General features: G+C 39.2%; 3 protein-coding genes across 3 annotated transcripts; 2 read left to right on the top strand and 1 right to left on the bottom strand.

Moving 5' to 3' along the window:
- The first annotated feature begins 15,014 nt into the window (after positions 1–15,014).
- On the top strand, positions 15,015–19,022 carry LOC124878194 (cytochrome c oxidase subunit 7C, mitochondrial). The gene is made up of 3 exons (XM_047382028.1): positions 15,015–15,174; positions 18,374–18,521; positions 18,924–19,022. The coding sequence occupies exons 1-2, from the start codon at positions 15,100–15,102 to the stop codon at positions 18,488–18,490; spliced, it is 192 nt and encodes a 63-aa protein (XP_047237984.1). The 5' UTR covers positions 15,015–15,099; the 3' UTR covers positions 18,491–18,521; positions 18,924–19,022.
- A 37,130-nt stretch (positions 19,023–56,152) lies between these two features.
- rasa1a (RAS p21 protein activator (GTPase activating protein) 1a) lies at positions 56,153–104,380 on the top strand. Its single transcript, XM_047381300.1, has 26 exons — positions 56,153–56,662; positions 85,386–85,538; positions 88,549–88,684; positions 89,781–89,851; positions 91,694–91,811; positions 93,554–93,585; positions 93,956–94,008; positions 94,131–94,281; positions 94,474–94,552; positions 94,873–94,996; positions 95,098–95,254; positions 95,343–95,430; positions 96,341–96,421; positions 96,730–96,887; positions 96,968–97,044; positions 97,124–97,296; positions 97,394–97,553; positions 97,836–97,978; positions 98,738–98,853; positions 98,945–99,031; positions 99,157–99,224; positions 99,310–99,398; positions 99,487–99,564; positions 100,676–100,810; positions 100,897–100,976; positions 102,995–104,380. The coding sequence occupies exons 1-26, from the start codon at positions 56,169–56,171 to the stop codon at positions 103,041–103,043; spliced, it is 3,150 nt and encodes a 1,049-aa protein (XP_047237256.1). The 5' UTR covers positions 56,153–56,168; the 3' UTR covers positions 103,044–104,380.
- On the bottom strand, positions 101,784–107,581 carry ccnh (cyclin H). The gene is made up of 10 exons (XM_047381301.1): positions 107,392–107,581; positions 107,187–107,311; positions 106,978–107,100; positions 106,825–106,898; positions 105,422–105,635; positions 105,179–105,342; positions 104,969–105,039; positions 104,760–104,865; positions 102,205–102,268; positions 101,784–102,118 (listed from the first exon to the last, which is right to left on the bottom strand). The coding sequence occupies exons 2-10, from the start codon at positions 107,301–107,303 to the stop codon at positions 102,092–102,094; spliced, it is 960 nt and encodes a 319-aa protein (XP_047237257.1). The 5' UTR covers positions 107,304–107,311; positions 107,392–107,581; the 3' UTR covers positions 101,784–102,091.
- Positions 107,582–144,179: the final 36,598 nt, after the last annotated feature.

A 144,179-nucleotide genomic window follows, 5' to 3' on the forward strand; every position in this document is an offset into this window, starting at 1 on the left:
TAATGCTATCTTACACTCAATTAGCTTTGCTCAAAACATTAGCACACCTACCAACCTTTGTCTTCATTCTCTGGACCTTGTGCTGACATATGGCATTTAGTGTAAAGAAATAACAGTATTTTCTCATAATCCTGTCCTGTCTGACCATTTTTTTAATAACCGTTGAGTTTAATTTAACTGAGTACTCCACACCTGAAAGAAATTGCATTATAGTAGATCTAAGTAGATCTTAGACAAAACAACTAAAGGAGCTACTAGCATTTATGTTTTACTTTTCTTTCCCATGGAAAGTACTACTGGATCAGTGCTTCTGTGTCCTTGTCCTGTCTCTATTCTGTTCTCTCAAATCCCCAGTCGCTGATGGCGGATGGCCGCTCACACTGAGCCTGTTTGTTTTGTTGGAGTGCATGTTCGTGTCTTGGAATCTGTATGATTTGACTGAACTGACTTTAGATAACGTGTTGTGAACTGGTGGTATATAAATAAAACTGAACTGAACTGACCTGAACTAAACTGAATGAAAACCTGCCTCAGAGCATTCTTAACTTCATACTGGGGCGACAGTTAATTTTTCAGCAGGACAACCACCCAAAGCACACAGCCAAGATCTCAACGAAATGACTTCAGAACCACAGGCACAGAAGTTATGTCTGGCTGAACAAAATGTAAATGATTTTTTGAACATACCTTTTGAAATTTTTGCAATGCCCAGAGGATGAAACAGAATGGGGTTTACAAGTAATACACTCAGTGATAATACTGTGCAGGCAAAGGGTTGAAAGGCAGATGTACCAATGGTGTGAAAGTATTTAAAGAATAAAAAGGAGTGACCATGTACAGGAGCCTTTATTTTCTTTATTCGCTTTCTATCTCCATATGATATGTAGCAGAGATGACTTTTCTCTGAGTTTCCAAGCACGATGTTTTTCAAAAAGCTCAGTCTTCTAAAAAGAGAGCACAAGCATGCAGCAAAAAGAAAAATTATGTATTCTATATATCATCTTATATGTTTCAAGTCAAACCCAGTATTTCAATTCACTTCATCTTTACAGTGTCAGTTTAAATCAAGTAATCTTAAAGCACTTTACAAGACAAACAGATGCATTTTATTCCAAGAATTGGTTAAAATCCTTATTTAAAATCATTAACCAAATTGAACCTTTGTTTTAGAAAAACTTTGAGAAACATTTTGTTGAAATAGAATATTAGATTAATAAAGCATTGGCTGAAGCCAAATGGAAACCATTGTATTTTCTAAACTGATGTTTTAAAGCCTTGATATTTACTTTTGGTTTGTTACCATTTTGTTTTTTTATGGTAAAGAAATAGCTAGAGGATGAACTGGACTGAAATCCTAAAGCATGATTTAATGAAAATGCTGATCTTAGAGGCCTGATTTTGATTTAAGTATTAGGGAAGGTTTTAATTAGGTGTGAATGCATGCATTCAGCTCACAAGAGAAGACTATATCACAGAACTGGGCTTATAACTAAAGATTTTAACACTATTCTTAACAAATTGAAGAATTACCCTTTATTTTGTATGTTTGCTTTTTGACAAGTAGAATTGAATATATTTTCACACTTGTCTCTACCTTAGTGTCATGATTGATGATGATGGAGGACTCAAACTTAAGTAGGATGAAGGTGAACTCATGTTGAAAGGAAACTTGAATTTACAAAATGGGCAATGTTTACAGATAGAGAGGCCATATAGGCTCCAAAATATGACAAGCAGGGAAAATGGAGAGATCTGGCTTGGTCCTGACAAAACCCAGAGGTATTCAAGCTGTGGCAGTGATTACTTGATGTGAATCATGTGACAAATGAACAGGCTCTGGAAGAAAGGAAGGAACTGGAGAGAAAAAAGAAAAACTGAATTGAATGGCAAATAAACTCAAAAGGGAAATAAGCAGAAATGGGCATGACTAAAAAGAAGCTCATTACAACCCCTAGTTTAAACTAACGGAGTGAGAATTTTATCACTTTCCTTCAACTAATAAAAGTGTGATCTTGGTAAAGCACAAAAATGTTGAGATAAAAATGATTGACGGTTTCTAAAAAAAACAAAAACAAAATGTTGCTCTGTATAATTCAAAGAAACTTTCACAAAAGAACCCCATATAATAACACACTGAATTGAAGTGTCCTGGGGCTCCTAAAAAAAAGAATAAAAAGAATTTAAAAAATGAAATGACAGAAATTAATCATGTTTACCTCAGGCCTGCACAGTAATTGTCTATCTAATTCTCTTTCCAGCCTAGCAGGTTTAGTGTAGAATCCAATCATCAGTGTCCATTTTACTTCTGAAGAACATCAATTGCGAAGGGAGCAGTGAGGGGCTGAAGGCTTGTTGGTAATATAGTACTAAAATATCTCAATGCCTAAGAAGAGCAGTGATGTTTTATAAACACAAATTCAAATTAGGTTGCTTGTTATTCAAGAGTCCTTTGCCTGAACTTACAAGGGGCTCCAGGTCAGTTCCAAGTTTAAGCGATTTCCCCCAAATCCACTTGAACGATTAATGTCAAATCATGCCACTCTGTGCACACTATGAGCTACCAGCATGACCTTGCTACAGGCTATGTGTGTGTGTCTGCTTTACACGCTGCATGCGTGTGTATTTGGATTTAACTATAAACATGCAGGGATACCCATTTACACCACAAAGACACATGCTGACTCTTAATATGGACATGAAGAGGCACATATTTATACATATAAATGTCTGTAAGGGTAAAAGTCAGAAAACGAAATCACACAGTGTTGCACATTTCCCTTTTAGATTTTTACAGAACAAATTGATGCAAAATGACAGAGACATAAACAGAGATCACAAACTGTTTATTGTAAATAGGTGAATGGTAAATGGACTGAACTTATATAGCGCTTTTCCAGTGATACAGTCCGCTCAAAGCGCTTTACACTAGCGCCACATTCACCCAAACGCACTCACTAACTCTCACATATTCATACACCGATACGCAGATCGGTAGGCAACTTGAGGTTAAGTGCCTTGCCCAGGGGCACATCGACATATGGCAGGAGGAAGCTGGAATCAAACCCACAACCTTCTGATTGCAAGACAACTACTCTTCCTACTGAGCCACAGTGCTCTTCCATGTGTGCATCTACAAGTAAATATCACAATCTGAACAACAATTTACTGTTGTCCTTCGCTTTCCACAAAATAAACTACAGATTTGCTTTCATCGTTTTTAATCTCACAAGGCAGTTTAAAGAGTGCTGCTGCCAAAATGAACTGTCATTGTTGATCAATGTTATCCATTATTACCACTCCATTTCTTTGTGGAACATTATTGCAAATCTAGACATGAGGAGGGGTGTTGTGTACCTTGACACACTATCCTACTATTCATCATTAGCTGTAGAAGGCTTGTAAATACACCACATTGCAAAATACTTCATGCCACAACCAGGAATTTCATTGTAATCTATTGGGATTTTATGTACTAGAGTACTGAAGTGGGAAAGAAATGCTACATGTTTTTTTAAAAAAATCACAAAAATATCTGAAAATTGTAACATTTATATCAGCCCCATTCATGCAATCAATTGCCTTCAATGTCACCTAATGAGAGTCCACCTTTGTTGTTTGCTCTGTGTTTTGCTCTGTGTGTCTTTATGTTGCCCTGTGATAGACTGGCAACCTCTCTGGGGCATAACCTATCTCTTTCTGGGGCGTACCCCATCTTTCACCCAATGACAACTGGAGATAGGTACCAGCCGCCCATGTGATCCCGGATGCTTAAAGTGGTATAGACAATGGATGGGTGGATGGATGTAAGTTCTGTGAGAGCCTAAGAGGTTTGTATGAGAACATTAGGGAAGAAACTGAATCATAAAGACCAAGAAACAGCACACAGGTCATGTATAAAGTTTAAAAAGGATCAGGATCTAAAACAATATCCCAAGCTTTGAACATTTCACAGACCACAGCCTATCATCTGAAAATGGAAAGAGTATGGCAGAACTTTAAAGAGTTTGTATAACAGTATAAATTCATAAATAATTTAACACAGCCATTAATGCGCACCTACTTCAGTGCTCCGAGGATGACAGGTTGTGGAGGAGTAGCCACTGTTGGTAGGGAGAGCTGTTTCTGTAAATGCGTTACACCAATATCATCTTACTCTAACTTCAAGATGAACTTGTTTGAGCTCATATCTGCCCTCCCATTGCTGTGCACTGTTTTATACAGACCACCAAAGTACAACAAAGACTTTCTTGATGACTTTGCAGATTTTGTCGTGCCTAAATATGACAAGTTTTAATAGTTAGAGATTTTAGTATTCATGTGTGCTGTCCTGATAAACCATTGGCCAAAAATGTTTTACGTCTCATTGATACTTTAAATTTCGTTCATTTTGTGTCTAGTCTGACTGAATGTGGCCATACTTTTAATGTTCTTTTTGCTCATAGTTTTAATGTTTTTAATGTGGACATTTGTAGTGCTGCCTTTTCAGACCACGTCTGTTGTGTTTGATATGTCACTCCTCTGCCGTACAGTCAAACCTTCCGCTCCTGCACAACCCTGTCGGGTTATTGACTCCTCCACTGCTGCTCAGTTCTCTGCCGCTTTTTGCTCTACAATGTGCCCCAGTGATTCTGTGGTCTTCAGACAGATGTTGAGGCTCTCTTATCTCATTTTAACTCAACCTGTCAGACTGTTTTGGAGGCTGTGACTCCTTTGACAATAAGGCCTTTTAAAATCCACATCTAAACCCTGGACAAATGATGTCACAGATGCTTGTCAGGTGTGAGCAGGAGAGCTGATGGAAAATGGAAGGAGGACAAGTTACAGGTGTCTTTTCAGACATTACAAGATAGCTGGCGTTTCTATCACACAACTGTTAAAACTACAAAAAACTAAACTTTTTCTGATTGTCTGTATTTGTAACAATGCTCGTGTTCTTTTTAAAGCCATCAACTCTGTTATTAAAGTCCCACAATCAGGTGGTTTGGAGAACTCAACTGAAATGTGTGAGAACTTTCTGAGATTTTTTTATTTACAAGGTTGCAAGCATTAGAACCCTCATTAGTTATCCTTCTTATGGACCCTCCATCTCCATTACACACTGCTGTTTTTACCCATTTGAGCTTGTCACTCTGCCTTTTTCAAAAGAGGTCACGTGTCATAGCAAGCCTGCAGGGTCTCCAACTGAGCCAATTTAACCTCGTCTTTTTAAAGAGGTTTTCCCATTGTGACCGCTTATGTAGCCAATATTATAAATGGTAGCTGGCAAATGGTTAGGCACCAGCGAGTTTTAAAAATGCAGTGGTGACACCATTGATTAGAAAGCCTGGCCTGGACTCCACAGGAACTACAAATTTTAGGCCCATCTCAAATCTCCCTTTTCTATCTAAGATCCTGTAAAAAATTGTCTACAGCCACTAGATTTTATACTTAAATAAGCACAACCTTCTTGAGTATCGACTCAGCGCCATTGAGGGTTTTTAATTACATTTATTTAAACCACACCTTTGGTCACTGTGTTATTTTAATGCTGTTGGACCTAACAGCTGCCTTCGACACAGTGGACCATCAGATCCTCTTGTCTCGCTTGGAGAACTTGGTGGGCATTCACGGTGTTGCTCTAGAGTGGTTCAGATCTTATTTAATAGAGAGAAGTTTTTGTGTTTGAGCAGTTGAGTCCTCTGTAGTGCCTCTTACATGTGGAGTGCCTTAGGGCTCTATTGTATTGTAGTCAAGACACACTTGTCTTTGTACTCCTCACCCCCTTGCCGCCACATACCTGACTCCATCTAAACCAAACAACTTTATCTTGTTATCTACCACAGCACATGGTTATAGTAAACCATGTCTTTAATCTGCATGTCATCAGCACAGGGTTTGCGGGTTTTCTTGAGCATCATCATTATCGTGTCAATTTTCATAAAACATCTGGATATCCCGTTGAGCACAGGCACTCAGCTTCTTTGGTCGACGATGGCGAGGCCTGTTCTGAGTGGAACCTGTCCTTTTAAACCGTTATATGGTCGTGGCCACTATGCTGCAGCTAAGTTTCTGTGTGTTGGCATTTTGTTTTAGCCTAGGTTATCTTTATGTAAAGCAATAATTCTTTTTATCAGATCCTCAGAGAGTTCTTTGCCATGCGGTGCCATATTGAACTTCCAGATATCAGTATAAGAGAGTATAAGGTTCACAACAACCAAATTATACACACCTTGTCCCTGTTCACACCTGAGACCTTGTAACACTAACGTGTCACAAGACAGAGGGGAGGGAAGATGGCTAATTGGGCACAATTTAGACATTTTCATTTAAAGCTGTACTCATTTTTGTTGCCAGCAGTTTAGACCACATGCAGCGCTTCTTTCTGAACTCTGTGGCTGGACTGATCTGTGAAGGTTCTCATTTTAATTGCAGTTTGTAGGATATTTTATTTTGAAATTATTTTTCTTTAATAACGTCCGCCTGCATTTCACTTCTTTATCCAACAAGGATGCTTTGCACACAGAGAAAAAAAAGAAAAGAAAAACATTTGCAGCCTCAGCTACCCATCTACTGAGATGTAACCATCCACTTTAAAACAAATTTTGTCACAATTAAGGTCACATTAAGGCTGTAGTGTCACTTATACATCTTGCCAGCCCATGAGAGCCAGGATACATTTGAATGTGAATTCCTTATTATTGTGTCATCATGGAATTAGAGAAGCACAAAGCTAAAAGTAAATATTAAGAGGAGCATATGCATCTTTATATGGATTGGGAGGAGTTGTACTTTTTTCTGAGAGAAATGGGAACCCCATCTGCTTGCTATGCCAGACATCACTGCCACATTTTAAAGCTTCAGACCTAGAGCAGAAAATGTTCTTCAATTCATGCTAACATTACTAAGGAGTTCTAAACGGCACCGAACTTTGTAAGCACAAGGTTAATATGTTAAAACGTCAATCAGAGAAGCAGACTCAGTTTCTAAGAAATACCACCAAGCACTCAGAGACTGTCTCGTGAGCATCATATCAAGTGGCATGGAATATTGTTTGAAATGCAAGTATTCACCAGTCTTAAAATAATTTCTTTTTCAGCTTGTTTTGGATGAATCTTGTGATGTTCAAGATAAGCCACATTTGGCAGTTTTTGAACGTTTTTGTCAGCAGATTGTATAATTAAGGAAGAATTGCTTGACATTGATAACATTATAAGACAGGGCCCATGGCACTGAGCTGAAAGAGTCATTAAATTTCCAGCTATCACAGCTAACAGCAATAGCCACAGATGGTACACCAGCTATTATGGGTACTGCAAACAGGCTCATCGGTCTCTGTGAATCTGAATCTGATGATGATTTTTAGACATTTCATCACATCATCCACCATAAGCACCTGGGGTTTAAGATACCACTACATTAAGCCTTTTAGAAATTATGCATTTTATTTGAACTGATGCACTAAATCACAGACATTTTATTGCTGAACCTGATGAAGACCTTCCTACTGTTCTATTCCTTCACTGCACTGTGCAATGGCTTTCAAGAGGTAATGTGCTTTCCCATTTTTTTGAACCCAGTCAAGTTTTTTTCTGGAAGAGAAACATAAGAACTACCCTCACCTACAGTACCCCCAGTGGGTTTTAGATTTGGGGTTTCTAGTCGACATCCTGCACCATTTGAACGAACTGAATCTGGATCTGCAGGGAAAATTAAAATGCTTCCTGACCTGATTCAAAGTGTTTGTGCATTTTTCAACAAACTTAAGCTATTCAATATCCTCCTTCCTGAAGGAGAGTTCATTCATTTTCCCTCTTTGTTAGCAGCATGTAAAGAGACAGGTGGGGTGTCAAATGGGAGAATGACCTTTTATGTACCACTAATTGAAAGCCTACAGCAAAGTTTTGATGACAGGTTCTGGAATCTGAAGAAGAAAAGACCACAGATCACACTCCTCATGAACCATTTCACTGCTGACTCGGACTGTTTACAAGCCCTTTTTGTGGCAGATGAGGTATCATCCCAGCTGGAGCTGAAAGAACTCTCTGAGGGTGAAAGGTTACAATCTGTTTGGAAAGAGGGAGCCACAGACCTCTGGAAAACTGTGCCAAAAAACAGGTATGCCAATATTAAACAGGCTGCGCTCAGCTGATGTCAATGTTTGGATTAACCTATGTCTGTGAATCCATCTTCTTTACAATAAAGCAAATTTAGTCAAAACATTGCTCTGTTTTGACAGACACACATGTAAATGATGCTCAGAGTAACTAAATACAAGCCAGACCTAAAAAAGATGGTGGGGAACAAAGACTGCCACTAGATAGAGTCCGACCAACCCCTATGTCAGTGGTTCCCAACCTGAGGGCACCAGAAACACAAGGAGGAGCACTGTGTGCCCAGTGGTTGTGAAGTAAACATTTTATTTGTGTGTTTTACTTTTTTTAATTAAACACACATTCAACCAGAGAATCAAAATAACCGTTTTCTTTTTTTTTATAAAGATTTGTAATTAATCGCATTATTTATTTAATAGCTGCGTGGAAGCAAGAATTGGCTGGAAGTCAAGAAAAGGGGCCCTGCCTTATGTGATCCTGAGGACATATTGTGGCTTCAGCTGTTTTTACTTTAAATTAATCAGTTAAGGAATGAGAAAATCTCATATGAAAATGTTAAGAACAGTTTAGGTTTATGTTATAGGGCATTTAAGTTATTAAAAATGTGTGGTGAACATTTTGCTGTGCGACTCTTTGCAGTATTGCTGGATTATATTCTGGCTCTTGATGCTGAGCTGGTTGGGACTTCATTTTATTTTACTCTGGTAACATGTACACATACTACTTTACATTGTAAGTGTCACATCTTCATTGTCGTTGCATGAAAAGATATGATAAAATGTTTACAAAAAATCTGACTTTTGTGAGATACTGTACATCAATTCAATTCAGTTTAATTATATAGCGCCAATTCACAACACGTGTCATCTCAAGGCACTTCACAAAAGTCAGGTACATACATTCCAATTAATCGTAACCATTGAACAGTGCAGTCAGATTCAATTATTTATTCAAATTGGATGAAAAGTTTTTCTATCTAAGGAAACCCAGCAGATTGCATCCAGTCAGTGAATTGCAGCATTCACTCCTCCCGGATGAGCATGTAGAGACAGTGGACAGTCACTGGCGTTGACTTTGCAGCAATCCCTCATACTGAGCATGCATGTAGCGACAGTGGAGAGGAAAAACTCCCTTTTAACAGGAAGAAACCTCCAGCAGAACCAGGCTCAATGTGAGCGGCCATCTGCCACGACCAACTGGGGGTTTGAGAGAACAGAGCAGAGACACAAAAAGAACACAGAAGCACTGATCCAGGAGTACTTTCTATGGGAACGAAAAGTAAATGTTAATGGATGTTGCTCCTTTTGCGGCTTCATCTAGAAAAGGAAGAACAGAAAAACTCTGAGCCAGTTTTCAAGGTTAGAGTCAGAAAGAGAGCACATATAATTAGGTACAGTAAAAGCTCAGTCAGTAGCTATGTCTAGGAGAGAGACAGGGTTAAACACTGAAAGACAGGGACATGTGGATCATCGGTAGAGGGTGAGCATTAAGTTGTTGCCAGCAGAGGCTTGGACGATGCCCCTCTCCAGAAAGGTGTCACAGGTAGACACAGAGTCAGGCCAGTTGTAGCTTCTAGGTAGAGAAAAGAGAGAACAAAGTTAAAAGCTGAAAAAAACAGCAAATAATGCAAAATTGGAGAGTAGTGTGAGAATGTAGCGAAGAGGGTGAAAGTGGTCATTATGTCCTCCAGCAGCCTAAACCTATAGCAGCATAACCACAGAGATAGCTCAGGATAACCTAAACCACTCTAACTATAAGTTTATCAAAAAGGAAAGTTTTAAGCCTAGCCTTAAAAGTAGATAGGGTGTCTGCCTCACGGACTAAAACTGGGAGCTGGTTCCACAGGAGAGGAGCCTGGTAAGTAAAGGATACCTGTTTATTAAGGGATTTAAATGACATGTCCTGGTCAAAAATAACACCAAGTTTTTTTACTTTATTATCGGAGGTCAGTTTAATGCCGTCCAGGTTAAGTGATTGACTAAGCAGTTTCTTTTTTAAAGACTCCGGTCCAAAGACAACAACTTCTGTCTTGTCTGAATTTAAAAGCATACATTTTAAAGTCATCCAAGTTTTTATGTCTTCATGACATGCTTGTAGTCTATCTAACTGGTTGGGCTCATCAGGATTCATGCATAAGTAAAGCTGAGTATCATCAGCGTAACAGTGAAAATTTATCCTATGCTGCCTGATAATTTTACCTATTGGAAGCATATATATAGTAAAGAGAATTGACCCAAGTACTGAACCCTGCTGTACTCCACAATTAACCCTTGAGTTTAAAATGATTTATCATTTACATGAACAAACTGGAATCTGTCAGACAAATAAGATTCAAACCAACCTATCACCACAGTAAAACATGGTGGTGGCAACATCATGCTATTGGGAAGCCTTTCATCAACAGGGACAGCGAAGCTGAACAGAGTTAATTGCAAGATTTGAGCATTTATGTTCCCAGATGCATTCCATCCAATCAGACTGAGCTTGAGCAGCAATGGAGAAAAAAATCAGTCTCTAGATGTGCAAGGCTGGTAGAGACAAACCCCAACAGACTTGCAGCTGTAACTAAAAGAAATAAATAGTTTAGTAAAGTACTGACTCAGGGGAGCTGAACATAAGCACACTACACTTTTCGGATTTATTTGGAAAAAAAGGGAAACCTCGTGTTGTTTACTTTCTACTTCTGGGTAATGTGGTACTTTTTATTGACCTTGAATTAGTATGAAAAAGTTTGCAAGGTACTACAGGAGCAAACATGATCTGACTTAAAAAGACTGTATTAAAATATTTTCATACTTAGCAAGTTTCATTCTTATTCATCTTTACATTTTTGTTGAGATAGTCTGGGCTTTCTGCATATATTATCACACAGTGTACATGGATGGTTGATTTGATGAAACTCACACAGAATTCAGTTTCGCTGACTGACTTAAGTGAAAGTGGGAGTCGTTTTAAATATTTGTGTGCAAAATGTATTAATGCTTATATTGATCTTATCAAGAACCCCAGACTTCCTGATTAAACATTTTTCATCAGTCAAGAAAGGTCAGTAACAAAACATTAAAGTAGTCGACAATAATAAAAAATGAGCCCCCAGAATAGATGAATCAGACAATTTACCAAAGGGTGTGTTTCAGGACTGGTCCTCCAGCTTTTTTCGACGAGCTTGTGATGATAACATCAGTATTTATATTTGGGGTCTGATGACATTGTTTGTCATCCGGCTACAGTGTGATTCCCAATCCCTCAATGCTTTTTTAAACAGATTGCAGTGGCAATGTGAGGGCAAACAAGTGGCAGCAGGCCAAGTGATGACCATGCACTAAGGGATGAGAAGATGCGTAACCAGCCTAACGCAGCTGCCAGCATCACAGGAGATAATATGTTGGAGCTCCAGCACAACTAGCTAGGAGAATGGTAATAGCTGACAGCAATGACATAACTTTTACTTTAAACAGAGACATTCCATGGATGAAACTCACACGATAACTATACAGCTTTCCAGTTCATAGCTGCATTTTGCAGGGAATTTTACCTTAACGTATTTTATTTAAAGCTATACATTTTTAATAAGCAATTAAATAAAAAGCTCTTCTTTGTTCATCAAAAATCTAAGTAGTATAAAAACTGAGATCTATTCTGTTGTAATTTGCTTAAAGCTGTCCTTTTTAAGGTGGGCGTTAATTAAAGAAATAGATTAATACTTACACATATATTTCAAACAAAAAAAAAATAGAAGAATAACTAAGCTGAATAGAAACACGTGATTTTATTTCTTCAACCAAATTTTATCTGAAATGTTTTGCAAAGCTAAAAATAGTAAGGGATTAGTGCCAGTAGTAAATGCAGCCGAAGCAAATGCTACAGTGAATAATAGTAATCAAACTGTGAAGAAGTTTTTTCAAAACAATTTGTAATTTGTAATGGTTAATTACCTTATATTCCTATGACAAAACTATTGCTTATATGTATATCTTTGTCACTGACAAAAACAACTTGTTTGAAATAAAATAGGTTTAAAAAAGTTATCCTAACCACTAAGTGAAACAGAAATGGCAACTCTTAACTTTGACAGATAAAAAAGGCTCAGTCTTTCAAAGTACACAAAATGTACGACAATGTGAGATTTGCTCAATTTTTTTAATAAGAAACTAAACTGTAATAAACTACTTTATTTATTTCCATTGACCAACATTAGATTTATAGCTTTCCTTAAATTTATGCTGTATCAAATCGTTTTCTTTTAATTTCCTATAAGATATCTGACTTCAGACAGAATCAACCACTCCTATCAGGTGTGTCTGAACAGCAGATGAGAACCAGGCACAGCAATAACTGGAAAGATTCCAAATATATTAAACAAGACTCAGTGGACATTTCAAAAGAGTTCAAGGACATTTAGATCCTCAGATCATTGATGATTAGAGAGGTTGACCATCTGTTACCATGTGCCTCATTCTCAATGCCAGTCAAAACATAACATGTGGCCCACACCCATACAAAAGAAGTTTGATGCATATAGCATTGAATATGAAGAAAATGCTACTTAAACTTTAAAATAGTATTTACTATAATATAAACAAGGGAGATATTGTACAGGTCCTTCTCAAAATATTAGCATATTGTGATAAAGTTCATTATTTTCCATAATGTAATGATGAAAATTTAACATTCATATATTTTAGATTCATTGCACACTAACTGAAATATTTCAGGTCTTTTATTGTTTTAATACGGATGATTTTGGCATACAGCTCATGAAAACCCAAAATTCCCATCTCACAAAATTAGCATATCATTAAAAGGGTCTCTAAACGAGCTATGAACCTAATCATCTGAATCAACGAGTTAACTCTAAACACCTGCAAAAGACTCCTGAGGCCTTTAAAACTCCCAGCCTGGTTCATCACTCAAAACCCCAATCATGGGTAAGACTGCCGACCTGACTGCTGTCCAGAAGGCCACTATTGACACCCTCAAGCAAGAGGGTAAGACACAGAAAGAAATTTCTGAACGAATAGGCTGTTCCCAGAGTACTGTATCAAGGCACCTCAGTGGGAAGTCTGTGGGAAGGAAAAAGTGTGGCAGAAAATGCTGCACAACGAGAAGAGGTGACCGGACCCTGAGGAAGATTGTGGAGAAGGGCCGATTCCAGATCTTGGGGGACCTGTGGAAGCAGTGGACTGAGTCTGGAGTAGAAACATCCAGAGCCACCGTGCACAGGCGTGTGCAGGAAATGGGCTACTGGTGCCGCATTCCCCAGGTCAAGCCACTTTTGAACCAGAAACAGCGGCAGAAGCGCTTGACCTGGGCTACAGAGAAGCAGCACTGGACTGTTGCTCAGTGGTCCAAAGTACTTTTTTCGGATGAAAGCAAATTCTGCATGTCATTCGGAAATCAAGGTGCCAGAGTCTGGAGGAAGACTGGGGAGAAGGAAATGCCAAAATGCCAGAAGTCCAGTGTCAAGTACCCACAGTCAGTGATGGTCTGGGGTGCCGTGTCAGCTGCTGGTGTTGGTCCACTGTGTTTTATCAAGGGCAGGGTCAATGCAGCTAGCTATCAGGAGATTTTGGAGCACTTCATGCTTCCATCTGCTGAAAAGCTTTATGGAGATGAAGATTTCATTTTTCAGCACGACCTGGCACCTGCTCACAGTGCCAAAACCACTGGTAAATGGTTTACTGACCATGGTATCACTGTGCTCAATTGGCCTGCCAACTCTCCTGACCTGAACCCCATAGAGAATCTGTGGGATATTGTGAAGAGAACGTTGAGAGACTCAAGACCCAACACTCATGGATGAGCTAAAGGCCGCTATCGAAGCATCCTTGGCCTCCATTAAGACCTCAGCAGTGCCACAGGCTGATTGCCTCCATGCCACGCCGCATTGAAGTAGTCATTTCATGCAAAAGGATTCCCGACCAAGTATTGAGTGCATAACTGTACATGATTATTTGAAGGTTGACGTTTTTTGTATTAAAAACACTTTTCTTTTATTGGTCGGATGAAATATGCTAATTTTGTGAGATAGGAATTTTGGGTTTTCATTAGCTGTATGCCAAAATCATTCGTATTAAGACAATAAAAGACCTGAAATATTTCAGTTAGTGTGCAATGAATCTAAAATATATGAATGTTAAATTTCCATCATGACATTATGGAAAATAATGAACTTGATCACAATATGCTAATATTTTGAGAAGGACCTGTACATACAAGAATAAAGGTTGACCCACCAGACTATTCAGAATTAAAGGGTCTATGTAATCAAATTTTGGTATTATATAATAGGGGATATTTGTGCAAAGATTGAAACCACTGTGAGATGGGGTACACCTATTGGGATAACACAGAGAAAATATGTTATGTGACGTTATAGAATAAAAAAAAGGCATAGAGGAAATATTAGAAAAACCAACAAATAATAGAGAAAGGTAGGAAAAACACCTTGAAATGAAAATGCCAGATTTGTTTTTATTTAACTGTTATTGTGCACAATTCATACAATACAAAAGTGATAAATACATACCAACTCCACTCAACTCAATGGTTCATGTATTCTAACTTTCACTAAAAATACAATTAGACACAGGGAAGATTGTAAGATTGTTGACATCCATGGTAAAATCCATATTGAAATAATGTTATGTCAATTCAAATACAATGTAATTTAAGAAAACAATATTCTTAAACAAAAACATAGTCAGAACAGTTTTGATGCATAATTAAAGTGACTGGTGTATTTGAATAATAGTAAAAATAAAAATATATTTTTTGTAGAATAACGAACTCTATCATTTTGGATCATATAACCGTTAGATGTCTTCATGGTATTTACAAATGATTACAAAACCAAATCACCATTTAGTCGTCGTTGATGCATTAGAACTGCATTTCCCATAGCACCCCTTGCTTTTATTTCCCAAAGTCCTTTCCGTTGGACAGAAGCAGAAAGATCGCGTTTAGCAGCCGCAGTGTACTGAGACACAGAATAAGCCAGGTGACAATAATGCTGGGACAAGCTGTGAGGCGGTTCGCCACATCTGCTGTTCGTTCTTCTCACTATGCCGAAGGACCAGGGAAGGTGAGTTTATCTCCTGAAAGAAGAAGCGCTTCTTTCAAATGTGACAGTGTGAGACTCGGCCCTGTCGGTGTCCGTAGCCTGGCATAAGCTAAGCTAGCGCTAACACAGAGGTCATGTTCAATGGACAAGATTGTAGCATAGATATTTTTTGATTCAAACGTTTCGTGATTAAAATAGATTTAAATTCACACATAGACTTAATGTAGTCTTTCCGCTTTTAAAACTGATATTCTTTACATATAATAGCGGGGTAACATTGTCAAGCTAACAGTTAGCATGTAGTTTTTATACCAACCTTCTCAACTCTTGACATATACATGCTTTGTTATAGTATTTTATCCTAAAAGCCTGTGTGATTTAGGGTCTTTACCGTAATGACGTAATTCCAAAAAAAGGTACAAAGGTTCTTCATCTAACTATTTTTTAGTTTTTTGTTGTGTGTTTTTTTTTTTTTTTTGCTTCCGGCGAACCGCTGCTACAGCTAAGGTCAAAGCTGTAGATAAATTGACATGAACCGTTTTCTGTCAAGTGTGTGTAAGATATTAAAACAAAATTAGGACTTGTTCTCCGAACGGAAAATACTTTAAAGTTCTCTGCATATATATATTGCCAAAAGTATTTGTCAGTCTTCTTTTACATGTACACGAACGTTGATGACATCCTGTTTTTAATTTATAAAGTCCAACTTTCAGATGGACCCATTGTTGCCAGCAATAGCGATTTTATTTATCCTGTAAACATCTTTCACAAGGGTAGGAGTGTGTTCATAGATATATGAGAAGTCTCTAATTCATCCCAAAGATGTTTAAGAATGTTAAGGTCAGTCAAGTTTCTTCACACCAAACTTCATTCACCAGCAGCCATGGAAGTGATTCTAACACTGGAGTGCATTGATTTGGTGGGGTGACCCAATACTATTGGCATTGTAGTCAACGTATGTACTTTCTGCATTTTTATTAAGGAAACAGTTGTTTCAGTTTGCCTATCATCATGTGTCTGAGTGTACCTTGTTTGGAAAGCTCCTGTAAAGCCCAGTTATGACCGTTTCACTTTCGCATTTTGTTTTTATTTTTATTTTTTATTATTATTGAGCTCTGACATTGACAGAAAAAAATCCACAGATAATAGGAAATGGTGCACATTGGTTTTAAAAGACAAAAAATAATCCTGGCAAGAGTGTAAAGATTGTAGAGGGCGCTTGTCAATTCACATCTGCTCAAAGAGCATTTTTTTATGAAATCAATACTTCACACCCACTCAGTCTAATTTGGCTTCTCAGATTCTTAACTGCATTGCAGGCATCCTGGAAAGAGGCCATTGTTGCATAGCATTACAGCAAGATCATAGTGGCCAGATTCGTTTTTTTTATGTTTACCTTCACAAGATTAATTTTTGTGAAAATATTTTATCGTATGTTTACTTTACTTTAGCATTTATATTGCAAATACAGGTCCTTCTCAAAATATTAGCATATTGTGATAAAGTTCATTATTTTCCATAATGTCATGATGACAATTTAACATTCATATATTTTAGATTCATTGCACACTAACTGAAATATTTCAGGTCTTTTATTGTCTTAATACGGATGATTTTGGCATACAGCTCATGAAAACCCAAAATTCCTATCTCACAAAATTAGCATATCATTAAAAGGGTCTCTAAACAAGCTATGAACCTAATCATCTGAATCAACGAGTTAACTCTAAACACCTGCAAAAGATTCCTGAGGCCTTTAAAACTCCCAGCCTGGTTCATCACTCAAAACCCCAATCATGGGTAAGACTGCCGACCTGACTGCTGTCCAGAAGGCCACTATTGACACCCTCAAGCAAGAGGGTAAGACACAGAAAGAAATTTCTGAACAAATAGGCTGTTCCCAGAGTGCTGTATCAAGGCACCTCAGTGGGAAGTCTGTGAGAAGGAAAAAGTGTGGCAGAAAACGCTGCACAACGAGAAGAGGTGACCGGACCCTGAGGAAGATTGTGGAGAAGGGCCGATTCCAGACCTTGGGGGACCTGCGGAAGCATTGGACTGAGTCTGGAGTAGAAACATCCAGAGCCACCGTGCACAGGTGTGTGCAGGAAATGGGCTACAGGTGCCCCATTCCCCAGGTCAAGCCACTTTTGAACCAGAAACAGCGGCAGAAGTGCCTGACCTGGGTTACAGAGAAGCAGCACTGGACTGTTGCTCAGTGGTCCAAAGTACTTTTTTCGGATGAAAGCAAATTCTGCATGTCATTCGGAAATCAAGGTGCCAGAGTCTGGAGGAAGACTGGGGAGAAGGAAATGCCAAAATGCCAGAAGTCCAGTGTCAAGTACACACAGTCAGTGATGGTCTGGGGAGCCGTGTCAGCTGCTGGTGTTGGTCCACTGTGTTTTATCAAGGGCAGGGTCAATGCAGCTAGCTATCAGGAGATTTTGGAGCACTTCATGCTTCCATCTGCTGAAAAGCTTTATGGAGATGAAGATTTCATTTTTCAGCACGACCTGGCACCTGCTCACAGTGCCAAAACCACTGGTAAATGGTTTACTGACCATGGTATCACTGTGCTCAATTGGCCTGCCAACTCTCCTGACCTGAACCCCATAGAGAATCTGTGGGATATTGTGAAGAGAACGTTGAGAGACTCAAGACCCAACACTCTGGATGAGCTAAAGGCCGCTATCGAAGCATCCTGGGCCTCCATAAGACCTCAGCAGTGCCACAGGCTGATTGCCTCCATGCCACGCCGCATTGAAGCAGTCATTTCTGAAAAAGGATTCCCGACCAAGTATTGAGTGCATAACTGTACATGATTATTTGAAGGTTGACGTTTTTTGTATTAAAAACACTTTTCTTTTATTGGTCGGATGAAATATGCTAATTTTGTGAGATAGAAATTTTGGGTTTTCATGAGCTGTATGCCAAAATCATCTGTATTAAGACAATAAAAGACCTGAAATATTTCAGTTAGTGTGCAATGAATCTAAAATATATGAATGTTAAATTTTCATCATTACATTATGGAAAATAATGAACTTTATCACAATATGCTAATATTTTGAGAAGGACCTGTATATATAGAAAACCTTATATCTTGCTTGTAGCACAGAAAATGTAAGCGTGCTTGTTGATTGTAGTTTCCAGATCTCATAATAGCTTTTTACGAATGAGTACTTTGATCAAAGATTGCAACGTGGCTTTTTTTGTTTTACAGAACCTGCCCTTCTCTGTGGAGAACAAGTGGCGTCTGCTGGGAATGATGGCGTTGTTCTTCGGCAGTGGCTTTGCATTCCCCTTCATCGTCGTCAGACATCAGATCCTGAAGAAGTGAAATGGCACGGTGTTGTTGCTCAGCCTCCGCGGTAATTACACCTGCCATTTTGATCCAGCATATCTGCTTTTATTATAACGTCAAGATGATGTGGCATATGCTGCAATATTGTTTGGTAAAGTGAGCCCAGGCAGTCAGGCTTTCCCTGTACCTCTTTAGCCTTCCCTGTATGGCATTTCTTAAATATACTACCGTATGCCTGAGTGCAACAGTAACAGGTGTCAAGTGGGGGCCGTATTGTGTAGATCAGCTCCCACTCGGGCAAATTAATGTGACAGTTCATTATAAACGTCGGGGTGTATCAGGTGGAATCCGTTTTGAGTTGTTGTCACATTTGTCTGCTCTAGCGTTTACTAAGACATTGCTTTTCTAAAATCAGTTGTATGCAAGTCATCTTATCATTTGGTGTCCTATTTTCTTGTTTTTCCCACAGGTTGTCAGCTGGAACATATTTATCCATCTGCGTTCAGTCTGTGCAGAAGAATGGGAATCACTTCATTTTGTTTGTAAATAAAGTTACCCTAAATATGAATGTCTGTTTTTTACTTCTCTCTATAAGACAACATAGGAATATTATTAGTTGTAAATGAATAATACATCTGATAAGATATAATCCGGTATTGAATGGGCAGAAGCCTCTTGTCTCTAGTTGTTTTGCTATTAGCTATAATACTTATCTGAATAGTGAACTCTGTTAGGTCCTGGTAAATAGAAAATCACATTTTTATATAAATAAGATTACTTTTTGTGTGAAAATAGCCTACAGTGTTGAGTGTAATTTGGGCTTCTATTATATGATGTACATTGAAAATAGCTCCAGTTTCATTGAAGATAATTTATTAACGTGTAATGTCTAAACATCACTTGTAATATCTTAAAGCCATCATTTTAAAAGAGGATGAGGTGGCTAACCTTAAATTTGAGAGAAGGTCTGAGAACTTTTTCGACAGGTTTTGTTTCCTCGCTCTGCAGCTGAGCTTTGAGGTTGAGCAGTGCCGGATAACCTTTTTCAGTTCAATTAACCCTGTGCTTCTAGCTATAATTATCCAAGGACAAAGTATTAAAACTGGGTGTTTGTGTCCACTAAGTTGGTGCAGGGGAGTAATGCCTAAAGTCATTTTTACAAAAACCATCCAAGGTTAGTTTTCTTTCTCTTGGCCTTTTGTTGAAAACTATTTCCTGGATTGTTTTGTGTGGCATAAGGTGATAAGCTTAAAAAAATGTTATACAGGTGTATCTTAAACTCAAATATCATTGCTATTGTTGACAAACTATATTAGCAATCAAATCAAATAAAACAAAATGAAGCCAGTGTAGATGTATTACAGTCAGTGATATATTTCAAGCCTTTATTTCTGTCAGGTTTAATGAAAATGCCTAACAGCTAATAAAAACCACAAAACTGTTTCTGAGAAAAGTAGAAAATTAAATGTGGCCAGTTTAAAAACAAACATATTTTTATGCAGAAGGGTTAGCTTACTGAAGTCTGTCCATGTACTGCAAGGTATATGCATTCATTAACCTTCGATAAATTACTGCATCAATGCTGCGTGGTATGGAGACTGTTGAGGTGCTAAGGAAGCCCATGTTGCTTTAATAGCGTCCTTTAACCCATGAAATGTTCTGAGACTTGTCTGACCTTCCACTTGATGAAATTAGATTTTGTGGGTTTCTGGTCAGGTGAGTTGGGCCAAATCAAGCAGACGGATACCATTGTCATTAGATAAGGTAGTGATACTTCTGGCAGTAGGTAGGTTGTGGAAAATGTAATCAGCATTTCCATAAAGCTCGTCAAGTGCTGAGAAGCAGTAAGTGCTTTATAATTTTTTGGTTTGTGGCTGGGATTCTTTTATATTTCACAAAATCATCACTAAGTGTTGAAACTTAACACCGGGCATCAAGCAACTTGGGCCTGTGCCTTGCTACTCTTCCTCCTTGCTCTGGAACGTGCAAAATGTACTTTAATCTGAAAGGAACCAAATAACAGTTCAGTCATTTTCTTATTTAGCCCACAAAAAAGAAGCTTCTAGTGTTTAAACCTAATCTCATCAGCGAATGTCTTGTTTAACTATACCTCGAGGTGACAGTGCAACACAAACTTGCTTGTGACTGTCATTTTTGCCTGGTGAAACCCTGATGACTTCTGTTCAACAATTAATTACAAGAATTCATGATGAAGTGTGAGATAATTGACATCCTTCTGCTTGTGGCACTAGCCATACTTCACACCACCTTGTTCTGAGTAGATCTCAGAGATTGCTGTGCTTCTTCACAGAGACAGAATGGGCTTTCAAGTGCCATTAGAGACAAATATGCCTGTTTGGAGCAATGCCCCATTCAAAGTTGTTTTTTTCTGAATATCAGACTCTCAACCCTTTGCTTGCAAGGAGGCTGTAAAAAGTCGGCGTTTGCTCCCAAATATGTGAAAAGTCAGAAAAGCTGCTGCAGCAGTTTCTTAGGGCCTTTAATGGCCATTGAAAAGCATATCATTTTATCCTTTCTGTTTGATAAAACAAAATATTTAATAGGTTTATTTTAGTGTTCTAAAGTTTGACAGGCTGATCAAACATCTAACAAGTACTGGAAACTACAAATTAGTGGAGCAGCACTCAGTCCTAATTTTGGAATATCCCCAACCTTCTAGTCTCTGAAAAGAAAAACTGTTTAAATACACACTCTTCCACTGAGAGTACAAATATAGACTAGTAGAACCACTGGGTCATACAGGAATTTCACATTACCGAAGCATCCGAGAGTAAAAATCACGCCCTGAGCAGCCAGTTCTTTTAGTATCGCCATAAATGATCTATTCTCTGCCATTATGCACTCTAACTGGAGCTTTTAGTATTCCAAGTTGATGCCAGGGTCCAGCAGCAAGGGCCAGTTACATGCAGTGTTGTGATCTGGATGGAGACCAAGCTGCAGTGCAGTCCTGGCATCTTATAAAAGGTATATAAGGGTGCTGGCTGGCACGCAGCGCTTTGCAGAGGGGTTGTCCACAGCACTCTACATCACATATTTCAGATGGGCTTTCTATGCAGAGTGTCGTTCTTAATGGTCGCAGGAATGAAAGTGGGGCAGAGAGGAAAAAGAAGGAATAATAGGAGAACTACACACAAGAGAACGCAAAGGTTTTCTTGCTGAATTTATTAAATAGGCATGATGGAAAGGAAAGAGGGAGGCATTTGTAGTTTGTTTAAATTAACACCATTTTCATGCCTGTATGCAATATATTAAAGTCATCAATGTGGACATTTATTTTTTTTAATTCACAACTAAGATCAAGTCTATAGTGTTCTGTAGGGTTTAACATCCTAAAATCTGCAATAGCTGCACTGCACACAGCTGCAAATCTGCAAGTTCGATCAGTGCATATATTTTCCACACATACCGGCCACTTTATCAGGTACACCTGTCCAACTGCTCGTTAACACAAATTTCTAATCAGCCAATTATATGGCAGCAACTCAATGCATTTAGGCATGTAGACATGGTCAAGACGACCTGCTGCAGTTCAAACCGAGCATCAGAATGGGGAAGAAAGATGATTTAAGTGACTTTGAACGCAGCATGGTTGTTGCTGCCAGACAGGCTGGTCTGAGCATTTCAGATACTGCTGATCTACTGGGATTTTCACGCACTGCCATCTCTAGGGTTATAGAGAATGGTCCCACAAAGAGAAAATATCCAGTGAGCGTCGGTTCTGTGGGTGCAAATGCCTTGTTGATGCCAGAGGTCAGAAGAGAATGGCCAGACTGGTTCGAGCTGATAGAAAGACAACAGTAACTCAAATAACCACTCGCCAACCAAAGCATGCAGAAGAGCATCTCTGAACGCACAACTCGTCGAACCTTGATGGGCTACAGCAGCAGAAGACCACACTGGGTGCCACTCCTGTCAGCTAAGAACAGGAAACTGAGGCTACAATTCGCACAGGCTCACCACAATTGGACAATAGAAGATTGGAAAAACGTTGCCTGGTCTGATGAGTCTCGATTTCTGCTGCAACATTCGGATGTTAGGGTCAGAATTTGGCGTCAACAACATGAAAGCATGGATCCATCCTGCCTTCTATCAACGGTTCAGGCTGGTGGTGGTGGTTTAATGGTGTGGGGGATATTTTATTAGCTCACTTTGGTTCCCTTAGTACCAACTGAGCATCGTGTCCACAGCCTACCTGAGTATTGTTGCTGACCATGTCCATCCCTTTATGACCACAGTGTACCCATCTTCTGATGGTTACTTCCAGCAGGATAACGCGCCATGTCATAAAACATGAATCATCTCATACTGGTTTCTTGAACATGACAATGAGTTCACTGTACTCAAATGGCCTCCACAGTCACCAGATCTCAATCTAATAGAGCACCTTTGGGATGTGGTGGAACGGGAGACTTGCATCATGGATGTGCAGCCGACAAATCTGCAGCATCTGTGTGATGCTATCATGTCAATATGGACCAAACTCTCTGAGGAATGTTTCCAGTACCTTGTTGAATCTATGCCACAAAGAATTAAGGCAGTTCTGAAGGCAAAAGGGGGTCCAACCAGGTTCTAGCAAGGTGTACCTAATAAAGTGGCCGGTGAGTGTAGGTCATGTCAGTAAAGTGAAAGGAAAACAATAGATGGTGTTCGAAATCTTTTTAAAATAAAAAATCTAAAGTTGTGGTTTGCATCTGATTCTGCATTCAACTCCCTGACCCCCACCCCCACCAGCCTGGTAAACAAAGGTGTTGTGACATACATGTGTTGTGCACACATACATGTATGAAATCTCCACTTTTGCAGATGGTGCCGAAATGTGCCATATGGTGCCAACAGGAAAATGCCTATGAATGACTTTACTAAAACCTCTGTAACTTTGCTTTAGTTTGCCTCAGCTGTATGAAACTTTTATTTTGTCATTTTGAGCACAAACTTCACAAAAACGCCTTGGGTTACAAGAGGTTAAACAATACCCAGAGCTTTGGACATCCCGAGGTAAGCATTAATCAGAAGCAGCCAAGAGGCCCATGGTAACTCTGGAAGAGAAGCAGAGATCCACAGCTTAAGTGGGAACAACTATCAACATGACAACTGCTAGTTGTGGAATTAACAAATCTAGCCTTTTTTGGAAGAGAGGCAAGAAAGCCATTGTTAAACGAAAGCCACATACAATGGAATGGTTAAGATCAAAGCATATTCATGGGGCAGAAGTCCAGAAGAAATTCCAACTGAGCTTTGAAAACTCATGTTCACAGACATTCAAACCAATCTGACTAAACTTGAACTGTTTTGCAAGGAAGGATAGATGAAGGTGGTACAGACAAACTCAAACAGATTTGCAGCTATAACTACAGCAAAAAACAGTATTTACTGGGGGCACTGAAGACAAATGCACAACATACTTTTTCCGTTTATATTTGTAAACAAATTGGAAGCCATTCATTGTTTTCTATTTACTTGTTGGTTTTTGACCACTTTGTGTTAGTCTATCAAAAAAATCTTAATACCATACATGGAAGTTTTTGGTTGTTACATAGCAACATCTGAAAGTTCCAAGGAATAGAAATTCTTTTTACAATGCCCTGTAAAATTTAGATTTTAACTTCTATCCTAAAGAGGATGCCCAGTGTTCTTGCAAATCTATATATTGTGTTATTTGCAGTATTTTAGACTATTGATTGCAAACCCAGAAAGCAGTTGAGCATCTTACGTGTGGAATCTAATTATAGACTCATTTGCACTTCAGAGTGGGAGATAGGAGCCTTGTCTTGGTGTAATGCTTGCACTGCCATCTTATAAAAGACACCCAGTGGTTTTTTTGATCTCAGCTTCAGCATTAGTCAAACAATTACAGTTTGTAAGCATTAGCTAGTGTGAACAGACTCAGCAGTGATTGACAGCTACATAAACATCTACTTAATCTGTAGTGTAGGTGTAAAATGTCTGACATGTAATTCAGAGACTAAATAACCTTTCTGGATGCACTGCATAAGTCCTAATCAGACCTCACAGATAACTTACACAGCAGTATTTAATCATGCCACTAATCACTCTATTGCAGTATAGAGGGATTCACTTGGTGTGTCTATAACATCACATGATGACAGAAAAAAGGAGGGAGTAGCTGTCTGCAGTTGCTGAACAACACTGCTACTCAACAAAGTTTCAAGGGCAAGATGAAGTCCTTCTCTTCTAACGAAACTCTCTCACCTCTCCCAGCTGACTCTGTTTACAGCGCTTTTCCTCAAAGATGCTGACTTGAGGAGAAGCGAGAAATTGTCAGCGCAGGAAGATGAAGTGTACATACACCTCCCACTTTGTCAAAGTGGGCCTCCACCACCTCAGCCAGGAATTCCACACAATTAGTCCAGGACCTCCAGAGGAAGGCTCCTCGTGGGAGATAAATGTCCACAAGATTCCCAGTGAGCTCACATTTGTCTATGTACATGTTTTGTATGTCACTGAAAAAACACACACAAGAGGGATATTTCAGCTCTAGATGGCAAGTAGCAAACAGAGAAACCCAATGAAGTAGTTTTACTACACCCTTCAAAAGGGGTCGAGCCAGAAGAGCATGTTATTGCTGAATATTCCTCCGTTCTTATTCATTAATGTTCATATAAAAGCCAATACTAAAGCACTTGAAAGAGGCCAGTCCTGTTTTGGCAAATAACAAAGAACCCGAAAGGTCAGAGGGGAAAAATATTCCATGTTTAAACAGTTTTTGCATATAAAGTCTCAAATAAAAACAAGCGGTGCAGAGACTTGGCAGCAACCCTTGCCAAGATTTAGAACCTGGCATAATCTCTACATCCCCCTCCTGAAGACTTTAGATCCCATAACAGATTTTCATTCAGTAATGAAACACTAAACTGCCACAGTTAATAGCCAGTTTTAGGGTGAACAGAGATTTAATTTTAATATAACCGTGCCAACCAGAGTCATGGTCTTCCACTTCAAGTCTTATGTGGATTTTATGTATTAAAAGCTTCTTAATTTTCCTGGTAAGTTCAAGATGAGAGAAGTAAAACAGCTAACAAATATAAAACCCAAGTTCTCTATCTGAAAGGCTACTTTTGTTTGCCACAAATGCATCATAAAGCATAATCCTTTATGTCAATTTTAGTTGTTAAGTAATTGCTTTTAAAGTGTTTTATTGTAATCTTACAAACTAAATGTAGAAAAATAACCAAACGTTTTTATTTCAACAAAGTTATCATTGGCACCATTAATGGCAAACCTCCTAACAATACATTGTTCAATGCCCTTTTGCCAGTAGGAGAGCTCTTAGTCTTTTCCTATAACATTTTCCAGAGGGATCTTTGACATTTTATCTTTACACAGTCTCTCTAAACCATTAAGAGACCTAGGTCCTCTCCTGTTCTCTCTTCTCTTCAACTCACCCCTCAGGTATTCTGGAGGATTTGGGTCTGTGGAATGAGCTTGACTTTGTGACACATGGGCCTTATTTGTAATGATTTGGCCATGTTTGTATTAGTATTCTGTTGAAAGATGTGTTCTCTGTTTTCTAACATAAGCCACAAGATTAATCTTTAAAGTATCTTTGTGTTTCTGAGCCTATAGAGAGAAACATGTTCACATCACAGAATCTCTACCATTCCTTACAGAGGACATGTTTTTCTTCTCTACACATTCGTTCTTTGTTTCACACCAAACCCACCACGAATGTTTGTTGATGAAAAGTCCAAGTTTGCTCTCTGACCAAAGCACATAGTTCCAGGTAAAATCTCTTCAAACATAAAAACTGTCTACTTGTGTTTTTGACTGCCATTTTAAAACAACCAGAATATTTACCTCTTATGCTACTGCAATAATACCTAAATCGTTTTTAAAATTTATTTGTTGCTTTTTAACACATGTACCTGGGTTGCCATTAAATATAGCTATCTGTTAAGCAGTTCATGATCACTCTGATAATTTACAGCATCTCTCAGTTTCACCAGAACTTAGATTAAAGAAGCACATAGATTTAAAAAATGAACTATGAAATATATTTTTTTATTAAAACGAAACATCTTAATTGATTTGTGTTGTGAAGGAAATGCAGTCTGACAATGTCAGACTACCAGAAATAGAGAGTGAGACGAGATTGCAGAGGGGGGTAAGGACATTTTATATAAATATTTGTTGTAGTTTTCTATGCTTTGCTTTTTTTTTTATTAATTCTTTCACTGACTGAGAGAAAATGTTTGAACCTTTTCCCAGCCAGAAACTGTGTCTGTTGCTCCCCAGTGGTTTCTCTCTCTTATTACTTTCCCTGAGAAGAGATTCAACCTGCACTGACAGGCATCTGCCACAAACTGGTATGTTTACATGTGTGTCTGCATAACCAGAAGCTCAGAAAGGGACACAAACATGTTTCAGGTAAATCCACAGGAGCTAAACTTAAACATGTAAACAACAAATTAACAGAAACAAGCAAAAGTCTAATATTCCAAACATGCTGTTTTAGGACATTCTACCATGTCTTTATTAAATATCCAACATAGCTACATAAAGGACAAAGGAATGTAAAGGAATCATAATTTTACAGCTGTTTCCCCATGCAAACAAACACTGTCCTGAACTCAGAGTCAGCACTTTGTATGGTTATTGCTGCTCTGTTTACCATTTTTGCAAGACTTACTGTGTAGCTCTGCAGAAGTCTCCCAGGACATAGATGCAGAGAGACAGATGTATAGAAGTAGTACTACAGTACTCCTGGATGGCCTGAGAGCTCCCCCATCTGGTCAAAAGCAAATTGATAAGTGCTTTGGATTATAAAACACATTTTAAATGAAATGTTGCAGCTAAAATCAACAATGTTTTGCTTATTTATTTTTCCTTTTAGTTGTCACACATTTTAATCAATAAAATAGTTCAGAAATGTATTATATGAAACTCGGGGTAGAAAAATGAAAGTCCAAACAAGCAGTATTTTTGTCAGAGTTTTTGTTAACCGCGAGGGGAGGATTGTTTCCTTTGAACACAGGAACAGAGCATCACAAAGATAAAACACAAGTGACAAGGGCAACACTGGTGGTGCAGGGTAAATGTGAATGAACTGCCTTTGTCCGCAGAGGCAAGAGAGGGAAGCATGGGACAGAGGAAGCACAGAGCTCTTAGAATGGTTTGTTTTTCTGCAGACCAGTCTCCTCCAGGATGTTCCTTGGACACAGCAGATGTTTGGATGCAACAAAGAGGCCCAATTGGGGTTGGCCTGGGTTCAGTCAATGAATGGTGCCTTTCAAAGCCCTGCTGAACCACATGGTGGCCAGTGCCCCGGCTACAAAGCTCTGTTAGACTAACTTATTGTTAATTTATTAATAGTGCAATATGTTTAGGTCATGAAATACTGTTATGTTTTTATGTAATTTATAATTACTTTATTTTAATTCAATTCAATTCGGCTTTATTTATATAGCGCCAATTCACAACACATGTTGTCTCAAGGCACTTCACAACAGTCAGGTACATACATTCCAATTAATAACTAACCATTGAACAGTGCAGTCGGAGTTAGCTTTTTATTCAAATTGGATAAAAAGTTTTTCTATCTAAGGAAACCCAGCAGATTGCATCGAGTCAGAGATTTGTAGCATTCCCTCCTCCTGGATGAGCATGTAGAGACAGTGGACAGTCACTGGCGTTGACTTTGCAGCAATACTTCATACTGAGCATGCATGTAGCGACAGTGGAGAGGAAAAAACTCCCTTTTAACAGGAAGAAACCTCCAGCAGAACCAGGCTCAGTTTGAGCGGCCATCTGCCATGACCGACTGGAGGTTTGAGAGAACAGAGCAGAGACACAAAAAGAACACAGAAGCACTGATCCAGGAGTACTTTCTATGGGAAGGAAAAGTAAATAGCTTTTTTTTATAGCTTTTTATCTTTTCAAATATGTTCAGAAATTGTTTCAAATAAGAATTTTTGCAGTTTACCTTAGTGTTGGATCATGTTTCCATCGTGTTAGACTTCTAGTCTTTTTTTATTTATCTTTTGTGAAGGCCAGTTCAGTGACAGGACCAGCTTCTAAACTAAATTCCTGATAGGTAACAAATTTATCACTGCATCATATTGGATTGTCTTACATTGCTCTGTATCCTACCGCATACTATTGTATTGTGTTTTGTTTTGTATCTTATTATACTGTATCAGATCTTGAATCTTGAATTGTGTTGTATCATACAGCATCTCATCATATCGTACCAGAACATCTTGAATGATATTTCCTACCGCACAGTTTCAAATTGCATTCTATCATTTCATCTTGTATGTTTTTATGTAATATTGGAACATGATTGCATCATATTCTTTCATATTGTATCGGATCTTCTTGAATGTATCTTATGGTATCATATCATATATTACATAATCATCTTGAAATTGTATCTTAACGAATTGTATCAGATCTGATCTGATCACATCATATTGTCTTGAATTGTTTTGTCTTGTATACAGTGCTACGCATTAACTTCTTCATAAGTGGAGCTCACTTGTTGAGCCCTTTAATTGAACAATGTTATGTTTTACATGACAAACTCAACGTGAGTGGAGCCCATTTTTACTTCTTTTAGCTGTGCTCAATTTGAGGGTTAATTAAAGATGTAAACTGCATTTTTCCACCACATCGAGAGGAGTCAGTTGAGGTGGCTCAGGCATCTGTATTGGATGCCTCCTGGACGCCTTCCTCGGGAGGTGTTTCAGGCACGTCCTACAGGGAGGAGGCCCAGTGGCCAGCCCAGGACACACTAGAGTGACTATGTCTCTCGGCTTGCCTGGGAACGCCTTGGGCTCCCCGCGGAGGAGCTTAAGGAGGTGTCTGGTGAGAGGGAAGTCTTGGCGTCTCTACGGAGTCTGCTACCCCTGCGACCCGGTCCCAGATGAAGCGGAAGACGATGAGCAACGAACTGCATTTTCCTAGGTAACTGTGGCTCAGTGAAAAGGAGTGGTCGTCTTGCCACCCGAGGGTTGTGTGTTCGATTTCAGCTTCCTCCTGCCACATGTGGATGTGCCCCTGGGCAAGGCACTCAACCTCAAATTGCCTACCGATCTGTGTATCGGTGTATGAATGTGTGTGCGTTAGAGAGTGCATCTGGGTGAATGTGGCTCTAGTGTAAAGCGATTTGAATGGTCAGTATGACTGGAACGGTGTTATGTAAGTACAGTCCATTTACCATTTAAAACACATTTTATTTTATAAAGAAAGGAGCTGGGACATTTTAATTGTTGTTTGTCGTTGCCTTTTGTGTGTGTGCGCGTGTACACAACAAATAAACTACATCTAATGGGAACACAAACCTTGAAGTGTTTAAAAGGGACCAGAATTGCAAACATTGTCTTAATGGACCGCTCATTAGCAAATAAATTTGACTAGTTTTGCTTCCTGATGCTGAAAGCATTTAAATATGTAAACAAGAGTAGCTAAAGTAGGAATTCAGCCATTCAAAAATATAGTTTATTTTAGCAAAGAGAATAGGAGAAAATAAAACAAATCTGGATCATGGCAAGTGAGGGTTTTGCAGGACCAACGTACAAACAAGAGCCAGGAAGCAGCGTGGTGAGTAGATGAATGCTTTTTAATTATATGAACTGGTTAACTTACAGTCCTAGACAGGACATGAAAAAACACAGGCAAGTCTATGGACATGGAGCGAGTTGTAGCCAGGGTATTTTTCAGGAGGAACCAGTGGGGAACAATGACAATCAGGGAGTATAAATACTGAGGGAGAGTGGAGAATAGACTAATGATCCAAAGGAGCTAATCGGAGGAATTAAGAACAGCTGGTGGAGGAAAAAGACAATGAAGGTAACTGAGGGAGGGTAACTAATTAACACTGATAAGCAAGGGAGTCCAGGGAGGTAACATAAAACATCTAGAGAACTGATATAAGTAAACAATGAGACTACCAAAGGAACAGTAACGGGGAGAAAACAGACCTACAATGAAATACAAACTAAAACATCTAACATAAGAATCCAGGGAATTAACAAACACCTAAACACTTAAATGGATCTAATAAACTTGAATGAACTGAAATAATGGCAGTGCAGAGAAAGTAAACAGAACTCAAACTCAAAACCCCCAGATTATGACAATGTGAGCAAGATTACAAAAGCTATTGAATGACATTGATTGATGACAAAGTCCATATACTAATTGGTGAATGATGTAATGACCTAAGCCGATGTTGGATCTGTGAATTTAGTTCAGGATGTTTAGGTGGGGAACTATGAACATTTATTCATTTTAACATGGCCTAACTGAATTTAGAAACAGTTCTTGTTAAGGGGTAACTGGCACACCACTGATCTTAGAGAATGATATGATTTCCTATTGTATCTTATTGTACTGTAATCAGATCTGATCATATTGCATCATATCATATTGGATTGTCTTCAGTTATATTTAATGTAACACACAATATCACATCGAATCATGCTCATTTGTATTGAGAAGAGCATCAACAGGTTGACATCTTTCCAATAACAAAAGAAGTGCTGTCAATAATGATTTCTTTAAAGTTTGATGTAGAGCAAAACTTTACTTTCTACACCAATATTTCTGTGTCATACAACTTTAATTGCCTTTCACTTTTCTCTAAGATGTAGACCACTTTGGAATTTTCCATCTCATTTGGTCTATTAGCTTATCAAGCAAGGGTTACATTTCCCATTCCTCTTTGCAATTAAAAATCTTTAAGGCTTAGAGAGAAAACCCTTCCACTGATGAAATCACACCTGCTGATTTTAGCACAGGCATTCAGACGTATGCGGAACCAAACCATCCGAAGGCTGTGAGGCCTATTTGAACTGATAGAGGAGGTCAAGATATTCAGTTGAAGAGGGAGGTTAAAGATGAAATTCCACCTGCGTAGTCCAATTACAGTACATATGCCCTGATTCATTTGGAGATCAAAGTGTTGGTGGGGCTCTTCTCATAAGTATGGGGAAAGGAGAGGAGATAAATGATAGAATGCATTGAAAAGAAGGACTGAGAGAAGGATTGCTGTTCCCTGACAGCTCAGCATCTCAAGTAAGGGAGCTGAGTAAACAAAACAGTTGCTAATCTGTTACAGGATTAACTTAAACACATTTGGAACAATTAGTATGAAATAAACTAGCAGAGGCCAGTGGATATTCCAGCTAGGGTTTACTACTTCAGATGAGTTATTCATTTAATTCATTGTGTGTGATTTATATGAGGATGTTCTTCCAGGGCAATAAGTAAAGATTTAAAAAACTGTCTGGTGGCGGCATTCTCTTCTTTGATTTTCAGAGAGCTTCCATGTATAAATGTAAACGTTTTTCTAACTCGACTATATAATATAGCCACTGGTCCTGCACACTGCAAAGAAAAGTACAGAAATTACAGACAGTCTTTGTAAAAAACTTTTAATAAAGTATTGAATGTATACAGTTGACTTCCTTTATCGTGTTCTGCTCAACCACCTGCAAAAGTGTTTATAAACTTTTTCACATTTTGTCACAGTACAACTGCAAACTTTGATGTATTTTATCAGGATTTTATGTAATAGACAAACACAAAGACTGATCATTGTAAAGTGGAATTAACGGATCCGCAGTTTGTTAATTTTAAAATAATAAAATTCTAAAAAGGTTAAAAGTTTTATTTAGGTTTCGTAACCATCAACTTTCAAGTCTTGCCACAGATTCTCTGTTGGATTTATGTCTGTACTTTACTTTAATGCATACTTTGATCTAATCCAGCAACATGTGGCTCTTTAGGCCCTCCATTGTGGCTTTCAATAACTTTTGCCAAAAGTGCTAAAGAATTGAGCAATGTTTTCAAATGTAAATGTAATATAAAACAATGCTAGTTAGTAATATTTTTCCTAGACATATTTTATTCAATCTCATGCATAACATTTCCACAACAAATGGCACTAATAGTGTAAAGAATATTGTTTTTTATGAAGTCATTTTTTTGTCAATAGGTTGTAAACTATGTACTTTTTTGATGTCATTGTCTATAAAAATGTAAAGTCCCATTAAAAAAAAATTTTTATAAACCTAAAAACATAAATAAAACTGTTGTTCTTTTATTACAAAATCTAAACACATCTCCTATAGAAGCTATTTTGTTTTAAACAACCATGTTGCTTTTGTGGATCTTAACCTATTTTGTTTAGCTGGATCGAAGGTAAAAGTGGCTCTTAGGGTGGTAAAGGTTGTTCACCTCTGATCTGAACCATTCCACAGCTCTTGCTGTATGTTTTTGGTCACTCTCCTGCTGGATGGTGAACCTCCGCACCAGGTTCAATTCCTCCAGCATCGTCCTGTATTTAGCTCCATTAATCTTTCTATCAACTGAAACCAGATTCTCTGTCCTTACTATAGAAAAAAAAACCTCCAGCATGACGCTATCACTTGAAATAGTATTTTACAATTGGGCAAGTAAGTTCAGTTTGGTTCCAATCTGGATAAAATACCTCTGGTGTTTGATGTGTCTTGTACATGGCTTGTGGCAAACTTTAAACAGAACCTCTTTTGACTTTTTTTCTTTTGCAGTTGTCCCATACTCTTTCTATTTTTTGATGATTGAACAGTGCTCTGTGAGATGTTCAAAGCATAGGATAGTGTTAAATAACCAAACCCTGCTTTTAAATTCTCAACAACTTTCTCTTTGACCTGTCTGTTGTAACCCTTAATCTTTATGATGCTGTTTGATCACTAATGTAACAAACGTCTGAGTCATTTACAGAACAGCTGTATTTATACTGAGATTAAATTACACACAGGTAGACTTTCTTTACTAATAAGGTGACTCTTAAGCCAAATGGTTGCACCTTAGTTAGGGGTATTGAGTAAAAGCTGAATGCAAATGCACAAACAACATTTTCCAAGTTTCTATTAAAAAAAGATTGCAATATGTGCCGATTGCATCATATATAATCTGGTTTAACACAATGTAACTGAAGGGAGAGCACCTTTCCAACTTTGAAACTGTGAATAAAGCATGTAGCCCTCTTTCTCCTGGAGGCTTTAAAACCCAAACAAACAAGACTCCAGAGCTCTGATGAGGGCTGAATAACCCCAAATCAGCAATAAATTCATTTCTAAAAGCTTGGGATAGTGGGTTTAACACATGGAGTAACCTCTCACAGAACTTGAGCCACACGCATTTCAGGAATTTCACAGTTGTTTCATCATTTGCTGCAGCAATCTAGCCCAATGCTGTAAGCTGTTAAGGAACACATTCTCGGCAGTATTATCTTGATGCAGTGTCATCATATTAGAGAGTCGTCTTGTTCTGTATAAATGTTTTGATCTATCCTTGAAAAGCTTCCCCCATTGGCCACAGTATAATATTTCATTACTTCGTTGTAATTTTCACTGCAATAGGTTGAGCACAGTGTTCAGGCTTAATTTGATGCAGCTATGGTCTCTTAAAAAAGAAAATTGGATTTCACCTAGCTTCAAAGTCTGCTAACACAATTAAGTTCTGCTGTTTAACTTAAAAAGCGATTTTTATTCTGAAGTGTCCTTGTCCTGGATTGCTATTCTGGGAAGTTAATTGCATTTTCGTAGGTTGTTGTTAAGCTGTTCAAATTACATTTTATTACACTTCACTTGTCAGTGGCTGCCCTGTTGTCAAACACCTCATTACAATGTTAAAAAAGAAAACTTTTGTATTCACTCAATATAATCGGGTTCACAGCAGAAACATAGATATGAAAGAAAAAGTCCAAATGGGACTTTTATTTTTGACACCCTTTAAACAAATTTTCCATGGACTCACTTTGTAAAGACTGGGAATTTTCAGCAGCGTATTCACTGCCTCGTTTCCTTTAGATTCTAAAAAGGTAGAGAGGAAGTGAAAGACTTGCCTTACAGAGGAGGAAAAGATGGTCTAATTAAACTTCGCCCGCCACCATTGTACTTAACCTCTGCCTTTTCTTTAATGATTCACTCATAGAGAATAAATCTAATTTACATTCCATTTATTCAGGGGCACATAAATGAGAAAGGAAAAAATAACATTAACTGAGTTTCCTACAAAATAATTTTTTAACCCAAGGGTTATCACATTAAGCCACTTACAGTCTGCAAAAATGAGAAGTTAAATATTTGTATATTACTTACATCAGTATTTTGTCGTTATGTTAAGATCTGGAGGATTTCCTTAGATTATGTTAAAAGCCATGTTCTCAACAAATATGAGGGTAAAGGTTTCTGCTGCTCATTGCCTTGTAAACATAATTATGCCCCCTTGAAATGTTTCATATTTCGTCATGTTACAATCACATACCACAATATATTTTATTTGGATTCTTTGTGAAAGACCAACACAAAGTTCCACCTAGTTGTGAAGTGGAAGGAGACGATTTACATTATTTTACAAATAAAAATCAAAACAATTAGGATGTGTGTGTTCAATTCCCTTCACCCTGACACCCCTCTAACCCTGCCGAAAGCTGAACCTTTTCCACTTCTGATCAGCTTTGCTGTCCTGCTGAACAGAAACATTCCAATAGCATGATGATGCCACCATCATGTTTCACTGTAGGCATGGTGTTTTTAGGATCATGTTTTCTGTCACACATATCATTTTGCATGTATGCAAAAAAATCAATTTTACCCTTATTTTATCGTAGCACATTCTTCCACATGTTTGTTGTGTTCTCTACATGGCTTGTGGCCAACTGCCAATGGGACTTCTTATAGTTTTCTTCTAACAATAGCCACCTCCTGGCCGCTCTTTCATATAGGCTAGATTTGTAGAGTGTCCAACTATCTTGTCCTGTCAACAATATCCCTATCTGAACTGTGGATTTCTGCGGCTCCTCCAGACTTACCATGGACCGTTTGGCTGTCTAATGCGTTTCTTGTCCAGCTTAATAGTTTAGGTGGATGGCAATGTCTTGGCAGGTTTTCGTTAATGCAAACATTTTTTATACTCGATGGCTTGACCAATGCTCTTTGTCGAAGTTCGAAGCATAGTATACTGTTTTAAACCTAACCTTGCTTTAAACTTCTCCACAACCTCTTTCCTGTTGTATTCCTTGGTGTTCATGATGTGGTTTTTCCACCAATATTCTGTATTTATACTTAGACTAACTAAGGCACAGGTTGACTATATTTATGAATTATGGAACTTTTAAATGTAATTGATTACACTTTTATTTAGGGGCGTAAAAGGTGTACAATGGACTGAAAACAAGCGTATATCACATTTCTCATCTGAAGATTCTCATCTGAAATAAAATCAAGACCATGTTTCCTTACAATCCACAGATATGTGTTTCTTTGTACTGGTCTACCTAAAAAATATCAATAAAATACATTGAAGTTTGTGGTTGATACATGACCTTATGTATAAAAGGTGTATATACTTGACAGCAAAAACATTGAAATTCAGGATAATAAGCGAGACGAACAAAGCAAAACAAATTCGGGTGGGTTGGGTTTTGTAATCTGACACAATAGCCAAGTGACCAGCAAGTTGGTCCCTGAAGCCTCTTCAGCAGTTATCTGCAAGCAGTGCTGAGAGAACAAGCAAAGGGGAGTTTGGGAATTCTGGAAATGCTGAATCAAATATCCACTACCAGCTGCAGGAGCAGAAAACGCACTGTCCAGGGAGTGAAAAGGAAGAGAAGCACAGAAAAAAGAAGAGCAGCTTTTCAATAGAGGGGGGAAAATCGTTCCTAACTGTTAGTATGCAAAGAAAAGAAGTGACAGAATGTTCGGTTAACTTTCTCCCCACTATTCTTGTCCTTTTCCCACAAGGCTAAACATATTTATAAAAAATACATGAGCGAGGCCAGGACCAGGATTACCATAAGAGAAACGCAATAAGCAGCGTGAAACAGCGCCGAGAGCTATGGCCATATGTGTGGCCTTTAAATTATAAAATTCAAAAACAAAATGTGCATTCTCACATTAATTTACATGTAACAGAGCGGTGGAGTGAGTAACAGCCAGATGAGGGAGGAAAAGAGAGTGTTGGGGAGTTTGGGGGAGTTGGAATGGGCTGTTCTATCATCTCCACCCAGACACCACTGGGATTTAGAGCAAAGGAAAGTTTGAAAAATCACTTCTCCTGACCTTTCAAAGAATAGCTTCATACAATAATAATCCCCTGAGGCATAGTTGTGGGGCTGAGGGCTAGCTGGTGTTTTGAGCACTGGATATAATTTTGGGGGGGGTTTTCACTGTTGTGCTGAAAAGTGCTTCTACGCCACACCACTGAAAAAGATAACACCATAAAGAAGGCAGCTTGAGCATTCCTGTAGAGTTCTGCACTTATACATGGTCTCTGAGTCCTAAAGCTCTGGTTATTATGTGAGAAATCGCTTATCTCACTGTTAAAAAATGAACCACAATGCCATTTCTGCACCATGAATGCTCAAATCTGTTTAAAGATTTGCTCCAGCTGGATCAAAGCCTTCCTCACGGTGCTTTTGGCTGCAATTCTTTGCTCCCAGCTAGCAGTTCATTGAGGTCTCGAACACTGAGATTTCCACTTTATGTGCCTTCATTAAATTCTAACTAAAGCTATAATTCTATTCCCCAAGACTCAAAAGCTCCTTTCTTCCCCTCACCTTTTTTTTTTTTTTTCCAACATTGAATGTGGAATATAACCCGTAGTGAAGTGCAAGCAGCCTCACAGTATTATGGGCCTTTAACTTTTTCATCTGCCACTGTAAAGAGGTTAGCATGATGGACTAGGCGCTGGTTGTGCCTGTCATTGTGTGGTGTGCACTGCACCCTGATCTACATCGTTCTGGGCTTTAAGTACTATTTCATGCCCTGAGCAATTATGGGCTGCTTCGCCACTGTATGGCGTGCTAGAGAGAAAGCTGAAAATGTATTAGTGAGAACAGCACCATTTGTGCTGGTGAATTATTCATCTTGCACATTACTACAGAGATGATGTAGATCTTTCAGTGGTTTACTTGATTCTCTTTCACCTGTAACTTTCAAAACAAAAAAAACTCTCTGCTTTAATCTTCTATTGTGACCCACCAAAAGCCACAGTGGTATAAGGAAATTTGAATAAAAGTGTACATTTTGCAATAGTAAATTTTAAATTGAAGATGGATGAATCCAAAGGGTTATAGCATATATACCACCCTGGGCCCCCTCCTGCATGGTGAAAAACACAAAACAGGATCAGGAGAGATTTTAACTGTATTTTTAAGACAATCCACGTTTTTGTTTTTTACAAATTGGATTTTTCTGGATGTTGGATTGGATGTTTCTAAAATCTAAAACTTTTTTAAATAATCTGTAATCAGTGTAAACAGATGTATAAAATCCAGCATGTAGTCATCTAGGCTGCTTCTACAAACATTTGTGAAAGAATTTCCACATCCACATTTAAGGAAATCAAGCATGGTTCTGTGATAGGATACCACCTGTGCAACAGGTCCAGTTAGGTAATTTCGTCTATACAAAATATTCCACTGTAGACTGTTTGTATTATTGTAATAAAGGGGAAGTGACTGGGAACAACGTGGTGGTGCTGAAGCGTATAATACGCAGCGGTCACCAACTTTTTGTAGTGTCAAAAGTTGCAGATCTCCACACGTTAGATTGGCTAAGGGACATGTATTATATATATATTTCTGATGACAGCCTCAGGGCTTTGCTCTCTCGTTTTCTACGTGTTTTTGTGGCGCTTTCTGCCACCATTCGGTGGTCTCTTCCAGCAGAGAGGAACTTCTAAACAACAGAGAGTCCTCTCTGCATTTTTTTACCATCATTCGTTGCGCAGGGATAAGGATGAGGCTCACAGCAGTGGGAACCGGGCCCTCTATTTGCAGGCCAGGAACAAACTGACCAAGAAGATCGAAGCAGCGAAAATAATCTATAATGAGAAGCTAAAGAAAAGCTCTTCATATGGAGACACTTCTGCTTTTTGGAATGGTTTGAAAAACCTGCCTGTCTATGTGAGCCATTCCCCTAACCCTGAGCAAAATCCTCACCTGGCAAATCAGTTGAATGGCTTCTACTGCAGGTATGAAAAGCAACAGTTCACACCTCAACCCAATTCCTTCACATCCCATTCAGACACAAATTCTTGCCATACACCAACCACCCCCTCAGCTTCAGGCCCTGCCTGTACTAAGGATCTCAGAGGAAGATGTAAATAGGCTGTTTCAGTGCCTGAAAACAAGCAAGGCCTCAGGACCTAATAATGTCTCCCCATCATGCCTGAAAGCCTGCACCGACCAACTGGCACCCATCTTCACTGAGATCTTCAACAAGTCATTGGAGCTGTGTGAGGTTCCCTCCTACTTCAATTGCTCCACTATCATTCCAGTACCCAAGAAACCCACCATCACAGGGTTAACTGGTGTTGAAGCACCTGAAGGTCATCACCAGGCCCCTGCTGGACCACCTGCAGTTTGCCTACCGAACAAACAGGTCGGCAGATGATGCAGTCAACTTGGTACCACACTTCATCCTGCAACACCTCGACCACCCAGGGATGTTTGCCATGATCCTGTTTGTGGACTTCAGCTCAGCCTTCAACACCATCAACCCAGACAACCTCCACCAGAAGCTCACCCAGCTCAAAGTTCCTGCCTCCAACCATTTCCGTTTCCTAGGAACCACCATTTCTCGAAACCTAAGGTGGTCCTCACACATAGACATTGTTCGGAAGAAGGCCCAGAAGAGGCTGTACCTCCTGAGGCAACTCAAGAAGTATAACATTCCACAGGAGTTGCTGGTCGTATTCTACACTGGCATAATTCAGTCTGTCCTGTCTTCGTCCATCTCAGTGTGGTTTGGCTCATCCACAAACCAGGATAGGTCCAGACTGCAATAAACAATCAGGTCTGCAGAGAGGACCTTCAGGGCTGACATTCCCTCTATCCAGACTTCTACAGGTCTAGGGTCAGGAAAAGGGTGCCTACAATCTAGGCAGACCCCACACACCCTGCACATAAACTGTTTAGGCTTTTACCTTCAGGTCGCTGCTACTGACACGCAGTCTGCTAAAACCAGCTGCCAAATTAAAAATAAATAAAATTTAAAAAAATCTTCACTGAGATCAAACTGTACCGGAGTCAAAATCCTTATAGGATCCTTGTAGCCTGTACAAACTTGGCGATAAAGCTGATTCCGATAACATATTAGGACACACCTACTGTGTAAATAACCTCCATGCACACTCAAATGACTTCTGGCTTCTAAAAAAGCATCATCCTCCTTGAAGGAACGCCTTGCTGTGCAATTTCAAATTTCAGGGGAGAGCAAATATGTGCCACTTTATTAATGCAAATAATGAATGAATGAACATTAGGCGGCTGCTAATGTGACCAATTTGTCTTTGTGAGAGTTGCTAATGGTGTAAAACACTCTGACTGAACTCAGCTGTAGGAACTTTGGACATTCTGGCATTTCCCATTAAAAATTGAAACGCAATCAGTGTTGTAATCTTCAGCTGCAACTCTGAAGTCAACGGTGCTGAAACAACATTCAGCCAGCTTCACTGGATGTTGTTGCTGTATAAATATACACTGCTATGAAAAATTAAAGGAATACTTTGAAAACAGATTAGATCAAACCATGCTGGATATCCATACTGAGATGGAAGGGGTAATATATTGGGAACAAAAAGATGCCACATCATTTAATGCAAATGAAAACTATCAATCCACAGAGGGTTTTATCCCAAGTCACTGAACATTTTAAACTAAAAAACTTATGCAACAGCCCAGTGCAATTTGCTGAAATGTTACTGCAACAACTCAAAATGGTACTCATTTGTGTCATTTGTGTGGCCCTCACTTGCTTGTATGCATGCCTGACAACGTCGGGACATGTTCCTTATGAGGTGACAGATGGTGTCCTGAGGATCTCCTCCCAGATCCTGACTATGGCATAACTGAGCTCCTAAACAGACTGAGATTCAACCTGGTGGTGTCAAATGGACTCATACATTATGCCCCAGAGATGTTCTATTGGATGTAGGTCAGGGGATTGTGCTGGCTGGTCAACAGTGTTAATTCCTTCATCATCCAGGAACTGCCTGCATACTCTTGCCACATGAGGCTGGGTATTATCATGCACCAAGAGGAACCCAGTACCCTATGCACCATCAAAGGGTCTAACAGTGGATCTACGGAAGTCATCCCGATAGCCAATGGCAGTCAGGGTGCCATTGTTTATCCTGTACAGGTGTGTGCATCCCTTCATGGATTTCCCTCCCGAGACCAACACCAACCCACTACCAAACCAACCATGCCAAACAATGTTGCAGGCACCTAACATTCACCGCAGTGTCTCCAGACCCTTCCACATCTGTCACATGAACTCAGAATGAACCTGCACTCATATGTTAAAAGATCAGGGCACCAGTCCCAAACTTGCCAATTCTGGTGTTCTCTGACAAATGCCAGTCGAGCTCTGTGGTGTCAGGCAGAGAGCACAGCCTACTAGAGGACGTTGGGTCCTCAAGCCACACTCATGAAGTATGTTTCTAATGGTTTGGTTAAAGACATTTATGCTAACAACCTGCTGAAGGTCACTTTGTAGGGCTCTAGCAGTACTCATCCTGTTCCTCCTTGCACAAAGGAGCAGATACCAGTCCTGCCAATCGGTTAAGGACCTCTGATGTCCATGTCCAGCTCTCCTACAGTAACTGCCTGTCTCCTGGCATCTCCTCCAGGCTCTTGAGACAGTGCTGGGAGACACGGGGAACAATGTCTGTGGTCTCCACCTGCAAATTCCTTACTGTTTTTGCAGTTGTCTGATTGTTGCCCCTTTAGTGCTCCTGTTGTTAACTTCATTACACCAAAACGGCTGACACTAATTAATAACCCCCTCTATTACTACTGACCAGATCAATTTTCCAGAGGGTTGACTGACTTGATATTATGCTATGATTAAAATGTGTTCCTATAATTTTCTTGAGAAGTGTATTTGCACTTCCCTAAACATGGGGACATCCTAACTTTGTGTTTGTGATCCACTGCGTTTGCTGATTAAATATCTTCTAATTGTGTCACAGGGTAATGGAGTTGTCAGTGGTGTGGAATACCTAGGAAACTTAGTTGATAGCCCCATAAAAACACAGAAACCTGCCTAGATTGTAATAAATAAGATGAATTACTACTCCAACTTCACAGAAAGGGACATTGGCAAGAGCCACACAAGCTCTATTTCCTGTCCACACAGGGAGTGGGAAAAACACAAAATAAACAGGTCCTTTGTGCTATGATTGAACTGCTCTGTAATAGCCAAATGTCGTAAACAGAATTTATGTCATTTAATTACGCTTTTGCACAATTAGCTGTTATTTACTACTGAGTGGAGCGGGCAAGAGGAAATTTTTTAATAGATTGAGTCAAACAAAAAGGTCGTAACGTCTGCCCTTTATTTCGCATCGTTACCGAAACAAGAGGACAAAAGGACAAAGATTATGGATTGCATCTTTTATAAGGGGGGGTGCTGAATGTTTATGTAGTCTGTCTTAGAACAGTAATGGTTTCAAGGGTATTTTTGCTGTAAAACATATCAGCTATATTGTTCTTATGCTCCCGTAATGCACCATTTTCACTCTTATCAGCCCCAGCCATACAGTGCATTGAAATAGTATTTGTACTCCTTTGCACTCCTTCACACTTCAAACTTCAATGTATTTAATTCGGATTTTATGCAATTTTATGCAAGGCAAACACAAATAAGAAAGTGTAAGGACAGCAGTAAAAGTCAGTCTTTCATTTTCTACCACTTCTTCCATAGTGGGTCGAGGGGAAGCTGGTGCCTATCACCAGCAGTCTATGGGCAGGAGGTAGGATACACACTGGACAGGTTGCCAGGCCATCACAGGGCAACACAGACACAAACAACCATGCACACACTCAGGCACACCTAAGGGCAATGTAGATAGACCAATTAACCTAAAAGTCATGTTTTTGGACTGTGGAAGCCAGAGTACCCGGAGAGAACCCACACATGCACAGGGAGAACATGCAAATTCCATGCAGAAAGACCCCCGGCAGGGAGTCAAAACTAGGACCTTCTTGGTGCAAGGCAACAGTGCTACCTACTGCGCCACCAAGTAGCCCACACAAATTTGAGTTCAAGTTTAGTCAAAGGCCATGAAGCGCATTTGTGGACAACAATTTTTAAATCTTGCCACAAATTCTCGATTGTTTTTAGGTCTTGATTTTGACTAGAATGTTGTAACACAGAAATATATTTTGATCTAAACCTTTCCGTAGCAGCTCTGGCTGTATGTTTAGTATTTTTGTACTGCTGGAACTTGAACATCCGCCTCAGTCTCAAGTCTTTTGCACCCTCTGAACATTTTTTTTTTTTCCAAAACTGGAACCAGAAAATGAGAAACCATCTTGTGGCTAAAATACAGGAACTAGAACAGTTTCCCTGTAACGTAAATTACCCTGACACCATGATTCTGTCACCACCATGCTTTACCTGGGGGATAATGTGTTCACAGTAATATTCAGTGTATGTTTTACACCAAACATTGTGTTTTGCATGCCGGCCAAAAAGGTCCATTTGAGTCTGATCTGATTTGTCAAGCACCTTCTTCTACATGCTTGCAATGTTTCTATATGGCCTGAGGCAAACTCCAAACAGGTGTTTTTATAAAAGCCTGACTCATGGAACTTACAGCTAATAGTTGTCTGGTTGAGAGATTCTCCCATCTAAGCTATCCGTTATTGCAGCTCATCCAGAGTTACCATGGGCCTCTTGGCTACTTTTCTGGTTAATGGTCTCCATGCCTACCCTGTCAGTTTAGGTGGATGGCCATGTCTTGGACGATTTGCATATGGATCATAATCTAGAGTTCTTTGAGTCATTCAAAGGTTCAGGTTAGGTTACAAAACATATTGTTTTCTCCCCAATTTTATCCCTGACCTGTCCTGTGTGTTCCTGGTGTCATTAGCAACACTGTTTGGTCACTAATGTTTTATTTAACAAACCTCTGAGACTTTCAAAGAATAGCTGCATTTATTGCTGTAAAAATACATAACTATGAATCAGTTTCTTTCTATTTCACAGCTACACACCACTTTGTGTTGGCCTACCACATAAAATCCCAATAGAATATATTGTATGTATGTTGGTTTGCAGCTTTGATGTTTTGCAAGGCATATGTCCCATGATCTGAATGTGCAGTTTCTTCCAGCTGTCTCATTTTACAGTTTGATGTTATAGTGCCATCTTTTGGCCGGACAGAGGTTCTCTTTATTTGACAGATTACTTCTGGTACAGAAGGTGTTTTTTAACATGTGACCCAGTGTACCATGCCTGTTTGTTTCAACAGCTACAGACTCTCTCTTTGTTCCCATCTCTCCATCGAGCCATTGGAGCACATGACAGTGACTGTGTGTGCTGGATCCTTACCATGTGGCTTTCACGCATAGAAAATCTGTGATTGTTAGCACTGTTGTCTGTTTCTGTGGATGTACAGTGCATCAACATAAAAAAGAGACACAAAGTGATAACTGTAAATATTTTATTTAAAATTAAATCCCTTTTCTTTAATATATAATACAAAGTAAAAATGTATTTTGATCTGTCGTTCAAACTGTATTGTTAATAATACAATCTGAACGATTCAAAAAAGCAATGTTTGTTGATGGAAAACGCATTAAATTATTGCTTCTTGAATTCAAAAATTTGTAAAACGTCTCTTGTTTTCAGTTGCCAACTCTGACCAGAGGAGGGAGCTATATCCCCACTTTTTTGTGTTTGGGATCAGATTTGGTTTAAAGGACGAAAACAGGGAAGCTTTAAAACCTTTCTGTCAGCTGTCTAGTAACTGACACCAAATAATTGTTAAACTAACGGCAGTAAATATCTACCTGAATCTATCCACATCTGTCTTGAAAAGGTGCATTTCTATAAAACCAAGCTACTTTTCAACATTTTAAAACATCTTCCAGGAATATCTTGACCTTAATCTCTTGGTGGACAACCAAATCAATCTCTATAGTACATGCTGTGCCTTGGCCTTCTAAGAAAAGCCTGCTGTTAGCTTTTTTTTTTACTTGCGCATTATGCCTTTTCATAAGGCTTTCTGAATGGGATGGACATGAAGCTAAGCCCAGTTATGTAGGGAGGCCCCCAGTGGATCAGCACTAAATGTAGAGCTTTAGATCTCGTTATGGCACCTATTAAACAGGCTTTTGGATGTCGGTGGCCAGTGGGGATGCATGTGACGGAAGGAAGAAAGAAAGAAAGAAACAAACAAACAAAGATAGAAACAAAGAAACAAAGAAAGAAAGAAACAAAGATAGAAACAAAGAAAGAAACAAAGAATGGTGAACCCTTACTTTCCTCACAATAAAAAATGTCAACTTTGCGCATGCTTATGCAGCCTCGGATTGTTGAACTGCCATTGTATAAAGAGTGAAATGGGATGTACAGCGAAACATCTTCATTTACTACAGCACAGACACCACACAGTGTTTAATATTGTCTTTTTCTCGTGTTGTGAAAGACATTAACAAAGGGAGGAATGAAATGCCTCCTGTCTGGCCGGTAATGATAAAACGTTTCACGTTTTCACAATTTGTAACATTACAGTAGATGTTTAATATATAAAATCCTATTAAAACAGCTTATTTTGTTTTAATATAATATACCAACAGTGAATATTTGTGAAGTGTGCAGGAAAAATAATACAGTTTTCCATTTTTTTTACAAACAAAAATCTTAAAAGCTTCAACCTAAGCTGCTTTGATCTAAACCATCCCATTTTAGCTGTAACTCTATTTTTACAGGTCGTTGTCCTTTGAAATGGGGGAATCCCAGCTAGCATCCCAGGTCTTTTACCTCTGGCAGGTTTTCTTCGTAGAGTGCCCTGTATTTAGCTGCATTTATCTACCTATCTACTCTAAATAGCTTCTGCATCCCTGTGGAAGAAACACATTCCCACAGCATGATGCTACCACCACCATGTTTTAATGTGGGGATTAATCCTCATTTATTGTGTTTTCTGCCACACATCATTTTGTATGCAGGCCACAAAGATTTGGTCTCATCTAACCATAGCATCTCCTTCTACATGTTTGCTGCATCCCATGGTTTGTGGCAAACTGCAAACCAGACTTCTTATATAAATATTTTTTAACAATGACTTTCCTTATGCCACTCTTCCACAAAGGGCAGATTTGTGGAGTGCACCATGAATAGCTGTTCTGTCAACAGTTTCTCCCACCTAAGGTGCTGTATCACAAGTAGCTAAGCAGCTCCTCCAGAGTTATCATGGACTTTTTGGCTGCTTCTTTGATTAATGTTCACCTTGTGCAGCCTCTCAGTTGAGATAGACAGCCACATGTTGGTGGGTTTGCATTTGTGCCATACTCCTTCTGTTTTAGAATGGTGGATGAAGAGTACTGCTCAAAACTTGAGATATTGTTTTACATCCAAATCTTGTTTAAGCTTCTCTACGGCTTTATCCCTGACCGGGCATCTATGCTCCTTGGTCGTGATGATGCCGTTTGTTGTCTAACAATACTCAAATGATTGCTCTTGATTTTATTTAAGGACCTCCAAATGATGAGGGTTAAATTTAGATAAAATTTTATTTTAATAGAAATGCACACCAAAGGTCATATATTTTTGCTTGTAATAAAATATGTGAAAACTATGTATCATTCTCCTTCCATTTCATAAGTGTTGACTACTTTGTGCCCGTCCATCACATAAACTCTGATGCAACACTTGGAAGTTTTTGGTTGTAACTTGAAAACATGAGAAAACATTTAAAGGGTAGGAATACTTTTGCATGGTACTGTAACATCACAGGTTTGTTGCCTGGCTCAGGTAACAAAATAAGAAAATGACTAAAATAACAGCTATTTTTTCTGTCTCATACTGTTGTTACATGGATTGAGCGCAGAGGAGGAATTTTTCTCATAAACTAAAGGCTCGTCCTAGATTTCCTCACCTGGAGTGCCCTTATTTTTCATCGCAGTGTCCAATCCTCTGTTGTTCATCTGCTTAACATAAGACAAATCCTCCAACAGCCTCATGGGAGCTGATCTGTTGATACCTACCTTCTTCACGTTGCAGGTAGCACAGTTTTTATTTCATTCATATCAGCAGAATTCTGCATAAACACCTACCTCTTGCCTTTGCAAACGGATTTATTTATTCATCTATATATTGGCTTTAAGGAAACAGTCTCCAAAAGATCAGTAAAAAGCTGTGGGTTTTTTTTTTCAGATCCACCTCTGTGGTAAAAATGTCAATAAAACAACCTGAGGTGATAAATTGTAAAGATTGTAGCAGGGAGACGACATTAAACTTGTTTGAGAAAAAGGTACCAGCCTAATTTATTGGGTATATAGTAAATAAACTGCCAACTGAAATAAGACAAGTGCCATCTGAACCAAATATGGAATATGCAGCTGTATCTTAGCTAATTAGAATATTATTGAAGCATTAATTCATTTCAGTAATTATATTCAAAAAGTTACATTCATATATGTTGATTTTAATAATTATAACCAGCAGTTCATGGAAGCCCAAAAGGCATTTTTCATAAAATCTGAATATTATTTTTAATATAGAAATGTTATGTTGTAGCCAACAGAATCACACGGAAGACTGCTGACCTGACAGTTGTGCTGCAGACAGTAATCGACACCTTTCATGGGGAAAGAATGTAAACATCTAAAGGAGTTTTTTAAAGAATTTAGCTATTCTTGGAGGGCTGTAAGGGTATTATTGTACAGTTAAGAGGAAGGACAAAAGGGTAAATTGCATATACCAAACATTAGCCCCAGTAACCGTATTTCTTGTGTTAAGCCACACCTGAAGCGTCTGACATGGGCCAAGCAGAAAAAGGACAGACCTGTTCAGATGATTTTGATTTTTTTAATTTGGAAATCAACGTCCCAGAGCCTGGAGGAAGAGTGGAAAAGGAGAGAATCCAAGCTAGCAGGAGGTTCAGTGTGATGTTTTCACAGTCAATGATTATTTGGGAAGTCAAGACATCTGCCGGTGTTTGTCCACTGTGTTCTTCCAAAGTCAGTGCAGCCGTCTACCACGAACTTTGAGAGCACTTTATACAAATCCTTCCTTAACACCTCATTAGTGCCACAAGCTCCATACTGTGCTGCATTGCTGCCAAGGGAGCCCTGATGAAGTAATAAGTTCAGATGCTCTGGACATACTCTTCAGTAGTAAAGTAATTTTTCATCAGAAACTAAATGTGGGATTTTTATTAGTTGTAGGACATAATTATCAGAATTAGCACTAATAAACACTTAAAATATATCACAGTGTGTGATGAAACTTTATAAACTGATCTCATTTTGAATTTTATTACCAAAATAAATGTACATTTTGATGATATTCTAATTTATTGAGATGCATCTGTATTTATCTAAAATAAAAAGAAACAGATATGATTTCCGTATTTCCTTTACATGAGAAAATCTCTTTAATGTGAGTCAACACAGAAGGTGCCAAGCTGCACAAATAGTAATTTCTTAAGCTGCATTGACACCATATGCGCGGAAATGTTTATATTAATTATAAGCATCAAAAATATGTTAGAAAAGGCAAGAATACACAGACGGCTGTCCTCTCCTCTCAAAGGGAGCGTATGGTGCACTGCTGTGACAGTCAGCATTGAACATGTCTTTGGGGATGCTCCATTATTTACAGCTTGCCTTCCTGTGGCCCGATGAGACATGACAGGAGCCACAGGAAGCTCATGAATTAAACAGAAGGGCCTAAAAGCATGAGAAGGAGGGTACAGGGTGATGGGGAGGCCTGAGGACATAGTAGAGCACGGAGAGTGCAGATTGCGGCGCACATGTTCATGTAGCCTGAGGGCTAAAAAGAAGTTGAGGCCGGCAGGAAGGAACAGGGGGACAGACTAGAGACCGGAGGAAAGGGATTTGTTTTAATAAGACAGAAGAACTTAGACAAGAGTGGCTGAAGGGATTTGATGAATGTAAGGTCTACATTAAAGAAATAGCTAAAAAAGGAATGGCCATGGTAATATTGCCAAAGAGACACTAATCCCTCACACATGTATATAAAACACAGGAGTAGAGATGATGTCTTGTAGTCGGTGAACAGTTAGTGTGGTGTGTTATGTCTCAGCTGTTGATAAAATAAGCTGGGCAGTGAGGAGCGTCTGGTTTCTGCCCGCCTATCTGGATTGATGGGATAACCTCATTTGGGCAGTGACTCATCAGATGATGCAGCCAGCCAACACATTACAGCTGAGAGCTATAAAAGACTCAAGTAAACGATCCCATTGAGTATACAAAAGTAAAAAATAAAATAAATATGTTAATTCTGTTGATACATTAAATGCAATCCTTACTAATTCTTCTATTCCTTTCCACTGTATAATAATAATAATAATAATAATAATAATAATAATAATAATAGAGTTCTATTTGTTCAGGATTAAGCTATTACTAGTGGTAGAAATATGCATGCATAGCCTTATAAACTCTTGTACAGCAGAGTAATATTATTTATTACCTCGCACACAGACACACCCACACTCTCACAGGTGTGTCTTTAGCCTTATATTTCTAAGTAACTTTTTACAGGAAGTGCCATTATTGACTATGTCATCCATTATCCCCAAGGGAGCTGCTGTCCATCTCTTAGACGGGAAAAGAAACCACCCCAGACCACTGGTGCCAGGGTGATATCATCTTATAATCAACCTCAAAGATGGGCACTGAGCCACATGCTGCATTTTAATACAGTAAAAGGGCTTCATTGTTCAGTTTCCTTTTTCTCTTGTCCTTATTGATCCTCCAAGATGAGTGAAAATTGGCTTGTCACATAAAATGGGAAGTTATGTGCATTACATTTACCTAAATAGGCAGAAACTACTGTGGGCTTGTTAACTAGAATAAGTGGACATTTTAATTGCAACCTCAATGTGTCTTTTCTTGCTGACAGACTTGATTGGTTTTAATAATAAGCTTTCAGGTGGGGTATTAATTATCATTTTATCCATGTTGCAATGGGTTTCCTGTACAATACAATAATACAGTACGCATGCTTTACAAACATTAGCCTTTTTTATACCCCTGCATCAACATTAAAAAGACAATCCACTTACAAAAATTCAACTTTTTAATATGACTTTCTTTATTTAGGGTTCCAGTAACTTGAAAAGCAGCCTTCAGAGGATGATGTTGCTGAAAAGTGAGTGCAATAATGCATAACATGTTTAAGAAGTCCCATTGTTAAATACATTGCAAATGGTTGTTTTTCAGTCTCCTGTATAAAAGTTTATGCCACTTTTGTAGAGATGCACATACACAGTGTCCCACTTTCCTTTGCTATGTTTGCTAGAAATGTTACTGCAGGGACCATGTGCTCCCTGTCCACCCACCCCCTTTCTAACCACCGCCGAGGCCATATGTGCACATGAGCAGCAGCTGCACACTCACCCACTTGCCCTCGCAAAAAAAAGAAAAAGTGAAAACTTGCCTTTACTACAGCGATAGCAAATCTTTCTGATTAGCCTTCATCTGGTGGCAACAGTGGCTAAAATACAAATGCATTTTTTGTAATGCCAATTTATGACATTTACAAAATGCAGAAGTTGAAGTCATTTCCAAATATAAACACCAATTTCAATTCAAATCAAATTCATTTATATTTATGTGTGTGTGTGTGTGTGTGTGTGTGTGTGTGTATAGGGATTTTGTGCAAATAGATTTTTTTGTATTTTCTCACGGTGTTCTAAATAGGTGGAGGAACACATCATTACCAATTCTCATTTGTTATAAACCAACACAATTACCATCTATCTCCTCTGACTCTTCATGGGGACTTTAGTTGGTGTTGCACAGTCACCAATTCAGCTCATCTTTATTCAACACCAAAAGAAGTGTGATGCAGTTCAGGGGCAAGTGTGAAGATGAGAATAAACATGGCGTACACAAAATTTATAGATAGAGTTTCAGACTTATTCAAAAACATCAAATATGTATTTGGTATAAGTCAGCTACACAGATAAACACATACATACCATATCTACTAAATGAGACAAGGACATCTTGCTTCCTTTAGCAAAATGCATTTGCTAAAGGGGAACTGAAGTTGACAAAAGCAAACCAACATTAACTGAAATCAACAAAAAGTATTTTTAATCTAGGCCCTAACTACGCAGAAACTTAAAAACAAGAATAAACAACAGAAGGCTAAAACAACTAAAGGTGGATTAATGATATATAATACAAAATTCTCACAAAAAAGGAAGTGTTTTCTTTTAAGTGTTTGCCTGCACAGTTACATGCAGCAGCAAGGATCTAAATCAGTTATAATGTGAGCTAAACCACACAAATAATTAGCATACCCAATAGTAAAACACTCCAGCATGGACTCATGTAATTTCTTTTTCAGAAGCATACTTTTTATGCCATTATCTTCAATTTCGCATATAACATTAAACTTTGAGCATCTGGTAAGCAATAGCTATAGCATGGGGTGGGATTCATAAATGCAATGAAAGTAATACTTAGAAAACCATCCTCCAACTCCAGGGTAAGTTTGTGCACGCTAACTCATCCATGTGCCCCTCACTCTTCTCATTTTTTTAAAGCTTTTATGGTGATCCAGTGAATTATTCACACAAGATCTGAAGTAAGTACAAGTATCCTGATTAAAAGGGCTTGAGATGGGAATGGAAGTAGGCTTGTGCACTGAACCCATTGCTCTGAACACACATTTATGACCTAGGTGTTCATGGGAGTGCTTCACCTCACACACTTTTTGGAGTTAAACCTCTTCACCCCTTGGTGAAGAGGTTGACAGATATCAAGAGAATTTAAAAATAATGCAAAACGTCCTTATTGAATTGATTGTATATGATCAGTATAACAGAGGGAGATCAGGTAAGGAAGTTACATGCACAAGTTAAACAGAAACTAGCTTTCATTTCTGACATCAGACACCTTAACCACACAGGATGAACAGAGAGCCTCACACTGAACAATGTTTACTGTAGCAGCCTGACCACTCTGTCATAAGTGGCAATAAGAACTAAGTAAACTAGGACAATGCATGCTTCTTTTTTCTAAAAGATCATCTTAAAATACAATTAAAATGCATTACTTCTGTCTCTTACAAATCAGCATGTCAGCAAAAGAAAACTAGAACAAAAAACAGAAGACCGGCAGATTTCTGATGAGCAGTCTTTCAAGGCAATGGAGTGTTACGATAATATAAGAATGAATATGGAGGAGACCCCTCAATCAACGCCCAGTCAGAGCCTATCCTCACATCCGACAATGCAGTTATGGGGAAACAGAGCAGAACAGCCCTGCTATCCCTATACCATTCACCTTCATTCACACCACCACCCCTCACCCACAACCATCTGTCAGTGCCAGCAGCGTGCTCTCATTCTGTAACACGCACATGGAGAAGCAAAGAGGAAGTCAAACACATGAGCATAAAACCTAACACTTTCTGACATGGATTAAACTTTTCAGCTGCCCTTAGTAGTTATATAATCCCCTTTGTTACACTTTCTTTGTTAACTGGTACAATATAGGCTGAATATAGATGTGGTAAAGGTAAATGAGCAGGTACGTAAGGTGTCGATCATTTCACATTATCTGCCTGTTGAGGAACAGCGATTAGCTGCTTCCTGTCTGCAATCCCATTACACTCAGTCAGGGGGGATCCATATGGGACCTAGTTGTGCTGCCATGCAGGGAAGCATGATGATCGCACTCCCTCTGATAAAAAGACCAAATTAGGTCAGCTAAGGACTGGGAACTACTGGACCTAAGAGCAACAAAGCTTGAATATTGCATTTGCAGTATAAGGAGTGGTGGGCAAGCACATCATAATGAAAAAAATCATGTTATTGTAATACTTTTAAAGATCTTACTCAAGTATATGCTGTTTTAACTGGATGTGTCAGACTTTATGATAATGAAATGTCAAGTCAGAGCCAGGCATTAGATTTTACACATCACTGATCTTCTGTGTCACTGGACTTAATAGAACCCAGTGCTTTAATGGGAGAACACGGGCATCATCTCCCCAAGCAGCTGAAGGAGTTGTAAAGGAGTGCTCTCCTCAAATTCCATTGTGCTGACTAACCAATTATCATGTTGGGAAAGCCAGAAAAATAGGGAGGATAAGGGAGAAGGGAGGGGCATGTCATAAACTGTAAAATTGTAGTTTAAAAATAGACAAAACCACCGGAACTCAAGAAATATTTCAAAAGGGCAAATTTAAGTAAGTGTTGAGAGAAGAAGTGACATGAAAATATCGTTTTTAGAGTAGCAGTTGTTCAGGAATAGATCAATGTGGAGGTGGAATGTGGAGGTGGAATGGTGAAAGCAGCTGCCCAGACGGCATGCCTTGAAATGGAGCAACAGTGACCCATGGCTGATTTACAGGAGATGACAAATGACCTTTCTAGTCTGTACAAAAGTCACGTTCGAAATCCGTCTTTAAAGCTGCTATTCTAACATTAAGAGTTAACCACTTCATTCCAATGAGATATTAAAGCTAATCTCCCCACGGTAAAGAATCAATTATTTTGGAATCATTAAAAAGGGAGTCATGCAACCATGAAGGTACTCTTGACGTGACGGGTGTTCTCAATAACTGTGAATATTATCGAAATGTTTATTGATTTCAGTAACTAAATTCACTAAGTGAAACACATTATATAGATTGATTAAACACAGACTGTTGTTTCCAAGACTTTATTTCTGTTAATTAAGATGATGTTATGCTCACAGCTTTACAACATTTGAGATTAGAACATTAGGCCAAATAAAAAAGTTTAATACAGAAATGCGGACTTAATGAAAAGGATGTTTAATACGATTTTAAAGGTTGTTATTTTTAATAGGTACTTACATTTGACAAATGAGTCTCATTGAAACTTACATTCCGAAACACTAAGGTGTACCAGTAAAATTTACGATATATTATGACTTGAATGAGCTTTCAAGATGAGAGATTAATTAAGTTGTTACCACACAAAAACAAATTCAACAAATGAACAAATGAATCTAAAGATTCAGGGAGTAAAATAAGAATCATTTGATTTCTTAGGCTATGCCTAAACATTTTTTTTCAATATTGACTGGAATAAAAATGTCCTCTAACTAAAATCTTTATGCTGTCAGATACCAATCTGTTGAGGCTATTTTCCAGCATCCTTTATAGTTTGTCACATTATAACCACAAACTTCAATGTCTTCTATTGGGATTTTAGGTAATAAACCAACACAAAGTACTGTACAGAACTCTGAAATGGAAGGAAAATGATACACTGTTTTCCCATTTTCTTGTCTACATATAAAAATCTGAGAAGTGTGACGTGTATTTCTATTCAGCCCCATTGGGTCTGAAATAGATTGCGTTGTGGATGCAGCTACAGGTAATTTGGGTTATGGATCTACCAGCTTTGCACAGTCAAAGATTGAGATTTTTGGCCCATTCATCTTTGCAAAATAGCTCGAACTCAGTCAAAACGTTGACTGGGGCTTTTTAACACATGATTTTACTTTTATCTAAACTGTTCCACTGTAACTCTGCCTATATCGTTGGGGTTGTTGTTGTTCTGCTGAAAGGCAAACTTCCATCCTAGTGTCAAGTCTGTTGTGGCCTTTATCAGTTTTTTGACCAGGACTAACCCTGCTTGTCTGAATAATCTTCTCCTTGTCTGGACTACCACTTTAGATAAACAGCCGTTTTGGAAGGTTTGCAGTGAACAGTGCTCTGTGTGATTTTCAAAAGCTGGTTTATTGTATCACAACGCAACTCTGATTCAAACTTCTGCTCGTCTGTTTTACTAGTCTGGTTGTTTGTTCTGTAATGATCTCTAAGAGTCACCTAGCACCTTCAAAGAACATTTGTATTCATACTCAAATTAAATCAATAAATAATTAAAACCTTGTTGCATGTATGGAACTATGGGCAACAATGGGTGAAACCCTCCTACAGCCCTTTTTTGTTTTCATAAAAAGTGTAAAGATTTGACTGATCAAAACAATTTTTGACTTTTTTTCTATCAGTGTAGAACAATTCATTCCATTTTTGGCCAGTCTAAACATTGTGGTTTTCATTCTTAACTCAATTTAAAGTTTTCCTAGTGCCAAAAAGTGTCACAAGTGAGGTTTTTTGTGTGTTCTCACAAATAGGATAAATCTCAAATTGTGTTTTGAAGAATCCCTTTTGCACAAGAGATGATCAAATTAACTTCAAGCTACATAATGAAAAACTGTGAAAATGTCCTTTAGCCAGAAAAAGAATGTGTAAATTGGAAAACAGCCTCAGTGTTATGAGGCAGCTAAGGTATATGGCTGTATGTTCTTACAATGCTTATAATGCAAACACAGACTAGTGACCGCTCACCATTCCCTGGACATGCAAATAAGTGATAAAAACCTCATTTGGGCTACAAATGACAGATTAAATTTTTTGCACATTCTTGTCACCTCCTACCAGCATGCCACTCTGGGAAAAGAGCCATATCACACATTCCTACTAAACCGATTTAATTTTCCAATCGAAAAGGGCTGAACACAAATGCACACAAGGCACTTGAGATTTTTGCTTGTAAAAATGACCAAATAAGACCAGATTTCAGATTCCATTTAATTTTCAATAAACGCACACAAGACGTTTAAGATTGTTTTGTAAAAAAAAAAAAAAAAAAAAAAAAATGACCAATTGCAATTTTCCATCCAATTTTCAATAAATATATATGATTTTTCCCAACTCACCGGTGTGCTTACCAATCTTAGAAACTCAGAAATATGTATCAAAGTCATCACAATTTTTGTTAGGGTTAGCTTCACTCTTTTTTTTTTTTTTTTTTTTACCAGCACAACGATGACGTATTTTAAGATCGCACAATAAGCGGGAGGTATTTTATGGAGCAAAGAAAGGGTAATTATTATTGTATGTTTGAAAGCTAGAACGATTGAAGATGAAATGGATTAAAGTTTCGGCGTTCGGGGCTCACTTAGCTGTGTCTGGTTTGTGATTGAAGAAGACAGCCAGAGGGAGGGGAGAAAAAACGCAGCGGAGCAGCAGCGGGCAACAAGCCACCAGCCCTGAAACCCAGAAATATCAGCGAACTTAGCGGGAATGATCAAGAAAATATAACTTCTACACAGCTGAATTCCTCTTTTTTTTTTTTTTTTTGCCTAAAGCGACATATAACCCCAAGAATTAGGCGACGACGCTTGGCCGTTTTCGGTTTTTATTAGGAAGGCACCGAACTCTGAGCGAAAGAAAACAACAACACTGGAAAAAGACGAGGATTACGCACAACAGTGACAATAAAACAACACTCCTCGAGAAGTGCTCTGCCTGGTGCTGAGGGTGAGGTCCAAATTAAAGAATAGAAAAAAAATATATATATCGGGAAACAGGTATCTCTCTGAGCATATTGTGCGTGATTTATTTCCAAGCAGCGTTTCTGTGTGAACTTTAAACTCAGGAAACAATGAGGACCTAGTCAGCAACAACTCACCAAGTGTCTCGACGCTGCTAGCCGACCTGCTAGCGTTAGCGAGCAAAGGGGCTGTAAAGCTAAGGGAGCTAAGTTAGCTGTTGGCTAACGTTAGCTTACTAGCTAAACGTGCTTTTTTCAGAAACTTTTTGTGTTGTTTCGCCAGAGCCCAAACGCTGAAGGATCCCTCCGAGAACGGAGGGGAAGGGCAGGTTCCCTTCTGGACTTTTTCCCCTCTACGTATTTTTCTAACATGATGGCTGCGGAGGTCAGCAGCGAGGATACGGGTTCGGTCACAACAGGGACAGGGGTGGCAGGCGAAGGAGGAGGCCCGGATACGGCCCCCTTTCCCTACTATCCTAAGCCGAGCAGAGTGCGAGTCACTGATCTGGGACAAGGGCCGACCCAAACCCTCCGTCAGCATTCAAACACTTATCCGGACTCGCTTCCCGACTCAAGTGTCTATCCGGTGCCTATCGGGGAACTAACGGGTTCAGTGTTGTCCGTTGCTGGGAGTGGTGGACAGGCAGTTTTCCAAGGAACCAACTCGGAGACAGGTGGCGGCATGTGCAACTCTCCCTCCTCGGAGAGTCCAACCAGTCGGAGTTCACCCACATCTACAGGCCCGGATGGCTCAACGGGCTTCCCACCTCTGCCACCTGCGCCCCCCATGGATGAAGGCGACCTGCCGGATTGGGGGGATGAGGAAGATTTGGTTTTTCCTCTCTCTGCACCTCCCACGAACCAGTAAGTACAACATAAATAGTAAAAAGACGTCCTGTTTTTCGAAACCAATAAGTTAACATTTTCAAGCAACCATAAGTTTTTGTTGTGCAGGCTTCCTTTCTACTGTTATGTACTTGTGTCAGTCTATAAATGTGCGTTTGTCACTGTTGCATCTATTTTAAAAGTCTCAAAACATTGCTTCAGCTATTGAGGAAGTTTATATTCAGTAACAAGTACCTATAGGTTCCCTGATTCACAGTTTCCTGCACTGCTTTTGTATGTCTGGAATGTTGTTATCCCTCTGGATGACAACCAAATCTCAGAACAGATTCTGAATAGGGATGCACCGATGTCACAATTCAGGCCAATATCGATATCCGATATTAAAATTCCTGTTATGGCAGATAACCGATATTTACTGATTTTATAAATAATATCTATCTCGCTACAGTTACGGTTCAGGGTGTTTTCTGCAATACTGAATTAATGAAATCAAATAAAAATATTTTGTTTAGCTTTAAACAATGTATGAAACCCAAAAAATTCCTTACCACTGAAAATCTATTTCAGAAAATATACTGTGACCTGTTAGTGAGGTACTCTTTGAATGCAACAGGTTGCTGGGTCTGCACATTAGATTGTCCTCAAACCATGTTTGCATTCTGTTGATGGCATTTCAGAAGGGTAATCAAGTTCGATATTGAGACAAATACGAATAAATGTAAATTCGATATGGAACATCCTGTGGCAGACTGCTGCTTTTACTAGACTAAGTTGGGTATGAACAGACCAAAACGTTAAAGGTACGAAATGATGAGCATTCACACAGTGTGAACTAAATACTATATCGCTCTTGAATGATTTTAACATAAAGGGTTTGTTAAATTGATTTAGGAATAATTTTCATATTGCGTGCATATATTGATAGGTATACAGGTCCTTCTCAAAATATTAGCATATTGTGATAAAGTTCATTATTTTCCATAATGTCATGATGAAAATTTAACATTCATATATTTTAGATTCATTGCACACTAACTGAAATATTTCAGGTCTTTTATTGTCTTAATACAGATAATTTTGGCATACAGCTCATGAAAACCCAAAATTCATATCTCACAAAATTAGCATATCATTAAAAGGGTCTCTAAACGAGCTATGAACCTAATCATCTGAATCAACGAGTTAACTCTGAACACCTGCAAAAGATTCCTGAGGCCTTTAAAACTCCCAGCCTGGTTCATCACTCAAAACCCCAATCATGGGTAAGACTGCCGACCTGACTGCTGTCCAGAAGGCCACTATCGACACCCTCAAGCAAGAGGGTAAGACACAGAAATACATTTCTGAACGAATAGGCTGTTCCCAGAGTGCTGTATCAAGGCACCTCAGTGGGAAGTCTGTGGGAAGGAAAAAGTGTGGCAGAAAACGCTGCACAACGAGAAGAGGTGACCGGACCCTGAGGAAGATTGTGGAGAAGGGCCGAATCCAGACCTTGGGGGACCTGCAGAAGCAGTGGACTGAGTCTGGAGTAGAAACATCCAGAGCCACCGTGCACAGGCGTGTGCAGGAAATGGGCTACAGGTGCCACATTCCCCAGGTCAAGCCACTTTTGAACCAGAAACAGCGGCAGAAGCGCCTGACCTGGACTACAGAGAAGCAGCACTGGACTGTTGCTCAGTGGTCCAAAGTACTTTTTTCGGATGAAAGCAAATTCTGCATGTCATTCGGAAATCAAGGTGCCAGAGTCTGGAGGAAGACTGGGGAGAAGGAAATGCCAAAATGCCAGAAGTCCAGTGTCAAGTACCCACAGTCAGTGATGGTCTGGGGTGCCGTGTCAGCTGCTGGTGTTGGTCCACTGTGTTTTATCAAGGGCAGGGTCAATGCAGCTAGCTATCAGGAGATTTTGGAGCACTTCATGCTTCCATCTGCTGAAAAGCTTTATGGAGATGAAGATTTCATTTTTCAGCACGACCTGGCACCTGCTCACAGTGCCAAAACCACTGGTAAATGGTTTATTGACCATGGTATCACTGTGCTCAATTGGCCTGCCAACTCTCCTGAACTGAACCCCATAGAGAATCTGTGGGATATTGTGAAGAGAACGTTGAGAGACTCAAGACCCAACACTCTGGATGAGCTAAAGGCCGCTATCGAAGCATCCTGGGCCTCCATAAGACCTCAGCAGTGCCACAGGCTGATTGCCTCCATGCCACGCCGCATTGAAGCAGTCATTTCTGCAAAAGGATTCCCGACCAAGTATTGAGTGCATAACTGTACATGATTATTTGAAGGTTGACGTTTTTTGTATTAAAAACACTTTTCTTTTATTGGTCGGATGAAATATGCTAATTTTGTGAGATAGGAATTTTGGGTTTTCATGAGCTGTATGCCAAAATCATCCGTATTAAGACAATAAAAGACCTAAAATATTTCAGTTAGTGTGCAATGTATCTAAAATATATGAATGTTAAATTTTCATCATGACATTATGGAAAATAATGAACTTTATCACAATATGCTAATATTTTGAGAAGGACCTGTACATAGTCATGAAACGTTTGCTTTTAAGTGGATCGTTATAGATTTTATATCCTGACCAGTGATCAGCTGATGACACTGCTTTTCTTGTCGGTGAATGCAGCACATACAAATAACATTTAAATTAGCATGGCACTTCTATAGGTAAGTTTTACTGGACTCAAAGTTTGTAGTGTGTATGATGTATCTAGTACTTTATTGTTAAATAATATATAGTCTACAGTTGTTCCTTTTACCACCAGCTGTCACTTAGTCAGTTGACTAATAGTTGACTCCGGCTGCATACATGGTGAGAGCTGTAATTTGCAAGCAGGGGAGAAATGTAAATTATGATTAAACCGTTTAAAACCTACGATTGTGAAGTTGTAATTTGCCGAGCGTGCAGCCGCAACAACTGGCCTCTGTTATGGTGCTGGAACATACCTGTCGGCCACACCTTCACATCCTGAGCCTCTGTTTGCTTGCTTAAAGCCAAGTGTTTTTGTTTGGGCCTGCAGCTATCGAATATTTTAGCAACTAAGTACTCTACTGAATAATCAATCAATTAATTGAGTAGTTGCATTTACATGTGCGGGACCAGTGGTTTTTCAGGAAGCTCTCTACAACTGAAGCTACGCGTTCCTTTTGTTCTGTCAGAACCACATGCTTTGTTTTGTGCATGTAAGTCAGTGGATAACAAAGGATCCATTCAATTATTTATTAAATATTCATTATAAATCCTTTTCAGAAGGGTTCATTTCAGTAATATACTGCAATTATTCTGTTATTCACTTTGATCTCAAATGTTTTTGTCCAGGTATTTACCAGGATGTTTTTTTGTTGTTGTTTTTTCTTTTTTTAGCTGCCGGTTACAGGTTTTTGTTTTTACTGTTAGAATGGTTACACAGGTGTGTGTAACCGAGGAGGAGAAAAACCTGAAACACTGCATTTGGTTTGTCTTGGCACAACAGTATGTCCTTTGAGGGTAACTAAAGTGTCAGCATTGTTAAAAAGTGAAAACAATTTCCTCTCAAAGGCTGTTTTAAATCAGTGCATAAAAACATGGGCTAAAAGCCACCAGACTATGTTGTTAAATACATCAGTATGTTTGTTGTTGGCCTTTGTTTGCGACGGTATGTCAGTTGTTAATGTGGAGTATATTCACTTTTTTTTTTTATATAAACCTAAATCCTTTGGTCAGTTCTGTCTTTTTCTCGGGTTTTTCTTCCATCAGCCACATATAATGTAGGCATAAGTATTTTTGTTGTAATAGCAATATTTGTCTTTTTGAAAACCAGTGTCTAATCACTTGTTTAATGGGGTGTTTTTCCTCTAGTTATCAAAGGCACCATAGAAAAGTGGCTTACCCCCAGTAGTGCAGCATAATTACTGCCACCAAGTTTTATGAAGAAAGTCTTAAAGTTTATTTTGTAAAAATCTGTGATGCTTTCAGGAATTACGTTGGTGGAGGTAGCAAATGTGTCAAAGAAATGTGTTTTCTTTTAGTGTGGTGCTCAGTAACATAACATAAACAGTTCTTTCTGTAGCCTCAGCTGCCACTAAAACAGGTGACTAGCTTAAGTCCAGTTGACTGATTTGTGAGCCCTGTAATTAGCGAGCAGAAGAGAAATGTAAATAATTATTTGACAGTTTAATAGTTTGTCTAAGGTATGGGCACAACAGCTCTATTCCATTTTAATACTATGAGGGTAACTAACTTGTCAGTCCAACCCTACATTGAAAGCATGAATGTGTGTTTACTTAAAGCTGAGTACTTGCCTTAAAAGTTTTATCTTGGGCATTTAAAAAATACAGTGAGATGTATAACGAAATAAGAAACTGTGATGTCTGTGCTGAATGATCAACCTCATTACACTGCTTTGTTGTACAAATGAAGTCATCTGAAAGCTCCACGTGTTCTTTATACCTCATATAATGTCCCTGAATTAATCTTTATCTGCTATTTGTTATTAAGCAAGAATAAATTGATAGTCAGTCTAGTATATAGATGTGATTTATTGTGGCTCCTTTTGAGTTGGATTTTATTTGCAGGAAACACCCAGAATGTATTTTTAGATATTTAGTAAGAGAGCACCATGTTACAATAATGTAACATGGTGCTATAGACTACAGACGCACCAACCAGTGTTTTGGTGGGCATTACCGATTTTCCAGTTTTCTTTGAGATCTGACCTGCTGAATCTAATTGTTACCATTTCCAAACTTTTTCCTAACATCTGACACAATTGAGCAACAACTTATCTGATAGATGTAGTAGTTTTAAATTGAGCAGAAAATGAAGAAGAACTGAGGGCTGCACGGTGGTGCAGTTGGTAGCACTGTTGCCTTGCAGCAAGAAGGTCCTGGGTTCGATTCCCGGCCGGGGGTCTTTCTGCATGGAGTTTGCATGTTCTCTTGCATGTGTTTGCATGCGTAGGTTCTCACCGGGTACTCCAGCTTCCTCCCACAGTCCAAAGACATGCCTGTTAGGTTAATTGGTCAATCTAAATTGCCCTTAGGTGTATGAATGAGTGTGTGCATGGTTGTTTGTCTGTTGCCCTGTGATGGACTGGCGACCTGTCCAGGGTGTACCCTGCCTTTCGCCCATAGACTGCTGGAGATAGGCACCAGCTCCCCCATGACCCACTATGGAATAAGCGGTAGAAAATGACTGACTGATGAAGAAATTATGCATTTGAACATATGTTCCTAACTTTGAGCTGATTTTTAATCAATTATATTTAAAAAAAATGAATCAAAGGGCATGCTGTTGGATGATGTGTTTATTGGCTAAAGATGGTAAGAGTTCTTTTGATGCATTTAGTGAATTGGGGGGGGGTTTCTTTGGTCAGAACAGTATATCTGCAGTTATGTCACTAACAGTAATGGGAAATGCAGGGGTCATACAGGTAGCAGTAATGGAGGGTGTGTTTGCACCTCAACCATAACTGAGCCGGTTTAGGCTAAACCTGACTCCCTCTTACTCCAACCAACAGGGAGGGAGGAAGGCAGAGGTAAGAATAATTGGAGAGTGTTGTTTCCTGTTGCATTATGTGAAAGGTGGGTCAATTCAACCAAATCATATAGATTTCAAGTCAGGTACATACATTCCAATTAATAACTAACCATTGAACAGTTCAGTCAGATTCAGTTATTTATTCAAATTGGATAAAAAGTTTTTCTGTCTAAGGAAACCCAGCAGATTGCATCCAGTCAGTGACTTGCACCATTCCCTCCTCCCGGATGAGCATGTAGCGACAGTGGACAGTCACTGGCGTCGACTTTGCAGCAATCCCTCATACTGAGCATGCATGTAGCGACAGTGGAGAGGAAAAACTTCCTTTTAACAGGAAGAAACCTCCAGCAAAACCAGGCTCAGTGTGAGCGGCCATCTGCCACGACTGACTGGGGGTTAGAGAGAACATAGCAGAGACACACAAAGAATACAGAAGCACTGATCCAGGAGTACTTTCTATGGGAAGAAAAAGTAAATGTTAATGGATGTAGCTCCTTTAGTTGTTTCATCTAGGAAGATGAATCATCAGAGGCATCATGGCCTCTGTTACAACAGAGGTATTTGGAACCGATGTAAATGTATTTACACTATTTACTGAATGAGCCAATACTACTCTGCCATCTTTAGTTGTGATTTTTTTTGTGTGTGTTTTCTGTTTGACCAGCTTGTAGTTTGTTCAGTTCCACTGTCAAACACCAGTTAACATTGTTTACTTTGTGACTGCAACACGTCTGAACTTTGGGTCATGACCGAAAGAACGAGATCCCGGATACAAGCGGCTGAAATGAGCTTCCTCCGTAGGGTGGCCGGGCACTCCCTTAGAGATAGGGTGAGGAGCTCGGCCATCTGGGAGGGGTTTGGAGTAGAGCCACTGCTCCTCCACATCGAGAGGAGCCAGTTGAGGTGGCTCGGGCATCTATACCGGATGCCTCCTGGACGCCTTCCTCGGGAGGTGTTCCAGACACGTCCCACCAGGAGGAGGCCCAGGGGACGGCCCAGGACACGCTGGAGGGACTATGTCTCTCGGCTGGCCTGGGAACGCCTTGGGCTCCCCCCGGAGGAGCTGGAGGAGGTGTCTGGGGAGAGGAACGTCTGGGCGTCTCTGCTGAGTCTGCTGCCCCCGCGACCCGGTCCCGGATAAAGCGGGAAGAGTACGACGATGAGTACGAGAACACATCAGAGCTTATTTTAATTACTTTATCATGCTACATTTGCAGCATTAGTATTTACTGGCAGCGACACACATGGGTTCATATATTGTTGAGGCTTAAAATTAATCAAAGATTGTTGCTGTGATCTAGCTTAATTTGTTTTTATAATAAAATATCACATTGGGTTTTAAGGTTTGCTTCCTATCCAGAGCTCCTCATGTGGAATAGATTTAGCTTCACCTGGTTCAAATTTGGTAAAACATCTCCTGTTGATCACCTTTTGCTCTCCGATTATTAATCGATTAACTGGTAAAATAGTCGACAGATTAATCGTTTAGCAAAAATAATCATTAGTTGCAGCCCTTATCCTAATTGCAATATTTAGCAATAATATGTCCATTTCATTAATGCTTCATATTGTGTTGCCCAAGATGATGGTATGCTTGAAGGAACCACACAGCAAGGATTCTTTTTACCTGAAGACGGCCGTGTGCATTTTGGTTTGTACGGACTGACTGAAAGCTGAAATGAATGTAGTGTGTAAAATCTGACAAATTACTCTGTTAATCCAACTAGTATAACAAACCAAGCTAGCTACCCATGGCAGTCTCAATAATCTGCCAAGATTTAAACGGGTCTAAAGACAAAACGTAAGCTCCGATTTTGTGGATCCTGGAATTGCATGCTTAAGAAAGCACAGGCTTTCACCATTAAAGAGCTCTGATCTCATTTTACAAAATTGACAGAAATAGCTTCAGTGACTTTCATTCACAGGCCTGCACTGATCTGCCACTTTTGCATAGATTGACCTCTGTACTTTGACTAAAGTTTCACTGTGTTCATAATGTGCAACCTGTGCCCAACAGTGTGTGCTCCTGTCACCTTTAGAAATATGCAGGCCTGTGCCTCGGATTAAACAAACAATTCTTTGGGAAATGAGTAGTTGATTTCGAGTTTCCACGAAGATTAGAGAAGGTTTTAAGCCATGAAGGGGATCCCTGATTAGATGGTGGCAGAACTAAAGAAAAGTAGGATTTTTAAAATTAGCGACTGTGTTAATGGGTTTATCTGATTTACCAGTTGAGTGAAAGAATATTGCTTTAACTGTTCATTTAATACCAGCACAACCTTATTTCCCTTTGGACAGTGGGAGATGCAGTCTGAGCAGCTGGCATGTTGATCATGTCACTATTCAGGTTATTCAGGTGGTTCCCACCAGCAAATTGTTAAAGCGCTTCTAACAAAAGTATTAGCTGGCTTATTGCAGTCATTACACAAGTATTTGGTTGGTTAGTTCATTCAGTAAATAATTTTTAAAATGATTAACACTTCTAGCTTGTCAGTTATACAAACCTTTACAAGCACTGTTAAGCTGTTTGGAGTTTGATGAAGACATGCCCCACAGTCTCCCAGCTAATACAGAAACACGTCGTTCCTTATAGACCTGGTTTATCAGGCTTATTGACTGAAAACCCACTTCATGTTTTCCAAGTATAAAATCTGTTTCGCACTGATAAGGCTAAACCTATGGCATCCATGCATTTCTAGCTTGCTTTACAAAGTCCTCATCTAATATTAACACTGCTGTGCCTTTTTTTTTTTACTCTGCATCCCACTTTTAAAACCTAATAGGATTGTTGGAAAATTGTTTCAAAATTCCCTAGATTTTTAAGTTACTACAGTATGTATTTAGTACTACTGACTGGTAACTCAGGTCCACATCTACACAGGGCCGTTTTAGTCTTAATGTTCTGCAGTGGGCTTTCACAGTTAAATTTTCGATCACACCATTCACACAAACACTAAAAATTGATGGGACATGTTGAAACAGCAAAGAAAAACCACACCATGTTTTTAGAAGAAGAGAGAAGCAGAAGTTGAAGGGAAATTGGTTTATAAAATGAATGAAAGAATGAAGCACAGTCACCGAAGCATGATAAAGTGAGATTGCCAACTCTAATGAGTGAAGATATTTCTATGAGAAAACTGCACTGATCTTGAGCGTGTAGGAAAGCGAAGGCTGAAATTATGACATATGTACAGCTAATATTTATGCATCAGCTCTCAAACGATAACCAATTATCAAGTGTGGAAATCTAAATGTTTTCTGCATTTTACAAAAAATGGCATATGAAAAAAATATTTATGCCCTTCTCAATCAGTGAAAATAATATTTTATTTGCATTCCAAACTTTTGTGATTATCACACCTGTTTATTTCTTAAATTAAACTAATCCTTTTTAAGTAATGGCAGACAAATTGTGAATGTTTGTATGATGAGGCTTAACAAAAAACACAGGTTCTAGATTTTCAACTGTTGTACTTTTAGAAATTACAATCTGAGGAGAATAATGGTGGGATAGTGACAGTGATGCTTATTATCTCTGATTTAATGGTGTCATTTCAGGAAGGCTGACTAACAGCAGGAAAGCTAAGTTGTTGGGTTTATGTCCCTTCATATCTGTCTTATTAGGTGGCTAGAACTGATGCAGAGTTTTTCTTAGATGGCTCTTACACACGTCTGTTGAACGTCTGGCAATTTTCCTGTCGTCCTCTTTGCTTGCATGAAGAAAACAGCTGCGGCAGTTCGTCATGCATCATGTGTATTTCACTGAACCCTGGTGATCATGTGGTCTAAGATTTACTCATCTTACAGTACCTTCATTATAGAACAGTTGGTCATTGTAATTATGATATAAGGATCAGGAAAACGCCACTTATTTTGGACACTTGGAAGTAAAGAACTAAACGGTGCCATTATCAAAAGCAGACCAGCTGTGGTCGTCTGTCATCTCCAGCTTTGCCTTTTCTGCTGTGAAAACATGAGTGGACGTCACATGATCACAGTTTAGAGGATTGTAGGCTGGCTGGAGAGTGAATAAACCTAAACATGAATCAAACATGAACTTGCATTCATACATTTGCCAAGTGAACGCTTGGTGCAAACCTGAAACCGTTTCCACAAACTTGTGATTTTGTGTTTTGATGTTGAAAAGTCGAAGCTCAAAAGGTTGTCCTGTTCTCTTATGTCAGTGTATTTAAAGTTACATAAGGAGCACGTAAAATGGGTATTTTTTTTTTTTACAGCTGTCTGTTAACATATGCCACTCCCTATCCTTGTGTCCCTTTGCTAGAGAAACCAATAGGCAGTATGCTGAGGATGTGTGCTTTTATGAGAGAGAAAGAGGAGAGAGTCAGAGGGAGAGAAATCATTGCAGGATTAGGTGGAGTAGAAGGCTACAGCACCATTGTCCTTCTTTAAACCAGCCTTTAAAATGGTAACCAGACCGGGACATATCGTTGCTACATTAATTGATCAGATTAGTTATTCAAGTAAATACATGTAAATACATTTTCATCTTTGCGTCTTCCTGTTTAATTATTCCCAACGGATTTTGCTTATTGAACCTGGTTTTGAGAGATAACTGTGTCAGGGCTCCAACTGGGGGACATCCTAACGCCTTTCATGGATTTAGAAATGTCGTTGCTGATCTTTCCACATTGGAGTTTGCACTTTTTACCAGGCCAGCAGCGGTATTGGTCGAGTGGATGCACCTTGTGAGAGTACGGTACACGGGAGGGAGATGCAGCAGAGGGTGAACTCGGCGTAAGTGAGGCTTCTGCTCACCCTTAAACTTTCTTTCCAGTCCCCCAAAAATTATTTATAGGATCAAGTAGAGATGGGCAGTATGGGCTTAAAATTTCCTCAGGGTGTTTGTGGTAGTTAGTCTAGTAACAAATATAAAAAATTCAACAGTCTTTTTGACTCTAAATCCCTCACAGCATAGCTTCAGAGCCTCACAAACACGAATACTTATCAAAGGGGTGCTTCGATATTACATATGCATTCAGTATTTCAGCTGTTCTATAAACTCGACACAATAATTATGTTAAATCATATTTTAAAAGGAAAAGGCAACATTTTTTGAATATCTCATAGAACCACTTATGGGAAATTAGTATTGCAATAAATATTGGCTGATTATATAAATATCATGCTGCTCACTCTGGGGTTTGTGAATGCAATAAACCCAAAGCAGAAAAGAATTAACGCTGTAAACATAATTTTTGGTTATTTGTTTGAAGTAATAGTGTCACCAAACGGCTCTTCACTGTGACAACGGTTTGTTTTAGGAATTAACCTTTAGTTGCCTTAATTGAGATATGCTCAAATGGAACTTTAAATTATATTTAAAACTTTAACCTCAGGCTTGAAAGTGTCTGAAAATTAAGCAAGGATTAACAGAAACAAAAAAAAATATATATATTTCATTCACTACACACCTTTCTCTTTTAAGTGACTAAAAGCGTTAATAAACAAATACAAGGTATGAGGGGATTGACAGTGAAATGTGAAGTCAACTGAATTTGCACACACAGGGAAGGCAGGTGTCAAGTCATTCAGATCTTAGATAAAATGGCCTTCTCTGTTTCATAACTGTTGTTCAAATATACATGTTTTTAACAATATGCAAATTTAAATATTTTAATTCAGCTGTGCAAGGCAGAGGCTTAACACTCATCCACTACTACTACTGCCACTACAAGAGTATACTAAGCATTTGTCAACAACGTTTATAACTTGAGTAAGTAAGGGAGGGGAAAAACACATTTTGGGGCCGTGTTTAAATAAACATTCAGGAGGTTAAAACGTTTTCATGTTGTTTTATTTTATTAATTACCGATTAGTTATTGATTAGTCTGCAAACCCATAAAAACCTAAATCCATTTGGTTAAAAACATGATTTTTTTTCTAAAATGTTCGATGGCAAGGCAAGTTTATTTATATAGGACATTTCAGTAGCAAGACAATTCAAAGTGCTGTACATGGAAAAAAAAGAAAAAGAAACATAATATGAAAAGAACATTGTAGTGGAAAAAAGGTAATTAAATAATTAAAGAGAATAAAAAAGAAATAATTAAAAAGATGAAAATAAAAAATTTTTGAAATTAGATAAAATGAAAACAATTATGAGAAAATGATTGAAAATGAAAGGAAAGTTGGACTGAACACTTAACTAATAATGTTTAGATAGCACAGTCAAAGGCCTCTCTAAACAAATACGTTTTTAATCTTGATTTAAAGCAACTTAGGGCTTCAGTGCTTTTACAGTTTTCTGGGAGTTTGTTCCAGATTAATTCAATTCAATTAAATTCAGTTTTATTTATATAGCGCCTATTCACAACACATGTCGTCTCGAGGCACTTCACAAAGGGTTTGGAATGGTATAGGGTTGTTGGGGAGGTTAGATTAAACTACTGAGTGTTAGAGTTTGGCCACTTAGTACCCCTATGTGTAGGGGTACTAAGTAAAATAATACACTGATAAAGTGTGTCCATGTAGAACCCACTGGTGGCCATTGTTGTACTAAAAACCACAAGGATTGGGATACCTCTCTCTGTCAGACTGATTATAACCATTGGAAAAGAGGAGTCGCACAGGTAGCAGAAATGGAGGGTGTGTTTGCATCTCAGCCATAACTGAGCTGGTTTTGGCTAAACCGACTCCCCCTTACTCCATCCAACAGGGAGGGAGGAAGGCAGAGGTAAGAATAATTGGAGAGTGTGGTTTCCTGTTGCATTGTGTGAAAGGTGGGTCAATTCAATCAAATCATAGATTTTAAGTCAGGTACATACATTCCAATTAATAACTAACCATTGAACAGTTCAGTCAGATTCAGTTATTTATTCAAATTGGATCAAAAGTTTTCCTATCTAAGGAAACCCAGCAGATTGCATCCAGTCAGTGACTTGTAGCATTCACTCCTCCTGGATGAGCATGTAGCGACAGTGGACAGTCACTGGCGTTGACTTTGCAGCCATCCCTCATACTGAGCATGCATGTAGTGACAGTGGAGAGGAAAAACTCCCTTTTAACAGGAAGAAACCTCCAGCAGAACCAGGCTCAGTGTGAGCAGCCATCTGCCACGACCGACAGGGGGTTTGATAAAACAGAGTAGAGAAGGAAAAAGAACACAGAAGCAGAACACAGATGCACTGATCCAGGAGTACTTTCTATGGGAAGGAAAAGTAAATGTTAATGGATGTAGCTCCTTTAGTCGTTTCATGTAGCATTAAGTTGTTGCCAGCAGAAGCTTGGACGATGCCCCCCTCCATGAAGGTGTCACAAGTAGACACAGAGTCAGGCCAGGTGTAGCTTCTAGGAAGAGGAAAGAGAGAGAACATAAAGTTAAAAGCTGAAATAACAGCAAATAATGCAAAACGAGGGCCTGATAACTAAAGGATCTACCTCCCATTCCACTTCTAGAGACTGTAGGAACCACCAGTAAACCTGCATTCTGAGAACGAAGTGCTCTGTTAGGAACATATGGAACAATCAGATCCCTGATGTATGATGGAGCTAGATCATTAAGGGCTTTATATGTGAGGAGGAGAATTTTAAATGCTATTCTGGATTTAACTGGGAGCCAATGAAGGGAAGCTATAGTTGGGGAAATATGATCTCTCTTTTTAATTTTCATCAGAACTCTTGCTGCAGCATTTTGAATCAGCTGAAGGCTTTTAACTGCATTTTGTGGACATACTGATAGTAAAGAATTACAATAGTCCAGCCTTGAAGTAACAAATGCATGGACTAGTTTTTCAGCTTCACTCCTGGATAGGATATTTCTAATTTTGGCAATGTTCAGGAGGTGAAAGAAAGGAAATCCTAGAAACCTGTTTAATATGGGATTTAAATGACATGTCCTCGTCAAAAATAACACCAAGGTTTTTTACAGTATTACCGGAGGTCAATTTAATGCCACCCAGGTTAAGTGATTGACTAAGCAGTTTCTTTTTTAAAGACTCCAGTCCAAAGAGGACAACTTCGGTCTTATCTGAATTTAGAAGCAGAAAATTTAAAGTCATCCAAGTTTTTATGTCTTCAAGACATACTTGTAGTCTATCTAACTGGTTGGGCTCATCAGGATTTATGGATAAGTAAAGCTGAGTATCATCAGCATAACAGTGAAAGTTTATCCTATGCTGCCTGATCATTTTACCTATTGGAAGCATATATATAGTAAAGAGAATTGGCCCAAGTACTGAACCCTGTGGTACTCCACAATTAACCCTGGAGTTTAAAGATGATTTATCATTTACATGAACAAACTGGAATCTGTCAGACAAATAAGATTTAAACCAGCCTAGCGCTGTTCCCCTGATCCCTACAGTGTATTCCAGCCTCTCTAGGAGAATATTGTGATCGACTGTATCAAATGCAGCGGACAAGAGGACAAGTACAGACACAAGTCCATTATCTGAGGCCATAAGAATATCATTAGTGACTTTCACCAGAGTTGTTTCAGTGCTATGATGAGCTCTGAAACCTGACTGAAACTCTTCAAACAGGTCATTATTAGTGGAGCAGAAGAACTAAAAGCTGCTTCTCCATGTTTGGTTCTGGTTCTGGGTAAGCAGAGTAGATTTCAGCCAGTAGACCTGTGAGGTCTGTGTGTTTGATACACTGACAACAAGTCTGTAATGTATTTTGGTGCTAAGCCATTCAGTGATTTACAGACTAACAGAAGTATTTTAAAGTCTATTCTCTGAGCTACAGGGAGCCAGTGTAAGGACTTTTGAACTGGGGTGATGTGCTCCACTTTCTTAGTTTTAGTGAAGACGCGGGCAGCAGCATTCTGGATCAACTGCAGTTGTCTGATCGACTATTTAGGCAGACCTGTGAAGAAACCGTTGCAGTAATATATTCTACTAAAAATGAACGCATAAATTAGTTTTTCAAGGTCCTTCTGAGACATTAGTCCTTTAATCCTGTAGATATTCTTTAGGTGATAGAAGGCTGACTTCGTTACTGTCTTTATGTGCCCCTGAAGGTTCAGATCTGAGTTCATCACTACACCCTGGTTTCAAGCCTGACTGGTGGTTTCTAGCTGTATTAACTGAAGCTGTGTGCTAACTTTTAAACGCAGTTCCTTTGGTCCAGAAATTATTACTTCAGTTTTGTTTTGATTCAGTTGAAAAGTTTGGCACATCCATGCATTGATTTCTTCTAAGCATTTACCAAGCGTTTGAATGGGTTCATAGTCACCTTGTGACATCGTAAAGTATAGCTGTGTGTCGTCTGCATAGTTATGATAACTTATGTTGTTGTTTATCATAATCTGAGTTAAGTGGAGTATGTAGGTATTGAATAGGAGGGGCCCTAAGACAGACCCTTGGGGAACGCCACATGTGATTTTTGTGGTCTCTGATGTAAAGTTACCTACTGACACAAAAAAGTCTCTGTCCTTCAAGTAGGATTTAAACCAATCGAGTGCTGTTCCAGAATAGCCGACCCGGTTTTCCAGGCGCTCTAATAAAATGGAGTGATCAACAGTGTCGAATGCTGCACTAAGGTCCAATCATACACTGGTTCTTCCACAGTCTGCATTTATACGGATGTCATTGAACACCTTGGCAAGGGCAGTCTCTGTACTGTGGTGAGCATGGAAGCCTGACTGGAAGACATCTAAGCGGCTGGTCATTGTTAGGAAGTTGTTTTACTGCTGAAACACAGCTTTTTCAATAACCTTACTGATTAAGGCGAGGTTTGAGATAGGCCTGTAGTTCTGTAGTAGCAGCTTGTCCAAGTTGTTCTTTTTCAATAGTGGTTTGATAATTGCGGTTTTTAGGGCCTGGGGACAACACCTGACAAAAGGGAGTTGTTTATTATTTGAGTTAAATCAGATGTTATGACAGGCAAAGCTTTCTTAAGGAAAGCTGTGGGTAAAACACCAAGATAGCAGGAAGAAGAGCTTAGTTGCTGTATAATTCTATGTTTTTATAGTTTATTTGGTGAAATTGGCTAATTTTGTCAAAATCAGTTCTACAGGTCCTTCTCAAAAAATTAGCATATTGTGATAAAGTTCATTATTTTCCATAATGTCATGATGAAAATTTAACATTCATATATTTTAGATTCATTGCACACTAACTGAAATATTTCCGGTCTTTCATTGTCTTAATATGGATGATTTTGGCATACAGCTCATGAAAACCCAAAATTCCTATCTCACAAAATTAGCATATTTCATCCGACCAATAAAAGAAAAGTGTTTTAATACAAAAAACGTCAACCTTCAAATAATCATGTACAGTTATGCACTCAATACTTGGTCGAGAATCCTTTTGCAGAAATGACTGCTTCAATGCGGCGTGGCATGGAGGCAATCAGCCTGTGGCACTGCTGAGGTCTTATGGAGGCCCAGGATGCTTCGATAGCGGCCTTTAGCTCATCCAGAGTGTTGGGTCTTGAGTCTCTCAACGTTCTCTTCACAATATCCCACAGATTCTCTATGGGGTTCAGGTCAGGAGAGTTGGCAGGCCAATTGAGCACAGTGATACCATGGTCAGTAAACCATTTACCAGTGGTTTTGGCACTGTGAGCAGGTGCCAGGTCGTGCTGAAAAATGAAATCTTCATCTCCATAAAGCTTTTCAGCAGATGGAAGCATGAAGTGCTCCAAAATCTCCTGATAGCTAGCTGCATTGACCCTGCCCTTGATAAAACACAGTGGACCAACACCAGCAGCTGACACGGCACCCCAGACCATCACTGACTGTGGGTACTTGACACTGGACTTCTGGCATTTTGGCATTTCCTTCTCCCCAGTCTTCCTCCAGACTCTGGCACCTTGATTTCCAAATGACATGCAGAATTTGCTTTCATCCGAAAAAAGTACTTTGGACCACTGAGCAACAGTCCAGTGCTGCTTCTCTGTAGCCCAGGTCAAGCGCTTCTGCCGCTGTTTCTGGTTCAAAAGTGGCTTGACCTGGGGAATGCGGCACCTGTAGCCCATTTCCTGCACACGCCTGTGCACGGTGGCTCTGGATGTTTCTACTCCAGACTCAGTCCACTGCTTCCACAGGTCCCCCAAGATCTGGAATCGGCCCTTCTCCACAATCTTCCTCAGGGTCCGGTCACCTCTTCTCGTTGTGCAGCATTTTCTGCCACACTTTTTCCTTCCCACAGACTTCCCACTGAGGTGCCTTGATACAGCACTCTGGGAACAGCCTATTCGTTCAGAAATGTCTTTCTGTGTCTTACCCTCTTGCTTGAGGGTGTCAATAGTGGCCTTCTGGACAGCAGTCAGGTCGGCAGTCTTACCCATGATTGGGGTTTTGAGTGATGAACCAGGCTGGGAGTTTTAAAGGCCTCAGGAATCTTTTGCAGGTGTTTAGAGTTAACTTGTTGATTCAGATGATTAGGTTCATAGCTCGTTTAGAGACCCTTTTAATGATATGCTAATTTTGTGAGATAGGAATTTTGGGTTTTCATGAGCTGTATGCCAAAATCATCCGTATTAAGACAATAAAAGACCTGAAATATTTCAGTTAGTGTGCAATGAATCTAAAATATATGAATGTTAAATTTTCATCATGACATTATGGAAAATAATGAACTTTATCTCAATATGCTAATTTTTTGAGAAGGACCTGTAGTTGGAGACCACCTTGGTACTGGAGTTGATGTGGATATGTGGACAGCCCCTTTTGTTTTTTTCAGTGAAGAAGTTAGAAAATTTATTGCAGGCCCTGGTAGAGTGGAGTAAGGATGCTAAAGAACATTGAATATGTCTTAAGTACATGCTATAACTTAAGGAACTTAACTGACCTATGATAGGCCTGCCAATAAATTGGCTGAAATTTGCCTTTTTCTGAAGTATCGCAATCGGTCTTTGGGGCACACATTTCAACAATTTTCAAGCAGGCATATCTTTGGGCAACACAGTAATGTTGCCCTTGTGCTGTCACGGTTACACCCAGCGTGCCCTCCTCGTTGCCACTGAGCTACAGTCAGACCGGTGACTGTTGGCTCACTCCTAAACACTCTGCTGTTGTGTAGAGACTGTGCGCACTCTCTTGTGCATCTTCTTTCTGCTGCGTGGTGTCAGACCTGCTGTTATTAGTGTTAGTGGTGAAATTTTGTGTTAAAAAGGAGATTACTTTGGGCTTGAGGTGATGCTGACTGTGTACCTCATAAATGCATCTTAGAACTTTAATGAGAGGAAGGGAACATGTTTCAGTTCAGGTGTTGCTATATTAATGAACTGAACTCCGTGTATTGTGATTTACATTAATCTCAACTAGCTAGCCGGCCAGTAATAATGTCCTCAGCGACATCCTCTATCTCGTTGTGGTGGATTCCAAACCATTCCCAGGATAGATGGGATATAAAGTCTGTCCAGCGAACTCAGCCCGAATGATGGAGCTCCTCATGCTATCCCTAAGGCTTTGTCCAGCCACCCCATAGAGGACGTTTCAGTCGCTTGAATCCAGGATCTTGTTCTTTCGGTCGCTTACATCCGGGATCTTGTTTTTTCGGTCATGATCCATATCTCACTACCATGGGTGAGGGTCGGAATGTAGACGGACCGGTAAATGGAGAGCTTTGCTTTTTGGCTCAGTGCTTTCTTTATCACAGCAGACTGGAGCAGCGCCAGCATTACTGCAGACAATGCCCCAACCTGTCTGTCCATCTCCCGTTCCATCCTACCCACACTTATGAAGTGGACACCAAGATAGTCTCTGGAGTCAGAGACTAACCCCCAACCCAGAGGGAGCAGTCCGCCTTTTTACGGTTGAGAACCATGGGGTCAGACTTGGAGGAACTGACTCCCATCCCGGCTGCTTCACATTCAGCAGCGAACCGCTCCAGTTTACCCTGGAGGTTATGGCCTGAAGAAGCCAACAGAATCACATTATCTGTGAAAAACAAAGATGAGATTCTGCGGTTCCCAAAACTAGACACCCTGCCAAGAATGCGGACACAGATCTTTCTTTAGGCATACAAAGATTGGATAGCTCTTAAGAGCCACTCTAAAACTCCATACCTCCGCAGCACCACCTACAAAGTACCTTGGGGCACATAGTAATAGTGCTTCTCTAAATCCACAAAACACATGCAGACTGAAGAAGCATACTCCCAGGACCCTCTCAGCAATTCTTAGTGGGTAAAAATGTTATCCACTGTTCCACCGCCAGGATGAAAGTCACATTGGTCCTACTGGATCTGAGGTTTGACTATCAGTCGGAGCCTCCAGTCAGCGAGGTTTGCCTCTGTTTTTAGTCAGCCATTATCATATTTATACCTGTCGCAATCAATATAATCCTGTTGGAGGTTGCACTACCTGAGCCACTTGTGTGGGTTGTAGAGTCCGTCTCATGCTACCACGAGTGTGAAAGCACCATCAATATTCAAAAGTGACCAAAACATCAGCCAGAAAGCATAGGTACTAAGAAGTGGTATGTGGTCTCCACCTGCAGAACCACTCCTTTATTGAGTGTGTCTTCCTAAGCGCCAAAGATTTCCCCCTGTTGTCTATTCCATTTGTACAACAGCATGTGAAATTGATTGTCAATCAGTGTTGCTTTCTAAGTGGACAGTTTGATTTCACAGAAGTTTGATTTACATGGAGTTATATTGTGTTGTTTTTGTGTTCCCTTTATTTTTTTTGAGCAGTGTACTTTAAAAATAAGGCACATTAGTAGTTGGTGCTCAACTTCTTTGGCTGTGACATGGTATTGTTTAAGGATGGGGGCTGAAGAAAACTCTGTAGCATCCTTAAATGTCCCATCACAAGATTAATAGAATTACAAAAGGAAAAAAAACTACTGCTTTAAACTGTTCGTTTTAGGACACTACTGCACTTGTATTATGAGAGAGTGAAATTCTGATTACAGGTAAAAAAAAGAGTGACCGAAAGAAATTGTACACTAAAATAAATAAACAGTATAGATCTAAAATATCAGAAGTCCTGAATTTTAAATGTTAGAGTCTGTACCGACAATAGAAAAAACAATATTGGTCGACCTCTCAGAGCCGCTGACTTATAAAAACTTAACAAGCAAATAAAGAAGACTGGCTCTGTTCTGGGGACTCCTCTAGAATCTCTGGAGATGATTGTGCAAAGAAGGATTCTTCATAAAATGAAGAACATTGAAGACAACACTGAGCATCCTTTTCATCAGACTGCCGTACAGCAACAGAGGGTCTTCAGTCAGAGGCTTGTTCAGATCTGCTGTAAGTTGGACCGCTAAAGGAGATCCTTCCTGCCCACAGCCATCAGCATCTACAACGATTCTTTGAAGAAACCTGCACAATATGAGCTACAACAAATTGAAGTGAATTAACCAGCTGAAATTAATAGGTAATGGCTCAAAATCTTGCATTCATGTTTCTGCATCTTTTTGCCAAACCTAAATATGATGGAAGATTGATACTGGCATTTTATAATACCTACCTTTGCACTGACTTGTCACTCAGCAGTCTAGTTCTTTGCATGCTATGTACAGCTCTGTATGGAGGTTGTAGATTTGCCCAGTGAGTAGGACCATCTATGCTATCAACAAAAGAATGGTATGGACTGCACGTATGGGGCATGTGAAAAGTGATGTCAAAACATAGTCAGCTGTCAAAGCACCTAAATGGCCATTATTTAAAAGATGTTTTTATTTTTAATTAGAACACCTTCTCCTTATATCCCAGGCATTCATAGAATACATTTCAAAGCCTCCTTAAAGAAATGTATTGTTGCTTAATGGTAAGAAACAATATTAAAGACTCAGATTTTATATAAAAAAACTATAAATATCTATAAGAACCTTGTTTAGTTGATGGAATAGTGGCATGACGCATAATTTCAGACTATCTTTTAAAATTATTTTCTACTATTTCTAACAAAATTTGTATACCATCTTTTATTGACCATCATGGAATTGTTTGCCGAAAGGCTGGTTCAGCTTCTTTGAGCAGAGCCAAGATATTTCTGCCCTCCTTGCTATACATGTGCTGACATGACGGCCCATTCCTGAAACGGATAGTAGAACTACATACGGTAATCTTCATGGCTGAGGTTTATAGTCTCTTTAATTTACGAATTAACTTTCCATCTCATTAAAACCTGTGTGTGGTGTTCTGTGAAATTATATCTGGATGTTTATTACAGCACATCGTGACTGTGCTGTTTAATGTCTGAACATGTGTTGGGGGGTTTCTCTGATACCAGCGTCTAGGATGATCACTAGTTGAGACAATGTGCCAATGACACAGCTAATCTTCCATAACATTTAATGTCAGTGAATGCTTGAATGGCTTGGAGCTTTCTCACTTTGTTCTGTTTCCCTGCATGCTTCTACTCCCTTGTAGGCATTGTAAATTGGTTGAAATTGGGTTTGCTAAATATATTGCAATGTTATCTTTATAGCAGTATCGCTGTAAGCGGAAAAACTGGTTGGACTGTGAAAAATGTTAGCTAATTATTTAAATACCACGCAGTCACCCTCTCTATTCCCGTTATATTTGGTGACACTTGTTCTATAATGCAGCATAAAATGTTTTAGAAGGTAAAGAGGTGGTAGGGTGGGGAAGTCATTAGAAAACAACTAGTGCTACATTCACACTGCAGTTCTTGATGCTCAATTACGATTTGTTTTGCTGAAATCCGATATTTGTTTGTGCGTGATTGTTCAAACTAATAATTAAATGCGACCGCCATGAGACTACAGTCTGAACGGTTCATGACTCCAAAGCGACCCACATGCGCAGATGGAGAATATAGACGCGACACAGCAACAATGTGTTTACAGAAGTAATAATAAATCACAGCATCTCTGTGTTATTATTAGGTTGTTGAGCAATAGGAGCCGATAATATTATGACCACATCATAACAAGATAAGGAAAGGTAAGAAAAAAAAGCACAGCTATTAACAATGGCCTTTTGTGGAGCATTGACTGCTACTTCTACAGAGAAGTCTGTGTGGAGGAATAGTCGGAGCCAGGACAATGACGTAAAAGTCGGATTAAATGCAACATGACCATTCTGACTGTGAATGCTTTGAAAACTAGTACCAAATCGGATACGTATCCGATTATATGAAAGTGGCACAAAATGGATTTTTTTGGAGGTGAAAAGATCAGAATTGGGCCTTTCTGACTGCCATAAAAAAAGTCAGATATATATATATATTTTTTTTGTATATTACAAAAAAAGTTGGATTTGGGCCAAAATTTGCCATCAGTTAAGTTGTTTTAGTGCCAAAACATTAGATGTTGGCCAAGAGCAACTTTTATAATGAAAGCTTGCCTTTGTGAACTTTTTTTTCCCAGTAGCTGGACTATTCATTAAATGGGCTCTATGTATTTTAAACATAATGTTTAATAATAATAAACAACATTGAAATACTTGTCCTATTGATCTTAGCAGAAAAACAGTCATCACAAAAGCCTCTTTTACTATTTCATTCAACTTGTAAAGAAAGTATTTATTTACAGCTACGTTGTTGCATATTGTCGCTACCATTAGATAACTCCACTAGCAAAAACATTCAAAGTAGCAAGAGGCATTGTCTGCAAATTCCCCTGCATATTTTTCTCCTAAAGGTTTGGTGTGAAAATAACTTCATCGTAATTGTATTGTTTAGGAACAAGCAATATGGACATTAAAGTTTCTAACAATTGTTTCTAACAATTTTTGCTATGATTATAGGTAAATGAAAAAAAAGTATTAAATATTTCACCAGTCTTTAGACTGTAAATATATCACTGCATACAGGAAGCCTAACAAACACAACTGCTAGTAGGACTTCCCCATTAGAAAGCTGTCTACTTCCCTTTATAAATGATATGAAGTAGTTCCGTTGTTCTACTAAACATCACTTCATTTTCTATACCTGCTTTTCTTTTGCAGGGCCACAGATGGCGGTTAGTGAATGTAATCGACTGTTTCCACTTAAAAATTAGATAAAATTCTTTTGTTGACCTTTCGTATAAGAGCAATTTATGTTATTTTCTAACTCCAAGGTGATGCAGAAAGTTGAAGGGGATAGACATATTCTGACAGTGCCTTTATCTGCTAACAGGCTCAATGCAGAATATATAAAGCATGCTTCTCCTTCAGTAGTGGCACTACTGCAATTTAAGAGTCTCTAAAATGCAGTAGGGCACCAGAGCCATTTGCCAACTCTGGATTGGTTAAGGGGAATGCATTACATACATCGGGAGCGCTGGGATGCATCTTGTCAATGACATGTCAGTTATCACCTTTAACTCACACAAGACGAGTTGTGCTGCCAAGACGGAAGAGATTTTGGACTCGATCTTTCGATCATGTTATTAGAAGCGTCAAGGTTCCTTAATAGAACAGATTTGAAAAGGATGGCTGGCCGTCGTATGTCGATCGGCGACCAGATTCTGCCAATCTGGGTAATTAGAAAGTAATAGGGACTTCTTTTTGACATGTTTTGATGTTGTTGATATGGATTTCCCTCAAGTTTCAGGGAACTAAGACACAATGGGACCACTGGTGTGCGCTACATAACTTTATACACCTGGTACTCAACATCAACACATACTGGACACGAACAGACAGAACAGGTCGAGGCTCTGCTCAGTTGGGTTTTTATGTTTTAATAGAGCCTCACATACATAATGCATAAGATGCGTTGGATTCCAAAATTTTAAATATTTGTAAGGATTTTACAGTAACATTTAGGTAATCTTTAAACAGGATCTAATGAGGGTTGACCACTAAACAAATAGTTCTGATCTATTAGGAGCAAAAGTGGGCCAAGTCATTGAATAATCCAACAGTCAAGGTTTTATCTAATTTGACACTTCTGTAAAGACTATGTCACCGTTTTTAAAGCGCCTGTGACGTGCTTTTCCCACAAATGCAGAAATTGAAAGAAAACATCCTAATATCGAAGAAATTGGGCACTAATTGACATTATATTAAGATTAAACAAGTGGTAAAAGGCAATTGTGACACAAAATAAACATATTTCATTGTTAGATTTTGCAAGTCCAAAGTCGCCCCAGAAAATGACGTGAAAGGGGAAGGCTCCAGCCATTTAATGATCGAGCGTTAATGATAAACAGTTCAGGTAGAAGTCATGTTTCCTTAAAAACAGCATTAATATGGTAAAACGGTGCATTGCTGTCGGTGGCAGCAATACTACGACAGCAGCCATTAATCTGCATTATTTTCCTGAAGTGAAGAGGATCAGAGCTGGGAAACTAACGGGGGACAGATGGGCTGGTCCCACCAAGCACAGCCAGTTGTGATCAGAGGACTTTTCAGCAGACTGCTTTGAACAAGAAACTTCTGAATTAACCAGAGAAAATATGTCAGGGGTCTCCAGACGAAGGAGAATGTTGCAGCAGATGCTATAGCCACACTATTCAGTCCATCTGGTGGGAAAAGATCGCCAAAGAAAAGGTTGTTGTTGCTGCAGCTAAACAGATCAAAGCTCAGCAAGTAAAGAACACTTCCTTGTTGCAAAAGTACATTTCGATATCGACAGTTATTGTTAATAATAAAAAATCAGAAATCTGAGATTTGTATTAATAATAATCCAAAATTATTTTATTATTAAACTAAGATAAATTATTCGCGCATACTATATATTTAAATAAATGTTTCTCTAAAGATTCTAATATAAAGTAAAAATAAATAAATAAATACACACCAGGTAGTGTCTTCAGATCTTAAATCACCTCTGCTGCTACTGCTTCATGCTGCTCAGCTTCGCCTCCGGTTGTTTCACTCACTGCCATATATATATACTGTAACCCTGGATTTACACTGCATCTGCTCCGCTGTGCTCCGGTCCAGCCGCAGACTTCTCCGCCCTTCTGATTTACATCTGAACCCCTCCGGTCCGCTGCGAGCCCGGAGGAGCTCCAAGAACCATACATAGATCGCGCAATAGAAGCCAGGGATAAATGCAGCCACAAGACCAAAACAGCACATTCTGTTGAAGTTAAGCCAGTTAAAGCTGCTTAATTTTTTGTTTTATGCATCCAGATATTTTCCTATGTTTTGTTCTACAATGGGTGAGTACACTGAGTGCAGCAAAGCTATATTTTTGCCTAGTTTGGAGCATTAAATGTTTAGCTGCTCAGTTTAGAATACCTTAGTTATGTTTCCTTTCCATAATGTAATTGGATTTATAATAAAAATTTGATGTCACAGTTACTTTAATGTTTTTAGTTGGCTCTAGTTAAAAAATGTAATATTCCTTGAGAGGTCTATGCTTAAACTGTTCAATATATTCAGTATTAATATTCTTTAAAACACAGTTTGTGATTTGTTTAACCTTTTTATATTGTTTGTGAAAACACAAAGATTGTCTTTTTTGTGTATATTCACTAGGCCCCTTTTGTAGCTTTAAGGCTTGACCCTGTCTAAGGTGGGTTAAATGACAAAAAAACTTGAAATGGCCTTTTTTTTGTTAGTTGAAAAGGGTTCAGCAAATCAAACACTGTTTAAACAATCTGTAAACCGTGAAGAATAATTCTGGTTGACTTTGACTGTTCCTCAGGCAGGAATTTTCAGAAATAATATGTTAATTTACTTAAACACAGGACATTTTTGTTAGACAACAGTGCAAACAACTGCTTCAATGTGCAATGCCTACTGCTTAACAGTTCACAATAATAGCATTCAGCAATAATTTGAAGCATGGGGTAAAAACATTTATGCTTTCATGGAACCAAAAAGTGGAAAAGTTGTTCAGATAGTAAAAGTAACAACCCCAGTGGTACAGTTTTTGTGGTTTGCAAAAAGCATCAGTTTAGCATTATTATTACACATCGACTAATTCTTGTCCTGATTATTTTTCTTCTTCTAGTATTCAGTCTTGATTTAGTTGTCGGCTGTTCTTACTTTATCGTCATCAACCAACTTCTACAGCATTTTAAAGTTTTTCATTTGCTAAAGAAGGGGTTAAAAAAATCATGTTTGCTTGACCTGCTCGCTATAGGTTATTACAGATTCACTAGTAAATGTGATGGAGCATAGTGGGCAGGACATTTCATTTAATATCCCAGGTCACTCTAGCTCCTGTTTTTACATGGTGAACACAAATAAAAAATTTAAAAAGATAATATGGTCTTATTGGACCTTTTGATATCTCAAGAAAAGCAAGCTGATACAGTGCTTAGGTACCCATATCACAGCATGTAACAACAGAGCTCGCAGCTGTGTTTGCAGCAAGCTTTCTCTTAGTATAAATCTGTGTTGCAAATCTAATGGAAAAGGCCAAGGACCCAGCTGGTAATGTTACTATAAAAGTCTCTGATTGATCAGCAGCAAGGACTGAATCTGTAAAAACAGCATAAAACGGAGCAGCTTGTTAAAATGTCAAGCATCTTCCTGTCAAGTCAGATCAATGCAGTGTTGTGACCTGCAGCTTCAACATGAGTTACAAAGATTGGCTTGAAGCAGAAGAAATCATCAAACAATCTTGCTGGATTTTACCTTCCAGGTTGTTGCATCTGGAGGTCATTTGTTTACATCTTTCTTGGCCTAGTTCTAGGTAATGAGTACGGTTGTTAAACTTTAGCCTGTCTCCCTTTTAAGTTTTTTTTCTGACATTTCTATTATTGATGCTGTTTATGTTTAGCCTGCCATGACTGGATAAATAAACTGCGGTGGTCTAAGGTGATCTGTAATAGATTTGTGTTTGTCAGTCACTGTGCATACACCCAGAGATTGGAGCTACAGGGGTTGGACAATGAAACTGAAACACCTGGTTTGAGACCACAATAATTTATTAGTATGGTGTAGGGCCTCCTTTTGCGGCCAATACAGCGTCAATTTGTCTTGGGAATGACATATACAAGTCCTGCACAGTGGTCAGAGGGATTTTAAGTCATTCTTCTTGCAGGATAGTGGCCAGGTCACTACATGATACTGGTGGAGGAAAACGTTTCCTGACTCGCTCCTCCAAAACACCTTAAAATGGCTCAATAATATTTAGATCTGGTGACTGTGCAGGCCATGGGAGATGTTCAACTTCACTTTCATGTTCATCAAACCAATCTTTCACCAGTCTTGCTGTGTGTATTGGTGCATTGTCATCCTGATACACGGCACCGCCTTCAGGATACAATGTTTGAACCATTGGATGCACATGGTCTTCAAGAATGGTTCGGTAGTCCTTGGCAGTGACACGCCCATCTAGCACAAGTATTGGGCCAAGGGAATGCCATGATATGGCAGCCCAAACCATCACTGATCCACCCCCATGCTTCACTCTGGGCATGCAACAGTCTGGGTGGTACGCTTCTTTGGGGCTTCTCCACACCGTAACTCTCCTGGATGTGGGGAAAACAGTAAAGGTGGACTCAGAGAACAATACATGTTTCACATTGTCCACAGCCCAAGATTTGTGCTCCTTGCACCATTGAAACCGACGTTTGGCATTGGCATGAGTGACCAAAGGTTTGGCTATAGCAGCCCGGCCGTGTATATTGACCCTGTGGAGCTCCTGACGGACAGTTCTGGTGGAAACAGGAGAGTTGAGCTGCACATTTAATTTTGCCGTGATTTGGGCAGCTGTGGTTTTATGTTTTTTGGATACAATCCAGGTTAGCACCCGAACATTCCTTTCAGACAGCTTCCTCTTGCGTCCACAGTTAATCCTGTTAGATGTGGTTCGTCCTTCTTGGTGGTATGCTGACATTACCCTGGATACTGTGGCTCTTGATACGTCACAAAGACTTGCTGTCTTGGTCACAGATGCACCAGCAAGACGTGCACCAACAATTTGTCCTCTTTTGAACTCTGGTATGTCATCCATAATGTTGTGTGCATTTCAATGTTTTGAGCAAAACTGTGCTCTTACCCTGCTAATTGAACCTTCACACTCTGCTCTTACTGGTGCAATGTGCAATCAATGAAGACTGGCTACCAGGCTGGTCCAATTTACCCATGAAACCTCCCACACTAAAATGACAGGTGTTTCATTGTCCAACCCCTGTAAATCTTAAGTCGAACATTGTGACTCATAATCACACATCCAATAAATGTACATATTCAAAATTAATCCAAATATAAATCTAACCCCTTGCATTATTTAAATTAATTGTTACAGCATTTTCTCAAATTGCTAAAAAGGTTTGTTTTGTTTATGATCATCCCGTTTGTTAGGATTCATCAGAGACTGGCCCCTCTTTATGCAGTTTGACCAAAAAAACACAGCTTTTATAACATGAGTGAGAGCATGCTGTTGATCGGTGTGTAGCTGCACATTTTTACACATATTCACCCAAGCTAACCGTCCAGGGTTTACATGATGGACGTTTACTGTTCAGGCAGTCTTCCACGATTTTAAAGTTAGCTTCATACCTCAATTTGAATGTCATTATTGTCCAAACTGAGAAAACCTGTATTTAAAATCAGCTGTTGCTTAATGTTGTTTTTTGTTCACAGAAGCAGGAATTCAACCTGTAGATAGAGCAGAAAACTGAGCACCTTGTTAAAACATTTTGAGCATCTTCCTGTCAAGTCAGATCAATGCAGTGTTTTACCCTGCATGTCTTGCAAATGCAGCTTGGATGGTTTACCAAGATTAACTTGAAGCAGACGAAATTATAACTGAGTCTTGTTCATCATGTTGGATTTTATTATTTAGCTTGTTGTATCTGGAGGTCATTTGTTTGGTTAAATCTTTCTTGGCCTAGTTCTGGGTAATGGGTGTGTAGTATAGTTGTTACTAAAATCTAATCTGCTTACCTTTACGTTTTCCTTCTAACATTAATATTTTTAATGCTGTTTCTGGTTATTATTGTTCAGTACAACTGCACTGTTTTCTCAGTTAAATTGTGTCACAAAAACCTCACCATATCTCAAGCTGGATGTGCTTCCTTTTTAGCAAACTGTCTGCAGCATATTACAAAAGCATATTTTATCATGTTCTCCTTACAAGCACAGACCTGTGCTCCCTAAACCTAATGGAAGCCATTTCGGTCTCCTGTGAAAAGAGCTGCTGCTACACCTCATTCTGTCTCACTGCTGGATTTCTTTTTAGTTCATTTTCCTTATTTTTAGAAGAGCAACATATTTAGTGGTTAAAACTCAAAAACAATTCCTCTCTGGTTTACATTTTTAAAGGTTTCCTATTGATGTTTGTTTCTCAAAATACATAAATGTAGATAGTTAATACTAATTGTCCATTTTGTTTCCATTTATAAGTAGTAATCTGTCAGTGTTTATATGTTTTCATTTCCGTGTTTTTTCCTTTATTCATTCTGTCATTTGTCTTCTTCAGGTGGTACCATGGCAAACTTGACCGAACCATTGCAGAGGAGCGTTTACGCCAGGCCCGGACCCCTGGCAGTTACCTCATTAGGGAGAGTGACCGTCGGCCCGGTTCATTTGTCCTGTCTTTCCTCAGTATGACCAATGTGGTCAACCATTTTAGGTATGTGCAATAAAACCTTTTTCTCAATAGCAGGTTTTATATTCTGTATAATCCAGAATCTTTAGCATGGACACTCTCAGAATCCCCTATTGTGCAACAAGATATGCATGTTTTTTTATATATATTTTTGTAATAGTCATGATTGGATTTCGCCTAAACAATGCAGTCTATTAGCTGGCAGGCATGAGTCAGTATGTGATTACCATGGCATGGTAATCTTTAAAGTTAAAATGAGTATTGAGTATGGTATTTGAGTTAAAATACCATGGTTTTCTGTCAGTTTTCTGTCAGATTATTAACGCACACAATTTAAACAAAAAAGTCCAAATTATTTCACTTTATTTAGCATTATTTTAATATCAAAGACATGGAGAGTGAGAATACATGTGTTACTGGAGGAAGCTCAGGATTAGGGTAATGACAGGGAGGGCTTCCAATTTTAAAGACTTGGAGCTCTTCAACAAAGATAAATTGTCAAATGCTGGTGAAAATGTGGCTAATGTTTAATTATAAGTAAGGCTGAAAAATATTTTTTTCTGTCATTTTTGAGCGAGGAATAAATACTTTTGGATATGCTATTTGTCTAAAAATATAAATAAAAACAGATCTTTTGTATATAATTTATACACCTTTTTTAATATTATTTGATTGTATTTGGGGAGATATCGGAATCAGACACCAGCCCCTCTGGGACCTGCAAAATAAGCGGGTATAGAAGATGGATGGATGGATGGATGGATAGAGATATCAGAAACAAACATTTCTATTTGAAACAAACGTTGAACAAACAAATGAAAATAATTTTTTATCTAAATCTGCCTTGGGTATTAATAATTTCCACAGAAATTATTTTCTACTATTAAGTTTGTTGCTATTTTTGTAAGTGTTCCTTTGTGGAAAATATTTGAGTACATGAGGTCAGAATCTTACATGTAGCAGATGAAATCGGTAATAAAAGCTTTGAATTTTGTCACCATTTTCTCACATAAACCTGAGTTTTGTAATAATAACACTAAGGGTTGTTGAGTGTATCCAACCATGTCTGACTAAATAAACTGTGTCAGACTAAGTCAGTTAGATCTATCATCCAAGATGTTGCCACAGATGGCAGCCTTGGTACTTCGCTTTCTTGTACTTTGTGTGTTTTTGTTTACTAGAGATGGACTTCTAAACATCAGACAGTTCCCTCTGGGCATTTTCTCTCCATTTTTTTTTTACTGACCCCAGCTTCACTGAGATCTTGGTTGGCGGCACCAAAGCTTTCTGCAGTATTTACTACTTACGCAAAGGAGGTAAATGGGCAGGCGCTGTCGTGAAGCTTCAGCAACAGGGACTCCCCACACCTTGGCCCTCAATTGGCCTAGCTAATGTCTGCTTCCTGGCCAACTAAATGGATGAACTGCTCCTTGTCAACACACTGGACCACTGCTGCACAGCTTTAAAGGATGCGTATGATGCTGTCACCAGGGCTGCTTTTGGACTTTCTGATCACTGTCTGCTTCAGTTATTCCAACTAATAAGCAAAAATTAAAAACTTCTAAGCTTTAGTTCGGACTGTTGAGAAGTGGACGGTGCGGTCAAAGTAGATGTTACAGGCTTGCAATGACTGCACAGATTGGAGGTTTTTTTGAAGCTTCAGCCACTGACCAGGACCAACATGATACATCTGTTTATATGAGGACATATGTGTGCAGACCAAGACCTTTCACGCATACAACAAAAAACAATGTATCTTCCTTATGCCTGAGAGCCTGTGCTGACAAACTGGCCCCCATCTTTACTCACATCTTCAACACATCATTTTGGAGATGTGTGAGGTTCCCTCCTGCTTTAAGCGTTCCACCATCATCCCGGTCCTCACGAAAGGCACCATCACAGGGTTAAATAACTACAGACCTGCCTCCTGTCGCCTGTGGTCATGAAATCCTTTAAACGTCTGGTATTCAAGCATCTGAATGACATCACAGGCCCTCTGCTGGACACCCAGCAGTTTGCTTATTGGACAAACAGATCAGCAGATGACGCTGTCAACTTGGGACTGCTTCATCCTGCACTACTTCGACCACCCAGGCATGTACTCCAGGAGGCTGTTTGTAGACTCCAGCTGGGTGTTTTAACACCATGAACCCAGATATCGACCATCAGAAGCTCACTCAGCTCGTGCCGGCCTCCACCTGTCAGTGAATCATCAGCTTCCTGAAGGACCAGCTGTCAGTGATGCTGGGGAGCATACGATCAGCACCGGCGTCCCCCAGGGCTGTGTTCTCCCCCCACTCCTCTTCTCTTTGTACAAAAACGACTGTACCTCAGTGGACTCGTCTGTGAAACTCAAGACACCACTGTTATTGGTCTAATGCAGGACAATGACAAGTCTGCATACAGACAGGAGGCGGATCAGCTGGTCCTCTTAGGCGATCAGAACCACATTAAGTTTAACCTACTTAGACAGTGGAATTGTCGGTGGACTTCCAGAGAACACCCCCACTCTGGCTCCCCTTACCATCCTCAACAACACTGTGCGTATGGTGAATCACTTCCGGTTCCTAGGAACCACCCTTTCTCAGCACCTGAATTGGTCCTCACACATAGACACTGTTTGGAAGAAGGCCTAGCAGAAACTGTACTTCCTGTGGCATTTCAAGAAAAATGTCATTATTGAGAGCAAAGAATAACCTAAGTCAAATTTGTTTGTGTGCACAAACTTAATCCAAATATAACTCCAACCCCATGCAAAAGTAAAATTGTTTTATTTTTCTGTGACATAATTTGCTCAGATTGCTACAAAAGTTTTTGTTTACGATCCTTTGCTATGCTATGTGTGTTTTCAGGAAATGGGCCTCATCATGTAACAAAAACACACACACACCCCTGATCCCAGGTTTTAGATGGTGGTAGTTTACTGTTCAGTGGGTCCTGCACAAATTAGAAGATTGCTTGATACCCTTTCTCCAAACTGAGAGAACTTGAGTTTAAAAATCTGCTGTCACTTAATGCTGTTTTTGTTTTACAGGATAATTGCCATGTGTGGGGACTATTACATTGGCGGTCGACGATTCTGTTCTTTATCGGACCTGATTGGTTACTACAGCTATGTCTCTTGCCTATTAAAAGGAGAGAAACTCCTATCACCGGTGGCACCCCCAGAGGTGAGACTTGACTTCATAGCTTCGAAATTTTTACTGGTTTCCATTACACTTTTTGGACCTTTGGTAAACTGGAATTTTCCTTTAGTACTTACCATGTTCAACCATTTTTGAACCAGAAAAATGGACCAAGGGGATGGCACTCGATACCCAGTGAAATGTTCTGCTAAATCAATTGCAGAAACAAACAGGACAAAGTCAGTCAGAAGGCAGTCAATTTTAAGAAAACTTTAACCCTGTTATTAAAACAAATCCTCCCAGAAAAAGGCTACAGATTAATTTAGATTTATTTTCTGAGATGTTCTTACCTGCTGTCCACCATCCCATAAATGCACTTTGTTAGAATCCAAATCGTGAAATGGGTCTGGTGTGGGAATCATAATACATCGACCCCGAATTACTTTGAGCTATATACCAGCATTTGTATAATTGTCCAGATTTTCTCTGGATGCCAAATTATTATATTTTTAGATATATAAACGGAGTAAATTACTCTATTTAAGACGTAAGAACGTGAATGCACTGTACTGAGAGGATGGTTTTTTTTAAAGGAGTATCTAAGTTTTAGCTTGACCTCTGGGTATTAAATAATCTAAAAAAACATTTCCAATTGTTGTGGTTTTTGTAACTTTCTTAAAATAGAAATATTTTAGCTATCATAGTGCACCAGGTGCCTGACCTTGTTCATTGGCTGTTAGCTGTGACTAAATAATTTTTTTTTTTTTGGTCTAATGGGAATGAAAAAAGTCTCTGATAGTTTGGATCTGTTTATCATCTGAAAGCTCTAGATAGTCAAACCTCTAGATAACTGCACAAGAGAAGTTGAATCTCTCATCTGAGTTAATTAGTCATATGAATTGTGGGGAAAAAATGGATGGAAATATATATATATATTTAAAAATGACTGAAAATGAATATCGGTTTCTCTTTTGTTCCTCGCTTCCATTGTATAAGAAGGTAAAAGCATTTTCGGAGATGTAGAATAAATATTCTGCAAGATCAGGTCTATGAGAGAGTTCTTTTTATCTCTCCCTTTTATATTTGATCACTTTCTTTTTGTTTCCTTTTTATTTCTTTTTTTTATCTCACATTTCCACAGCCTGTAGAAGACAGGAGAAGAGTCAGGGCCATACTTCCATACACCAAAGTGCCAGATACTGATGAGATCAGGTAAGCACTCATCAGACCATCCAATAATTTAATGTAAACTTTTTTTGTTTTTTGTCATACTCAGATCTTTTTTTCTCAGGAGCACTTTTATTACTATGATGTACCCTCATCGGCCACTTTATTAGGTACACCTTGCTAGTACCGGGTTGGACCCCCTTTTGCCTTCAGAACTGCCTTAATTCTTTGTGGCATAGATTCAACAAGGTACTGGAAACATTCCTCAGAGAGTTTGGTCCATATTGACATGATAGCATCACACAGATGCTGCAAATTTATCAGCTGCACATCCATGATGCAAGTCTCCCATTTCACCACACCCCAAAGGTGCTCTATTAGATTGAGATCTGGTGACTGTGGAGGCCATTTGAGTACAGTGAACTCATTGTCATGTTCAAGAAACCAGTATGAGATGATTCGTGCTTTATGACATGGCGCGTTATCCTGCTGGAAGTAACCATCAGAAGATGGGTACACTGTGGTCATAAAGGGATGGACATGGTCAGCAACAATACTCAGGTAGGCTGTGGCGTTGACACGATGCTCAATTGGTACTAAGGGGCCCAAAGTTTGCCAAGAAAATATCCCCCACACCATTAAACCACCACCACCAGCCTGAACCATTAATACAAGTCCAGATGGATCCATGCTTTCATGTTGTTGACGCCAAATTTTGACCCTAACATCTGAATGTTGCAGCAGAAATCGAGACTCATCAGACCAGGCAACGTTTTTCCAATCTTCTATTGTCCAATTTTGGTGAGCCTGTGCAAATTGTAGCCTCAGTTTCCTGTTCTTAGCTGACAGGAGTGGCACCCAGTGTGGTCTTCTGCTGCTGTAGCCCATCCGCCTCAAGGTTTGACGTGTTGTGCATTCATAGATGCTCTTCTGCATGCCTTGGATGTAACGAGGGGTTATTTGAGTTACTGTTGCCTTTCTATCAGCTCGAACCAGTCTGGCCATTCTTCTCTGACCTCTGGCATCAACAAGGCATTTGCGCCCACATAATGCCACTCACTGGATATTTTCTCTTTTTTGAACCATTTTCTGTAAACCCTAGAGATGGTAGTGCGTGAAAATCTCAGTAAATCAACAGTTTCTAAAATACTCAGACCAGCCTGTCTGGCAGCAACAACCATGCTGCGTTCAAAGTCACTTAAATCACCTTTCTTCTCCATTCTGATGCTCGGTTTGAACTGCAGCAGGTCGTCTTGACCATGTCAACATGCCTAAATGCATTGAGTTGCTGCCATATGATTGGCTGATTAGAAATTTGTGTTAACGAGCAGTTGGACAGGTGTACCTGATACAGTGGCCAGTGAGTGTAAATTGAAACACACATGAGCACAAAGATACCAGGCATAGAGAGAAAACATCTGCCTGTTTTTTGCTCACAAATTACAGCGTGATTTTGTGGAGTGCTCCAGCAGCCTGCAAAGCACATCATCTGACTTATTGAAAAACAGTTGTTAAGCTGCAATGCGCACATTCACTGATGCTCCCATCTCTATCCCCATTTCCTAAATCTGATAAACATCTGTCTCAAGTCAGCCAGAAAAGTCAGCATGCCTGCAAGCCTTAAGCTCGTCAATATAGATGATGTGCAGCATCTACCTCTAATATTTTAAGCCACAGGAGACACCTGCTGGCCACACTGTAGTATCATAATCTGCACAAAATAATGATTCAATTAGTGTCTACTTAATGTTCTTTTACTGCATTTTCTCTACAGCTGGCGCAACATTGCATGGCAATTGCATCAACATGACATTTCTTCTTTTATAAAATCTTCTTGACTGTGATGGAGTGAAATTTTGTTGTGCTATTTTTTACTTGTGCCTTCAGCTTTCTAAAAGGGGACATGTTTATTGTTCACAATGACCTGGAGGATGGCTGGATGTGGGTAGCCAATGTTCGCACAGGAGAGCAAGGGCTCATTGTGGAGGATCTGGTGGAGGAGGTGGTAAGAAAAACACATGGCAGACGGACCTTTATGGGATTCACACGGCATATTAATCTTAAGTACAGTTACAAAAATGTCCTGATATTTACACAAAAATTAGGATGGTAAGACACATTACAGTTCTGATAAAGTCATTTATAACCTTTATTGTTATTTTGAAACAGACCTAAAAATAGTCATTTTAAGTGCTTATTGTACAGAATGTTCTGCTCTTTATAGAGTAACACAAGTATAAGAGGCTGATGTTAGTTGATGACTGACAGCTAGGGTTAACTGAGCAGTGTCAGATGTAGTAGCCTTCTTTCAGCCAGCTGACTTGCAGTTTGAAGCAACAAGTGAACAATCTCTTACATTACAGGGTTTCTGCAGGATTTTAGTTTCAGGATCGAAATAATGTTAAATACATCAAACGTTTTGATTTTATTCTCTTATTGTAGTATTATTTCTTGTTTCGCACATTTACCTTGTTCTTCCTTGACAGCACATTTCAAACTATCACCACCCTATTTGTGTGTTACTAAGAGCTGCTGTAACAATTGAATTACTCCATTGGGAGATCCATAAAGTCTATCTTATCTTATAACTGGTTCTACATTTCATTTAGCTGCGTCTTAAAAAGCCCTGTACTTGCATGCCAGAGTTGAAAAACATAAACTTAGCTTAAATAAGAAGCAGCTAAAGCAGTCTTTACAAAGCTTTCAAGTTACAATATTTAAAGTTAAGTACAGGTATAAGATTTAAGGCATGATAACCTTGAGTTAAAATATAATGGTTGGACTGGGTTTATATATATATATTTGTATATATATTTGTAAATGAAGACTAAACCAAACAGTGTTATTGTCTTTATTCTTTGGGTTCAGTGCAATCATAGACCGCACATAGAGAGTGAAAAACATCTGCATCTTCTGTTTAGAAACTAAAAAAAAAACACTTTATTTGTAGCTTGTGAATGACTTTACCAGAACATTTAATGCCCCCCCAACCCATTTTCTGTTGGGTTGAACAGGCATCACCACATATATTACTAGCTTAGAGAGTCTGAATGCATAGAACATGTATAATTAGTTATTAATTTTTGTAGGTTAAAACAAAATAAATATTCCTTCAATTTAGCTTTCGAAATTTGCTCAACATGTTTTTTGGCCGGACATTTTGCCATTACTCTCCTCATATGGTAGAATAATTATTGGTTAATTAGTTGGGCTATCTGCTTGGGTAGCCAGCCAGCAGTGGGCAGCTTAACAGACAAACTGTAGTTTTAAAACAGTGTTTCCTTAATAACCATCATAGGTGGTGGTTCTTTAGTTTCCACACAGTGATTTTCTCCAGTTTTGCAGAAGAAAGAATTTCCAAAAAAAAAAGCCTAATTTGATATCTTAGTAAGACGGAAAAAGAAGTGTTAGAGCCTTCTGTCATCCATCTGACCTGCAGTGCACGGCAACAGGTGGGGTTAGTTTAGCGCTGCAACACTGAATGCTTTTAACTTTTGTCATTCTAGTCCTTTCTCTGGCATTTCTTTAACAGGGCTATAAGTTGTCAGACAGATGTGGCTAAATAATAGTTGGTGTGAAATTGTAATTCTTTAAACTCATGCTTAGTGGCAGATGTTTTGTCAAATCATGTTCACCTGTATGGTAAACTTGTAAATCAGTATTACACAAACGTAGCAACAGTTTAGCTTATTTTAGTGTCTTGACAGATTCAAAACAATAAGTTGGTCTTCACATGTTTTCCTGCAGGGCCGAGAGGAGGATCCACACGAGGGAAAAGTGTAAGCTACATTTCTCTGAATTGATGTTTTATTTTCTTGATCAGGAAGAACATTTCAGGCCAAGTTATATAAAACAACTTAAAAAATCCTCAGTCAATCTTTAAATTCTTCTGATTGATAACGTATTTAATTTCCATTATTTAAAAGGTAGGTTTAGTCACACTTTCTGTTGACATGCTAATAGAGGCTGACCATCAGAGCATCCTGTATCTGTATCCTCATACAAAGGGTTCACCTGGTTGACCTTGAGACACATATCATTTTTAAAGGATTACCTTTTAGTTACCTGGTTATCTCAATATGGGTGACTGTTTTTAATTTAGTTTACTTTTCCCTTTTTTCATCTGTTTTTTTGAATGTTCACCTTTAGCTGGTATCATGGAAAGATCACCAAGCCAGAGGCCTACACCCTTCTTATGTCAGGTACCATTTTACCTTTACCTTCTGTGAAGCTAGAGCCTTTATTAGTCCTTTTTTTTCATTAATCTATAGATCTGAGTCAATATTTTCCAAACTTGGCCCACTCACCCTTTGTGATGTTTTAGTTGGCCAGGTTTGCAGCTTCTTGGTCCGACCATCAGACAATACACCCGGCGACTACTCCCTCTTCTTTCGCACTAGTGAAAACATCCAAAGGTTCAAAATCTCCCCAACTCCTAACAATCAGTACATGATGGGAGGGAGGTACTACAACAGGTATGTCTGGCAGTGTGCCACCCTGTAGCAATGCAGCATAACATGCTCTGATTGCATCACTATTTTGTTTTTGCCTCACATTTATTATGCATTTTGACTTCTAGTTTTTCATGCACAGCATCAGCTTAATTTGTCTTTGGGAATTGAGTTAGTATGTCTTGCATTCAGTGTTGTTTTTTTTTCCTCTGGCAGTCTTGACGATATCATTGATCATTACAAGAAAGAACAGATTGTTGAGGGCTACAACCTGAAAGAGCCAGTTTCAGTACAGGTAAGAACTGATTGTGATAGTCATGTGACCAGAGATTGGTTGGTGTAAGCTCTGAGTAAAATAAAGATGCGAACGTTCCCAGCGCTCTCATAACCCTGGTGTTTAAATCTGAATTTGTTGCCAGCATTTACCTGTGTGAAAATAGTTGACAAAGAAGTTGATTACTTTTTCGAAGAAAATATTGCAGCAATATGTTTCTGAAGATCTAAACTATAGGATCATCTCTGGTTTAACATTAAATGTAGCTTTGTATGGCTAATTGAATGAAAGATGTATTTCTTATAGTTGTTTTGTAACGGGTGTTTTTGTATTCACTATAGCACCAGGAGCAAGTGTTAACTGACATAACGGATGGGAGAGAAATTTATAACACTATAAGACGGAGACCAAAAGATGCTTTCTACAAAAACATAGTTAAAAAAGGCTATCTTCTCTTCAGCAAAGGTATTTATCCACTTTTGTTCAGCACCATTGGCTTTCTCTATATCACAAATTCAGTTATTTTGTCGATAGGGCAGGATCTTAATTTTTTCCTCTGATTTCAGGAAAAGGAAAACGGTGGAAGAACCTGTACTTCATCCTGGAAGGCAATGATGCCCAGCTCATCTATTTTGAAAGCGAGAAGAGAGCTACCAAACCCAAAGGGCTGATAGACCTGAGTGTGTGCTCCGTTTATGGTGTACACGACAGTCTGTTTGGCAGGTACCGATGGCAGTAGCACGAAACAAAATTGTTTCACCTAATGCTAAGCAGAAATGTAAAACTCTTGTTTTCTGTTTGACGTTTTCAGGCCAAACTGTTTCCAGATTGTTGTCCAGCACTTTAGTGAGGAACAGTACATATTCTACTTTGCTGGAGAGGTCCCAGAGCAGGCGCAGGTAAAACGGCAGTAAACTGTTTAATAAAAGTGTTAGAAATGTATATTTGTGTTGTGTAGATGCTTCATTTACCATTACTAAAATTGCTGCGATTTGTTTTAAAAGAAACTCACGTGAGGTTTAATACTAAGGAGAATGTCCGAGTGGTATAGGACCTACAGTTGGGAGATGCCAGTATTGAACCTCAAAGTGAATAGGGTTCTTTGTTATTAGAAGCTTGTTAAAGCCTAAGTTGGAATTAATTAGGTCCAATTGCTGAAGACTTGAAATGCAAACGCCTATTAATTGCAAGTGTTTCCTCTTAGAATTGAAGATAATGTTGTAACTTCGAGCTTGACCACTTGGTGGGGCTGTTGTTTCAGATTTAGTTCCAATAAGTGTTTACTATGATTCATCTCTGCTAATTAAAATGTAACAGCCTGCTGAAGACAAGGGGTTGGTTTCGGTGCTGTTTGTCAATCAGGTTGTATCAAAGCTAAACTGATGAAAGAAAAAAAAGAAGGTATTCTGGGGGTGCGGTGGCGGCGCAGGGGTAAAAGCTTACGACCCACGGTACAGAGGCTACACACCTCAACGCAGTCATCACGGGTTCAAGTCCCAGCCTGTTGAAATTTACAAATAAAGGCCACCAGTGCCACAAAATAAAAATAAAAACGAGTATTACGAGTGACAAAGTGGTCCACTTTATAAAGTTCCAGAACTGTTTTGTAATGATTACAAAAAAAATGTCTTCATTATGCTTGACAAAATAGTTTGAAATGGTCAAGACATGTTATATTTATTTCAATCTCATTTTAGATATTTTCTGTTTATTTAGCTCTTTATTCATGTATTTTACTTCTTTTAGTTTTGACACAGTGCTAGCTATATTGCATCTTTTAAATGGCATAACCTCGTACTGGTTTTGCAGGATTGGATGAAATGCCTTCAGACGTTCTGTAGTAACCTAAGAAAAACCACTGTACCAACTTCCAACAAAAGGCTTCGACAGGTATGCTTATAATCAGTCTTTGTGTTCATCAAAATATAGCAAAGCAGTTGATGGTCAATAACAATGTAAAAAGGTATTTGCACTCAAAGTCCTTACTTTTGAGGGTATTTCGTTTTAATCACAGCTTTCACTAAATTAGTGGGCTTCAGTCATCCCCGTATATCTGCTTGTCAGAAAATAAAGCAAAGACCACACATTTAGATTTGCTGATTTACCCTGAAAAGTATTCTTTGTGTTACTATGCAAGCAGCATTTTGCTAAATCAGCTATCCTTACCGTTTTGTGTGTGTTGATGAATCTGGTCTCAGGTGAGCAGCCTGGTGCTGTATGTGGAGGAGGCCCACAAACTGCCGGTGAAGTATTTTACCAACCCCTACTGCAACATCTACCTGAACAGTGTCCAGGTTGCTAAGACGTACCCGAGAGAAGGGCAAAATCCTGTCTTCACTGAGGAGTTCATCTTTGAGTGAGTGTGTGGGTCTTTGGGTCTCTTAACCTTTTCTGCTCATGTTTGCAGAATTACAAAACATGTTTTCCTCATTTCAGTGATCTGTCCAGTGAAGTAAACAGATTTGAAATCAGTCTAAGCAACAAAACAAAAAAGAGCAAAGAAAGCGATATCTGTAAGTGCAGCAGCAAGTTTTAATAGATGTTTATTCAGTTGTTTGTTTCACAATTCACTTATTTTACATGTCCTTGTAGTGTTCATGCGCTGCCAGCTAGGACGGTTGCAGAAGGGACAGATGATTGATGAGTGGTTTCCTCTGAGCTCCCACGTTCCTCTGAAGGGCATTGAGCCGGGCTCCTTGAGGGTACGCCACCGCTACTCCATGGAGAAGATCATGCCTGAGGAAGAGTACAGTGAATTCAAAGAGGTCTGATTCATTGAGAAGTGCTTCTGATTGCAATCTCATTTCACTGTCAACATTGTTATTGACTCAAAGTGTTGTCATTGTCTGATGTGTTCTGCAGATGATCTTGCAGAAAGATTTCCATGCAATCTACGCTTTGGCCAGTGTTTGTGGTCAGGACCGCACATTACTGGCAAGCCTCCTCTTGCGGATCTTCAGACACGAGAAAGCTGAAGCACCTCTACTTAGGACGCTCAATGACAGAGAAATTAACATGGAGGGTAAGAAGCACAAAGACGGGTATTAAACTCTGCTGCAAAAACGAACAATGATCACCTTATAAGCCAGAATTGATTTACTGCCTCCCTTGGGAATTTGGATAAATATGAAGGGATCATTTAAAGTGAAGGCATGCTATCACAGGTTGTCTTGCTGCTTAGCAATACATGGCTCTGCATTGTTTTGCAGGCACAATTCTTTGGTTGTTAATTCACGTGATGTAAACTCAGGAATGTGAGTGACGGCTATTTGTATAACATTTTCTGTTTGCTGACCATTACCAGACGAGGCAACAACGTTGTTCAGAGCAACTACACTGGCCAGCACGCTCATGGAGCAGTACATGAAGGCTACAGCCACACCCTTCGTCCATTATGCGCTAAAAGACACCATCCTCAAAATCATGGAAAGCAAACAGTCTTGTGAGGTAAAATACAACAAACCTCTTGTTGTGGCGGCTGCAACGTGACTTGTAGTCGGCAGAGTTCACGTATTGTCTGCTAAAATACAGTAAAACCGTTCACATTTCGTGACTTTACCTGTAGAAATCAGAAAAGTGCAGTCGACATTTACATGTAGTCCCAATTTCTTGAGCTTCAGAGATCCACACAGGATGACTATTAGTTATGCATTCTACAAAATCTGGCAATTATGAAAGAGTAGCAAGAAGAAAAATGTTGTTCAAACTGTTGCATTACCACCTCGGCATTAAATCAAGTTCTACAGAAACATTTATTCAAATTAAGTGTGGGAACAGATTGAACATCTAAAGCATGCAGGACAATGGAACCTTTGGACCAGGTTTGGGGACCACTGATGAATCGGACACAGCATATATGTGGAAGAAATATTTGAAAATTTGATGTTCGTTTGCTCTCCATCCAATCTGACTCAGCTTGACTGGTTTTGCACAGAAGGATTGATGTCAATCCAGTAAAAGACAGATACAAAAAAAAGAATAAAAATAAAAAAAACATAATTGACCACTTTTGTCCACTTAAAATATGCACTATTTTGTGTTGGTCTGTCATAAAATCCTAGTTATAGACAATGAAGTGTGGTTGTAATGTGACAGTGTGAAAACGTTCATGGTGTTAAAAATTGTTTTTAAAATCCAAATGTATTTAATTTATCACAGTCATGAAGAATTACAATAACTAATCTCCGTTTTTCCCTTTATTTTAAGCTAAATCCTTCCAAACTGGAAAAGAATGAGGACGTTAGTATGAACCTAACTCATCTTCTCAACATATTGTCCGAGCTGGTGGAGAAGATCTTCATGGCTGCGGACATCCTACCACCGTAAGATCACACCATAATAAACAGACTTGTGCAATATTTCTATACAAAGTATATTAAAGATGAATAATCCATTTTGTATCGGTTGTGCCAGGACATTAAGGTTCATCTATGGCTGCCTGCAGAAGTCTGTTCAGCAGAAGTTCCCCAGCAACCAAACCATGCGGACAAGGGTTGTGAGGTAAACGGAGACCTGTGAACTATGTAGGGCAAGACATCATTAGACTTCCAACCCTGATATTTCTGCAGTCAACATGGTTTATCCAACATACAATCTGACTGAAGCGAATGCATTTTGTTTTCTAGTGGCTTTGTCTTTCTAAGGCTGATCTGCCCTGCCATTCTCAACCCCAGAATGTTCAACATCATTGCCGGTAAGCATCTTTTGAAAAAGAACATTTTCTGTTTAGCATCAGAGAGATGCTGGAATGTCTGTTTTACTCCCTGTTCTTTTTATAGATGCCCCATCTCCAACAGCAGCCAGGACACTCACACTAGTGGCCAAGTCTGTCCAAAATCTGGCCAACCTGGTTGAATTTGGTGCTAAGGTGTGAAACCTTTCTTGTCGAGCTTTAAGTTTGAGTTTTAGGAATATTGTTTTGTATTTAACCGTTTTTCCCCTCTTTGATTTAACAGGAACCCTACATGGAGGGTGTTAACCCCTTTATTAAAAACAACAAGCATCGGATGATTATGTTTCTGGATGAGTTAGGCGTGAGTCTTATTTTCATATTTCTTTACATTTTTAACAGAGAATGAGGACTGGGTTATTGGACTGATGTGTTTTTTTTATGTGGTGATGCACCAATCAGGATTTTGTGTTCGATCGTCTTTGTAAATTTTTGACCAGTTGATGCAAATTTTATTAAATTCTGATTGACCTTCAAGAGCTATAATATAAAAAGATAGAGGATCGGTATTTCTATTTTTCTAGCCTTCCTGCCTTCAGCAGTCATTAAAAATGTACATGTGAGGGTTGTTACTATATACCAGAGATTTACTATTTTAAAACTATTAACAATATATTTGAGGAGTGGACATTTTAAACTGTGTTTAGCATCTGTTGAAAGTATTGCTCTCTCTTGCTCTGTTGCAGCCTGAATAAACCAGACACGTCGTAGGAAATCCTTTAATCTATCTCCGCTTATTTATGCAGGGTCGCGGGAAGGCTGTTGGGGCTGGTGCCTGTCCAGCATTTATTAGGTGTTAGGGGAACATCCTAGATAGGCTGCCTTTCCATCATAGGGCAACATTAAGACATACAGGACAAACAACCGTGCACTCACGCACTCATACCTAAGGGCATTTTAGAGACCAGTTAACCTGTCATGATTTTAGAGGAAATGTGGAAGGAAGACGGACTACCTGGAGAGAACCCTCCAATGCTAACTCTATGCAGAAATACCACAGGTTGGGATTCGAACCTGAGACCTTGTAACTGCAAGGCACAGGTTCCCATAAAATAATAGTTTCTTTTTAAATGGCTACATGTGACTTAATTCTTAAACACCATACTGATACTCTGTTAAGTCTTTGCTCTGTAAAAAAAAAACTGCACACCAAAGAGGGTTGCTGTCACTACATCCTGGTAGTGCTAAAGTATGTTGCATTCACTGATTGGGAAAAGATCTGATTTTTGAGTTTCCTACCATTCACTGATCAAGCCAATATCTCATTTCTGTTTTTTTCTCAAGCATCTCTTTATGAAAATATCTATTTTTTGCATTTACTCTAATCATAACTTGTGTAGGGGAACTTATTTTCTTACATTCTGTACTGCATTAGCTGTTAATCTTTAAGATATGATAATGGTCTGTGTTTGTAGAACGTCCCTGATTGCCCTGAACAGCCAGAGCCCTTTAGGACAGACCTGTCGCGGGACCTGGCTGCACTGCACGAGGTCTGTGCCACACACTCGAATGAGCTTCGCACTCTGAGCAATGAAAGGGGTGCACAGCAGGTCAGAAACCCACAGGAACACTTTTACTTTCTTTAGATTGTTCGTCTTGCTCTGGGAGTAATCATTTTCTGATTTCTTTCGTTCAGCACGTATTGAAAAAGCTGTTGGCGATCACAGAGCTCCTCCAGCAGAAGCAAGCTCAGTATGCCATGTCCAACAGCAACAGGTAGTACTGCAGTCCATTGCTCCCATTTCCCCATCTTTGCGCCAAGTCACCTCCCCTCCCGGGAGTGCAGCCCCGAGGAGACATAGCATGCTCTTCCCTCATCACAATGGAACCACTGTCCATCATGTCTTCGTCTGATAGTCCCACCTACCCATCTTCACCTATCATCTTGTCTTGTTCACCACAAAAGAACTATGCAAGAGCAGCGTCTGAGTACAAGAAGCAACTTGGTTCTTAAAAGCAGTAAATGAAAAAGAAAACATGCACCAATGACTGATTGCTACATTTCTCCCCTTTGGACTTTGTTCATAACTGTGATGTGGGTGCATTTCATTCATTCACCAAGAGGACCAAATATAAGGGTTTTATATGGTTTCCTTGTACCTACTGTGCCTCAAGGGCACAGGTTGCCAAAGTTACGGTCCCCTACTTTCAACTCACTATGAGGAAACTGACATGAAGAAGCTAGTTCTCTCAGCCCCCTTTAATGGTAAACTGGATTCTGAGCAATTAAGCTTTTTATACTGTAATTAGTCACCGATTAAGTTTAAGGTTGTGACAATATCTGCAAAACGCTGAAAGAAACATTTCTGTCTGTTCTTTTCAAAGTCTGGCAGAAAACGTATGGTTACTTTATATTAATAAATTCTCTTGCTGGAATCATGAGTATATATGTGAGATAAGCTGAATTTATTTCTGGTCATAATTGTATCAGTTCTATTTGATTATTTAGCTATGGCTTCTTTTCTCTGTTTTAAAACATCCCATTGCCAGACAAGGACACATAATCAAAGAAACCAAGTAAAACAAAGTTTACAGTTGTATTTTTTTTAAATAGTACAGACTGTATAACAGACATGCATGCACTTATTAAACCATTTTTGTAAAGTAGGTTATGGAGTCGTTTATTGTGCCCTCGCAAAAGTTGAGACATGTGCATTCAGTATTATGTGGCACTTGTACTCGAGGACAATATCTGTGACAAAACATGTAGAAAAATATCTTTATTCTCTCTGCAAAAAATGCAACCAAAATGTTGTCATTTTGGGTCATTTACCAAATCTTTTGTAAATTACTGGAGTCACACAGAAACTTTGAACATAACCCAATAAATCTCATAAGAGGTCTTCATCAGTCCAGTCCTGAAATTGAACAAAATGTGTTTGATTAACAAAGATTTCTGGAGAAAACTGTAAACTCATGGAAAAATGAGGAAAAATTGTCTAACCTCTTCAGTCAGTCGAGGTTCTTTGGCTACATGGCCATCTTCTTCATATCCTCTTTTTCGTTTGCTGCAAGAAAAAAAACATGTTTTTAGTAAAGGGAAGCAGTTTTACAAGCTGTTTACCAGCTGGTGAACTCTGTTCTGTGTCTCGGTGTCTCGTCATTTTCATTGTTTTTAGTGTCCACTGCACCTTCATAAATAAATGGCGTGCCAAATGTGCCACAACCTAATAAGTGTAATAAATCATTTTAACTAACTTTAAAAATGTATCCATAACTACTTAAACGTGGCAATTGTGTGATAATTGAATGCAAAATTTCTCTCAATTTCAGTATTTTGTTGAAGTGGACTATAAAGCGATTTTAAATAGTCAATGCTGCTCCTGAAGTAGAACAGCAGGTCCAATTCTTGCCAAATATGTTATAAAACCTATGGCTATTATAAAATAACTATTGACTTTGATGAGTAAGGGTGACAGAAAATCAATTCAGGTGCTACAGAAAGAAAACATGAAACTAATCACTAAAATAACTATTTGCTTTGGCTTTTTATTGCCTGATCTGTATTTCCTTGTAGTTTCATCAAAACAGTTAAGCAGTTATTTACTGAATTGTGGCACATTTGGTCCTTCATAGCTCACTGAATGGTAGTTTGCTCCCTGCCTTCATGGTCATGTAGTCTAGTGTTCCCCATACGTAACGGTAGCCGTCCCTGGAATCTTATCAGAGAGTAAAAGTAAAACTGAGCAGCTCCAGCCTGTGTCTATCACAAACATATCCATTTTATTTTACAGGACAGAGTGCACCATCATGTCACTGGCTGCTGCCATCCAGGTAATGTGAGTTTTATGGATTTCCACCTGTGAATCCTGTGATCAGATCACACGGCCAAAGTGACGCCTCGTTCCACGAGTTGCGAAACTGAAGACTCTAAGCGAGTTTGTGCTTTTGCTATGAGCATGTGGAAGTACAAATGCAACGTGACTGTTCTCCTTGGAAAATCCTTGCTGCATATCTGAATATCGCCTCTCCAAAGTCCTTGTTTGAATCCAAAATCTGTCACAAACTTTGACAGAGACGTAGCGGTGTGGATTCTGGTGCACACTCAGACTGCACTGCAGAAATCTGACCTTTTTATCCTGGTGTTTATATCACTTCCTCACAAGTCTTGAGCAGTTTTAGGAAGGAAGCAGACTTAACAGGCTTCCTGTTTGGCTACTCCTACGTGGACAAACCGTGGGGAACGTGCTATTGAAGGGGGAGAAAATCCAAAGCACCGAAGTAGCGATTTTTGCTCTCATCAGGGAATTTTAAACATCGCACCTCTTTCCAAGACGACAAGCCTTAATTCCCTTTCTACTCACCATCCTTCCACCTGATTTTTCTAAGCTACCAAACCATTGTAACTTACACTGTATTTGTTTTCCTTGCAGCACGTACACAACCTGTTTTTATTTTTTTAATATGCTGCTTTTGTATATTTCGTACTTAGGCTTATAAGGAAATACTGTGTTGTGCACGATATAACAGAACACTGCTGAGAGATCTACGTGCTTGTAGAACATACCTAGAACCTGTCCTGTGCATGTGTTAACCCTGAATGAATCCTGCTACAGTGCGTGGGCCTACATATATGCTGCTCTAACAAACCATCACCTTTACTCCCTCAATGCCTTTGGATGAACACAAAAGCTTTTGATACAGTGCAGTTTTTTTGTCACTTTGCCACCATCATAGGTGGCGTTTCCTCAGTACACCTTTGCTACGACTGTTTCTCATACAGCTCTACTCTGACAAAGTCATGCCAAACACAGATTTATCAACTTTATATAGTTGTAAAGGTCGGCCTTGAGCCGCTGCGGAGTCTGAATCTGTGCCTGCCATAGCTCGGACGTTTACCAAACAGTTTACTATAGTTGCACTTATGAAACTGCGGACCTCACCGAGTGTTAGCAAACCACTGGAGAAAGATGAGTCACAACCACTAAGCCTATAAGTCAGCAACTGTACTGGTGTTCGATATGCTTTATGGTGTGATTTATAGGAGTAGCGGTTCGGCCTTCTCTGTATTTCATACAGCTGATGATGTGTTTCTTTTTATTTTTCTACCTGAGACTGAACCTTCAACCTTTTGCATCTTAGATACAACAACCTGAGTGAAATAAAACTGTTGCTACATACGACTGAATACCTGCAATTATTTACCTGTACGTGGTGTGTGGAAATATGCTACTGATTACACTTCTTGTAATTCCTTTAGAACATGATTGAGGAAGATTTTAATAGTGGGACACGCTTTAGATTGTGATATAATAGACTATAGTTTTACATTTCATCCTGATTTAAAAATACTAGTTGGCATCCCACAAATAAATGTACTCAATTTAGTTTGGATTTTCCAAACCTTTCAATAGAAATCATACAACAGCAATAACAATTCCTTTATTTAATGCTCATTACTATTTGAGGCATCAAAACTGTTTGCATCTTGATATTTTGACTGCACATTTCACAGTATTAGAGTATAAAAAAAATCTAGAGCTTGCTTTGTCTCCTTACTTGCTTGAAGAAGCAAATTCAGCATGAATCCTCTCCAGTTTCTGTTTGTAAATGTTCACCTCGTCCTGTTTGGGAAGTTCATATTTCTTCAGGAGGGTTTTCATACCTGCATAAATGGAGACAAGACTCTTAAATCAAATCAAAAGTGATTGGTAAACAGCTCAGCATCGCCATCTTGTGGAGGAAAACTGCAGGTGGACTTTACTCACGTCTCATGGAGTCATACATCTTGGAAAGAGTCTCTTTGTCCTCTTTCAGGCCCAAGCATTCAGTAAGGTAGCTAAATGGGGAACAACATAAAAAAGAAACTGTATTTTGGTTACTGATTTATTTACATTTCATTGTTGCATTAATTTATGACAGTTCAGCTAACACTGCTGATTGTGTTGGATGTTTTTACTTTTTGAAAAGTAGTCTACCTTTCCATGTTGAGACCAGCTCTGGAAGCACTGTTTAGAATAGCCGTCAGAGCAATCTGGGATGGAGAAAACACAAGTCCTGCATCTGTCATGGCTGCTTGGGTAAGGAAGTCATCAGCACTTTTCCTCAGTGACTCTGGGTTCTCCAGTGTTGGGTATCGAGTCTGAGAGGAGGAGAAAACAAATGATCTAATAAAATTCTGTATGATCAATAGCATTATCATGAAAAAACAGAACACACACCTTGAGGTCAATGAGCAGACCCTCCATGGGTCTGTAGGGGTTGTGGACCACCAGGTGAAAATTGAGCTGCCGGATAAGAAGCAGCTCATACTCTAGGATTTGCTCCGCGACCCTTTCCTGTCCCGCTGGGGTCTCCTGCAGAAGATTTCCCACAAACTGGGTACTGGACACGTTGAACTCGTCCACTTTACAGGACAGGTACGCACATGTTAGCCTGAAGGAGGAGTGCAGAGGGCCAAGTAAAGATTCCTGATTGTCATGTCAACATAATGAAATTTAGCTGAGACCTGGCTCAAATGATACACATGTAGGTTATAGATATTTACAAAATTTAAAAACACTTATAGAAAAGAATGCAGAGAAAATGACTTTACAGTTAAGCACAGGTGCTAAATACATTCATTAAAACAGTAAATAGAGAGAGACAAATCACTAAACCATGTCAGGGTGTTAACATGACATCAATTCATCTAGTGGAATTTACTTCACTCTAAAGTCAGGGTAAGATTTAAATCCAAATGTATTTTACTTAAAGGCTTAAAAAAAAAAAAAAACACGAGCAAAGGCCTAACAAAATACCCAAACATCAATATCATTTTTTGATATTGTATATGCACCACCAGCTTGTAAGGAAAACAGCAATTAGGATCACGTATGGGCTGGTTGCTGGTATAAAAAGGTATACAGAGATTTGAAAAGCTTCATAACCACTGACATTTTACAGCATAGTGTTCTGGGGGTCCTTTAAATGAAACAAAGGATACTACATTTCCCCTTGCATAAAACAAAAACAAATATTTGAAAATATGTCTGCTTGGGACATAAAGGACAGTCATGGCATGGAAAAGGAGTGCCACATAACACTATTATTGAGGTAGTAATTGTTCAGTACAGTTGGCAGACTACAAGCATGTCTTTTAAACAGCCAGGTTTGTTTCACATGTTTGAGTAAAGGCCAGAAAAACAATGGTTTTCAAAATCATGACATTGCTAAAACCAGCTCATGTGATTCATTCTTTCATCCTGGCCTTAAATCACAAGCTCCAAAATTATGTCGACAGGAAGTATGAATGCAGAACACAGCAGAAAAAAAAGCAATGTATGATTTCATAAGTGTGCAGCAGTCTCATGACATAACTACACTGACATCGGTCACATCACCAATAACATTCAAGTTCAAACTAAACACACAGCAAACCGACTGATTTCCTTTAGAAAAAAATCTGAACCCCATTCTGTACATATGACAATAGCACGAATATTTGCATTACAGCTTATAAACTGGAAAGAAAAACAGAATTACAGACACTCTGCAAAGTTTAAAATCACGATAAGCATACATTTTAATAAAGAAATACCACGTTTTAAGAAAGCTCCATCACTCCTACATTAGCAGCACTTACATGATAATCCTAGGGTGATACTCCATGACCGAGTTGTTCAGGTAGAATCTCCTGAAGTACATGATGGCTGTACCCTGCAGATGTCAGAAACATGTAGTTCAGCTCTTTGTTGGGGTTAGGGCTGCATTGCAGAAAGCACGACATAAGACCTACCACCACAGATTTGGGCATCGCAGGCTTAAAGGCATTGCAGAAGTCCAGCAGCCTCCTCTCGTAGTATCGAAACAACGCGTCCTCCTCATGGCGTCCCAACAACATTGGATCAATGATACCAGGCTAATTCAGCAGACAATAAAGCAGTGATAAAGGCACAAATAATGTCATATAATGCTGTGCTTGCATGGTAGAATGTGTCACCATACCTTTGCACTGTCTAGTGCCTTCTTACGGAATTTCTCATTGGCTATGCACCTCATCTGCTCCAGTTCATCCTCATTTTTAAAAGTCCAGAATTTCTTCTGTGAGCTGTTGTGGAACATTGTGGTCTCTGTATCGAAATGACGAGAAAACGTCTCAGTAAAAGACGGGACGAATAAACACAAACATTCACACAATTCTTCAACTTACGTTCGTGTGTCTAGTGACGCATGTCCACTAAACGACGTCAGTGTACAAGAAAAACAGGGATGTGCGTTCAGACAACAGGTTTGAATGTCTTTATAACGTTTTTTCGGTATTTTAAAACCGAAAAACAAGCGAAAAGTCACCTAAACACGAACCCGAGCGCGTCGCCGTTCTTAAACGTCAGCTTAAGTCTTCTAATGATGACGTATGCTCCTACCGTAACAACGGCTATACTGCCGTAATGTAGAGCTCTGTGCGCGCAGCAATGTAATGTATCCAGACTACAGTAAAAAAAAACAACAAAAAAAAAACACTTAAGTTTTGTTTACAATATATGCTTTACCATTTCATATTAATGTCCCGAAATTGCCAAGATTCAAACATAAAAAGAAAGAAAATTCTTCTTATTTTTTAAAATATTTAGGCAAACAGCATTAGTGCATTACCGCTTCCAGCTGGTAAGTGTGAAAACTAAAAAACAAGCATGCAAACGAATGATCTAACATAACTGAAAACTCATTTATTTCTGTAACTGAATTCACTGAGTGACACATATTCTATAGATCCACAGAATGGTGTTTTCAAGTTTTTATATCTGTTAGTTTTAATGTTTTTCTGCTTACAGCTAATGAAAACACAACATTAACGTTTAGAATAAGACACAAGGCCAAAAAAAAAAAATAATAATAATAATCCAGAAATGCGGGTTTAATAATATTTAATGAAGTATATTTAATACTTGCTTAAGAGTTTTTATTTTCAAAACACACTTTTAATCTGACCAACAAGCCTTTTTGGAACGCATATTGTAATTTACCAGCTCCTACCCAGGAGCTGGCACTGCTTTTTTTGTGTTTTAGTTTTACCTTTATTTTTTTCACGGAGCATGTGATTGTTCACTACATTATTTGTAATGACAACTGTGTGAGCAGCAAGGGGAGGTGTTGAAAGAAAGAAAGAAAGACAGAAAGAAACAAAGAAAGAAAGAAAAAAAGATGAGAGAGGGAAAGAGGACAGCTACACGCATGAATGACCACAGGATACACTGTAATCTTTGGATGCATTTTATATACAAGGATGATAATAAGGGAGAGTGTAGAGTGTTAAATGGTAAAGGCTCACATTGATCAGGCTCTATAAATACCCTTCCCCAGCACATTATAAACAGTTGGCACAACATGTTGTTCTACCAAAATACATTAAAGTTTGTGGTTGTAGTAAGTCAAAATAAGTCAAAAAGGATTTGGATACTTTTGGAAGACACTGGAATTATTGCAGAAGCCACCATGTCTGGTTGTTTTTTTTTTTTCATCTAAGGCTAAAAACATAAACATAAACCTTTTTGTTTATATTGACGAATACAAATAAATGCGTCTTATTTACAAGACCACACAGCGCAGGGCCCACCCTGAGCAGAAAATATATCCAATGGAGAAAAGTTCGGAGATATAGCGGCTGCTTCATAACTATATCTGTGGGTCAAATGCTTGAAACAGGATCATAGATGGCTGAGCGCAACAGCGATCCAATCACACAGCATGTTTAGGCTGAGCCACTCAACCCCCACCAGTGTTTCCGTTTCAGCCCGTCATTTGCATAAACATGAGTAATTTATGAATAATAAATGGTCCTGCGTTGAGTCGGAGCGGTTAATTTGCATATTAGCGCAGCTTTAGTGCACGGGTATCGTGAGCCCTTCGAACCTGCATAAAACCCAGAATCAGAGAGAAACCGTGCCTTAACAGGTATGTGCTGAAGACTGTTTTGTAATCTTAATCTCATTCTCCACAGGCGGTTGTGTGGGACGTCGGTCTGTCCGTGGATGTGTGGCTTGTAGCCCTGTGCGTGCTGCGTGAATCAGGATAGCGCCGTCTCCATCGCTCGGGCTTGCCTGCCCTGTGAATTGCATAAACATGAAGTGCCGATGCATTATTGATGAGAGCGTTGCAACGTTCACTGTATGAACGCGCGCACACGCCGACTGAATGTTTGCGTGGATGACCGTGCGTGTGGTCACACTGTGCCACGTGCGTTTTCACATAATTTCGTAGTGGGATGACTTATTTCTGGTTCTCCGCTTTGTGCTATAGTTCTAGATTTCGTTTTGTTGTCTATAAATTATTTTTATATTCTTGGCTGTATCGGCAGTTCCTCTACCTTGGACACACCTGAATAACTGATTTGATGCTGCAAATAAAACCGTGCAAAGAAAGACTTGGAAAATAGACAAGATTGATCGGACAAGCAGTGTTTTGTAGAAAATCACACGTAGATTGCTTTGACAGTCTCCACTGGGCTCATCCAACCAATCCTGCACTCCTGTCTGTTATACCTCAGCTGCATAAGAAACGACTGCACTGCAGGTCATTGACACAATGTAGTCAGCTGATGCTGTGTAAGGCGTCAACCTTTTACTGTATGCAGCTTTGTAAACTATTCATGAGTCTCATCGTAATGGTGGGGGGAGAAGCTGGAGAGCACCTACCCCAGTGGCCTAAACACATCATATCTTTTCTGGCTTTTTGAAGGGAGTAATGTGGGCCAGATCTTAATTAACATGCACGTAATTGCTTTGATTGGTTTTATTTGTCTTTGTTGCAGCTTCATGCAAACGTGTTAATACCTCTTGAACTTGTTAATCTCTGTTAACTTTGCCACATTACAACCACGTTGCAACCACAAACTCGAATGTATTTTATTGGGATTTTAAGTGATTACCCAACACAACATAGCGCATAATTGTGAAATGGAAGGAAAATTACGTATGACTTAAATATCTTTTACAAGTAGAATACTGAAAACTGTGGCATACTTTGAAGAACTGTCTTTTGCAGCAATTACAAAGAGTCCACCTGAGTGTTAATAAATCTCAGTGGAAATACAGATGTTCAGTAAATTCCTCAGATGTTTGCTGGATAATAAACAGGATCATGAAGACCAAGGAGCAAAACCGACAGGTTAGGGATAAAGTTGAAAGCAGGGATAGTCTGTACAGCAGTATCCTAAACTTTGATAATCTGACGGAGCACTTTTCAACCAATCATTAGAAAGTGGAAAGAGTATGGCACAACAGCAAACCTACCAAGGCATGACCGTCCACCTAAACTGACAGGATGGGCAAGGAAAACATTAAGCAGCCAAGAGGCCTATAGTGACTCTGGAGAAGATGCACATCTCCACAGATCAGGCCTTAATAGAAGACTGGCAATGTTATTGAATTGCCACAACAAGGGCCTTCTGCAGTTTGCCTCATGGGCACACAGCAAATATCCGAAGGAAAGGGGCTCTGGTCAGATGATGCCAAACTTAGACTTGTGTGCCTACATGCAAAATGCTGTGTGGCAGAAAGCTAAGACTGTACACACTGTCCTCATGGCAGAAAAGGGTGGTGGCAGTATCATGCTGTGGGAGATGCAGGACAGTGACCTTAAGGACACAGGTACAATGAAATGCTTTTTATCAAAGCGTATTGATATGTTAGAATGCCCTAGACCGAAATCTAAGTGACAATCTGTACAAAACGTAAAACATGAGGTTCACAGTTGCTCTGCATCCGGTGCGACTGAGATTAAACTATGATCCAAAGAAGAATGGATAAAAAAACTCTGTTGAAGTGCAAAACTTGTAATAGACATACCCTGTAAATACAGCAAAATGCGGTTCAATAAGTACTGAACCAGTGGGGCTGAATCCAAAGGCATCTCAGATTTTTATCTGTATTTGTTTTTTAAATAATGCAGCATTTTCACTCCACCTCACAATTAGACACTATTTTGTGTTGTTCTGTCATGTAAAATCCCAGTAAAATAAAAAGGTATATAAAAATAATGTTAAAGTGGTATTTTATAAGGCACTGTAAATCTTGATTAAGGTCCCCTTTAAATGTGAATATTCATATTCTGCCACCATCCCCCATAATTGATTCTGCAGTTTCCATGGTAACAAGTGGTGACAGTGCTAATGTCAGAGACTCCTTCTAGGACAGTTAGGTGATATACCGTGCTGGCTGCTGGGCATCAACTGTGACACCTGAAAACAAAACGGCCCCTGCCTCTTTCGCTTTTTATTTGTTTATTTATTGTTTCCTGTGCTGGCCTTAAACTTTGTCTGCTTTGATTGTATGTGTGATATGGATGATGCGGGAACTTCTCATTGTGATTGGTGTGACTGAAATGCAGAGGCTGAGCCGTCTGAGCCCCTAGAAGGACAGGCTGGCTATTTGCATGTAGCTTTGTGGTTCAGCATGTTTGTACACTGGTTTGCTCAGGTTGGCATTAAGCATATTTCCACAACCCTCCCCCCTTCCCATCCAGACGCTCCCCCACTGCCTCTTTCTTTCTTTCTGTCTCTAATTGAGCTTTGTGTCTACCTCCATCTACATTGAAATCCAGACTCATTTGCATACTGCCGCTCCGTGCTGGACAGCTCCCCAGCTGTACAGTACGGGACTAAATAAGGAACACAGACCCACTTTGTGTGATGTGAATACTAAGCAGCCAGGATAGTCATTTTCCTGTTTCCCTGAAAAAAAAAAAAAATACAGCCATCTAAGAGATGAGGGATAAAATAGAAGGACTATGGTTTTACTAAGTCAGTGCATTCAGCACTAAATGGAAATGCTTATGTGCAAGCTGAGTTGGTTATTTTTAATAAAACAATACATCCAAAATGTCCCATACTCTAATTCGGCACAACAGTTGTCAAATGTGAAGTGATCTATTAATATTTTTTGGATAAAAGCCTGAATTAGAGATTAAAATGTGCATTCTGCTACTAATCACATAATGATTTCTTCCATTCTGACCACTTTTTTTTTTTGCAAATTTTATTCAAACTCTTCTTCCCCAGAGCTTATTCCTACCCTTCAGTCTCATCAAGGCCCGATTCAGAGCTTCCTTTTTTTAATATAACCGAGACTGAATTTGCATTGACAAGTTTCAGGGGAACATTTTTCCTTGAGTGCGAGAGTAATAATGTTGTATTTTAGATGCACTCCAATGACACACTTAAACAGAACGTGTTAAGCCCACTCTTAATGGGAGCCTTAAAACCGCCACAAGGTCAATTTTCATTTCTGGCATACTGGTGGAGATTTGTGACATTTTAACTCATTTCAGGCACTCAATCAAAGCCATGGCTCCAGGGAGAGCAAAGCGACCGTGCTCTTTGCAGCAAATCCAAAAGTCCTTGGTTTGCCATGCACACATCCCTTCCTTCTCCACGGTCGCACCTTTGAGAATTGTGATGAAATTTGATGACCCATTTTAACTTTACCTAGCTAAAAGCAAACTGTGCAAAAACGCTTCTTTTTCCACTGTATTTTGCTTATTGAATTGGATTTTTCAAAAACAAAGTATTTCATTACCATTTGTAAATAGCTAGATGGAATTTCAGGAAGTGAAAAGCTTAGCGTTGGGTGGGAGCACAGATAGAAAATAAGGCACAATCTTTCTGGGGTAAATCTAAATACTTTACTGTAAAATACTTCAACAAGTTCTCAAAATGACCTGTAATATCTATAGATGACCTTGGTTCAGGAAATTATGTTTGAGCACTATTTGATCTATTTTTGTTTCTATTTGTATAAGTACTTAAAAACATTACCTTCTACTATACTTGTAATTTTTTTTAAATTTCCTAAACTAAAAACATGGATTCAAAGTGACCCCCTACGTTACAGTTTATGATACAAAGGTTTATTTTCTGGTCTTACATCAAAAGCAAAAATGTATTTTTGTTATATTGTTGTAGTAATTATTTTAGAAATGTCAGAACTTTGCCATAAATCATCATTAACCAGCTTTTTAACAATTGGAAATTTTACCGTTAAATTATTGTACTTTCGCATGTGTGTGTGTCTGTTAATTCGTCTGGGTGAATATGCATTCAGTTGGGAAGGGGGAATGTTCTGCATCTTAATCTAATTAAGAACTGATGCCTGAATATAGATGATGAATTATAAGCTTAAACCTGGGGGAGGGAGAAGCATGTTCTATCAAGTCGTGTTGCCGGGCAACCCTAAACCATTTATTTCAGAGTTTAAAAAAAGGGGCATTCTAAGATTTAATAAACACATAGTCTTCATTAAAATGCGAAGCAGGGTGGCAGGCTGCACCTGAAGGACAGGAAAAATTAGGCAGGGTAAATTCTCTCCTTACAGGTGAATTGGTGACCTTCTGCAGTGTACGCCTGCCAAAATCAGACAAATAAGCTTTCATCCTTTTAAATTTTGAAAAGGGGCTGAAATTTTTATTTAAAAGATCCTGCACAGATGCATATTTTAAATGATCATGTTTAATTCAAAGTAATCACAATGATGTTTTTAAAATATATATATATATATTGCAAATATCAACCAGCAGGAGATATCTGTTTTTTTCTCGCTCTCTGACACTCTGTGGCTTCTCTAATTGACAATGCAAAACGTGGGTGTTGAAGTGTTCCTGCTACAATCACCAGCCCCCCTCCTCCTCCTCTCTTTTGTTTTTCTAATTGCTGCCATCCCTTTTCGTTACATAGAGCGCATTCTTATAAGTGCATCAGTCCTTGCGGGAGAGCACAGAAGGCTTCCCGTGGACTTTCTGTGGACTTCAACAAAAAGCCCTGTCAGGTAAATCAGCCATTAGGCGCCAGTCTACATTGTCTCTGACAAATTTGACGTTTAAAGTACACGCATAATTCAACACAGCTTTCTCTGCCGCACAAATTGCTGCCGTTTTTATCCCTGGAAATGTCAGAGACGGGTGGAACTTATGGTTGTTTTTTGTTAACAGAAAACACGTTGATGGAAAATGCTGATTTGCACCTTTGCTTGGTTAAATTTCAGAAAATGAGTGACAGTTGAAAACGCAATTTCAGACAGATTGGGACTGTTAGAATATGGTGCTTGAATAATAATAACAATTATTATAAATAATTTACATGAATAACATCATTCATCTCAATTTCATGTCCTGTTTTACTTTATTAGTTTATAAAATTATATTTTTGACAGAAATCAATAGAGATGCACAGACTGGTTTTTTTTCAGTCGATACAAATTTCTCATTTTCTGTGAGCCCTGCCCTGCTGATTCTGTTTTGACTTTATTATTTTTTTCCTAAAATTAGAACACATAGAAAAGGAAAAATGTGCTGCAAGTCCCTTGATAGGTAGATGTAGTAGTTTTGAAGTGAACAAAAAATGATGGATTTACAACCTTATTCTCATTTATGCATTAAAGCCACTGTCCTTAACCTTTTCTCAAACTCAAGAAAAGTGCATCAAAGCACATGCTGTTAGTTGATGCATTTATAGACTAACAATAATGACTATTTCCAGTTTTGATGCATTTATTGACTAGAAATCTTTTTTTAAATACTTGACCTATCAGAGCCAAACACGATTAAATTGTCTGATTCCAACCTCTGCTCGACTGATTGGTGTATCTTTAGAGATCATTTGAAGTACAGGAACATCCTAAAGCCTTCTTGTTGTCTTTGTCTATTAGAAACACTAAAGCAAAGCAAATTAATGTAATTATCAATTCACATTAATGTTTATGTTTCATTTATTTTCCTAGTCTTATACTGGATATCTGCATATTTGTGTGAAATTGTGTTTCTATGTTTTAAATTCAAACTAAATTTCTAAAAATGTTAGTTTAATAGAATATTAAACACGCACACTCACACACGTAGTCCTTACATGTATGAAGGAAATTGCTCACTCTTTTCACTAGATGGAGTAAGAGCATCACTTCACAACCTTTGAAACAGGGTAAACGCTTCCTCCTTCACACCTTTGCAAAGATGTAATTCTTCTCGATTCCCTAAAAACCTATAGTCTAAACTTACATCATTTTACAAATTTTGCTGAAGAAGAAATTTGGTTTATTTTCTGGTTTATGTTCCCATAAAGTACAAAGAAAAAACACAAATAAGACAAAAACGAACATATGGAAATGTCAGTTCAGTCTTTTCCATAAAGGAAGTAGGGATTAGATGTATGGGTGATTTGCTGAATAGTCTCTGCAGTCTGAGCAAACCCACGCTCTGTGTGCTCGTTGTGTTTGCTTTTAACAAAATCACATCCTGCTGTACAATATTTTTGATTCTATTTTAGTTTCTATATCTTTCTCTCATATTTTCAGACTCTCAAAATTGCATTTCTCTGCAAATCTTCAACTTTTTCTCCCTCCCCTCCGCTTTCCTCCATTCCTCCTCCCACCTCCCCACTTCACGCATTCATTTTAAAGTAGCGTATCATTAGCTCAATGCTGTGTTATGGCCCACTGTTGTTCGGTTCTGCCCAACTCCTCGGCGTGCCTGAATTGGCATGGGAAAGGAACTGGAGGAGACTCAGTAGAGATGACAAGTAGCTCTTCGATTAACCCGTAAAGGCCATCTGAACGGGCCAACACTTTGCCTGTGTTCTTTATTCATTTCCCCGCTCCCTTTTCTTTCAGAAAGAGACCCAATAAGGCCCAGCAGGTGAATGTAAAGAAACGCGAGAGGACTCCCCTCTGATGAGGCTTTTCAGGGCCTGGACAAAGGGCCGGCCCACCTCTTGTACCGCTGTATTAAGACCCTGATTAAAGCTCTTCCTGTTAGCAATTGATTGTGGATGCAAAGCTAAAACCAACAAAACCCGCTGCTGCCGGGGGCCCTGATAATGACTGGGGGCCCCACCTACAAAGCACAGGCTTCAAATGATTAGTGGGGTTTTGTTTTCTTAGTGTGTGTGTGTGTGTGTGTGTGTGTGTGTGTGTGTGTGTGTGTGTGTGTGCGTGTGTGTGTGTGTAAAATGGAGAGAGAGGTGAGAGGTGAGGGAGGGGTGGGTTGTCTAATCATAGCAGGAGGCCTTCAGACAGATAGTGCTAATTAATCAGGAGCTTTAGGAAAAAAGGCTTTTCGTCTTTTTTTCTCTCTTCTTCTAAACATCTGCATCTTTATTAAGAGTGACAGTGTGTGTGTCTGCAGACAAGAGCTGCTGATGCTTGTTTTTTCTGGTCTCCGTGACTTGATTAGTTGATTTTCAAGAACTTGAAATACAGTGCGGGAAATAAGTATTGAACATGTCACCGGTTTTTACAGTAGATATATTTCTAATGGAGCTGTTGATGTGTAATTTACATCAGATGTTGCTAACAACCCAAGTAATCCACACATAACATTAATTCAACAAAGAATTACTCACTAATTATTTATATGAAATTATGTGTAATTACTCTGGGAGTAAGTATTGATCCCACTTCTTGGAATGTATTTAATACTAACAAAGGTGTGTTTTGGTAATGACAGGTTCAAGACATTTCATGCATTAAGAATCTAGCATGTATGTATTATTCTGGTGTGACTTTTAGCCCTATTCTTCCACATAAACTGTCTAACAATCTTGGGTGGGTGGGTGGCTCGTCTGTTCTCTCCAATCTTCAGTTCTTTCTAGTTATCTTAAATTAGACTCAAGTTGGATGAAAGTTAACTGAAGGTAAAAAATTTGATTTCTATTCTCCAAGTATTGTTTTGGGTTGTCTAAATGTTCCCCAGCAAATTTTAAGTAGGTTCAACATGCTTTTTCTTCAGCAGTGGAGCCTTGTGTGGTGACTGTTCATAAAGGCTGTTGCAGTTGAGTGAACTACTTTTTCCTCTCATGGAAAAACTGTACCTACTAATTGTAGGTCTTTCTAAAGCTCTATGGACATGGTGCTTGACCCTCAGACAACTTTTCTGATAATTCATTTTGAATCCCTTATTAGAAATCTTCTGAGAAGCACTTGGATATGGCTGTTAATAGTAAAATGATCTTCTATCCACTTCCAGATTATAATAAGGTAATAGAAGAACCTTTTTAGAGGCCATCAATTAGAACTAAACCAGCTGATATTAACTTGGACCGATAAAGGAGAAGATCGCTTTCTACATATAGACAGATTTGTGCTGGTGTCTGTGCCTTATTGCATCTTCTTTTTTCCTGTGTTCGGTAGTTATTATAGAAATACATTTACAGAGAGGAATGTTAACCTGTTTTATTCTTGTTGCTCTGGTAAATATACAAATAATACACGATATGGTTATCATTAAATATATTTTTTGAAATTTAAGATTTATATGAATGACAGATCATAACTGAACACTATATTGAATCACAATCTTCATTGTAATATGAGTGTATGAAATGTCACAAGTGCAAAGCACTGCTTAGATGGATGGTTTGATATGCTACCATATTTCATGTGCCATGCATTTAAACTCTTTCTGCAATTAATATATTTGGCTAGCTGAAAGGACTTTTGCTCTCTCCTATGTATATGCTGGGTGTGGATCTGAGATGGTACAGCTAAGGGAGATTGGTGTGGGCATACTGATGATGGAAAAGAAAGTGATAAAGAAAATGTGAGTTAATTGCTATCAATATCATAATGTCTAAATATGCTTTAAAATTTGTTTGCATGAAATCCAATTTTTTTTCTTTTCTTAGTTCCAAACAATTGTTAACACCATGTTTAGTAGTATAATAAAGTAGTGTGCCATGTGCCTGACATCTATTAAACTTTCACATGCTGACCACATCCATGCTATAAGATGTACAGTTTGAAACTCCCCATGTCATTGTTATGTAAACTGGCTTTTCTTGCATGTTAATCCTGTTATAAGAGAACATTAGTGAAATGCATGTCGACATGGGAAACGATTTAAGCGGAAGACGTAGATAAGACAATATGCAAGTGACTGTCTGTAAGGACAGATAGATAGAGGTTCTTCAAGAATCCATAAATATTATATTTCTTGTCGGATGGATGTTTGACACATTTTCATGTTTCCTCAACAAATTCCACTGTCATGCCACTCCTTTTGTCAGTCATCTTCCAAACGGCGGATCCTGACAATTATCCCAGAGAAACTCCTGATCAAAACCTCCTTATTCTCTCTGCTGCTCAGCTCTATTTTTTTGGGGGGCTTTTTTGCATCACTTGCTTCTTCCTCTCAAACAGTCTTTATGTGATTGCCAAACTGTTTATTGCAACACTCCAAGTTCAAATGCGAAAAAATTAAATTTGCAAAGCGTTTGTGTGATGTATCTTTTGAACAATTTGCAGTGACTGTTGATGCGTAGCATGCATGCACAGGGTGGTTGTTAGAGAGGCTTCTCTTTGCACAGTAAAACCCATCTAATTCATGGCTTCAGCAGAAACAAGTTTGATTAAATTATATTTCTTTAAATTTGTGTTATGCTGATATATTAATTAACAAATGCTTGCCATAAATGTATCTATTGTATGTATTTTAAATGTTGTTTTCCCTTTTATTTAGGTGCAAGTTTAAAAGACCATTTTTAATTTGTAAAGAAAGACCTTCTTCCACCCTTATTTTCAGAAATGAATATTTTAGAATATTTATAATATGTTGAAAGTTAAAAGAAAATCCTTTGGTTGAGACGTTTCTGGAGAGTTGGAGTATCAGGAGAGCAAAAAAAAAAATAAAAATAGAGGCAGACAGGTGGAGGAAGGTGCTGAAGAGGCCCTCAGGCAACAGTGAGGGTGCTGGGTAGATTGGCTCTGGGGCTCCACAACCATCCTCACATCCCACACATTTTTATCAGAGTAGGGTTGAGGCACCTCAAGGTGCCAATACACTTATACTTGAGCACATAGAAATCTGCCTACACTCACTGTTAGCCTTATAGCCTTTTTAACTTCTCCATGCACCTCTTCCTCCTACTCTTCTGCTATTAGCCTCACACACTCGGACCACCTGAATCCACCTGGGAGCGTATACATGTATGAGTCAGAGCAACATGCAAATAAAATGGTGGCACATACACTTCCAACACCTAGCAATGTCAGATAAAACTTTCACAGCTGAGCCATCAACACTGTATCTAACACAGAGAAGACATCATTCAATGTATGAGAATATCTGAGGCTCAGGCAACTTTGACCCCAGGACCATCAGAGAAGCAGGAGCCTTGCTATGCTGCTGGAACATCAGGACCTAAAGTTTTTTCTGAAAAGTTTTGACCACTTCATGAATGCCAAGCTCCAGAAGGAAAACATCTCAGTCCAAAGGAAGCATCCAGTAGGCCGAACAGGACATACAAAACATCAGGTAATAAGTATTCCCGTTAGAAATATGATCATCACTTATTTATTATTAACTCTTTTGGCTTTTTGACCATTATTATAACTTCTCTTTATCCTTCTCAGAAATTCTCCATTTTGCCTGCAACCTTGCTGCGAGGGGACACATCTGAGGAACATCACAGGTCATTTTCTGAAGATGCACTGCACAGCACCTTCACAGCTTGCTTCGATACTGAATTGAAGCAAGCAGAAGACAGAACTTGGTCCAATGTACAGTAAAGAAGAGTTGAGAGCCTGTTGTGGTGCTGTGGACCTTTCCACTTGTTCATAGAGAACAATCTAGAAGAAGTCTTTTTAGAAATCCCTACCTCTAGTGCACCCCCCAACATTTTTTATCACCTAACCTTCAAATTAATTTAATCAAAAATCACTGGAAATAGAGAGGTTCTTAGTTTTGATGCATTTCATGAAAAGATAGGAAAAAAAAATCTCATTAACCAATCCTTCACAGTTCAGAGTTTCGCAAAGGAAATTTGGCTGATTCTGACCTCTGGCCGATTGACTGTTTCATATCTAATAAAATAATGTCAAACATAATGGTACATCTGCTGCTGTTTTGTCTCCACCCTGTTTTTTGTTGTGAAAAGGGCTCCCTAAAAGCATTGTTTTCAAGTGAATTTAATTTTTAGGATTAGGTTTGGTATGAGGAAAACATTTTAAAATGTATTTGTTTTTCAGGAAAAATAAGTATAAGTTGTAAGCATGTATCTATACCCTGCAACAACCACAAAGACTGGCAGTTCTGACACAACCCCTGTCCTTGCCTCCAACCCCCACCTCTGTCCTTGCCCCCGCCAACCCACCCTGAATAAAACGTATTTCTCCACAGCGTAGACGGCGGCATGTTTCCACATTCTCGACCCTCAATGACAGCACCAGGTCATGGAGGCTGAGTACAGGCTGTGTGTACCATCAAACACGTGTCACTGTGAAGGACTGCCAGATTGTCAGTAACTCTTCTCATCCCTCCCTAAAATATATCTCATCGTTTGACCGTCAACACCCTGCATGCCCCACCACCCACACCTCTCTCTCTCTCTCTCACACACACACACACACACACACACACACACACACACACACACACACACACATGCAATCAGATCAGCTCAGTATCCCAGTCTGTCTGACCCTAGTGGATTTGGATCAGTGCAGCAGCACTGACAACTCAGTCTCTGGCATGCCAACATGTCAAGTGACAATGAAGTGAAGCTTTGAATCAAAAGTGTGTTTGATGCTAAAGAGTGGCTAACCTGATTTGTCTGGCTTACAGAGATACAGGACTACTCTGTGTGGAAGGAGGTGGATCCCTGCCAGCCCAATCTGCTTATTCAGTCAATAATGGAGGCAAATGCATCCAAATGAACCCTAGGGTTCAGCATGCAGCTTATCTGAAATGCTAACACTTGGCCTTACATTGATGCTATTCAAAGGTTTATCTCTATGGTTATCTAATGCCCACTGCTTAATGCCCTTGAACATAACATCCATTTAATGGGGTAACCACAGACAAGCACTATTATGTGAATTTTACTCTCATTCAGTAATAATTCAGTTCAATTCAATTCAAAAATACTTTATTAATCCCAAAGGGAAATTAAATGTTGTTGTAGCTCATATTATGCAGGTTTCTTCAGAGCCGTTGTAGATGCTGATGGCTGTGGGCAGGAAGGATCTCCTGTAGCGCTCCGTCTTACAGCAGATCTGAAGAAGCCTCTGACTGAAGACACTGTTGTTGTAGGACAGTCTCATGAAGAGGATGCTCAGGGTTCTCCATAATGTTCTTCATTTTATGATCTCCAGAGGTTCCAGAGGAGTCCCCAGAACAGAGGCAGCCTTTTTTATCAGCTTGTCGAGCTTTTTTAAGTCCCTGGCTCTGATGCTGCTTCCCCAGCAGATGATGGCAGAAGAGATCACACTTTCCACAACAGACTTATAGAAGATATGCAGCATCTTCCTGCAAACACCAAAGGACCTAAGCTTCCTCAAGAAGTACAGTCTGCTCTGTCCCTTCTTGTAGATGGCTTCACAGTTGCATCTCCACTCTAGTCTGTTGTCCAGGTGAACACCGAGGTATTTACACTCCTGCACCACCTCCACTTCTTCTCCCATGATAGAAATAGTTTTTGACTTATTCCTGTTTCTCTTAAAATCTACAATCATCTCCTTTGTTTGAGTCACGTTCAAAATGAGATGATTGTTTCCACACCATGCCACAAAGTGGTCCACCACCTTCCTGTACTCAGCTTCTAGTCCATCTCTGATCCACCCCACGACTGCAGAATCATCCGAGTATTTCTGTAGATGACAGGAGTCTGTCTTGTACTGGAAGTCTGAGGTGTACAGAGTGAAGAGGAATGGTGAGAGTACAGTCCCCTGTGGTGCTCCTGTGCTGCTGACTACCTGGTTAGACTCACAACCCTTCAGTCTCACAAACTGTGGTCTGTTTGTCAGGTAGTCTTTGATCCAGGAGATTGTTGAGGCCTCCACCTGAGTCTTCTGGAGTTTCTGACAAAGCAAATCAGGTTGGATTGTATTAAATGCACTGGAGAAATCAAAGAACATGATCCTCATAGTGCTGCTGGCTTTGTCCAGATGACAGTGGGTTTGTTGAAGCAGGTGTATGATGGCATCTTCAACTCCAACTCCACAGCGATAAGCAAACTGAAGGGGGTCCTGATGGTTTACTGTTTGCTTACTCAGGTGGGCCAACAGGAGTCTCTCTAGGATCTTCATGATGTGAGATGTCAGGGCAACAGGTCTATAGTCATTGAGGACTGATGGGTGAGTTTTCTTTGGTACCGGAACAAGACAGGAGGTCTTCCACAACACTGGAACCTTCTTCTGGGCCAGGCTAAGGTTGAAGAGGTGCTGCAGAATCCCACAGAGCTGCTCTGCACAGGCCTTCAGGACTCTAGGGCTGACATGATCTGGACCTGCAGCCTTATTCCGATTCAGTCTCTCCAGTTGCATCTTCACTTGATTTCTTGAGACACACAGGTGGAAGGGGGAAGCAAAGGAAGCATCAGCATCTTCTGATATGGTTGAAGGCAAACATGTAGAAGCAGAAGGGTCTAGGGCTGAGATGGAAGATAAAAAATGTGAGGTGTTACTGGACAGCTGTGGGTCAAAGGAAGGTGGAATGTCTGTTTGGCTGTGAGCAGGAGAGGAGGATGCTGAGCTTGTTTCTAAACTGAACCAAGTTATAACTGTTTTTCAGAATTTGACCAAAATGCAATCAGTGTCTAATTTGTTTCTGTTCAGGAACTTATGCCTTTAGTCCCAGTAAAGATGGTTTCTCATACCTATAGCCACATTAGCTCGCAAAGGGATAAGCAGTTAATAGTTTACTTGCAATAGATGATTCTCTTGGCGTCTTCATTTAATATGAATCCAAATTAGATGGTCCCAGATGCTGAATCTAAAAGTTAGTCTGACAAAGGCTAAGACCAAAGTGGACTTCAATAATCTTAAAAAAAAAATCCAATTTGAAATAAAACAGAGATTTACAGTTAAGACCAAAATTATTCATGTTTATTTAGCTGTAAAGTAATATTTTATTTAACTTTTAACTTAATTAACATGTTTCTTCTGACTGAAAGTAATATCATGTTTTGGAGTGAGAGTCTCACCTTGAATCTGATAAAGAAGATTAAACTAAAGATTAGGGTGATGGCAAGAAGGCCTTCCAAACTTTAAAACTTGGAGCTCATCACCAAAGATAAATCACCAAGATATACACGGAAATTTGAAAAACTAATGTACAGAAAGGCTTCAATGCTAATAAAGTTTTTTTTTCTATTGATAATGGTAGAGATATGTTTTTACATACAATTTGTCATTAAAAAGTAAATAAATAAATTATTTATTCAAAAATGATACGTATTTTATATTGTTTTATTGTCTTTTGAGAGATACTTATCTAATTTTCAACCAGAAATAGCCTTATTGGTTGAATAAAAATCACTTGAAATCTAAATATTCCAGGGATACAAATAATTTGGGGGTTAACTGCACACAAATGCTGTTTTATGAACCTTTGAATCTTTGTCACTTTTTGTATTGGTTGGTTATATATACAGATATTTATGATTGTTTACCTAGGAAATGGAAAAAGAAGACACTTAAAATTATCTTTTTGTTTATAAGCTGCATTGAGAATGACTCGCTGAATCGTTTCCAATCAGCGTGATCAACTGACAAAAAAGTAAGTCAGTGTACACATATATAAAATAGTGTTCATCAAAACCAAACAACACAATCTTATGTTTTTACACCTTTTTGCTTTTATATCAGGCATGTATTCCTATCGGAAACACTGCAAAACGCCATATATCTGTAAATGACCAATGCAAACATGATGAGATGTTTAAAACTGGTGCTTTTCGGGATGGTAGTAGTCAAGTCTTGGACCAGCTGTCAACATCAGCCTCATGGACCAACTAATGTGGTTTTATACTAAATAAATATGGTGTCAGAGTTTTTAGCTGCAGGCAACATATTAACTGCTTATAACCTTTTAACAGAACCTGGCTTCAAAAATGTTTAACTTTCCCTCTCACACTGAATATATTCCCTATTGAAAATGTGTTGGCTGTACTGTGCCTAATTCTGTTATAGGAAAAGCTTTTGATGAGAGGCTGTGCTTTGAAGGTGTTGTCAGGGATGAGTGAATGCCAGAATTGGTGCAGAAGTGTTGATTGGGCTGATGTGGGTTAACATGAACTCTGGGAAATAAATTGCTTGACTATCAGGATGCCCATTTAGATTTTGTTGATGAAATTCATGCAGAGTATGTGTTTTTCTCTCCAACATGTTTTCTGCAGTATCACAGACAACAGTGTCTTGTTTTTTTTTTTCAATCCAAAATGTAAGATATAGTTTTGCAACAGTCAAACATGTGAAAGACCATCAATCATCAGTTCTCACAGACAGTTCTTGAATTCCAGTAATAACAAACCACACATAAAGAGTGTCAGAATAAGGAGTATAAGACCTTTCTGGAAATGCAGAATTCTTTCTCCTATTGAATAGCAACTGCCATGCTGTTTATTAACAGGAATTGCACTTTAAAGCAACTGAACAAACATAAAGATGCTATGCACAACAGAAATCTTGCTTACTGTAAGTTTTGCATCCCCAGGACAGTCAATGCTTAAGAGTATATGGAGTGCATACAGTATCTACAAGATCATCAGTCACATGTGTCTACAATCAAACCGAAAGCTGGTTCTTCAGTTTGCTCCACAAATACCTTAGTGACCTCCAGGTGTGATGCCTCATTCATGAGGACCAAGCCCCACTGGTCCTCTAATCCTATCTAGCCACAAAGATGGATTCAGTGCTCTATCTCTGACCTTTGGGTTCTTCAACCCCTCTCAGTATGTGACAGGATTAGTAAGGCAAGCATCCAGCACCCTTGCTGCTTCAGCGTGGTGCTCACCCCTCTACCCTATGGCCAGGTTGAGCTTTCACGGGGGTGGTTACCCAAGACAGAATTACAGTATGCCCCAAATGAGAAGCTTTGATGGGCGCCAGGTAAGACAAGTCACTCTCGGTCATCTGACCCCTGAGGCCTGACACAAAAAGATTCAGAGGATCACCTGCCTTTTTCCAGATCAAATGAGGGCTTAAATAGGGGGCTTTTTCTCTTGTCAGATCTCTCTACATGACCACTCAGCAAGGCCAGAGACTACTGCACACCCTCCCCCAGCCCTGGCCTCCTGTAGAACCAAGACCCCGTTGACTGCCAACGCTGCTGTTCTTCAGCTAAGGTCCCTCGCAGTAGCCATCAAGCTCTTAATTCCTACTCTCAGCCCATCACTAAGTACTTTGTGCATAATGGACCTATAATCAACCTTTGTCAAATGGACCTTTTTCTCACAGCACGTCCGCACTCATGTTGAGCTTGCATGTCGAGTTGCAATGAGATGGTAATTAGACGTCATATCTACAGGGCTAATCTGTGTGTTCACATTCAGGTGCTTTCAATCCACTCCATAGCTGAGCAGCTTGCTAATTTGGAGGTAGACTTATGAAAGGAGTCATAAGAAATGGGTAGCATTTTCTTATGGAAAACAAAGATGTGGAAATTCTTGATAGGAACTGCTCTGATTTAACATTAGGGAGTGATTTTGAAACTTGTGCACGGTGTGTTGTGTGACTCTAAGATTAGTGGCGGGATCTTGTTCCTTCTAGCAAATAACCTCATCAAACTGCACTGTATGACAGGGTAAGTGAGAGGTGTGGCAATTCAGATGCCCAACACAATACCCCCTGTCACTCAGCCTCATTCCTGGCGGCGAGGGGAGCGCGGGAGGGTGCAACAGAGGCAGCCACAGGCCATTGGGTCTCTGCGATTGGCCTTAATCCGCCAGCTAATAAGTTCAGAGAGGAGCCATATGCTGCAGTGTAATGTGTGGGGAGGGGAGTGTTGCCTCATGTTACTTACACCAGGCCAGAGCTTTCTTAGGTACCGCCCTCCCACGGTCTGTTCCTTTGTACTGGGGGATCAGCCCTCTCCACGCTGTGAATGGTTCGAATTGATTAAAACCCACCGTATAATTGTCAGCAAATCCCAGCGAATCATTTCCCATCCATTTGAAAAGTACAATGTGCATTTCTCTTTTTCTTCCCAAGTCCTTTCTTCTTCACCATCCCCACCTCTCAGTGTCCTTCCCCTCCTGTTTTTTTTTTCTCTTTTCGCAAGGTCTCAAGTTTGTCTCTGCATGCCATTCTTGGTCCCCTGCATGACAGAGACAGGAGGAGGAAAGGGATAAGAGGAAGCAGGGGACAAGAAGCCATAGGGTATGCTTGGGCGGAATGTTGGCCAAAGATGAAAGTGGCAGAAGAGGACGTGTTTTCATCTGTGGGCCAGGCCAGGGAGTTGGGCGCTTATCTGAGCTCTTACCTGCCTGGGCACAGTCGGCGCTGAGCATCATCCAAGAAACAGATCGAAACCAAGCTGTTAAGATTTATGGGAGGTAAATCAGTTGGAATAGATGTGGCTGTATTAAACATTATGGGTTGTTGGTGTTGTCAAGACAACCTTTACAATAAAGATAATGGTAGAAAATCATTAATAGCAGCCATGGAGCAAATCAGGGATATAGTTTACATAACTCAGAAGATGAAAGGTCAATATGTTCACAAAAAACAATAGTATATATACATTATTTATTTATTTATTTCCTCTTTATTAGGTACACCTTGCTAGTACCGGGTTGGATCCCCTTTTGCCTTCAGAACTGCCTTAATCCTTTGTGGCATAGATTCAACAAGGTACTGGAAACATTCCTCAGAGAGTTTGTTCCATATTGACATGATAGCATCACACAGATGCTGCAGATTTATCAGCTGCACATCCATGATGCGAATCTCCCGTTTCACCACACCCCAAAGGTGCTCTATTGGATTGAGATCTGGTGACTGCGGAGGCCATTTGAGTACAGTAAACTCATTGTCATGTTCAAGAAACCAGTCTGAGATGATTCGTGCTTTATGACATGGCGCGTTATCCTGCTGGAAGTAACCATCAGAAGATGGGTACACTGTGGTCATAAAGGGATGGACATGGTCAGCAACAATACTCAGTTAGGCTGTGGACACGATACTCAGTTGGTACTAAGGGACCCAAAGTGTGCCAAGAAAATATCCCCCACAACATTAAACCACCACCACCAGCTTGAACCATTAATAGAAGGCAGGATGGATCCATGCTTTCATGTTGTTGACGCCAAATTCTGACCCTACCATCTGAATGTCACAGCAGAAATCGAGACTCATCAGACTAGGCAACGTTTTTCCAATCTTTCATTGTCCAATTTTGGTGAGCCTGTGCAAATTGTAGCGTCAGTTTCCTGTTCTTAACTGACAGGAGTGGCACCCGGTGTGGTCTTCTACTGCTGTAGCCCATCCGCCTCAAGGTTTGACATGTTGTGCATTCAGAGATGCTCTTCTGCATGCCTTGGATGTAACAAGTGGTTATTTGAGTTACTGTTGCTTTTCTATCAGCTCGAACCAGTCTGGCCATTCTCCTCTGACCTCTGGCATCAACAAGGCATTTGCTCCCACAGAACCGACGCTCACTGGATATTTTCTCTTTTTCCGACCATTCTCTGTAAACCCTAGAGATGGTAGTGCATGAAAATCCCAGTAGATAAGCAGTTTCTGAAATACTCAGACCAGCCTGTCTGGCACCAACAACCATGCTGCGTTCAAAGTCACTTAAATCATCTTTCTTCCCCATTCTGATGCTCGGTTTGAACTGCAGCAGATCGTCTTGACCATGTCTACATGCCTAAATGCATTGAGTTGCTGCCATGTGATTGGCTGATTAGAAATTTGTGTTAACAAGCAGTTGGACAGGTGTACCTAATACAGTGAGTGTATATAAATCATATCATATCATATTTCACATTTCATTTTTTATAAAGATTTGACCCACTGATTCAAGCCAATTCCAATTTCTGTAAAAAAAATATATAATATGAAAAAAATATAGGTCAATAATTATTTATATCAACTTTACGTTAACAACTTAATGAAAACATCTGCACTTACTCTGACTAATTTTCAAACTAATTCTGAAATAAAGAACACTGAGTCTAATTCCCACTAAAAAACACAACTAAAGACCGACAAAAGTTGCTGGCAGAGTGGCCTGGTAGAACTTGAGTATGGTGCGTTCACTGTTTCGATAAAACTTCATGTTTTTGAGCTTCAAATTAGCTGAAAATCACCTGATTCCAATCAGAACACAATTTCTCAGAACATTGCTAATAAGGTTTGTTTGAAAATAACCACAAACCACACTGCTTTCTGTTGCAACATTGAGGTTATATGACACACTACCTTTATTTAGTGTGCCATACATTCATCTAAAAAATAGTCCCTTGAAGCCTGCATTTTCATATGACTTATTCATACTAACACATTTATTTTGCAGACAAATTTCTTTTTAGCTCTTTCTCCTTATCAACACGCTTACCATGTTTTCAGTTTGAAATAAAATACTTTTAAACATGCTTTTGGAGGTGGATTAAAAAACAAATCAGTTTGTGGTGTATTTGTAAACTTCACACAACTTCAACTTCAGCTTAATAACATAACAGACACTTGCACACCCACTATTGATTTGAGCTCCAGAAACAACAATAATGGAGCTCTTTTGTTTCGTACTTCAAGATTGCATTTTTTTTTTTCATTCTAAAAAAAAGCTACCATTGTTTGGAGCTAAATTTCAGCATTATTGCCACCTTCTGGCACAGCCTGAGTATGGCTGGTTTTTTTCTGGAATTTCTCAACTCAACTGTATTGAAGAATTGTTTCACACATAGAAAAAATATCAATCAATTATACAGAGTAGTACAAACAAGGTCTTAAGGTGCTTTTAACTCTGCTATACTGGGTTAATCAAAGAAAGGTCAAAACGATTGGGAGGGTGACCCTTAAATGAACATAAGCTAAAATTGAAAATCTTAGACAAAAAGTGATGGGAGGTTTAGAAGAATCTGCAAGCAAAAATATTTTTGTTGTGTTTTTGTAACAATAAATATGCTGCTCAATACAATTCATTATTAAGTTATTAATAGTAATTTTTTACCTATCAGACTTTTATGCTCCAAATTTCTCAGTGATAAAGTTTAATATTATAGTTATTTTTTCCTGTACACATTTAAAACAAAAATACATATTAATTCCCCAAGCTTTAGAATATTTCTTCTGACACATTTGTCATTTTTGGTTTAATAAACTCCAGCAGAATCAGAACCAGTGATCAGAGACCAATCACTCCATCTGACAAATGTTCTTCTTTTGATTCATCCACATGTTTAACAGCTTTAGATTGATCTGAGAGGTCCCTTGACAGTGGTTCAAGCTTGAATGACCTCAACCATTTAACCCTTTGACCTTCGATACGGGATAAAAGCATGTCCCACTCTGGGAACTCAGTTTGTCTCGACTGGCTTGTAGTTTTATGTTGATAAATCTTGTATTTACATTTGCCACTTTTGTTCTGAATCATGCACATTTTTGCATAACATAAAAATATATCGCCCATACCAAATAAAAGCATATCATGCTGTTGTAGATTTCTCGGCGATCCTCTTTACATTGCTTGCACGTGCAAGTAATCCTGTGACATTGATCTTTAACTTTGATGCTTGGCTTTCATTACTAGCTGAAGGGCGCTGTTTGTGAGACTGATCTTCATGTAAAGTGCTCATAAATGATCATTGGACGTGCAGGCAGATTTACGATCATGGGGGTTACAAGGAGACGTGAGGGACAGCGCAGCATCTTATATATGCCTGCATACAGTAAGTTTTGCAGGTTCACAGTTTATATTCAGCTGTAGTTGTGGTGAAAGTCTTATTGATGAGGAGAAGGCTGGAATAAAGTAGAGAATTGCAGGTTCCAATCTGCAATTCTTGATACTATTCATTGGATAAGAAACTCTAAATAAACTGGTTCAAATGAAAACCACTTTGCACATGTGAAACTGATGCATTGCTTAAGACAGTATGCTAAACCTGCATGGTACCCCCTTTATGTGCATGTGTGTGTTCTGTCCTGACAGTTGAGGCAAAAAGTATGGTGGGTCAGCTGCGGTGCAATGTCTGGTCGGATTTGTCCCACAAAACGGGGAAAGTGAAGTATTCCTCCTGTTGTACAATTGGCTTTACTGACTTGATGGCAAAACAGACAATATCTGAGTCAAGCAACAAAGTGAACAGGCCCCAACAATTATAAGGAGACAAAGATGCCATGTGGAGCCAAGGAAAACAATAATTACAGCTGTGACAAACAGAACAAAACACAAGGACTATGAGTTTTGGTTGTTTTGTACTTGACTTTTTCAGGTATAGAATACAATCATCTGACAGGATATTTCATACAAACCCGGCATACAAACCCTCCTCATACCCAATGTTTTATACTCACCTTAACAAAGGGTAATTTAAAGTAACTTGATATTTCTACAAACTTATGTAAGGAAATGTGGTTTTAGAACTTCAGTAAATAATATATACCTGTAGGAATTCACTCACATTTGTTTTGGTTTAATCAGGGTTAATAAGAGACAACTGCAAATGGGAGTCAGAACCACAATAAATGGAAAAAAAAATTTGACTAAATTCTCTTTGAGATTTGAGCATTTTTGTGAATATTTCTCCTGATAATTTATTAAGAAAACCCATTAACCGATATGTAATAGTTTCAGGACAAATGTGTGTAATGTATTTCTTTTGCAGTATAACATCAATGTAGGAAGGGACAAAATGTGGGTACAAATTGGGAAAAGGAATGAAATGACCCAGGGCTAGGAAAAATAATAGCAAATGTAGGAAAAAAAACCCTCAAAGTGTAGTCGCCTTGCATTTGGAAGGTTGCAGTTTCAATTCCAGTTTCCCCCCTGCCACATGTCCTTGGGCAAGGCACTTGAACTCTAAGTTAACCTCTGTTTTTTGAATTGCTGAATGAATGTGTGTGTATTTGCGAGCTCAGATGGCTAAATATGACTTAGAAAAAAAAACACTTTGAGTGCCTAGTATGACTAGAAAAGCACTATGTAAGTTCTATCCATTTAGTATTTCCACCATTAGATCTTCAAGTAGAAAATTTATATTTTTTAATTTCTGTCCCTTAATTATTTTTCCATACTGTTTTTCCATCAGCAAATGAAATCATTGTTTCCTAATTACATCAGATAAATTGTAAAAAAAATAAAAGGGACTGAGATTTTAAATAAATTGATGTACTTGCAATTTGTCAGTTGCTAACGAATACCAATAACTTGTTTGTCTTTTTAAAATAAAACCACAATGATGTCATAGTGTATATTGCAATAAGAAAAGAGGTATACAGTGAATATAAGGTGGTCTAATTCTTTCTCTGCCCCCAAACCTAATGTTTGGCTAAACATTTTTAGTAGCTTTCTTTCACAGAGATGCTGCTGTTTCACTCTATTAACTCATATATTTACATTGCATCTATAGTCACACCCTTGTTTTGTTATCCACATCACTTAGCTTTTAGGTCGTATCGTAGCTCAGCTTAGCCTAAGTTATTAATGATGTTCACTAACTAGTGTGGAGAGTCCATCAGCTAGAGTCTCCTGGGAATGAGGTAAGGGTGTTTGGTTTGTGAACCCTGGCCCCTGGTGACCACAACGGTCTGACCTTCACATGTGCTCTTATACCAGTGAGGGGTCATCAACAGGACCTTGTCAAGAGCCTTTAGGAAATGGATTAGGAGCTGTTAAATGGGGCAACTAGCTGCTTTACTGCCCATCACAGAGATTATGTGACTTATATACAAACAAATCAATACTAAAAACTGTTTATTGGGAATACCCTAAGAGTGTTTTTTTAACAATACAACAATTTCTTGCAGCATTTTTACAGGAGATTTCAAGATTAGTGAATTGCCATATTTCTTTAAAAAAGTCAAAGTAACCAGTTTAACATTATAGAATGGATTGAATCCAAATAGAGCAAACATTTTAATCCCAAACCATTAAAAGTCTGTGACTGGAAGGTTAACTCGAACAATGAGCAGCTCAAGTCGTCCTCTTGTTACCCCACATTCTACAACAAATTGCACCCTTAACATTATACAGCCACCCGGCCCGTGTTCAACCCCTCCCTGCTGAAGGCGCAGAATGGCCGATCATATCGTCATTTAAAGCGCTTGTCCCATATGGAGAGGGTGTTGGACAGATTGAGAAGTCAGGAGGTCAGAGGTTAAATGACCAGGGCTGTTTACAAGGTGACTGGGAGCTAAAACAGAAGTCCCTTAAGTTTTCAGCTTGATAAAGACACTCTTTGGGACTTTAGGGTTACTTGAAAAGAGACTATCTAAGAGAATATAGGTTAAATATTATGTAGGTTTATTGAACCAAGGTATAAAATTATCCTAATATTATAATTTAATGTACAAAAACAGATAAATGAAATATGCATGTGTAATATTTTTTCCCCTGTAGTGGAGAAGTTGCCACCAGTTCAAACCTTCAGTTCCCACCTCAACTTCTTAGGTATTTTCTCACATGGGTTATGAATCTGATTAACACAGGGTATGCTTTTCTTTGGAAACCTCCGTGTTTACATAAAGAGGCCCAGTGGGACCAGCCCTCAAGGTCAGGGGGTCGAACTCTACTTGTCAGAGAGCCTTGTGACAATTCTTTCCCACATCTCCCGGTAGCCATTGTCCGCAGCAAGGAGCCCCTGTTAACGTTTGGCCCCAGGAGGTAGAGTGGTGTGAGAGGGAGGCCTAGGGGCAATGGACCCTCGGTGGGTCCTTGGGAAACAGGCGTAACCAGGCGGGGCTGAGGGGAGCGGAGACAGCATGGGGTCATTTTCTGGCTTGCTGCCCCTCTAAAGGGCTTTGGAGCACAGTATTGGCCCCTAGAGGAGTACTGGTGTGGAAGACAATACAAAAGGCTTCGTTTGTGTGTGTGTGTGTGTCGGTGTATGTGTGAGAGAGAGGCAGAGCGAGGGAGAAAGAGACACAGAGAGAGGGAGAGAAAGAGATGTTTCGGTGAGTGCACACTTCCACAGGTTAGTATTAGTCTAAAAAGGTGGGATTTTACATGCTGGCAATACTTTCCGGTCTCTGGTTTTATTTGTATGTTTTTGTGCTAATAGGCAAGATATGCAAAATATATGTAAAACAAATTGAATAAAACCCAGCCACAAAATTTATAGATCTGATAACAAAACTGGACAGAAAATGCTATTTGATAATATTCTTTGTATTTGGGCAGATTTTGCAAATCCATCTGTGTTTAACTTGCTGTACGGTTTTTCATCTCTAACACTATTCCCTCCCTTTCTTTCACTTCACTTTTCCTCGCTGAGCAAACGTGCATTTACATTTGCCTCTTGTTGATGTAGGCTTTGATTCGAAGCCAACACACTCGGCTATTGAATAATAACTGCATATCTTGAAAATGAATAAATAAAACATATCATCCTGCCAGTATCAGTCCTTTTCTCTGTCTTCATACCAAAAAAAATTGACAACACCAATTTCTGCCTATAATAAGGACATCCTTTCACTGTAATCCTGCTTGTGTCTTTCTGGGCCTCTGATGGCTTCTCAGGAGTCTGCTTTCCCAACAGCATGGGCATGTAGAGTAATCTGCAACAAGTACTTTATTGATCTGAAAATACTGCAAGGTTGTTAGCTTCAAGAAATGAAGGGAGTGAGAGATCCTCCCAATCCTAAAACTAACAAATACAACCCAAAATCCCAGCCTTTCACACATGTATATAATTTGGAGCACAGAGGAATCTTTGACCATTTTTCATGTGGCATCTCTTGGTTGTCTAGAGTCCTGATGCTATCTTCTCTTGAGGTTTGCTTTAGGATTGGGACTGTTGTAGATATTCTGTCTTAACCAGACAGAAACCATACCTACGTACAACATTACCCTGCCTGGTTATCGATTTCTGTGTGCATTTGGCCGTATTCTTTTTCTCATTCTCCAGTTGAAAGACCCAATGCTGACTCATTTTTGTTTTCTAGGAAAATAACCCAGACTAATTTTTAAAGTGTCTTGGTATTTATGGCTTCCTAGGGCCTTAATGTGACAAATGAGCCCACAGCATCAGAGATTCTTTACCATACTTAGCAATATAACAAAAGCAATACTCACACACACCTTGGGTAGTGCACATGTGCACCATCACTTCAAAATCGATACAACTGATTAATGACTCATTAATCACGCTACGCTATAATTTCTGCTCTGATGAAGATTCACTCAACTCGACATCCCGGATGCTAAAAACTGAAGGTGAAATTAATGGCTTGATCTAGTTCCTCAGTAATTTGGCTAATACTTATATGGAAACTTGAGACCACTTATAGACACTCATTGACATAACAAATTAATAAATATTATGAGTTGGTGACATCAAGTCAAAAGGTACCCCATCTTGATCAAGCAGAACACTGTGGATTTTACACACTTTATCCCAATACACACACAATTCAGAACCAGACTGCATTAAAAGCAACACATATAGCCGTGACAAGACTATATGGGCTACAAAATCACCGTAATTTCCTCACATTTACAACCACATAAGATGTTTTCAGTATTTGCCAACAAAGAACATGGTTCCAGTTAAATTTCTGGTAGGATTTATACAATTCCTCAGTTTTACATCTGTGACAGTAGTACGTTTTCCCTTTTATGTTTCCTAAACAAGTTTCTAATGGTTATTACAGAGATGTGGTAGACCAAAGAAGCATTTTTTGGCTGCAGCTAAGTCTGTTATTATTTTTTAACCTACCATACCATCCCACTTGCAATATAAACTTGGGCCCTCATCCAACCCTGCTCTGGGGTATTTAAGAGCAATTTTGAGCAAGTAACTATTTTAAAGTCACCATTTCCAGAGTTTTCAAGATTAACAAAGACATCCCTTACTTGAATGGCAAGTTCTCTTGTCTTTCCGATTGAAAAGAGGGGCTAAGAGAACTGGCCCTTCGTGTAATGTCATATTTACAACCCACGGAAACAGGAAGTCATGGATTATGAATAGATTCTAGACAATTTGGTTAACTTAAAAAGTAAAGTGCAAATTACAAATTGCTTTCTGTGTTTTTATATTACTTGTTAGGTGTAGTACCGCTGGTTTTGTTAAAAGCAGTTATTTGGACTGTTTTCCTCAGTTAAAAGGCTGGAGACTTTTCTCGAAGGCAGGAGCTTTCAAAATATTTCAACCTAAGATGGTGATACTAAAATAAATTATTAACAATTTCTTAGGAATTTCACATCTTTATGACAGGTTCCAAAAGGATCAGAGGTTGCTGTGAACTTGCAACATTTTTGTAAAGTCAAATGAAAAGCAACACTGGATCATGAAGGACAGATAAAAACTGGATTGACCTTTTATATTTTCAATAACTCTATGCAGTTTGAGCCTTTCTATATAAAGCAGCTGCAACTCTACACATACAGAAACAAATTGATAAAAGTTGATGGGGAATATAAAATGGCAGATACTATAACATTTACACATGGAGAAAAAAAAACTGAAATGCACTGCCTGTTTGCTCCCAATAGACCATGCAAGATCCTGACTGTTTCAATAAAACTTCCATTCAGCCCATTGTAAGTTTACCTAGGCTGAACATATTACCAGTAGCATATCAGCTGCAAAACTGGAAAGATGGAATCTTTCCACTCTTCCAAATCGTAGATAAAACACTGCAATCTGCTGGCTGATTGCAGCTATTTTCTTGCCTCTCTCTTTAGCAGAATTGTTTACTGGCCCTTCACGAATTGAGTTTTTAGGTGTTGAACAATGGAATGGGGATTGTTTATCGCGTGTTAAACAACAGAATAGAATATTGCGGAAAAGATTGCAACTTTCTGCAAAACTCAGGAAGCAAACTTTGTTTCATTTCCATTGCAGGAACAGTGCACACAACCTTTAGATGTAAGAAACAAAAACAAAGCCGATGCTTCAGATGAACCACGGTATTTCCACACATCTACAATTGACTAGCCCTGCTGCGTGGGTGGGTGTCATTTTATTGGCAAATTTACTTATTCATGGATCTGACATTCTCAGCAACCTCTGTGTGCTTGTGTAGTTACAAACCAAGCTAATTTTCCTTCGTACTCCATATGTTTAAAGCTCCATCACATTCCATAGGCTGTTAGATCTGAGTAAAAATTCACTTGCTGTCTTTCTCGCTTCAACTCCCGCACTTGCAAACCCTGAACCTGAACTTGGGAGGGCAGGCATAGATTTATAAGCATGCCCCTCCTTTGATGACAGGATAAATATTCACACCAACAGCCAAGGTGACCCATCATTACCCATGTACTGTGTGTTTGCCCACCAGTTAAATTCTTAGGGGGATTGTTTGATGAGATGAATGGGGCCAAAGTGCTGAAGGACGTATCGGAGTTCAGCAAACAAAATCTCCTCTGATTGGCTCAGCAACATCTCGGTCCAGTGGGCAAAGTTAGCATTGAGGGGGAGGAGTGCGAAGGAAAGGGGGGTGGGTGGGCTTTGAACCGTTGGAGGGTTTTGCTTGTCAATTAGGTCTGCTGTGAATGGCTGGGAGGAGGAAGCGAGCGCCTGCCTGTGCTTGCCTTCTCTTAGCTCTTGTTGGATCTGAGGAGATATAGCTGAGATTCTGTTAACCTGAAATAGGAAAAACCCTGTCAATATTCATCTATTTAATAACCCCGCATGTGCACACAGTGCCTTTTGAAGACTGTGGGGTCTGCATTTCCCTTTGATGTGCCTTCATTGTCAGAATCTCTATCTGACATCTTCAGAGATGGAATTGGTGACATTTTCTCTTTTTTCATTCATTCAATCCAACCTCAAAGGCTTCCCACTGTAGTTTTCCAGTCAGAGATGCTTTATTGTATTGGGGGAGGACATTCAAGTTGCCTTCACTTTCCAAGGATTTATATCAATGGGTAATGAAAGAGCAATTGATTAGGGCAGGAGTGTAAATATACTTAAAGACATGTTGCACTTTTTTTGGGGGGGGGTTACGTTTTTTTCTCTAAAGATCTAAATGCATTAGAGGAGAAATGTGTTCTATATTTAATTACAGAAAAGCATACACATGTTCACATACAAACATTTCAAAACTGATGATTTTTGTTTTATGTAGGACTGAAACACAGTACAGGTCCTTCTCAAAATATTAGCATATTGTGATGAAGTTCATTATTTTCCATAATGTCATGATGAAAATGTAACATTCATATATTTTAGATTCATTGCACACTAACTGAAATATTTCAGGTCTTTTATTGTCTTAATACGGATGATTTTGGCATACAGCTCATGAAAACCCAAAATTCCTATCTCACAAAATTAGCATATCATTAAAAGGGTCTCTAAACGAGCTATGAACCTAATCATCTGAATCGACGAGTTAACTCTAAACACCTGCAAAAGATTCCTGAGGCCTTTAAAACTCCCAGCCTGGTTCATCACTCAAAACCCCAATCATGGGTATGACTGCCGCCTGACTGCTGTCCAGAAGGCCACTATTGACACCCTCAAGCAAGAGGGTAAGACACAGAAAGACATTTCTGAACGAATAGGCTGTTCCCAGAGTGCTGTATCAAGGCACCTCAATGGGAGGTCTGTGGGAAGGAAAAAGTGTGTCAGAAAACGCTGCACAACGAGAAGAGGTGACCGGACCCTGAGGAAGATTGTGGAGAAGGGCCGATTCCAGACCTTGGGGGACCTGCGGAAGCAGTGGACTGAGTCTGGAGTAGAAACATCCAGAGCCACCGTGCACAGGCGTGTGCAGGAAATGGGCTACAGGTGCCGCATTCCCCAGGTCAAGCCACTTTTGAAACAGAAACAGCGGCAGAAGCGCCTGACCTGGGCTACAGAGAAGCAGGACTGGACTGTTGCTCAGTGGTCCAAAGCACATTTTGCGGATGAAAGCAAATTCTGCATGTCATTCGGAAATCGAGGTGCGAGAGTCTGGAGGAAGACTGGGGAGAAGGAAATGCCAAAATGCCAGAAGTCCGGTGTCAAGTATCCACAGTCAGTTATGGTCTGGGGTGCCGTGTCAGCTGCTGGTGTTGGTCCACTGTGTTTTATCAAGGGCAGGGTCAATGCAGCTAGCTATCAGGAGATTTTGGAGCACTTCATGCTTCCATCTGCTGAAAAGCTTTATGGAGATGAAGATTTCATTTTTCAGCACGACCTGGCACCTGCTCACAGTGCCAAAACCACTGGTAAATGGTTTACTGACCATGGTATCACTGTGCTCAATTGGCCTGCCAACTCTCCTGACTTGAACCCCATAGAGAATCTGTGGGATATTGTGAAGAGAACGTTGAGAGACTCAAGACCCAACACTCTGGATGAGCTAAAGGCCGCTATTGAAGCATCCTGGGCCTCCATAAGACCTCAGCAGTGCCACAGGCTGATTGCCTCCATGCCACGCCGCATTGAAGCAGTCATTTCTGCCAAAGGATTCCCGACCAAGTATTGAGTGCATAACTGTACATGATTATTTGAAGGTTGACGTTTTTTGTATTAAAAACACTTTTCTTTTATTGGTCGGATGAAATATGCTAATTTTGTGAGATAGGAATTTTGGGTTTTCATGAGCTGTATGCCACAATCATCCGTATTAAGACAATAAAAGACCTGAAATATTTCAGTTAGTGTGCAATGAATCTAAAATATATGAATGTTACATTTTCATCATGACATTATGGAAAATAATGAACTTCATCACAATATGCTAATATTTTGAGAAGGACCTGTATAGTAATTTTGCTGATCTTACCTATGCTAAAATATGGTAACTTAACTTATATAGTGCTTTTTATGGTCATACTGAACACTCAAATTGCTTATTCACACTTGGACTCGCAACACTCAAGCAACCATGCACAAATATTCAGACTGGAAGTCAATTTGGGGTTTAGTGCTTTGCCCAGGGGGGCATCAGCATGTGGGAGGCAAAGTTGGATAGTTGGCTCACAATCTTCCAATTGCCATGCAATTATTTTCCTCCTAAATTTGAATAAATTAATGTTCTGACACCAGGACTTGGATTGGCTGGTTGCTGGCTGGTAATAAAATATATTTGTGCATTTCCAGTGAGAGGCTCACTAAAAATGACAAAACTTGCTGTTTTAACAACTATTTGTAGTATGTTACATCCCAGCTCCAAAACAGGACAAGACATCCTATAAGTCCACCTTTTACCCCTGTTGCGTTCCAGTGTTACATTGCCCTACACTAGTAAGGCAAGAAGGTCTTTATACTCTACCAGCTGTTGCTACTATAACCACTAGTTGTTTCTTTTGTAGCGGGTACTCTTGACCTGAATTGATGCAGAAATCTTGTGTGAATAATATGCTCCCAAATCCAATGAGCGTCACAGATTTTGACACAAAAAAAACAAACTTGACAAACAATGGGATATTTTCAGTATCAACTCTGCAATTAAAATCGATAAAACAATATTTCAATTTAGTTGAGGGAAATGAAAACTAGACAAAGAACTAGCATTAAAAAGGTTCAGTAAAACTCAGTCCAATAATTGTAGAGCAATTTGAACTCAGACCATGAAAAGGTGGGGTGTACTGCAAGCTAGAACTAATGGAAACAGAAATAAAAAAAAGACAATAAAAAAAATAAATAATTCAAATGGTCACAACACACTACATTGTTCTGATGCTCAACAGCTGTTTAAAAACAAACTTCTGCCTCACCCTTTGCAGTTTAACTCTATCACATTCACATTCTATGTCACTGATGTAAATTACTTTGTTTCTTATCTTGATGTTTAATTAATGTCTGGTTTTTTGAGATCTTTCAGCCTACTTCATGTGTTTAGACAGGTTCTATTCAATCGTCGGCTAGTAACAATAGACATGATTTAAGGGTGGCAATTACTTTTTCCAAAAGGTTCAGGTTGGTATAGGTAGGCTTTTTGTCCAAGTAAAGTGAAAAAAAAAAACATCGTCATTTGAACACTGCTTGTTTTTATATACTAATTGTCTTCGTTTGATATTAAAATTTGTTTGATGATCTGAAACAAAACACCACATCAAAAGAGCAGAACCATTTCAAGCAAAGCCCTAATCCATCATGGTTATGATATAGGGTCTTTGTATTACATGCAAAGTCACAGGAAAATGAACATCATAGACCTTTTCATTGCTATGAAGTATCTCTCAGGTCTGTCTGGAGGAGGCCATAACTGTCAACCCACGCTTATGAGCATGCCGCTGTAATGTCTAACAATTTCCCCCATTTCTCTTATTCATCTAATTTGAGTCTTCCTGACTGCCTGTGGCGCTGTGTGCTCTATACATCTTCACCCGCTGTCCCCTCACATTTTCACTCGGTGCACTTTCACTGTAGAGGACCTATACACACTCAGATAAGAGGAAATGAAGTCTCGTCGGCACAATTTGAAGCGCCGCTTTGAAGCTGGATGTGAAATAGCAGCTCGGCTTCTCTCTGCTCCTCTACTGCTAGTAAAATAAGGGCCCTCTCGTTAAAAGCACTTTACCTGTGCTCCCTCTATGGATCATTAAACAGATTTGGGGTTACATTCAAATCACAATTACTCCGAGCACTAACTGTTAATGGGCACAAGGGTTGAAAGAGTAAGAGAAATGTTTCCGACATTTCTTTTTATATCGTTCTTTGAGCTAGGATGAGAATACATCAGAAGGTGAAAGGTGAGACATAAACCAACCGAAACCAAAAAATAGAGAATTTATATCTAATACCAAACTTTAAATCCCAGCTGAAAAAAACGAAACATAGTAGATTATTTTCTTGTATTTAGTAACAGAAACATTTAATGATTATATGCTTAAAATATAGAAATCAATTTACTCTCCAGACCGAACCCATAAGCAGGGCACACTGTAGTTCTTGTGTGACCTTTCGGTTCTTACTAGGGAGTTTTTCTTGAATATGTAGTGCAAAAGACTGTGTCAACGCAAGTGCAAGTGGGCTTGTCTGGGGAGGATTGTATGCTTAGCAGACATGGAGAACACCCCCTGGGTCCTTCTGCACAGTGCTAAGAAGATATTTTCATTTGTTTGCCACCAAGATACTGCTGGTGTGATCGTGAGTGATGCATCTCACCATGGTTAAAGGAGGAAAATATGTCACCTTGGGCTCTGCAGCACTGCAAGGAAAGAGATTTTTTGTGTGTGTCACACATTCAAGTAACTGTTCGAAATTTGACACTTGATTGATTTCACAACATTTAAGTAGCTGTTTCAACTTTGTATCAGTGTTCTTGAGATAAAAAAGCTCTTTAAAATTGACAACCTCCTTGTTCCTCTGAGACTTTCTTTTATTTAGTCACCTGCTGCCAGCCTCAGGAAAAAAGGCTCATATATCACAAGTTTTATCAATTAGGTAAAGAAACCAGCAGGTTGATGCTTCCTCCTGATTCAGGTGGATAAAAAAACAGAATTTACACACTGTACCAAATTGCGCATATTGGTTAAATTTTGTAACGTGCAATATAATTCATGTTTGGGGTTCCGGAATGCGTGAGGGCCTCTGCTGGTGACTGTCTTGGGCAATAACACAAGGTGTAATCCCATGTATGCCTCCGGGCTCTTCACTGCCTGTGTAGATGTGGAGGAACGTTTTAGCCCCTGTAGTGTGCCGTAGGGCACAAGTACTCTCTCTCCCCTATGCTTGCAAACAGCATCCAGTTGGTGCAGCACCAGCAGGTTCTTCCTGGCTCTCCCCACCTTTTTTTGTTAGACTCCTTTTACCCTCAGTGTCTGCGTGGAACAGTTCAATTTGCAGCAATGATAGATGGCTTAAGGAGGAAGAAATTGACTTTTGACAGGCTTTATATGTGAGTATGCCCGCTTTCATAAATTTCTAACAGTGGCTGCAGGTGAAGAGTTCTTTCTTGCAAGAAAATTAAACAACCTGCATCATATTTGACCTTATCTAGATTGGCTGAGCAAAAGATGAGAAATGTACTATTTAGAACATACTTATAGGAAAGCCAGAAGTCAAGTAGACATCCTTAATTCTCATCTCAGTCCCCACGAGATGCAGTGAACTTCCACCTGACCAATGCATGCAAGGAAGCATCCTGACATAAGTACCTTGTCACCACAGGAGCACTAAAAACATATCACACAAGTTGTTTCCATCAGAAATGGAGTTTTGATGAAAATTCAGAATGAAAGACTCACCTTCACCGCCTCCACCTTCCAGTGACTCTTCGGTGCGTCTCCCGGCTTTCCAATCAGCATCCTGTCCATCTGATTCTCCATCCAATCACCTTCCAATGCCCTGCTTTTAAAGGAGCTTCTACCGTGTTCATCTTCGCTTGTCAGCTGAGCTCATCCCTCCTGCACCCCACCTCCACCATCTTCCTTCACGTCTACTCCTGGCTTCCTCGTTCCCTGGCCACCAATCCACCACCAGTGTCGGATCAGGGGGAAGACATATTTAAATCTAAGCCTTACAAATGATCATCTTAGCTCATGTCATTCTCAGCATTCATGTCTTCCTCCCAGGTCCGAGAGCCAAAGAAATAACCATGTAATTTCTCATCATTAAAACTTTTCTAATTGCCATCCCTTTCTTTGTGAGTCTTTTCAGATTGAATTGCTTTTCCCCTGATATTGATCCAAGTACAGGCGTTGGCCAATACGGATTTAGACCATTTGAAACTTTGTTAAAACTAATAACATCAATTGCAAATATGTGGGATTAAACCCAGACTCCATTAACAAAACAATGTATATGAACCACAATACAGTTTTACATGAAAAAGTAGCCTGTGATTAAAAAAAAAACTGACCCTGACTGGACCTGGACACGTCTCGCAAGAGGTGCGGCTGACATAATCACAGACAGTAGACCAACAACAGCTTTCATGAGTTGGGTGTTATTAGGGATTCCCAATGCCAAATCAGAAAAAGGCCGTGATTAGGATCCTTCACTGATCCCTGGGATCAGATCAGGAAATCCCTTCATAACACCAAAATTAAGCTTTAAACTGTTCAAACCTTTAGTGTGTTCTTAAAATAGCTAAATAACACCTTTAACTGTAAGAGTGCATAGGCCTTCTCTAAACACCCTCAATCTTCTAATAAACCTTTCAGAGTTTTGAGGGTTGAAGGTATGATGAAAACATTTACAATATTAGTAAGTGAGCATTCATTCTATTTAGATAAAACTTTGATGAGTCTCCAATAATGTAGGATTACAAATACAGAGGAACAATAAAAAAAAATTGATAACAATATTGATTTTGACACATTATTATTTTTGGAGCAGTAGATATAATGTATAATAAAACTTTACATGTTCTACTTTTTATGTTTAGGTCCTAAAATGGTACATCTTAAAATTGTGATAAAAATAGAAGATAAAAAAAAAGTTTCATGTTCACTGCATAGAATCTTTTCAATACATTTAGACTAAACCACAGATATTAAGCTGTTTATGTTTTCATATTTTTGTAGGACTTTTGCCATGCATTCACAACTTAAAGCATAAATTACAGATTACGGTAAGGTGAGTTTTACATCCATTTGGCACACTGATTCCACACAAGGCCTTCCAGAAAGCGGATAAATTGTGTCTCTGCTTTCTTGACGATCCTAGCTGTGGTTCTTTAACAAACCTTCAGGTTTGTGAAGTGCAGAATTAGCTGCATTAGACTCCTGGAGAAATGTCTGCAAACTGCAGGCTGCGAACAATTCTCATAGAAGATGCATCTGAATAAATGTGCTTGCCACATATCCAATAGGAGAGGAGTCTCTCTCTTGGTAAAGAAAACCTGAACAAAGCCAATATGTGATGAAACAATGGTACCTGTGGTAATTTAAGGGGAGGTCAACACCCCTTAAAACCAGTTTTCCCTGTATTTTGAACATAAGGCTTAGATTATTTTGGTGCTCATGGGAAAGGTATTATAAAATACGAGGACTACGGTGCATCAGTACAATGGGTTATAATGGGCCAAATCAGTGCTGAAGGTAAAGAGTGTATGCAAAATTCATAGCTCTTGTTCTAAATACCAGTCATGCACAACCATATTGTCACCCTTTCCTTTGCTATATCCTATTTATTAGATACGTGTGTAGTTATTGATTAATCTGGTTAATTATCATGAGGGTGTGACAAGGTCTCTG

This window comes from Girardinichthys multiradiatus, chromosome 12 (assembly GCF_021462225.1).
Source record: "Girardinichthys multiradiatus isolate DD_20200921_A chromosome 12, DD_fGirMul_XY1, whole genome shotgun sequence".
NCBI lineage: Eukaryota > Metazoa > Chordata > Actinopteri > Cyprinodontiformes > Goodeidae > Girardinichthys > Girardinichthys multiradiatus.

Excerpts from the sequence above, each read along its gene's own strand:
- LOC124878194 (XM_047382028.1), top strand. The coding sequence starts at position 15,100 with ATGCTGGGACAAGCTGTGAGGCGGTTCGCCACATCTGCTGTTCGTTCT. Across the intron at positions 15,175-18,373 it reads ATGCCGAAGGACCAGGGAAG|AACCTGCCCTTCTCTGTGGA; the intron begins GTGAGTTTATCT and ends TTTGTTTTACAG.
- ccnh (XM_047381301.1), bottom strand. The coding sequence starts at position 107,303 with ATGTTCCACAACAGCTCACAGAAGAAATTCTGGACTTTTAAAAATGAG. Across the intron at positions 105,040-105,178 it reads GCTGGTCTCAACATGGAAAG|CTACCTTACTGAATGCTTGG; the intron begins GTAGACTACTTT and ends TTCCCCATTTAG. Across the intron at positions 104,866-104,968 it reads GATGTATGACTCCATGAGAC|GTATGAAAACCCTCCTGAAG; the intron begins GTGAGTAAAGTC and ends CCATTTATGCAG.
- rasa1a (XM_047381300.1), top strand. The coding sequence starts at position 56,169 with ATGATGGCTGCGGAGGTCAGCAGCGAGGATACGGGTTCGGTCACAACA. Across the intron at positions 94,553-94,872 it reads AAGAGCCAGTTTCAGTACAG|CACCAGGAGCAAGTGTTAAC; the intron begins GTAAGAACTGAT and ends TATTCACTATAG. Across the intron at positions 99,032-99,156 it reads ATGCGGACAAGGGTTGTGAG|TGGCTTTGTCTTTCTAAGGC; the intron begins GTAAACGGAGAC and ends TTTGTTTTCTAG.